The sequence below is a fragment of the Cydia strobilella genome, chromosome 26, assembly GCF_947568885.1.
Source record: "Cydia strobilella chromosome 26, ilCydStro3.1, whole genome shotgun sequence".
Lineage (NCBI taxonomy): Eukaryota > Metazoa > Arthropoda > Insecta > Lepidoptera > Tortricidae > Cydia > Cydia strobilella.
Window position 1 is genome coordinate 2535504 of NC_086066.1, and position 108176 is coordinate 2643679.

The 108176-nt window shown below is 37.5% G+C and overlaps 6 protein-coding genes across 11 annotated transcripts; 2 read left to right on the forward strand and 4 right to left on the reverse strand.

Moving 5' to 3' along the window:
- Window positions 1-2629: 2629 nt before the first annotated feature.
- On the reverse strand, window positions 2630-63550 carry LOC134753166 (monocarboxylate transporter 13). 3 transcript variants are annotated; one of them, XM_063688961.1, is made up of 8 exons: window positions 63183-63550; window positions 29738-29986; window positions 22177-22299; window positions 21389-21532; window positions 20603-20729; window positions 20158-20337; window positions 18316-18442; window positions 2631-5105 (listed from the first exon to the last, which is right to left on the reverse strand). In XM_063688961.1, the coding sequence occupies exons 2-8, from the start codon at window positions 29856-29858 to the stop codon at window positions 3912-3914; spliced, it is 2016 nt and encodes a 671-aa protein (XP_063545031.1). In that variant the 5' UTR covers window positions 29859-29986; window positions 63183-63550; the 3' UTR covers window positions 2631-3911. The 3 variants fall into 3 exon arrangements, with proteins under 3 accessions (XP_063545032.1, XP_063545031.1, XP_063545033.1); XM_063688963.1 differs by lacking the exon at window positions 2631-5105 and adding an exon at window positions 9724-12977 and having other exon boundaries at window positions 63183-63547; XM_063688962.1 differs by lacking the exons at window positions 29738-29986; window positions 63183-63550 and adding an exon at window positions 27541-27653 and having other exon boundaries at window positions 2630-5105.
- Window positions 63551-63968: 418 nt separating this feature from the next.
- Window positions 63969-66509, forward strand: LOC134753128 (uncharacterized). Of its 3 annotated transcripts, none has more exons than XM_063688903.1 (4): window positions 63969-64344; window positions 64948-65111; window positions 65518-65787; window positions 65893-66509. In XM_063688903.1, exons 2-4 carry the CDS (start codon window positions 64950-64952, stop codon window positions 66289-66291), a joined length of 831 nt encoding a protein of 276 aa, XP_063544973.1. In that variant the 5' UTR covers window positions 63969-64344; window positions 64948-64949; the 3' UTR covers window positions 66292-66509. The 3 variants fall into 3 exon arrangements, with proteins under 3 accessions (XP_063544973.1, XP_063544972.1, XP_063544971.1); XM_063688902.1 differs by lacking the exon at window positions 63969-64344 and adding an exon at window positions 64356-64499; XM_063688901.1 differs by lacking the exon at window positions 63969-64344 and having other exon boundaries at window positions 64578-65111; window positions 65893-66507.
- Window positions 66510-68641: 2132 nt separating this feature from the next.
- On the reverse strand, window positions 68642-70046 carry LOC134753133 (zinc finger protein 14-like). Its single transcript, XM_063688908.1, has one exon. The coding sequence runs from the start codon at window positions 69945-69947 to the stop codon at window positions 68949-68951; it is 999 nt and encodes a 332-aa protein (XP_063544978.1). The 5' UTR covers window positions 69948-70046; the 3' UTR covers window positions 68642-68948.
- Window positions 70047-70484: 438 nt separating this feature from the next.
- LOC134753078 (putative histone-lysine N-methyltransferase 1) lies at window positions 70485-87742 on the forward strand. 2 transcript variants are annotated; one of them, XM_063688840.1, is made up of 5 exons: window positions 70485-70748; window positions 71913-72113; window positions 72392-72841; window positions 84454-84648; window positions 85126-87742. In XM_063688840.1, the coding sequence occupies exons 3-5, from the start codon at window positions 72400-72402 to the stop codon at window positions 86832-86834; spliced, it is 2346 nt and encodes a 781-aa protein (XP_063544910.1). In that variant the 5' UTR covers window positions 70485-70748; window positions 71913-72113; window positions 72392-72399; the 3' UTR covers window positions 86835-87742. The 2 variants fall into 2 exon arrangements, with proteins under 2 accessions (XP_063544910.1, XP_063544909.1); XM_063688839.1 differs by lacking the exon at window positions 71913-72113.
- Window positions 87743-89913: 2171 nt separating this feature from the next.
- Window positions 89914-96258, reverse strand: LOC134753404 (uncharacterized). Its single transcript, XM_063689291.1, has 9 exons — window positions 96022-96258; window positions 94380-94564; window positions 93612-93699; window positions 93342-93388; window positions 93007-93232; window positions 92259-92431; window positions 91863-92013; window positions 91167-91309; window positions 89914-90063 (listed from the first exon to the last, which is right to left on the reverse strand). Exons 1-9 carry the CDS (start codon window positions 96122-96124, stop codon window positions 89935-89937), a joined length of 1245 nt encoding a protein of 414 aa, XP_063545361.1. The 5' UTR covers window positions 96125-96258; the 3' UTR covers window positions 89914-89934.
- A 2482-nt stretch (window positions 96259-98740) lies between these two features.
- On the reverse strand, window positions 98741-102621 carry LOC134753405 (cleavage and polyadenylation specificity factor subunit 5). Its single transcript, XM_063689292.1, has 4 exons — window positions 102211-102621; window positions 101421-101532; window positions 100365-100455; window positions 98741-99745 (listed from the first exon to the last, which is right to left on the reverse strand). The coding sequence occupies exons 1-4, from the start codon at window positions 102438-102440 to the stop codon at window positions 99498-99500; spliced, it is 681 nt and encodes a 226-aa protein (XP_063545362.1). The 5' UTR covers window positions 102441-102621; the 3' UTR covers window positions 98741-99497.
- Window positions 102622-108176: the final 5555 nt, after the last annotated feature.

Here is a 108176-nt window from a genome sequence, read left to right on the forward strand (position 1 = left end):
ACTAAGAAGCACCTACATTAATAAATTGCTAAAACTAAATGCAAGCTACTACGCCTTCATCAAGTAATAAAAATACGTATTAAGGTAACTTACTCAACATTGCCTGGCTTGAAAAAACAGTGCTTCTCTGGCGGTCTAGCATAAGTTGCGTTCTCGCGCGCGAGTTCATACTTGAAGTCGCGCGCGAGAACGCAACTTATGCTAGACCGCCTGGTCGCCTTTCTTCCATTTTAGGAATTAGAGACAGCTGTTTGGTTAAGACCTGGGGGCCTAATCAAGATGACAGCCATACATCGACAAACACCAAACGATTAGAAAAAAATGTATCGGGGAGACAGATACTACGAAAACTCACGTGACTAATGTGACTATTTCAATAGATTACTTATACAAGTTTCGATTGGGGTTTTCTATCAACGATTCTCATTTTGGATATACTCCCTTTCTTTTTTTTTTTTCAAAATTCAAAATATGCAATTTTTGGCATAGTATACAATGTTGTGTAAAGGGGTCCACTGACTATCAGTTCGCCGGACGATATCGGTCTGTCAGTTAGAACAAAAATTTGTCAGTTCCGAACAACTGACAGGCCGATATCGTCCGGCGGACTGATAGTCAGTGGGCCCCTTAAGTTTATGGTAGTCATTGACACTTAAAAAAACCATTTGTTTAAAGAGATTTGCATATTGAGACACTAAACATTCAAACAGTAGATTTCCTTTTCCATTTCGTAACTATAACAACATTTAAATAACATTTTTCTTCTTGTAACTGATTAGAAAAACCTCTGGAAAAAGGTGTTTCGATTTCGTTGAAAAATAACATGAACAATAATAGACTATGAATATTGTAGGACTGTAAATTAGGTACTGAAAAAATAAATAAAATACATATTGCTTAGGTATTGGTTAGGTACTTGGGAATTTTGTATCCATTTTGTACACGAGCTACACTTGCAAAAAATGAAATTACGGAATTACAAACTATGATGAAAATCTTAACCTAGTGTTATAAAATAATACTATGTTATGGAATCACTATTTACCTATATTAGGTATAGTAAGGCATGAGTTTAAAATAGGTTTTTTTGACAATCAAAAACCGCCAGTTAATTGTAAATCCGTTGTCGCATTAGTTTCGCATTGACTTCGAAAGAGAAACATTTTTCTTTGTTCGTGTAACACTATATGTGTTTATAATTATGGAAAAGCAATAGGTACTTTTTGCTGTTTCAAGATTGTATAACAAGAAATTATATAAAAATCTGGAAAAAACAACTAGGTATTTTAAAAGGCCCGAATATATAGTTGTAAGAAATAGTCTATTGGTACATTGGTAGTAATAAAGTTTAGTTGAAGAAACTGGCGATTTATGAATCTATCGAAGACCCTCAAGACAAGACCACATCCACATAAGCGTTATATTATCGCAATGATTGTCATTCGTAAACGGGCGAATAATATAATTACATAATATATAATTGCATACAATAAAACCCGCATAATACGACCACGTTTTATTTAATACGATTGCCCGCGTAATACGCCGTTTTAACATTGGTCCCTGCAACTGAACCCCTACGGCCTGGCCACGACATCGCGCGGCGGCCATAGGTTGGAGCGAGACACAGCGATCGGACCTCTCGTTCCCACCTATGGCCGCCGCTGCCGCCGCCGCGCGATGTCGTGGCCGGGCCGCTAGTGTACATTTCATTTGATAGCGTTGAAATTGAGCGTTCGCGTTTACGTTATGTCTATTTTTGTATAGGATTTTGAATAGCGCGCCAAGCGGGACATTTTGGAAACTTAAAATCCCATACAAAATGACACTTAAGTGTAAGGCCTGAGTGGACGCTCGAAGCGGAGCGTTCGGCGGGGCGTGCAGCGTGGCGTCGGGCTCACAAGTGATTTGAGCAGCGTGCACTAAGGCCACTCCTATACGTTTGCATTTGTTTAATATGCACGTCGCACGCCCCGCCCGGCTGCACGCCCAACTCGAGCGTCTACTCAGGCCTTACACTAACGCAAACGCGTCACGTCATGCTATCGAATGATATTTACGTTTGTTTACGGTTATAACGCTTTCCCGCTGACGAAACTAGACGAAACGGGGTTTTACTGTATTTCCTTCGTAATGGCACTGCTGTCCAATTGACATATTAAGCGTTTGGTAATTAATAACATGATTATAATAACATTAATATTTAAAAATACGCCTTAATATTAAATACATGTTACAGGGGAAGAATACGGTATACTTGTTTATGTAAAAATGTATCTAAATACTTTTAATTTTAACCGCGATTGCTTAAGAATTGCCTCGAATACAAACTGTTATTCAAGTAATTACCTGTGAATTATATGTATACAATTCCGGTACTTAACTGCCTGATGCAGTCAATACCGGTATTGCAACTATTGATTACCGGTATTTTTACTACACTGCAAATACCGGTACTATCAGGCCGATTTTTATTTTGTTGTACTTTTGATAAAATTTGGTATGTTTAAAGAGCTTCCTCATTCTGGGCGGAACAAATACGAGATCACAATCTGAGACAAAAAAATAATATTTTTCCGTTGTTACGATTTTCACTTTTAATCAAATCAATACAAACCCAAGAAAAGCTTTACATTTAAGTATCTTTGTGCTCATCCGGTTGTGTCTGTGTTTGTGACTTCTGTAATTTCTGTATTACATTAACAGTCTTGTAGGTTATGCTTTGTATATGTACCTAACCTACTAACACTTTTATGGGCTTAGCCTGAAATAAATTTATTATTATTATAATACCATACTTTTTCGTAATTCAGTGGAAGATTTTGTTGGACATGTACGGAAAATTGTGCTTATATTGTACTTAATAGGGAACTCTACCTATTTTATCGAAATCGGATGAAAAAACTCGACAACATAATATAAACCGGCCCAGCGGTACTATCGACGATAAAAACTCAAATATTATTTACAGTACGTATGGTGCTACTTTCTCGCACTAGCGCGTAAAGTGCACTTTTTGTGCATATGTCGAAAGTTTAAAGGGCCATATGTACTGTAAAACGTTGTTCGATACACGTGCGAATAGGTAATTCGCAACTCGTGTCGATTTAAAACACTCCCTGCGGTCGTGTTTTAATTTATCGCCACTCGTTTCAAGTTTCCTCTTTTTCGCACTTGTATCGATAATAACTATTGTCTTACACATCTTTTCTCTTCCGAAGAATTCAAAAGAAATTAAAAAACTAAACTGAGTTTACATCCTCATTCTTAAGCAATGCTTGTTGTTGTTGTTGTTTGTGTGTTAGGTGAGCGATTCCCATTTTTTTATACAACACTTTTTTCTTAGATTTTTTTGATTATTTACCTATACGTCACAAGAAAGTTAGTACCTATTGTATTGTATTGTATTGTATTGTAGTATGTAGTTTCTTGTACGTATTGTTTATGTTAAGGTGCATCTACACAGCAGTTAAATTTTGTCGTGCAACACGGTAACATTAGGTAACTTTTGTGGCTACTGATAGTTACCTAATATAGCAGTAACACTTTGAAACGTTGTTCTACAAAAGTAACTGCGGTGTGGATGCACCTTTATGCGTAAGTACCGCACCGGAAATTTTTTGTCCATACAAGAATGCAGACTTTTTTAAGAGCACTGAGTTCTGGCAAAAAAAACTTAGTGAGATAAAAGTGTTGAAGTACTAAAATGTGGAACCTCAGCAAATATACCAAAAAAGACCTTAGCTAAATAAATTCGATTTGTCCAGTGGACGAATTAAATTCAATTCAAGTGAGGCAATTTAAGTACATCACGATTTTATCAGAACGGTCACATATGCACGCATAACAGCCATAAGTGATAACCACATCAACAAAACACCAAAACGAAATTAACTCAAAAATTTAAAAAACTACGCTTTCAATCCCGCTTCTAAACGCATATTCTGCTTTCTTCTTTTGTTATTTATAATCGGCACGAAGCCCCACAAACACCCGCCACCCACCAGAATCAACCCCAGAGTCACAAACAAGGACTTATAAGACTGCGTGTATTCGAACCAAAAACCGCAGATAGGCGGCCCTATTAACTGAAGTATACCGTTTATGAACAAACTAATACCGTAAGAAGACATCAGACGTTCTGTCCCTAACATCTCAGTCATTACTAACGCTGTCACACCCGTATTTATCCCTGAAGCTAAGCCGAAAATAGAACAAAACACACTTATGGCTACGTAGCTTGAAAATAAAGGCAATACTGCTAAACTCAAGCCTGAAAGTAATAACCCGAATATAAAGAAGTACCGCTTAGGTGTGGCCACTACATCAGATATAGCGGAGCCTCCTATACGACCCGCTAAGTCCAACAATGATATAATTGACAATAAATACGCTCCCAAACTCTTATCGAACCCACATTCTTTAGCGTAAGACGGGACAAGTATTATAAAGTTCGTATAGGAAATAGCGTTCGTACAGTTAGAAAATAAGATAACTAAGTATATAGGATCTTTCAATAATTGTAAATCGAAGTATTTGCTAGGTTCTTTCTTAGTATCCTTCTTTCGGCATCCGCAGCAGTACGTTATAGGAGCTAAGCTCTCTGTTACCGATTTAAGGCTGAATTGACTCGCAAATTCGCTTGGCTTCTCAAACGCGGACAATGTTGAGCCATGGAAAGGTGTAGACATATATTGGAAGCTGGAAGTAGATGGGCTACGTTTAGGTGTTTTAGGGACGGTTAGCTTCTTGCCGAAAGCGTCTGTAGAGTTCACTCTGCTAGCTTTACCTTCAGGTACAGACTCTAACAAAGACGGATTGCTAGGCATAGTGGATACTTTACTATTTATATGTTGTAATCCGTGTTTAGAGTTGGCTGGGGCTGAAATCTTCCTGTACCTCTCATGTTCTTTACCAACTAAGACTGCACTAGCGGATCTGTAGAAGTTCTTCTCGTCCAGGTTCCCGTAGGAGGGGTAGATGGGGGGTGAGCCGTTGGTCACCCGGTCCCCTCCCGAGGGGGTGTTGGCTTCGCTGGTGACGAGGACCTTGGGATGCTCGGCGTCTTCTATGTCGGGAAGCTCTTCTTCTATGAACGGTTCAAGCTGAAATTTAAAAAAAGATGTTATACCTACCTACTTTTTGGAATTTACTTTTTCGTACATAGAGAAGAGCTGCCAAGTGTACTATATTAAGAATATAGTATTATAGGTACTATATTTTGACCTAGTGTACATGCAGTCAACATCAGAATTTCTGTCATAGCGTAACAAAGAGATATATGTATTGGTAGAAAAACAAGATTGTGGCAAAACGGTACTTTGAACGCGGACTCTACAATCTGCGATGTCTACAAATATATGTCTAACTCGGGAACAAATCAGATTATTTAATGAAATATTTTGCGTTGTGTTTTTAACCTTTTGAACGCCAAGCATTGACGTAACTCGACGTGACACCGCAATGAAGCAAAATAAAACCTTAGAGAACAATAGTGATTACAAAACAGGATATCGATATTTTCACTGATTTCGTTTTTGACATACTTAGATTAGAAGAACCACTACACAGGTGTTTTACAATATAATATTAGATAATTCTGGCTTTTAGCTCTACTAAAAACCTTTAAATAACGTATTTAAATATCAAAATGTACTTGTAACTTCCACTCAAATCTCTCAATAATGCCACATCACTACTTGGTGGTGACGTCAGGCATCGGACGTGAAGTGCCGTCATGGGCGCACGGAACACTGATAAGCGCGCGTTACTCAGAGATGTGCAAACCCGTTGTCGATTATTATTACCTACTAATTAGCAAACTGCAGTATCGTTACAATAAAATAAATGCATAAGGGGTTACATTATCACAAAAGGTCAGTACCGTCTTTCAAACCAAGTTGTTTAAATTAAGCACGAAAACAAGTACCGTAACAGCACAAATAGCAGTTATTTTAGCAAAAACAACTCCTATTACAAAATGTATGGGATTAAGCCATATCTATTATTGATGGCGCTAGCGTGTTTGTCGGAACTGCGCGAAACGATTTCTATTAGGAGATTGTTACTTTCATATAATAATATTATTCCTCCATGACTCGGTCACATCACTAGGCGACGTCAAGTGCCGTTTTTGGCGTGGCTAGCTATGCTATTTACTGGATAAGTCGTATTATAACATAATGTTGTTTTTTTTACCTTCTATTCATAGTTGAATTGTAATAAAGTTATACAATAAAGTAGAAGGGCAAAATAAAATAATGCAAATACAAACAAAGAAATATAGTTATTTATTAAAGAGTCTTTGATAAATTAAGTTTGGACGGCAAATGACGTCGGCGGCGTGAGTGGCACAAAATGTCGACGACGTGATTTACCGTCTTTGGCGGTCAAAAGGTTAAGTAGTCACACTACTATATATAAATTACTAGCTTTTGCCCGCCACTTCGTCTGCGTGGACTTAGTAACAGCAGCTAAAGTAAGTATAGCGCCTGGAAAAATTCTCATAGCAATCATTCAATTTGAGCATATTATGCACACAAATTAGCAGGCACTTCATTAATTATCTCAATTCTACCCCGCTTTTTACTTTCTAAAGGGATTTTCGGGATAAAAACTATCCTATGTCCTTCTCAGGGACTCAACCTATCTCTATGCCAAATTTCATCTAAATCGATTCAGCGGTTTAAGCGTAAAGAGGGAACACACAGACAGACAGACTTTCGCATTTATAATATTAAATCACATTTACAATCGGGTCTATCGCGAATTTATTTTGTTACCTTTATTTACCGACGTTTCGACACAGGTTTCACTGAAATACTTTGATTTGTTCCCGAGTTGGATAGATGGCAGCACCATTTCTCTCGCTGTACCGTAATCCAGTAAAGGATTCGTATAGGAGGCGCAAGCACCTACTGCTTGCCCTTAGAGTTGGTCAAAGGCGCCTAGCCTTAATACCTACCCAAAGAAGTTACATATCCTAGAAGAGACTGTGCTAGTGGTGATGATGATTGACATTGATGACTTTCAAAACCCTTTGGAACTTTTGTTTGTTTGTTTGTTCGGTATTTATTCATGAAATAAATACCGAAGACAATATGGGGCATTATCTATGAAAAGGGACCTTATTGTCGATGGCGCTTACGCCGCACAGCGTCGCGCCGCATTGTATTTATATCGGAGCATTGATTATAATGGCGTAAGCGCCATCGACAATAACGTCCCTTTTTATAGAAAATACCACATATTAACACTATTCAGTCACCATTTTGCATTTTTTTTAAAGATTTGTTAAAGGCGATGAAAATTCTCTTTATAGTATTTTTCAAACTCGTTGGGTACAGTTACAGGTGTCATCTGCATATAATTTATAACCTAAAAACGACAAATCTTGCAAAATTGTATTGGGATGACACCTGTCAGCGTACCCATCGACTCCATCGAGTTTGAAAAATACTATAGGTATAGGAATAGGAAGGAAATTTGCAACGTTTATGACTATTAATAACGCCAAAGATATATGTAGAAGGGTTGAGAGGGCCAAGAGAATCATAAATGACAGCAATCTGACGAATGCTCGACTCCAAAGTCTGGAGCATCGTCGCAAGGTTGCCAGGCTGTCGATCTTTTATAGGATACATTTTTTTTTTTTTTTTATTATAAACTGATCGGCGATTGGCCCTAGTCACACCTGATGGAAAGTGAAGACAGGGCCTAAGATGGAGCTCACCGGTTCAGTAACAGCCTATTCACTCTTGTTTTAAAGAGACCGAGGTCATATTGATCAGGGAATACAGATGGCGGGAGCGCATTCCATTCCTTAGCCGTCCGTACCAAAAAGGAGAGTGTGCCGAGGAACTGCACAACCTTATTCCTCCGTCCCATTTTTACCATCGGACCACACGACAAACGGCACTCCGGCATCGCTTCATGGTAGGAATTCCAAAAATACGCACGAAGCGTTTTGCTTCCACATTTCTTATGCGAACTGCCAAGGAGTGGAACGCCCTGCCCGAGTCTGTGTTTCCGCATGAGTACAATTTGGAGCTCTTCAAGGCAAGTAAAAAATCAAGAAAAATTTATGTTCGAATAGATGGCGCCATACCTTTTGCCTATACTCTTGTAGAAGGTGTGTGAACGGTGTCGCGTTTGATATTAAACTTTTAACACATATCAGTGAAAGAACATGGGTCAGTCATATGGCGTTATAAAAAAAAAAAACATTTATTTACTGTGACTACAAAATTTACTATGACAATAACCCTCTATATATGATCAGTTAATAAACAATTGCATCCTGATTTGACCTGTTATATTAGAAATATAACAAAAAATATGAGTATAAGTATACACTCTATTCTCTTTGATATCGCTAAATGTACTTTATAAAGGAAACCACTTTTAAAAATACATATTTTATTATGTACAAAATACAATTTAGGCTAACTAAAGTTGATAACAGGGAAAAATTAGCTGTCATATCACATAAATCACCTCTATACGTCACAAAATAAAGAATTGACCTTGTTTTGCGGAATAGGGAATATTACGCGAAACTCTGAGTAGGGGGCGCCACTACCACAATCTGTAGGTCTATCGCGAAACAAGAAAATCGAAATTTCATTATCTAACATCTCTGTCACATGTATATTTGAGCGATAAAGAGGCGGATAGCGAAATTTCGGATTCGCGTTTCCCAGTAGGCCCTTTGTAAACAAACCGCTTTGATACATCAATGTCATATTTTATTATCTCTGAAAACTTGTCAAAAACCTGTTAAAGGCACAGTATGTATAAGTTACTCTATGGTTTACTAAAGGGGCTAGCTAGTGCTGCACTCTGGTGGCAGAACATTGCAGTAATACCCCCTATTGCAATTCACGGATTCAAATGCCAACGGCAGTCCGTTTGCTTCATAATACTAAGGTTGCTATTCGGTTACAAAAATGCTATTTTAAATACTAAATAAATATAAAGGAATGTATATAATGCATAAAAAAGTATATAAAAATATAAATCACACATATCAAAATATGTCTAAATATAATTCAATAATTTTGCACGATTTCAATAATATTTTAAGAAACATTAACATCAAAAGATGGCAAGAAAAATAAAATAGAAATAATTAAACTCGATTATAAAATTAATAAATTCATAGAAGTGTAATAATTATTTGCTAATTAAAATTAATAAAGATGAGTTAATAGAAAAGACTGTCAATGTGAAAATTTAACCCAGAAGTTTCACTATAAGCGGGTTTCGGCCATAATTGGACCATTTTTTTTTTGTTGTACTAATTTTAATTTTTCAGATTTTTATAAAATTTGGTGGATAGATAAGAGTTCCTTATTCTGTACAACATAAGCGTAATTTCGCCGTATGTTCTATAAAATCTTCCACACAGTTACGGAAAATGTATAGAATTTTCCGTAACTCAATGGGAATTTTCATAATTTTTTTTGTCCCCGTTTGGATTTCCTGTTTATTCCGACCAGAATAAGGAGCTTTTCAAACCTAGCAATTTTTATCAAAATCTGACAAAAAGAAATAAAAACGACAAAAAAATAAAAAACCGGAGGACAAGTGCGAGTCGGACTCGCCCACCGAGGGTTGCGTACTTTTTAGTATTAGTTGTTGTAGCGGCAACAGAAATACATCATCTGTGAAAATTTTAACTATCTAGCTATCACGGTTCACGAGATACAGCCTGGTGACAGACGGACAAACGGACAGTGGAGTCTCAGTAATAGGGTCCCGTTTTTACCCTTTGGGTACGGAACCCTAAAATGTCCATCAGCTCAGGCTTGGCTTACTAAGCTACTTGGTAACAGTTTGACAGTCTTTACTACTAACTCATCTCACATACTCACCAATATTACTATTAAAATTGATTTATATTAAAAATGTTGTGCCTATGTTTGGTATAAAACTTTGATTAAATGTAAAAAATTAAAAAATCGTTAAAAATTGAATGTAATTATTACCTATTTCGTACAATCGCCATCAGATATATCGGAACCGCCAAAGTGATCACAAATATCTGAACATAACGAGCTTACTGTGGGACTTAGTCAATGTGTGTAAGAATGTCCTATAATATTTATTTATTTATAACGCCTTGAGAATACAGGCGTGTTCAGATATTTGTAAGCACCTCGACTGCTACGATATATCTGATGGCGACTGCACAATAAGTTGGTCAAGTTGTCAAACAATCCGTCATTTTAGAATGTGTGATATAAAAACAGAGATTGGATACCGTTATCTAAAAACAATAATATGTCTGGCCGGATATATACGTTACATTTTACTAAATATAGCAAATATCTTGTACAATGTGACATTATAATAAGTAAGGGGTCATCCATTAATTACATCACACGTTTAGGGGGAGGGAGGGGGTCGAGAAAATGTGACATGTTGTGACAAGGGGGAGGGGCAGTCACAAACTTTGTGACGTCACTAACTTATTTAAATTATTTTATTCGCTGTACTAGTTAAATAACATGTTTTTAAAACGATAATCGTTTTTATTCGTTTAATATTCTTTCATAATCAGTTTTGGGTTAAAAAATTACTAATATTTATTGTGCTAAAAATATTTTCGTAAAATATGAATAATTCGATTTGCCGATTTCGTTGTAAAAATGTGACGTCACACCAGGGGGGAGGGGTTTGCCAAATGTGGCCAAGTGTGACAAGGACCCCTCCTTGTGAGGGGTCAAAAAACCTGGAAATTCGTGTGACGTAATTAATGGATGAACCCTTAAATTATAATTAAAAATGTTATAAAAAAAATACTACCGGAAGCCTCTTTTAAGGTAACTTTTATATTTACTAAAAACTTATGACATAGACAAAAGAATAATAAGACTTACAAAGTAGTGCATAATACTGTAGGAGTGTTTTTAAACGTTCAACTAGATGCCACTTTATGCTCCCTTTTTGAAATGAGATACATTAGATACGTCATATACACGGTAACAAAAAAATAAGTGCATTCCCGTCGCCAGGGAGATTTTGGGATTATACTGAGCAAACTTTTACTATGGGACCAACCACGAAATCGCGAAAAAATTTTTGGCTGTTTTATACGTTTTGGCTGGTCCATTTTCTAGGGGAGGGTAAATTATTATTCGCGATTTCGTGGTTGGTACCAGAGTAAAAGTTGTTCAGTCATATCCCAAAACCTCCCTGGCAACGAGAATGCATTTATTTTTCAGCCATCCTGTATATATACGAGGCCATATATAACGTCATTTAGTTCAGTTTCAAAAACATAATTATTATTCACTTCATTTTTCGTCTTGTTATTTCTCTGTCTATGCTTAGACGTACATTAAAGAGTACAAAAATAAATTCTATATACGAGTAAATTGGGTTCATATTTATGCTAAATCCCTGAAAATTCGGCAATGCTAAAGACAAGTGAATAATATAGACTTGTGGTGTAAATGTTTCGTTTTCGACCTCATAATTGTTAATGGATGTATCACACCAACCAGAGGGTCGTTACTACTACATCTTTTTTAACCTAACCTAACAATATGTGTCGTTTCTAAGCAAAAGGTCCCACTTTGTCGCTTGCCATAAGGACTCTTTGAGAGGTTATTCGTATAAATATACAAGCAAATCTCGTCCGTAAGCGACAAAGTGGGACCTTTCACTAGACTTTGACACAACTGACGCCATCTACAACAACGACATAGAACGAGAATTCATATGGCGATTAACGTCTCTATCATTCACTAGTCTTTAGAAATGCCTCTAATTTCATACACACATTTACTCAAACTTTGGGGTCACAGTTAATATAAACACTCCCAATGTAATTTGAGATTATTAGCTAAAGTTCAAACTTGTTTTTAAACCTGCACTTTCTGTTCCGCTAACCTCTTCTTTCTCCTATTAACGAAAGGCATCAATATCCACAACGCCGCCCCGGCCGTATATATTAATCCAAAAGTCAAAAACATATGCATATAGTTACCATCAGCCTCGAACCATAGACCACATATCGGCGGTCCTATCAACTGTAGGATACCGTTCACGAACAAACTTATACCGTATGTTGACATCAATCTATCTACCCCTAAAATCTCCGCCATAACTAACGTAGTAGTTGCGTTATTAACACCAGAAGCTAACCCGAATAACGCGCATACAACGCTTATAGCTACATAAGACTCTAAAAACGGTATGGTAGCTAACGTTATCCCTGAGAAAAATAAACCGCCGACGAAATAGAACGTTTTCGGTATCAAATCTAAATCGCATAGGGCAGAACCGCCGATTCTGCCTACTAAATCTAGAGCTGACACCGTACTTAATAGATAGGCACCTCTGGCTTTTGAGAAACCTATGTTTTGGGCGTGAGATGGGAGGAGAATAATAAAATTTGTACATGATATAGCTACAGTACTACTTGATATTAGGATTATCAAGTATGTAGGGTCGGAGAGTAGGCTGATGTCAAAGAACTTATTAGGTTCCTTATCTTTTTTTTTCTTGCAGCAAAAGCAGCAGTATGCTACTTCGGCGACGCTGTCTGTTACTGATTTTAAAGAGAATTGAGAAGCGAATTCATTAGGCTGGTCGAAGGCGGATAATGTTGATCCGTGGAAGGGTGTGTGGACGTACGCGAAGCTGGATGTAGACATGTTCCTTTTAGGGCCTGCGGTACTTAGTCTGCGTCCAAAAGTCTCTACCGAGCCTAGTTTTGAGGCATCTCTATCTAAAGCCATAGAAGCTGAACTATAGGCAGTTTTAGGTATAGGTTTAGTACAAGATAGTTTTCTTTTGGACATGTTTGGTTTTAAGTTTTGTGAGGAAGGCGAAGTGCAGTTTTGGTTGAGGCGCGCGTTGGAATTCTCTTTGGTGAGTTTGTCTATATGCCCGTTCTCTGTCTCGCTGGGGAGGGTGGGTGAGAGATGGAAGCTTTCCACCGGTTCTTCTTCTTCGAAGAGTATGTCCTGAAAAGAGGATGTTCGTTTGATATTGAGAAAAAAAAAAAAACAAAAAGGAGTTGAATAGAAATGGCAAAATTTGTAAGCAATAACATTAATCACGTGTTTATGTTTTTACGAATGACTATAACTTTTTTTTGTAAAAATATTGATAATGATCATATTATAAACTGACTTTGACGACCGGTCTGGCCTAGTGGGTAGTGACCCTGCCTGTGAAGCCGATGGTCCTGGGTTCGAATCCCGGTAATGGCATTTATTTGTGTGATGAGCACAGATATTTGTTTCTGAGTCATGGATGTTTTCTATGTATTTAAGTATTTATATATTATATTATATATATCGTTGTCTGAGTACCCATAACACAAGCCTCCTTGGGCTTACCGTGGGACAGTCAATCTGTATAAGAATGTCCTATAATATATTTTCATATAATATATATATATATATATATATATATATAAACTAAAAATGAACGATAATACAAGGTTTAATTGTACCAATTGTAGATACGACCGTGTTCGTTCTTTAAAACTAAATTATTACGAAATAATAAAGGTAAATTTGGTTTAACGTATTTGCCATTTCTATTAATCTAACATAAGCATAAAGTTTACTACTAATCTAAAGTTATCTACTTGTCAAAATCAATGTAATTAAATCGTTCAACAAAAAATAAAAATCAAACACCAAACCCTTACTTTCGCAGTCTATGTTAAAAATATATACAAAAACCTTCCCCTCTTTTTTTATTTTGTTCCTAACCAGAGTCCTGTGTTATTTCCTTAATAAATAAATAATAAAATTATTAGAACTATAACCTTAACTTTTCTGTGTGAGATTAGGGGTTAAGCTAAGCTAACCCTGGGCTCTAAAGCAGTTGTTATTTCTTATTGGTCTCGGGAACATACGTCTCTCTTGCTCCTCTTTTTTACTCGTTATTTAAGTTATTAGAATCGTATAATTCCTTAATACCGGTATTAGAAGCCACTAACAAATAAATACCGGTATTGGATACAGATGTAGTGAATAATCTTTTACCATCGTATTATCTCGGAAACGTCCGTATTTGGGCGTTTTATAAAATAAATATTAAAAACCTGATTCTTTCAAATATGGACATTCTTGAGCTAATTCTACTCAGAATCGACAGCATTATCCATCCTGCCATTAAAAAAGATGTCCCAAAACGTCAATTTCATTACGTCACGTTTTAGTGTTTTTTTTTTCATTTGTATGTGCGTGAAGTAGTGGAATGTACATGATTACGCACTTCATCTGTACCCTTAAATAAAACATCAATAATCACTTTCCTAGCGTTAAAATTAATAAATTATTACATCATTTTACGGTTTAGACTCACTTGTTTTAGTCACTCGCGCGACATGTTTCGGAGAGCCTAGGTCTCCTTTCTCAAGCACTAATAGTGCGAGCAGCGTTCACGACGACCGTGTGTTGCGTACTGCAAGACCTCCCCCAACCGGTTTTCTCGGCGCGCGCGCAGCGAGCGACGCGGCGCGCGGCAGCGGCAGTACGCAACACACGGTCGTCGTGAACGCTGCTCGCACTATTAGTGCTTGAGAAAGGAGACCTAGGCTCTCCGAAACATGTCGCGCGAGTGACTAAAACAAGTGAGTCTAAACCGTAAAATGATTTAAAATTATTACATTTATTGTATTACCATAATCACACTCTGTCCTTAGCGCTTCAATATTAGCATATAGTTTAGTGGTTTTGAAAATGAAACTATCGCCCCGTTTGTGTTAACAGAGAGTAAAAATCACAATATCAATGTCAAAATATATATACCGCGAAACATAGTTAAAGTACACAACTCACGAGTTGTGCAAAATATTGATAGCATGTTAAAATAATTGATGAACCTCCAGGGGACCTTTTCTCAAAAGCTTGTAACTTGTAATACAAACAACTTGACTTTCTAATTAGGAACGATTTGATTGGTTACGAGCATCGCTCGGCCGGCGGACAATGATGATATTACTGCATTTTAACGTGAACGAACTATAGTGAATTTCTATTTGTCTATGGCGTATAACGGTATTTTCACAATATGATTTTTTATTTGACATTGACCTTATTCTGACTTTACTCTCTGGTGTTAGAAAAGTGATTACCGAGGAGTTAGTAAGGCATTATGATTCTATTTTTATGAGATAACGTCAACCGGGGCGAATAGGGACGGCTGGGGTGAACAGGGACAAAACCTACCTCTACCTACCTACCTACCTGGCAATTTCTTAAAAAATACTTACACAAGTTGTCATACAAAATTTACTATTATTTTCAATCTAGTGATACAATTTGTGTTGGTATTTTTAAGTAAATCACATTTTAAGTTTGTCCCTATTGACCCCAGCCGTACCTATTCACCCCGGTTGACGGTATGTATGTAGTAGTTATTATATGTTAAACATTTAAGCTAAAGCGATTTTCTCTCGTGTCAAGTAAGAGGTTAACTTATTTATTAAAATAAAGAATTTATCTCAACATTCTGTCTGTATGTCTGTTCGTGGTAAACTCAAGCGACTTTTACAAAGTTACACTTATGTTTTGAATCTTAAGGATATAATTATATGTTATTCTTCAATATATTTGAACATGTACGATGCCCAATGCGTACTTATAATTTAACAAAAATCGCCAGAAATTTCAATTGTATTTAAAGATTGAAATGTATATTTTCACAGAGAGAAATTGCAAATCAAAAGCAATCAGGTCCGTCAATTACCAGATATTTAGAATCGCAAAGCCACTTGGTTAGATGAAGATGCATTGAAGTTATGATAGCAACACAAAAGGCAAATTTTCTAAAAACTGACATGATATTTTACCCTGACTAGTAGAAAGTAACCGGTAAATATTATGAGAAATACCGGTATTTTTTATTAAATATATCAATAGCGGGTCACTCACGTATTTTTAGTCGAAAAACGCTCGACATGTTTCACTCCATATTTAATATGTCTGTGTCTCACGGACGTTTTGTTATTAAAACCGGTATTTTTTTATGCATTTTTTACCGGTTTGCATTTGTGGTTTTTTTATGATATGACTTTACATATTGTTAATGCTTAAAAGTGCACTGGAAATACCATTTATTTGGATAAGTTCGTCTTCGCACAAATCATAGATGTTATTTACATTTATTTACAATGAAGTTTTATTGTTTTTAAACTACACTCATTAGAGGAACGCAAAAAAAAGTTTATAAACTAATTTTGAAATTACTTTAGGTGCTGTACCTAATCCTGCTCACTGTATACTCATAGACAAGTTCCTCTAAAAAAATTATGGGCCCTGGAGGGAAAGTGCCTTAAAACCTAAAGTTAGCTCATTTTACTTAAAGGAAACATTCTTTTATTTGTAAAAACAAACAAAACTGCATTAAGGTTTTAAGGCACTTTCCCTCATGTGCCCATTAGTTTTTTCCACCCAGTTATATCTAGACTGTCGCAGTAGGTGGACGGGCGATCTTGACGCCTTTGAGAAAGACTGGTGGGAGACTTCACAAAATACGTGGAAGAATGAGAATTAGGCTTTTGGCCACGAGTGGGAGTCCCACTGTGGGACACTATAGACCCGTAAAATAAAAAAGTGTGTGCGTGTAATCTTTACGCGCGATTGAAGTAAAACTTCTTTGACACTTTGACGTGTGTCACTACTGAGCGTAACTTCAGTCAGAAAAAAAATCTGAGTTACCCTCTAGTCGCGCCTAAAGAAGTTTTACTTCAAAATATAAGAAAAATAAACATTATTTTTGTAAAAAATTCACACACGTTGGGTACGACATTTTTACATGTAACGTTTACCGGTAACATCATGTCAAAGTCTTTATTCCTTCACTAAAACATAAATCATGCAACACATCCAACACAGCACAGACAGACACAGACACATACAAACACAGAAATATATAAATGGATTGCTTACTTTAATGTCGGTGATCCCAAAAACGCACGGTTTCATTTTCAAAAACACTTCAAAATAAATCACAGAAAACCCTCATTTCGCTTTGAAAGCAATACCCGCTGAAGCGCCGGTAATACCGAAAAAACATACCGGTAAAAAACGGTAAACACCGGTTTAAAAAAACATGAACTCGCAGATACCTTGAAAAAAATTACCTCTAGCTGCCCAGAGACCTATATGAAAGTCTCTCGTTGTATTCTATTTTTATCTTTATTTTGACAAATCAAAATTTGGTATATTTTGATTTCTGAGTGCCTAGCCAAGATGTCAATCGTTCGCTCGTTCGTTCGCTACGGTAATCTCTCTGTTTCACTCTTCCATATTAGGCGCTTAGCACACTGGATCCGATTCGCACGTCGCACCGATGTTCGAGCTAAACAACGCCATGCGCGTATTATAGCGACATCCCGCTCGCACATAGGAACGACGTGCGAATCGGATCCAGTGTGCTAAGCGCCTAAGTGCGACAGAGATAGTTGCGCTTCAGAGCGGAAACGATTGGCAACTTGGCTACGCAACCTGGGCGGCTAGAGATTAACACAAGTGGCAAGGAAGATAAATACCCAATAAATTATAGCTTTTCGCATAATAAGCGTACCTGTGCTACACTCAAACCTCAAATATGTAGCTTTCCATCAGAGAAGGGTCCTTATGCTTCACCTGCATTAAGGACCTTTTTATCAGAATTTCTATTGGAATTTCAGATGGAACTAATAGAAAAACCCGTACGAGGCACTATAGTCGGCGTAAAGTAACATTGTTATGAATTGACTCTAATGTATGTGTATGTAGCTACTACAAGGTTCGGAAACCGGTTAAATTACCAAACCGTTATAATGTACTTGGCGCAATTATTTTATACTTCAAATGTAGGACTCAGTTGTGTTTTAGGCAACAACTTCATATTATTAGATTGCCCAATTAGAAACGAAATAATTAATAAAGAACGAAAAAATACCGGTTTCGTTTCCATACAAAAATACCGGTATCCGATTCCTGCATACTATAGAGCTGAAAATCTGTATAGGTAAATTGGTGCTGAAAGTTACGTAGTCTCTCCTCACATTTGGACACGTGTATTCATACTAATATTATAAATGCGAAAGTGTGTCTGTCTCTTACCTCTTCACGCTTAAACCGCTGAACCCATTTAGTTGAATTTTGGCATAGAGATAATTTGAGTCCCGGGGAAGGACATAGGGTAGTTTTATCCCAGAAATCATCCTTTAAGGGGGTGGAAGTTTGTATGGGAAATCGACTAAAAGCAGATTGGATAAAAAAATAAACTGCCTAAATTACTAACTCCAGGCAGACGAAGTCGCGGGCAAAAGCTAGTCATGTACAAGTGTGGTACCTGTGGGTTATCCTCCTCCTCCTCGGGCTCCTTATATTTGCGGACCATATGCTCCTCAACGGGCTGGAACAACAGCGCCGCCGCCCATACGTTCAGCATGATCCCGCCGAGGATCAGTACAGCTCCTCTGAAAACATACAAATAAGGTTATAACTAGTGGCTATGTGAGCTGTACTCCTCCCGAACATCCACAGCTCCGCCATTTTGAAAAAAAAAACTTCAACTAGACAGTTGAACGGGGTTCAGCCTGGTGACCCCCGGACGGACAGACGGACAACGGAGTCTTAGTAATAGGGGTCCCGTTTTTACCCTTTGGCTACGGAACCCTAAAAATGTGTTTATTAGTTGCGATAGGGTTTGCAATTGAGTTGCGGAAGAGTACTTCGGCGTTCCTGGGACCTCGCCGTATAGCAGTGAGGCGGTAACAGAGGGGGTTTAGTGGGTAAACCATGGGTCCCATTAGCCTGTATGGGAGTCCCACATAACCATCCCAGGCCCGTCCCTGCGCCTGGGTGGTATGCGTAACGCATTCCCCCTCTATAAAAAAAAGGGTTTGCAATTGAGATCTGATCTGATCTGAGATCTTCGATACTTGGCCCGCTTTTATTTGGACTTATGATCGATGACCTGGAATCTGTGGTCAAGCATGCTCAATGTTTGTTATACGCTGATGATTTAAAGCTTGTGTATGGAGTGCAGAGTAGAGCGGATTGTGTCTCTCTTCAAGAGGATATTACCTCAGTTACTAGCTGGAGTATAGCTAATAAGCTGCTTTTTAATACATTGAAGTGCTCTGTGTGCACGTTTAGTCGTTCCGCCACCCCCCTACTTGAGCAGTACATGCTGGGAACTGAGGTGATCGCCAGGGTCTTTTCCGTAAAGGATCTTGGTGTAACCTTTGACGAGCGCCTGAGCTTTCACGAGCATATTCGTACACTCGCGGATAATTCCTTTAAGAGACTAGGCTTTGTGATCCGCAATGTCAAGGACTTCTGGGACATTGGAGCCATAAAGATGATTTACAGCGCATTCGTCAGAAGTAAGCTTGAGGCCTCGTCTATCATCTGGCACCCGTACGAGTCCACTTACGCCTTACTTCTAGAGAAGATCCAAAAGGCATTCCTAAGATTCCTATTTAAAAAAAGATTTGGTTATTATCCATTTATGTATCCAACGAAATATTTACTCGGATGCCTCGGATATAATTCCCTAGAGGTAAGGCGCAACAATAAACTGCTGACCACCGCTTGTCGTATACTGCGTGGTGAGTCCGACTGCCCGGAGCTTGTGGCTCGAGTTTTACGGCTGTATGTCCCGGACTTGCCAAAAATCCCTTTGAGACCGCGAGCGCGTCCACTGCACACTGCTGGCAGTGCCGGCGGCGCGCACGGTGTCGCATAGGAATTCGCCGCTCTATCGTGCGCTGACGCTGCTCAATGCGCTCCTGACATCGGCACCTGAATGTGACTTGTTTGCTTGGAGATGGGCGACTGTGTGCCGTGAATGTTTAAAGTTCTGTGAGTTGATGGATGACAGGCTGTCCAGCACTTATGTTTAATGTCACTTACATTGTCTCTTATATATAGTTAATGTGTTTGCATACTGTGTAATCTGCAATGTTTAATTTCTCGGTGTATTGGCTTGTCTGTAATGCCGGGTAAATATATTGTTAATAATAAATAAATAAAATAAATAAATAAATCTGTATATTAGAATCTGGCGTCGGAATACAAAAACTAGTAAAGGGTCGTGTATTTTAGGAATGGTTTCAACATGCAGATGTGGGTCAGTACAGGCAACGCAGACGGTAGTGTGACGTCACAACGTCACACGCACACTCACTTGTATCCGTACGTCTCAAGCAGGTATCGCAGCACGGGCGGCAGTATGATGGAGCCGAACGCGGAGCCCGACATGCAGATACCGTTGGCGAGACCGCGCAGACGCACGAAGTATGACGTCACGATGTATACTGTCGGCGGGAAGGCGAGACCCGCGCCCGCACCTACTAGCGCGCCGAAGCTGTTTAAAAAAAATAAAAAAAAGTAAAAAAAACGCAGGTAAAAAAAAGTGATCTAGCATGTCCAATTAATCTTGTTATTTTGCCTGAAAGTGTAGAGATAGTTTTTGATTAGAGAATGCAAACCGGTTTTAAATTACGGTGGTTAATAACCGGTTTTCCCTTACAATTAAAAACTGGTTTGCATTCCCTATTTTTGATCAGCTTAAATTATCTCAAGTGTTTTAATTTAGGTTATAACTAAAATTGAAACCAAATCGTCCTCACCTGAAGTAAAGATAGCTAATGTTGAAGGCCCAGCTGCTGAAGATCATGCCGAAGGCGGCGAAGGTCCCTCCGAGGAGGGTCACTGTCCGGTAAGACCATTTTACGGACAGGATGGAAGATAGGGGACCTGAAACGTGAAATATTAATTGATAATTCATAAATTTCATAATATATTCCTAGCCTAGTCGATGGAGACCCGGCCCGGATCCAGCGGGCTTAGCATGGTAGCATTTTTATCGCCTGTCACGTTCTAACAAGTATGTAAGTGCGAAAGTGACAGGCATAGTGACCGGTGATAAAAATGCTACCGTGCTAAGCCCGCTGGTCAGGGCATTTATGTGTTACTATCACGAATATATTTTTCTGAGTTATGGATGGTTTCTACGTATAGTATTTATTTATCTACATGTATATAGGTATGTATATCGTCGCCTAGTAACCCTAGGACAAGCTTCGCTTAGTTTGGGCTAGATCGATCTGTGTAAGATTGTCCCCAATTATGTATTTGTTTAAAATATGTATTCGCTTGCCCTTTTACCATCACTTGGGGTCGTCTCAGCATGTCTTTTTCCTCCATAGCTATCTCTTGGTCGTCATCTTATCATTCACCTGCTTTCTTTTCATATCATCTCTCACACAGTCCATCCATCGTTACTTCACTAGATTTTCAGAAATTCAAAAGGTGTATGTGAAGTCCCCAATCCGCATTAAGCTAGCGAGGAGACCTGTGCCCAGAAGTTGACCGTATATAGGCTGAATTATTTATTTTTAATACCGCAGTATTACCTAAACTGCTGTAGAGGAAGTAGCACAGCGCCACCACGCCGCTGGAGGCGGAGGCGGATGCTTGGAACACGTCGTTAAACTCCACCAGCAGCACGCCGAAGGATTTGATAGTTCCCGGGATCAGGATGTTCACTAGCGTTGCTCCTGGAAGCGATATGTTTAAGGTTAAGTAGAAGAAAACTCTTTATTGTAGAAAGATAAATACAGGTTACATAAGAAAAAGACAGGTACAAACAAATGTTTAATGATTTAAAAGGGAATCTAGAAGTGCATCCAGATCTGATGAAAGCGTCCCTCGCGTACTGCACATCGTAATGAACGCGAGTATTTTCACGATGGTTTTATGATAGTTCCTACCTACGTACCTATCAGCCACTTACGTCCACTGCTGCCTCCCCCACAGACCTCCACTGGGAGCGATCTATAGCACACTGCAGCCACAAGCTCCCAGCGACGAGATCATCCGTCCATCTATTTTGTGGGTGTCCGACACTGCACTTACCCATCCGTGGCCGCCACTCTCTAGGATTTTTCTGCCCCAGCGGCCATCGACTCGTCGGGCTATGTGGCCTGCCCATTGCCACTTCAACTGTGCAATTCTGCGGGCTATGTCGGTTACTTTGGTTCTGCTACGGATGATAGTTAAAGGTCGTATCGGTCCGAAAATACCACGGGCGACAGTTCATTCCACACCAACTGTGCGAGGAAGATGGATGAGTTTTTGGTGACTGACGTGACTGTGGAGATCCTTGAGCTGAAATGCGCTGTATGGGTTGCTGCTGGTTTACCTACGAGAATGCACCATCCCCACTTCCCGTCGGGCGGCACCATCTCCCAGTCGCGCTCGGGCGCCGGCCCGATGGTGAAGCGGCCGCCGCCGACCGTTGTTGACTCATCTTCTGGTAGTTTAACTGTGGACAAAGAAAATGACGCTTTAGAATTATGACACGAATGAAACTAGTGGCTGGTAGTAATAGACGAGAAAACGGGCGGAAGAAAATGTCGAGGGCGAAAGTTTCATAAGTACATGCAGCATCTCGTATCTTGCTAATATTTTTCTATCATGACACCACCACCATGTGAGGTTTCTACCATTTACAACGTGCAGGTACGTTATTGTATAATTGTATTGTATACTACCAAATAGAATTAAGAAGAAATAGAGTGCTCACTCCATACATCGGTTTTGTTACCAAAAAGACTATTATTATCGTAGTCTACATCTAGCGTCAAGTAGCGGAACTATCAGTACTGCTCTACTCGACACTAGATGTCACATGTGTCGCGACTGGCGAAAAGTGTATTGCTCAACAATGGGGTTGGCAACTGTCGAGGGTTTGCAGAGATGGTGCCATCATAGCTTGCCCCTTTTTCTATGAGATTTGGCCTAAAGAGCTGGCATCAAGGGCATTAAGAAAACAAAAATTTGACACAATTCTAGGGATTGACAGGGCAAGCTATGCTGGCGCCATCTGCTAATTATTTCGACCGGCCAACCACATTTATAACTAATATTATAAGCAGAAGGAGTTGAAAATAAAGTTCCGGTTAATCCGGTTATAATATTAGCTGAAAATCGTTGAGCATTAGACTTTCCGTTTGTCGCGACATATTATCTATTGTCGAGTAGCGGTACTGAGAGTTCCGCTACTTGACGCTAGATGTCGACTACGAAAATAATAGTCTTTTTTGTAACAAAACTGATGTATGGAGTGAGCACTAAATATGTCTACTTAATTCACTTTGCCTAGATATAATTTTTCTGTCGTTTCGTTTTTTTGATGAAAATGTTCAAAATGGCGGAAATTGGCCTAAAGGACTTAAGCGCCAGTAGGGTCTGACACTTAAGACTATTGTGAGTTCGCTGTGATAATGATTCAACGAAGTGTTACATTAGTATTTTTTGTTTTTACATATTTTAAGCTTATCGCGAGGTTACAGGTGTTACAACTCACAGAGCCACTAGTAACAACATACAAAACTACATTGTCTCCAACACGTGTTTGGTACTCGCTAGTCCAAACATATAAAGCACGTCTTTATAGCCGTTGCGATGAACAATTAGCGAGTTATGGAACGTTCCAGTAACTCCAAATGGGCTGCAGTTACATTATTAATAGCCGCTGGCGACGCGCCAGGGTGCGTATTATGTACACGGTTCCCGTTACAAAGTTTTCCGTATAGGCGTATAATTATGATCAGATCGTCTGGACACTGAGTTATCACTACATAGTATAAAACAAAGTCGCCTCCTGCTGTCTGTCCCTATATGCTTAGATCTTTAAAACTACGCAACGTATTTTGTTGCGGTTTTTTTTAAATAGATAGAGTGATTCTTGAATGTTTAATGTATATCAGCAGTGCAACCGTGCGAAGCCGGGGCGGGTCGCTAGTTATTACTATACAGAAGCCATAATACTAAACAATGAAATTGTCGCAATCGCAACTTATACTACGCATTCAATACGTCGTAAGCGCCGCAAAATTCATGGCGCTTACGCGTTTATAGATCGCGAGATTCACGCTTCGCTTCTATGGTTTGTTGTCAAAACAACAGCAACCCGTGGCGCAAAATACTGGTTATCTGTGCCGTTTCTGTACGTTAGTAATAATAGTTCAATGTTTTGACACACAATAACTGACAAAATTCCGTACATGACCCTAGAAATTCTAACTTTTCCTATACGCGAACTCACAATTCCTCCAAACGACCTACCTACCTACAGCATAACCTTCCTTTTTCTCCACCCATATCCAAACTTTTAGCTACTTACTAGTAATTAAACCCCTTCTTCTAGAAACCCCTGACTCGCCAAATTCGCCCGCAATAGGGTATTTGACTGTATTTAAAATAAATTAATAGAGAAACGTAGACAGCAGTTATTTTTAGACACAATTTATATTTTAAAACCCGTATAAAACTATAAAGAGTCGGTAATTTGATCGTGACGTCACATGGTAGTATTTCATATAAATTTGTTCGTAATAGTTTTGACAGTTCGAAAAAAGAATCTGTATTGACTAGTAGTCAAATACCCTTTTCATGCCAAAAGACCAAACATTAGGAGAAATTCTAGCTAAATGGCTACATCCGTAGAAGAAATCATCAATTTTACGAATGTCAAAAAGTCACAAAAGTATATTTGAGTGGTCTTATCCTGATAGATAAGATTCCCAGGCCTCCCTAATGGTGGAAGACCTAATGGTCTTTATCATAAGGATTAAGGAATGAAACCAAAGCTATTTGTAACCTAATAAGGTAGAGTAATTACTCGCCAGAATAACACCGCGGAACGTGCCCCGCCCACGCGCAGGACACGTGTCTCCGCCGACTAGCTTTTACGGGATTCAGGGGCACGATGTTCTGAATTTGACTGAGTTAAACAAATTGACTAAGTCCCACATTAAGCTCAAGAAGGCTTATGCTGTGGGTACTCAGACAACGATATATATAATATACAAATACTTAAATGTATAGACAACATCCATGACTCAGGAACAAATATTGTGCTCATCACACAAATAAATACTTCACTTAAGTTACCTTTCACAGGTACAGGTTCTCTTTGACCAGGAGATTTAGGTGCTTGTACTCCGCTCCGGGTTCTGAATAGCGCAATGATCCTTGGCATCTCAAGTGCCAAAACTCAAATACCTTCTACTATAAAATAACTTCGAATCTTTAACCGCCCGAGATAAATAGTAAACCTTAATTATTCAATCCACGACCGTTGTTTATCGATATATCGCGTGATACTGATGCATTTTGCGTATCCTTGCTCCTACACAGTTTCCTTTTTCTAATACCATTTTTGGTAATTTAGGTCTTATTCTTATTTGTATAAGGGATAGAATGCGTTAAGCTGGTCTATTAGAGTATAGGCGTTAATACGGACGTCATAAAGAATAACTGTACCTATACGGAGATTCGCAAGCTTGTGAGAAATAAAATATAACGGCTTTCAGGGTAAAAACAAAAACATATTGTCGGTTCGGTTTAGGGAATGCAAACCGGTTTTTAATTTTAAGGGAAAACCGGTTAATTAACCGGTTATGAACCGACATTTCATACAAATAAAAACCGGTTTGCATTCCCTAGTTCGGTTGTAGGTACAGTCAGTACCAAATAAGTAACGACCAAAGTGGCCAAATATCCTTACACATCCTTATTACTATGGTATCAAAGGTATGTGTGATATACTTATGGGTAGTTTTTTAATTTGCATCTCCTAACAGTACCTTTCACCCAAACTGCCGATTATGTATGACTTGCATGAATACAACAAAAATAAGGTAAGATTCATTGGGGTAACTTCAAAAGCGGGATAATTTTGAAAATGGCAATTATCTAATAAACTAGAAGCATTTTCTAATGTAGCAAAAATGTCTTGATAAAGGGCCCTCCACACTCGTGCGCGAATCACGCCGCGAAGCCGCGAACGCGAGTATGGCGTCGATTTCGCAGATTGTTCACGACAGTAAAATTCTACCTAAAGGGGCCCACTGACTATCAGTCCGCCGGATGATATCGGCCTGTCAAAAAATTTGATAGTTCCGAACAACTGACAGGCCGATATCGTCCGGCGGATTGATAGTCAGTGGGCCGCGTTAGAACAAAAATTTGACAGTTCCGAACAACTGACAGGCCGATATCGTCCGGCGGACTGATAGTGGGCCCCTTAACTACCGAACCGAACCGTACGAAAGCATTGTTGCCCAGCTGAAACGGAGACCTTCGCTAACGCTCGATTAATTAGTAGGGATAGAACAACTTTATATGAGCACAAATCATAATAAAAGCTATAATTGAATGCTGTCTTTGTAGTTCCATCACAATAGAATCTATCGTAAACATTTACCTTAGTACTTAGTTTTCCATAACCTTGAAATACAGAAAGTAATAAGTTCGAGGTTAGTTACTTTATTTTAAACTCTAGTACGCTTACAATACGGTCGAATATTACTGAACGTAGATAAATCAATCACGTGTTTATTCTTTCATTTACGTAATAATCGATTTGCTTACTCATTCATCAATCAAATTTATGAGGTGTGTTGACGTCACTTTGTCATTCGGTTTAGATTAACTTTGCTGGAGCAATTTGTGTAAGTTATTTTACGATTTCTTCAATTTGACCATAATTACCATTAAATTATAATTAAGCTAACTGACACGTTGAGTAAACTGTGTCGGTCAAGAAAGAACTTATAGATTAGATTAGATGATTTATTTCATGAAAGACAATTACATTATACGAGTAAGTTTGCATTAATGTCAAAAATATTAGAATTTCTATCATGATCGTCAAAATAAAAATGAAAATAACAACAATACTAATCTAATAAAATTATAGCTCTAACAAGGATTGTCAACACGATTGACCGAGAAAGCAAAGGCGTCCGTTTCAACTTGGGCAAAAATTCTTTCGTATGTTCTCGTCTACAGTTCGCATTTTTTAACTGATTCTCGTGAATTTTTGTGAACAGATGGGATACTTATATAGATTTTTTTGACAATTCAGTTTTTGGATTGTTTTCAAAATGGCGGAGCCTACAGCTCACAGACCCACTAGTATAACGTATAGTCAACAGCAAAAGTAGTTAAGCAGGCAAGTTGTCCAAAATTATGTGCACATGGCAATGCTAAGAACATTTTGAGCACGTCGCCAGCAATTAATATATGTATGAAAAAAAAAAGTTAGTGACGAATTGAATAAACTTCACGCCATAAGCATGCCAATTTCGATAGTACATTTTACGACTATTTGCAACATTTTTTACCGATAACCGACAAACTTACATACATAACTGTCAATGAACAAAAAAGAATAGAAATTCCAAGTTTAATCCGTACAATTTGAGTCAATTTCATGTTAATTTTTTTCGTCATCTTTTGCATTTTTTTCGAGAAAGTTTTAATTATAATTATAAGATATTTTGCCATAGAAGTGTGACATTCATATACACACACCTGAACGATGATATTAAGTTAACTTTGCACCACAGTAGGTTGGATTTACGGTAGGATTTTATCAAAAAATCCAGTCAGTAAGATCTTCCGACTTTCGAACAATCTCGAAAACAGTCCATGCCTTTTTTACCAAAACGCGTGTTACTCCGTATATTATTATAAATAGATCATAGGTACTCACTCTTCAACTTCTTATATCTAGCTTTCTTTGTGTTCATATTGATAACTTTTAACACTAATTATTTAAATTAATACGTGATATTTGATAACATGCTTCACTTTTTCGGGATGACTATTCAATCTGTCATTTGGAAATTGATGATTAACCTATATTCCTCACAAAGAAACATGAGGGTATACTTTGCAGCAATGGTAATTGACATAAGAGAAGTATGTTTTCTATGTAATTTCCGAAGATTATATTTTATTTTCAAGTAGTCTACCCTATTGTTAAATAACAAAAATGCGATACATGTGCCATTCTCAACCAAAAGGGTACTTATTGTCGGTTGTCAATAAGGCGCAATTTCCATATAGCTTCAATTTGAAATCAACTTTATTGACAAGCGATAATGTGGTACCTTTTGGTTGAAAATGTCACATATTTAATACAATAAATGCCGTGAAGTATAAATACAGTAAGGAATAATATGTGCCATTTTCAACCAAAAGGGTACTTATTGTCGCTTGTCAGTAAGGCGCTATTTCCATATAGCTTCAATTAGAAATCAACCTTATCAACAAGCGACAATGTGGTACCTTTTGGTTGAAAACGTCACAAATTACTCCATCCTAAAATAGTCCCCGGCAAGCTACGAGTTGGATTGTAATGAAACTTTGCACATACAATGTCATGAGGTATATCTAGGTCTGATATTAGTTTATATAGCTCCAGTTTATAAAACAAACGAAATAGAGCAAAAACAAGTTTTGTATGAAAAACTTAAATTCGCTGTATTTTTTAACTACATATGTTAATATCTAAAGCTACATACTAATTGATCCAATATTAATTTAATTTGCACACTACATTAAAAAAAATACAGAGATTAAGTCTGGCGGTGCAAAGGGGCAACGCCGCCAGCATTCTAGGTTCCATTCCAGAGGCGGGTAGTTTGGGAGAGGTATTTTATATTTAGTAGGTATTTAGATTTAGTTTTAATTTTTGTGTAATCAATTTATAGTAATGTAATTTATTCAATAAATACATTTACTTTAATTAATTACATGCAGACATAGATATATCTTATCCTATTGTAAGTACAAGTTTTAGAGCAATCTAGCTAGTCGTTTTAAAATAAGAGCGGAACTACGTTTGTATGGAGAACCGAGCTTGCTGGAGACCTTTAAAAGTTAAGCATAAGAGTAATCGTACAGTATTATATGAAATTATGTACAGTTGCCATCAGATATATCGGAGCGGCCAAGGCGCTCACAAATATCTGAACACGCCTCTGTTTTCAAGGCGTTAGAGTGCGTGTTCAGATATTGTGAACACCTCGGCCGCTCTGATATATCTGATGGCGACTGTACAGTAAGTGGACGTTAGAAAGTCAAGTAGATAAAATATTTATTAACAAAGTTTACGAGCTCTGGAGAAATTACGGCCACATACATAAAGCCCGGTTCAGTCTGACGTGTAGTGTTGTGTTGTGTCGTGTGTCGTGACGCAAATCGGTTGCATGCTGCGTCAGACAAATGTGCACGCAATCATATATATTAAATGTCATCATCATTCGCTTGCCCTTGTCCCATTCATTTGGGGTCGGCGCAGCATGTCTTTTTCTTCCATACCTCTCTGTCACCCGTCATCTCATCATTCACTTGCGTTAGTTTCATATCATCTTTCACACAGTCCATCCACCTTTGCGTCGGTTTTCCTCTCCCCGTACCTCCCTCCACATTCATTCTTAATACCTTTCTCGTCACAGACTTTCATCCCTCCGCGTCACATGCCCGTACCACGCTAGGCGATTTGCCCTTACTTTTTCTGGTATGGGTGCAACTTTCAGGCTTCCTCTTATATCATATATCTTATATCTTTATTTAATCATATATATTAAATGTATGAAACCGATATACGTCACGCACGACACAAAACACGACACGTCAGACAAATGTGAACCGGGCTTTATAAGTTAGTGTCTAAACAGTTAAAGTCAGCTGTCCCACAGCAGACTACGAGCGAGAGCAGCAAACACAAGATCTCTTCAAAAATCTTCAACAACATTTGTTTTTTTTTAGTTTTTACTTATGTTTAATATTCTGCTGATGAAGACCAGAATGGAACTCTTCCATGACAAATATTTTGTATCTTAGTGATCTCATGCCGCGTTTTCAATGAAATGTTATTGTACTTATTGTATAATTCCACTTACCTTTCTTAGAGCTCTTCACCGACACTAACCCATCCTCCTGCGGCACCACCGTCACCCTGTTCTTCTCCAGAAGCTTTTCAGCCTCGTCGGCCTCCACCACAGTCTTCACTGCCGTCGCCATCTTGTTTCTACGAGTTCACAAAATGGCCGCCACTCATGCCGCGTTGTATTGGAATGTTATTGTATAATTCTACATAGCATGTAGTGTATATTGTATATCAGTCTTCTGTTTGGCTGGCGTTGGTAATTCTGGAACAATAGAAAGATGTGTGACTGATACGATAACAGGGTTGGCAAATATCTGGGAAATTTTCTAATTGTCGAGTTTCTGGAGTTAATACGGAAGCACAATAAAATGTAGGGAAAATTAATGTAGCTAAAAGGGAGGGAGTCATACGAAATGTCGGGAGAATCCAGACGAATCTCGACCATCTTAAGAAGCCAAAGCAGATGAACTAACATATTTTGCAACTTAAAAGTTGCTAAATAGCATTAATATAGCCCTATTAGTGTGCCGCACAACAGTATCGCGGTAACGCGCTAAATTGACAACCCTAAGACGCGAAAGAGAAACTGCAGCCTATTTCGCTGTACAAATTCAGCTTTGTTAGATAATGAGAGTTTTGTTTTATACCAACGAATTGCTTGATTTCTTTATTTTGTAAAGCGCTATTGATCAAGAAAAAATATTGTCACAAATTTACAACTAAAATTATGTCAGCAATTACTTTAATTTAATAAACAGCGTGAAACTTAGTGAAACACATTCTCACAGCATGAGTGGCATGTTTTGGTTGTTATACAGTCAATTAAACGATCACGTTACAAATGCCAACAGTTTATGTCAGTAGTTCTTTGCTAGACGCAAAAAGGCATATCCATTTGTAACATATGTAACAACTTACGGCCTTTTTGATTTGGCCTGCAGAATTGAAGCCGGCCTAATCGTTTCAGGGAATGGGGGCGGGTAACCGCTGTTTACTACATGTATTACACCTATCACCTTTTAATGGTTATCGACAACACTGCATTTATACTTCGTTCTTTGTTTCGTCTAGCCCAGTGGTCACAAAGCGCAAACCAAAGTCAAGGTACAATTATAGATCTACCAGTTTCAAACACTTACATAGAGAAATATTAGCACCTAGTACTATTATTTATTCTGTGATATTAGTAAGGAAAGACTTCCATACATCAGTTTTCTTAACAAAACGCGAGTTATTTTCGTAGTCGACATCTAGCGTCAAGTAGCGAAGCGACTGCTAGTTGACAATAGATGTCGCGACGAACAAGTCTAATGCTTAACAATTTTCAGCTAATATTATAACCGGATTAACCGAAACTCTATTTTCAACTCTTTCTGCTTGTAATATTAGTTGTAAATTGTTTTACCAATACATTTTTCGTCAGTCACGACACTCGTGACATCTGGTGTCAAGTAGCCGTACTAATAAATGCACTACTAGCCGCTAGATGCAGACTACGAAATAACTCGCGTTTTGGTAAGAAAACTGTATGGAGTTAGCACTCTTTCCTTACTTATATTTCTCTATGAACACTTAATATTTAATATTAAGTTAGAGCTAAGTAACCTCTAGACTGTCTCGAAGCCCACACTGCAGCTGCCCTTTAGATAAATTCGTGTGGGCCAAAGCTTGGCTTTTGTATGTCCTGTCGCTGACGCGAGCCAGGCCTTCGGCTCTCAGGCTTGCTTTCTACTGGCCGGATTGGCCGTAGTTTTGTGACCCCTTAGTTGAATGTTTAGACTTAAACCACAAAAAACTTTGTACCTGTTTGTAATTCTTGGGGCGGATGGTGGCTGGTTTTGTCTTTTGTCGGACTTGCTGCAAACTTTTGATACTACTTACCTAGCTGAAATAGTAGTGTGACTACTTAAAAAAACACAAATCAAAATATTTAATAAAATAATTTGTCCAGAACCAATCTCTCTCGCTATAACATAATTCCGTAAAGAACGAACGTTCCTAGGCCACGGAATTAACGTAATTCCGTGGCCTAGGGGTTCATGGCGTTAGCCGCGATAGCTAAAGACGCCGGTTCCAATCCGGCCTTCATCACAGCCGGGCTAGCACATGATTGGTGCGAGAGTATCTCGCCGCGACATAGACTACCCGTCCCTCTTTAATTCATACAGTTAGTAAAAGACGGGTAGTATCTCGCGGCGAGATACTGTCGCGCCAATCATGGGCTCGGCCTACTGGAGGGCTTCGTCACTTTTTCTTTAATATATGACATCTGTTACAGTTTTCTAGCAGAAATACTTTCCGTTATCAAGGTAAGTCAGTGTTGATACGTGAGTAGGTTTCTATTTACTTTACTACTTTAGATAAACCGCTAAAAGCCTTAAAGCCGATCTAATGCCTGTAACAGGATAAGATTAAACCGAACATTTTCTTCGCCCATTTCTTTTATTACAGTTTTCTTCAACAGCAACAAATAAAACGTTTGTGTGAGTACTTTTTAATTCATTTTGGTAATGTCAAGAAAACTTAACTGCCGGTGTCAATTATAACCTTAATACTACTTTTAGGGTTCCGTACCTCAAAAGGAAAAAACGAAACCCTTTATAGGATCACTCGTGCGTCTGTCTGCGTGTCAGACGGACGTCTGTCATAGCCTATTTTCTCCAAAACTAATGGACCAATTAAGTTGAAGTTTGGTATACATATGTAAGTTTGTGACCTAAAGACGGACATGTAACGTAAACAAATGTGAAGTTTTCAACCAAAAGGTACCACATTGTCGCTTGTTGATAAGGTTGATTTCTAATTGAAGCTATATGGAAATAGCGCCTTACTGACAAGCGACAATAAGTACCCTTGTGGTTGAAAATGACACAAATGTGGCATTTTATATAAAAAGGAACCAAGCTGCTTAGGTATATAAGACTGTCGGTGTGTAATTTTTAGGTTTCCGTAGCCAAAATGACGAAAAACATATGTAACGAATAAATTAAATAAATAAATATTATATAGAAATGAGTATCAGATGATCATTTAAACAAATATACGGCAAAACTCCACCCTCCACACCCCTGGAAAAGCCTTTTGGTGTCCTTGAGTCTGGTTTTCGAGCTACTCCCGAGTTTTCCAACATCTTGAGGTGTCTAATCGCCTCGAGATCTCTAGCTTAAAAAAATTACGGAGGTTGTAAACGGATAGTCCGAATCGCAAATCGATTCGCGACCGTGTGCTGTGAAATCAATTATAAACGCCGCTGATTGACTCTCAGCCTTGCACACTTCCTTTTGTTTCTTGTTGTTATATTTAACTCCGTAAGATAAAGGTAAATAAAGTCTAAGGAAAAAACGTGCCTTGAAAATCAAGAAAAGGTTATTCTCGAATAGATGGAGCCACACGTTTGATATTTAAGTCCTCGTATGCCGAAACGCGGATCCACGTACGAGGAAACTATTTGAAAAAAAAAATCGGCCAAGTGCGTGTCGGACTCGCGCACGAAGGGTTCCGTACCATTACAGAAAAAAACAGCAAAAAAATCACGTTTGTTGTATGGAGCCCCATTTGAATATTTATATTATTCTGTTTTTAGTATTTGTTGTTATAGCGGCAACAGAAATACATCATCTGTGAAAATTTCAACTGTCTAGCTATCACGGTTCATGAGATACAGCCTGGTGACAGACAGACGGACAGACGGACGGACAGACGGACAGCGGAGTCTTAGTAATAGGGTCCCGTTTTTACCCTTTGGGTACGGAACCCTAAAAATAAACCCGGCACACGAGAGGTTAACAATTTTAACACATATCAGTGAAAGAATATGGGTCTCTTATTCATTTCAAGCGATCTACAAATCTGATTGCCCATCAACGGGACTTTCCATCTCAATAAATATACCTAAACGCGCAATATTTCTTATTAGCACTAATATTTCTAATAATAGAGGAATAATTCATGACAACAGCAGATGACGTGGGCGTCTAATAAAGACATTGTACGCGTTGTCACGTAGTAATTACTGTTGGCGGAATTTAATGACATGTTATATGAGATGTCATGTCAAGGGCATTCGTAAAGATAATAGCCTATCTATAGGTATGGGCACCAGAGTCACAGAACAACATGTCATGTGATGACAGCTATGTTTTGAAATTACATGGAGACTACATAAAGGAGCCAAATCTCTATGTATGAAAAGTGTCCATCAAAAAACAGTAATTAGGCGGCGCCACCATACACCGAAATACTACCAAAAACAACCTACGTAATTTGGTCGGGTCATTTGTTGCCTTATATGGTTCATCCAGCCTCAACCAGCTTTTGCTCGGTCGTCAGAGACGCGATGGACAGGCACCGATGGAGGCAGATTACAAGAACCAGGTGTGGAGCATCCACATCCACTGATGACCACGATCCTCAGTCATGAGGGAGCGACCACAGAGAGATATGGTTCATGTTATACTCATGTCCCAGAGCCTAACTAGCGCCACCGGAGAGATTAGGAACTATTATTTAAAGCTGAAAGCGGTCTCTTTTGCAAAAATTCTGCCATAAGAGATTGGCATCCTTTCTATACCATCCATAGAAATTAGTTCCGTTTTAGTACTGGCAAAAAGTTATCTACACGTCTATGATACGTTCAAACACCGCAAATTACGGCCTGCGTAACTAGGAGGATATAACCAAACGGAGTAGCCACTAACAGGCATTCCCTCTGTCGAAAATAGTCGGCCAATAGTCATACACAATGTATGGACTGACGTTTATCTGACATGGCTATTTTGACGTTACGTATACATTTGACGTTCCCCTCCCCCGCAAAAATTGGCAGACTTTTTTGTACAGCAAATTACAGACGATAAACTTTTTAGTTAGAAGAAATTTTTATACAGTGAAGTAACTGTGGAAACTTCTCTGGAATTATGTTAAATGAATGACATTAAATTTATGATATAGTTCTTCAGTGTGTTAAAAACCCTCACCTTGTCTCATTTAGTTTTTGTTTGAAAAATGCATAGTTCTAATCGTTTTAAGTAGCTCGCAAGAACTCCGGCTAGTTTTTATGTTATCAGATGTCACAGTTGACCCGGGGAAAGATGAATGAGGAGAATTGAAAAATAGTTAATTATTGTAAATGATATGCTTAACTTTTATACAAATTTTCGTTACTAGACCGTGAACAAAAGTCAAAAGCTTTTATTTGTTCAACATAGGTAAGGTACATAAGTACAGGTCTCACATAATCATTGTATCACTATGTTGTGCCGTAAGGCGTACAATTTTTCATTTATGGACTGTGGCTGCATGCTGAGCACAGTTACCATTACTTATCAAAATCATCTAACAAAAATTCACTTACACTATAATATGCTTTGTCAATTAAAAATTTAAATAACTTACTTTTAAAACTAATCATGTCATCTGTATTTCTTAGCTCATTTGGAATTTTATTAAATTTTTTTGGAGCCATTCCAAATATACTTTTTCTAAATAACGCCGTTTTGGAAGGCAACGAATTGATTTTATTTCTAAGACGTATACTCTTAAACTGCTGAAATAGCTGCGGATTGCATTTTACAAAAACTACGATTTCAAAAATATATAAACAGGGTAAAGTTAATATTCGTAAGTTTTTAAAGTATGGTAAACATGAATCAATTTGCTGGATTCCACATAATGATCTAATACATCTTTTTTGCGCTTTAAATGCCACCTCTCTGTCAACTGAATTGGCCCAGAATATAATGCCATACCTTAGCGTCGATGTTACATAGGCTTGATATGCTGTTAAAACAACCGGTTCGTTAACAATCTTTCTCAAATTATATAAAACGAATGAAAATTGATGGAGTTTCTTACATATAGTGTCAATTTGATTTCTCCATGTCAACTTATGATCTACACTTATTCCTAAAAATTTAGTCACATCTGTTTCCTCAATTTTTTGTCCCTTATATGTAATATTTAAATTGCTACCATCAGTTCGTCTTTGTTTAAATGTCATGATTTTAGTTTTTTCTACATTAATTTTCAAATTATTACTATTTAACCAATTTTAACAGTTTAGGAGGTATATCGTTTTTAGGCTTGCGTACCTAAAGGGTAACCCCATTACTAAGACTCCACTATCGTTCTGTCCGACTGTCTGTCTGTCCGTCTGTCACCGGGCTGTATCTCATGAACCCTGATAGCTAGACGGTTGAAATTTTCACAGATGATGTATATCTGTTGCCGCTATAACAACAAATAGGTACTAAAAAGTACGGAACCCTCGATGGGCGAGTCCGACTCCCACGTGTCCGGTTTTTCTTAGATACAGTACTATAAAACCGGACAAGTGCTAGTCGGACTCGCCCACCGAGGGTTCCGTACTTTTTAGTATTCGTTGTTATAGCGGCAACAGATATACATCATCTGTGAAAATTTCAACTGTCTAGCTATCACGGTACATGAGATACAACCTGGGTGACAGACAGATAGACGGAAAGTGGAGTGGAGTCTTAGTAATAGGGTCTCGTTTTTACCCTTTGGGTACGGAACCCTAAAAACAGACATATAAACTTATTAAAATATAGAGACGTGGTTGAGTTTTCGTATTATGTTACATTGTAATATGATTCGTAGTTTCATACCTATAATTTTAATAATGTAAATCGCTAGTGTAAATATTACAATTGTAGCTTTAAGCCACAAGGCATGCTCTTAAAAAATATTCTATTATATTCGAAATTAAACTATCGTGAGACATAGAATGAGAATATCATGGACAAGGAACATAAGAGACTGGTTAGACGTGGACAGTACAGAAAAACTAATTCGCATGACTACGGATAGAACGGCATATAGGCATAAGGTCGCCAACCTCTGGGACGGAGAAGGCACCTGAAGAAGAAGAAGAGACATATTTCAAAATAATAGTGAGTGAAACCGTACTGATCTAAATATTCTATTATATGGCTACGCATAAAAATCTAACGGTGACTAAAATACAGCATTCAATGACCTTAAGGAGAGCTAATCGAACTTTAAAAATTCTAACAACCTTTCATAGGTGATGTTATGTCACAGGGCGGACACGCTATACATCAAAAATCACTTGCGTTTCTGTGTGAACGGCACGAGTAAGTTGCTTAAAAACAGTACTGAGTGGTCGGCAAACGGCCGTCAATCTGCTGTCGCGGGGCGAGGTAATTCGAGCCGGTGCGGGGCGTTGCGTGGCCGTTCTGTATGATAATACTATTACTTATTCTGTGGTTATGTGTTGTCAACAAGGCTCGGAAAATTACTGCCTTGTTTATAGCAACGTTCGCAGACGTTTCTGCTTACAAAAAAATAAGGTTATACCCATTTATGAGTCGAAAATGTTTGTTCACAGTCTACGGGCGTCATTGGGGCATATCTAATCGACTTTTGTATAAGGAAGGCCCTGTTGTACGGAACAGTGTTACGTTTTCAAAATGACGTGCGTTTTTCCGAGCCTTGGTGGTCAAAAGTCGTGTGTTCAAACCTCGGTCACACAATAAGTAATAGAGTATTATCATACAGAACGGCCACGCAACGCCCCGCCCCGACTCGAATTACCTCGCCCCGCGAAAGCAGATTGACGGCCGTTTGCCGGCCGCTCAGTACTATTTTTAAGCAACTTACTCACACTATGACTCATGACGCGTGTACAGACGTGCCGTTCACACATAGAAACGCAAGTGATTTTTGATGTATAGGTAGAGCGTGTCCGCCCTGTGCCTTGGATGTGCTTGAGCTGTAGAGTTAAAAAAATCGTTCTTGAAAAAATTCAAAAAGGTAGCCAAAAATTCTGTCAGGATCGCGCTAACCTAAAGCCACAAGCAAGAAACTGCTAATGTAAAAATATCAAAACAAGTTGGATTTCAAAAGTTTTAATATGCGCCGAGGGTGGTTACCTGGTTACTGAGGGACACACAAATCTGACCTCCGAATAGTTTGAATCACGGACATTTATTGATTTCAGGCTTTGAAGCTACTTACTTTATGAGGCTACTTTGAAGTTCGACGAAAAAGTGTCTAAAATAATCCCTTAATTTCTAGAATAAGATTTTTAAATAAAAGAAATAAATATTATAGGACATTCTTACACAAATTGACTAAGTCTCACAGTAAGCTCAAGAAGGCGTGTGTTGTGAGTACTGACAACGACATGAAATATAGAAAACACCCATGACTCAGGAACAAATATCTGTGCTCATCACACAAACAAATGCCCTTACCGGGATTCGAACCCAGGACCATCGGCTTCATAGACAGAGTCACTGGTGTTACTACCGACTAGTACAAAAATATTGTAATCGGTTGAAAACGGTGCTCAACAACACAACGCTTCCAACATGTCGGCCGCGATCCGTTGTCTCATTTTAAATTTCACAATTTAAATACTAAATCGATTCCAAGGGTCTAATAGTCAAATTATACAAGGAATTGTTAACAACCATTTTGTGAATGAATGAGGTCGTTCACCTTTAGGACCCACCACATCGGTAATATGACCAATAATCGGTGATTATTCAATAATGATTACGTACTATACTTATGCTTAGTTTAGACAACGATTACCAAATTAACCAAAGGTGTTCAGATTTCAAACAGTCCCCTTTCGGCTTATCCTTTGTCTATTGTTAAATGAAACCGCACGTGCTACTTACTAGCATAAAAAAATGGTAGGGCCGTTTTAACCGGTTATTGAATTACCACTCTATGAAGATTGCAATAAGGTTTAAAATGAACTAATGGGAAAACATATTCCATAGCTGTGTGGTCTTTGCGGTTACTGAGTGCCGGCAAGTCGAACGCTACAGAACCAGTCTAAAATGTGTCATCGATATGCGTAACAAAGGCGCGTTATCGGAGAGCGCACTTACACTGGTTTTTTTAGCGTTGGACTAGCCTGCGCTCAGGTGCCATTAAAAATTATGCACGAACCAGGTAAGGGACAGGGACGGATTGCGATTAAAACATTTTGATGGTTTCATGACAAGTATGTATTTATTTAAGGCTTATTATTCACTGGGCAACTAAAATATTAAACAGGACCTTTCATTGGGCATAATATATAATAATATAATTTGGCCGTGCATTAATATTTTAAAGGCCAATAATTTATTAGCTCCAAATATAAGCATCATATTATTAAAAAAACTGGCATCAAATTCAAGCCACAAAAGTAATAATTGGGATCTTGAAATGATAGTTTGGCAACTATGATTACTTAGGTGTAAACAACAATATGACAACAAATATTAAAAATCATACGCTTTACAATAGCCATTACCACACATTAGTATGAATTTTCTCAAATGATTTTCACTCCTCACACCCTAATCTGTTAAACAAAAGCCTTTGTTTCTTTTGTTCAGCGGTTACTAATGCTGCCGCTACTGACTGAACGGGAACAAACTCGTTTAAAAAGAAATTTTACCGTCCTATTTATATGGTTCAAATTTATGTAGCAGCTCTGTATTCTGAGGCCACACGGCCAAACTCGTTATCTCAGAATGAGCTGTTACATTTTGAACCATAATACTCTCACGATACGATAGTTGTTTTTAACGACATGGTTGCTTTTGCACGCGCTCGGCACGCGACTAAGGCGACTCTCCATAAAAGAAACAAAGGCTTTTGTTTAACGGATTAGGGTCTGAGGCCTAAAAACCATTTGAGAAAATTCATACTATACCAATGAACGTGAAATGGACTGATCGTTATATATCGTTATTTATTTCCGGACCGATACGAACTTCAATTCAAACCTTCAAGAAAAGAGTGTACTCCTGTCTTAAAGGCCAGCCACGCACTTGCAACCACTCTGGTGTTACAGGTGTACATGGGCGACGGTAAATGTAGTGTATAACATATGTAATAGCGTATAATTAATATAATATTATAGTGACAGATGACGAGTTCACTTATTATATTTCATTCAAGATAGTCGATAACACAGGGCATTGACTTTTACGTGTTTTTTTGATAAGGAAAACGCCAGGCTTTTTTGTGAGCAAACTCGTTGGTTAAGTTAGGTTAAAGGGAGTAGGTGTAGGTACATTTTTTGTCAATCTTTTTTGTTAGGTCAAAATACGCACAAAAATTTTTTTTTTGCTTTGTGTATGGCTCTTTGGTGTATCATTTGTATATTTTTTTAAACATATAAGTTTTCTGCTCTAGTCTATGGACGATCACAATTTTTAATTAAATTATTATCCATACTAATATTATAAATGCGAAAGTCTGTCTGTCTGTCTGTGTGTTCCCTCTTCACGCTTAAACCGCTGAACCGATTTAGATGAAAATTGGCATAGAGATAGGTGTCCCTGAGAAGGACATAGGATAGTTTTTATCCCGAAAATCATCCCTTAAGAAAGTAAAAAGCGGGGTGGAATTGAGATAATTAACGAAGTGCCTGCTAATTTGTGTGCATAATATGCTCAAATTTAGATTGCTATGAGAATTTTTCCAGGCGCTATACTTACTTTAGCTGCTGTTACTAAGTCCGCGCAGACGAAGTCGCGGGCAAAAGCTAGTTTACTATATTCGCATTTTAAATCAAGTAAATGCAGAGGTACAAAACACAATAATTGGTACGAAAGAGTGAAGAATGTGGCAAATTAGTGCTTAGGGCCGGTAGCTAATGAATCAGTGTAGTGATAGAGGATTTTACCTAGGTAAAACCAAAGATAGATATAACTCCGTAATAGATGGATACAGTCTAAGGAAAAAACGTGCCTCGAAAATCAAGAAAATTTGATTCTCGTTCAGAGGGCGCTACTAGTTTTGGGCTACAGTCGTATAGATGGCGTTGACGGTTTCGTTTGTTATTTAACAATTTTAACGCATATCAGTGAAAGAACATGAATCAAAATCATAAAAATAATTAATGCAAATAAAAAAAATCATTTATCTATATTTAAATACATTCTATCGTATTTTTATAAATCTTTATTTTTAGTTTTAAAGTGTGTCGACAGATGGCAGTGAATTAACTGGGGTTACAAAATTTACTATGACAGTACCGCTCTAGTATAAGTTACTCTATGGTAAAACCCTTCCCAATCAAGGGGAGTATGTAACGTTACGCACGTATAGGTACTGCACAGAACTAAAATTTCAATTGGGTCGCTAAGGGTAACAACCTAACAACTCATTTTCATATCGCCGCATTATATGTATTATTTAGTATAGCGAATAATTCGACGATTTTATAATTCTATCCTATATATAGGATAGCCTATAAATAAGACGACATTTTTTTTTTTGTATTTTATTCCTTACGTATAACCTATGTTTAAACTTTTTGAATAAACGTCTTTATTATTATTATTTGTATGTATTTTCCATATCTCGGGACCTTGGGGTCCCACACCTTTGGGAGGCGTGCGTGGGGCCGAAGCCAACAACTCAGACAATTTAATCCTCCTTTAAGACAATTTAATCTAAAAACAAGGGATACAGGTGGCGGATACCATCCCCGAGCGCACAATATGATACATCCGGAGATGGTCCCCGCCACAAACTGTAGTCACGGACTTTAATTGTTGAGCCATTTAGGGTTCACTTTACATTGGACTTGATTGGACATATCACACCGTTAGTATTGACATCCAAATTAGCTTGAACCCTAAATGAATCAACAATTAAAGTCTGTAACAGTAGCAACAGTGTAATTTTGTCACCTGCGATAATATCGTACACGGAAAAGTCATATTACATATTTGTATATTTCATATATTTCATATTTTCCACTGTTTTTTGTTGACGTGATCTAGTCCTGGCACAATATCAGTGCTTTTCCTAAGAAGCGTAATACTGAGCCAGAACCTTTTTGTTTGGCTGCGACGCACACAGGATTTTTATTTGTATGAAACAGTATTTATATGTATTTTTTTTCTTTTTTTCTATTATGTAAAAATCTGTGTCTCTTATTTGTTGTTGTTAATTGTTATTTCTATTTTTTTTCTGGATTGTTTTGTGTACCTATGTCATTTTTGTATTTGAATATTATGTGTGTATTGTGGCAAACTAATAAACAGTTCATCTATGTGTCTATCTATAAAAATATCTGATAACATCTTAATTACATAGCCAACAGAAAGTTTCATAGGTATTATATTTTGCACACATTTCATCGTGTACGATATACATCTAAGGTGACTGACCTTACAGTACCTATAGTTTTAAGTATACTGAAGAACAATTAAAACGAGTGCTCTAGACTAGAGTGAAGTTAACCGACGAAAACAAGGGTGTGTTGTGTGTGTTATATATAATTTTGAACACCTCGCCAGCTTAGGTTTCATCTAATTTACAATACGATAATGACAGTAAGGGTCCATACTAGGGAGTTAACCCTAAATGGCATGAAATATAAATTCTCAAGAACAAAATAACTAAAATTAAGTAATAATTTTAAATTAGATGTCATATACTAACAAAAATATACATTTCACTTTTTAGGGTTCCGTACCCGAAGGGTAAAAACGGAACTCTATTACTAAACTCCGCTGTCCGTCTGTCTGTCACCAGGCTGTATCTCATGAACCGTGATATGCAACAGAAATGCATTATCTGTGAAAATTTCAACTGTCTAGCTATCAAGGTTCATGAGATACAGCCTGGTGACAGACAGACAGTGGAATCTTAATAATAGGGTCTCGTTTTTACCCTTTGGGTACGGAACCCTAAAAAACTACGACATGTAAGTACCTACTGTCATTGACATGAAGTTCAATTTCGCATAACTTTCGTACAAAACATTAATTTAGATCAGTACGGTTTCACTCACTATTATTTTTAGTAGCTTTTGGCGACATGTTTCGGATTCGTCGGGAATCCTTCATCAGGCACGAGTGTCCGCGGCGGCTGTACTTCGTGCACTGAGTACTGTACTGTAGTGTACTTCGTGCTGTTCAGACTTCAGTGCACGAAGTACTGCCTATCTAAACTTTCGTACAGTCGCCTTGAGAGATATCGGAGCGGCCGAGGTGCTCAAAGATATCTGAACACGCACCTCTAACGCCTTGACAATAGAATAGAGTCGTGTTCAGATATTTGTGAGCGCCTTGACCGCTCCGATATATCTGATGGCGACTGTACCATCGTCCATATAGAGTTAACTAACCTTTTTGTATACCTCATTGTAAGTGCTTAGGGTTGTTCAATATATAATATATATATTTTTATATTAAAGTAAAAAATGGAAAAAGTTACGCTTCAGGCAGGAAAATTTGGAGTATTGCTCGCAGACGTATCTGCATGTTAAAAGATCAATTAAATATATGTAATTAAATAATTAGTTAATCATATCAGACTTATTATCATTTATCAGTCTGCTGGATTAAGATAAAAGCCAATGTGAATGCACCTAGGTGTTCAATAATACGTAATTAATTTAAAGGAGATTATTTTAAGTATATTGATTTGCATGATAGGTTTTAATTATTTGTAATGTTTAACATTAGTATTTAAGTTTTTTGTTACTGACACTTCTATGGGCCATTGCCTGAAAATAAATGATTATTTATATTTCAAATTTAAACTGTTGTGAGACATACTAACATTCAATCATTTTACGGTTTAGACTCACTTGTTTTAGTCACTCGCGCGACATGTTTCGGAGAGAGCAACACACCAGTACGCAATACACGGTCGTCGTGAACGCTGCTCGCACTATTAGTGCTTGAGAAAGGAGACCTAGGCTCTCCGAAACATGTCGCGCGAGTGACTAAAACAAGTGAGTCTAAACCGTAAAATGATTTAATTATTTATATTTATTTTATTTATATCGTAATCGTAATACTTATTCGTGCATGTTTTTCACTTCGATTGTGTCATTTTCTTAAATTTTAACGCAATTTTAACTTATTAATGTATTTGTGGCTTTCCATTACAGAAGGGTCCATTATGCTTCAAGTGCATAAGGACGTTTCCATCTGAAATTCCAATAGAAATTCTGATAAAAAGGCCCCTATTGCAGATGAAGCACATGGACCCTTCTCTGATGGAAAGCCACATTTAGGCACGTAATTTAACTCAATCTAGTGCTAAGTGGAGCAGTGCTGAAAGACCTTACTCTTAGAAGAATTTAATTTACTCACAAAACAAATACCCGGCTTTAAGGCGGTTCCCTGAGCCAGAAGGCGAAAAATCTCCTTCTATGATCATGTTTTTCTAAGAGGCATTGATATTCGTAGACGTGGAAAAAATAAATGTAGTTCTTGACTATATTATCTTTAATAACATAGCTTCCGATACACGAAATATGACACTTCGCTTGATACAATTAATTCCCAAAGTAACCTCTAACTCGGACTTTTAATCAAACTTTACTCGGTTATTTATTATGTGATACTATAAACAAAAAAAGAAGAAAAAACAATCTTAACTTAAATAGTAATTTCATAGCTTTCGAATTACGATATTGTAAGGTAACGTTTTTAAAATAAATAAAAATCGACAAAATTCGATCAAAATGGACACTTGGCGCGCATGATCTTTCCCGTTCTTTCTTGCGAAATGTGACAGTGACAGCGGCAAACCGATGGAACGGCTTTAACGACACAGTGTAGATACGATGCCAATGACAGTAAGCCATCCCCGAACTTATAGGTATTCTCTTGATGTTGCGTACTGTCGCGTCGTCGTAGTACGGTGCGGGGTGAATCAATCCTTGATTTGATACTAGAAGTGTCCTACGTGAGCGATCTCGTTGCGAACGCGATCGCAGTGGGCCCGCCGGCCCGCCGCGCCGCTTCGCTTCGCGTTCGCGAGTTGTTAGCTTACGTAAGACGTAGCGTAACCGTGATTTTTAGTTATGTTTGATAGAATATGTTTAGAAGTTCGAAGAGCATAAGCTCTTTTCCAAAATGATGTACGGCATTTTTGGCATAAAATGGATTTGTTTGGCATTCTTTAATTTAATAGTTATTGACTATGATCACTGTGACAAAAATACATATTAACATATTTACAAGCATGAAAAGAGAAAAGCGCAATTATTTAACTCTGGAGTACTCTGGACCGAACGTCGAGAAGGAAAACCCATCTGCATTCCTCGAAGCGCATAACGACCCACTTGCAGAATGATGCAACGCGCCCCAGATTGTCCAGTGCTCGAGATACCGGCCACTTTCCTTGATTAAACTCGCTAATAACGGATATTTCCGTTCGGCAAATGACGGGTAAACCCTTCAAAAGACGCAATCGATATATCATAGTAAACTCCGCAGTTACAATTTGGATTGGTAAAACTGACGGGCGAGGACCAGGCAGGCCCAGGCGGACGCGGATGACCTAGCGGATGATCTCAAATCTCAACGACTCGCCGGAGATTGCCCAGCGGTGGGACACTATACAGGCTTTTAATAATAAAACTGTTGGCAAACTTTGATCCGCTACTGAAGTAGCACTTTTTGAGCAACTGTACCTATTAAAAAAATATTTAAGTGGGGCTCCCATACAACAAACGTGATTTTTTATTGCCGTTTTTTGCGTAATGGTACGGAACCCTTCGTGCGCGAGTTGGGAGCATCATAAGGAAGATGTCAGAAGTATAAAAGTTATTCAATAACATTTTATGACTGCTGAACGTCGTATCGTGACAGTTTTATGGCACATTTATGTTTAACGCCTAAAACGACCTTTCAAGATGAACAGTCATGGACGTATCTATTTATTAGTGTTTCACTAAAGATTCGGTTTCAACCAAAAAAAACTGCCTAACCTTTGGACTGATCTACGTACACCTAAAGCGGAACCTGGCGAGGAGAAACGCACAGTTTAGCAATATCTTCTAACGCAGCGTCTTACGTAGACGAACAACTCGCGAACGCGAAGCGGCGCGTCTTAGCTTGATTCCGCGCACCCACAAAGACAATACAATATCCGAGGGCCTTATTAATGTCATTACCGGGTCTAAAGCGATTAAATTTCATTATTATTTTACCTTTTTTCCGACTTTTCAACTAGGTTGCACTAGCTGTGGTCACGGAAGACTGACGTCCCAGCAAATTTCAATTGAAATTTTGAGATATTGGTAAACAACACTAAACTACCCGACATTAGTTTATATAAACCCGGTAATGACATTAATTATGTGTACAAAACGCGAGAGTTTAGTGTTATATCTGAGGGCCTACCGCGAAATACGTATATCGAAATCGTCCTCTCTATTACTCGCAAGATCTTGCATATTGCGTACGAAATATCATTTGATATTTACCAGTCGCTTTTCGATGAAGGAAAACATCGTGAGGAAACCGGATCCCAATAAGGCCTAGTTTACCTCTGGGTTGGAAGGTCAGATGGCAGTCGCTTTCGTAATAACTAGTGCCTACGCCAATTCTTGGGATTAGTTGCCAAGTTCCCCAAGCTCCCATGAGCCGTGGCGAAATGCCGGGACAACGGATGTACGTAAAGTGTACAAGAACCATAATCAACCATGCATAATAAAGTTCAGTGATATTCCACAGAACAATTAAACCATAATATACATGTATGTTGTTTACTGTTTGTATGAGGTTATATGTAAAGAGAGATATATATATTACTAGTATGCGTTGTTCGTCTGTCCAAGGTCCAGGGTGCAATATTCAGGTTCAGGGTTTATATTCTAGAATCTAGATGGCGCAGAATGAGAACGGTAGACAACTGGCGGCCATATCGCTAAGGAGCGATAATCTTTGAACCCCTTTCATATATTATGTCACAATTTGTAAATTGTACCTGTCAATAAGACTTAACTTAACCTCTTGTCTGTAAATATATGATAAGGATCCTCACCGAATTTGTGGTATTTTCTATAAAAAGGGACCTTATTGTCGATGGCACTTACGCCATTATTAACGATGCTCCAATATAAATACAATGCCGCGCGACGCTACGCAGCGTAAGCGCCATCGACAATAAGTTCCCATTTCATAGAAAATGCCCCATTTTTAGTCATTATTTCGCATTATTTTCGAGGACGTTTTTTTCTGCTTTAAACCCAGCTCACAACGACCGTGTATGCGTAGACGTTGCTCGTGCGCTAAAATGTTTGAGCAGCGCACGCACACGTCACGTCGGTGTGCCGTCTCTCATAAGGATCTGTATATTCTGTTTCTGTATATTACAACGCGTACCACAAGCACCCCCGGTGTGCAGAGGCTTTTATACAGCACAACCTAAGTTTGAACTCAAGATTTCTGAACACACACACACACACATGAAATATGAAATGTTAATTCTTTGCTCTGTAGATAATGTAGGATGTAGGTACAACAATCTACAACACATCATACGTAAAGAGAACAGTTGTTTCTATGGACATAAGCTGATAGCTGATAGATAACATAGTGATATGTGCCATACGTTATACTGCTTATATGCCTATTATTTGCTAACGTATAATCATTTATTATCACTAAATACATAGATCATCGTTGTTTAGTTATTATTTCATGGCCTATATGATGGAAATAATTGGGTCAATGTAGGTAAACTAGGTAACAAGGCCGATACACACTGGATGCATAAGCAGCAAGACTCGCGAGCGTAATACAGTATACTGGGTGATTTTGTTATATCTGACTTATCTGAGGAGTGAATATGTAGGTTATCTGAAATCTGTTTCTACGCAAGGCACTGGCGCCGTGATGTATTTTGAAACTTATGGATCGGCGTGTATACAATTCTAATACAATTTTAAAGGCCCTTATTTCAAATGTGGATGTTTTTAAGAATTTTAAGTGTCCGACCGAAACCGGATTTTTTGCTGAAACCGAAGCCGCGACCGAAGGCCGAAATTAAATTAAATTAAATTAAATATATCTTTATTTCAGACCCACAAGTCCATATATGGTTAGTTACATTAACTTAAAAGCTATGTTAGTTACCTACACTAATTATTTTTAATTACATTTTTTTTTTTATATACACCTAGGTCACTTGATATAGGTCAAAGTAGACCTAACCTGCTCCATCCAGTGCCACATTATTGGGCAGCTAAATCTGTTAGCAATCACCTTCAGAATGCTGTTTCGACTTTCCCTTACGCGACCCATTAGCGACGTGATTTTTTTACGCATAATTGCGTGAAAATCGTCCGTGTGCGCTTGGGCGAACATTCCAGATGCACTGCACCACTGGAAGTCTCAGCAGCATTCTGAAAGCGTTGTTGTATTGAATGCGAAGGGCGCTGTAGGCTCGTTTCGTGTACCGAACCCAAAGACCGCTAGAGTAAAAAGACTGGCTATATGCTTTGAATAGTGTTATTTTAACTTCCACGGAACATCTAGCGAATCTTCGAGCCAGCATATTACTCCTCACCGACAACGCCCTTCGCTCCCTCTCGATATCACTATCATCACACAGATCATTTGTTATAATGTGGCCCAAGTATTTGAAACGTTCCACCACTCTAAGTACAACTCCGCCAAGCGATACTGGAGGGATAAAATATGGCTTTATTTTACCCGCCTTAAAAACCATCACTTCACTCTTGGCGGCGTTGTATACGAGTCCATGTGCGGCGGCGTACTTCTCGCACAGGGCCACTAACTGTCTAAGAGCCCCGATAGACGGACTTAGCAGCACCATGTCATCTGCGTAGCTTATATTGTTAACACAAGTGTTTTCAATATAGCATCCTGCATGCATGCTGCTAAGTTCGTCTATCAGGTCGTTCATATACAAGTTGAACAGTGTCGGAGACGTGAGCCCCCCCTGCCTGACACCACATTCAAGCCTATACTCAACGGACAGTGACTTGGCCCACCTGACCTGGTTTGTTTGATTTTGGTACCAAAACTTTAGCAAGTCTGTACAGTCGTCCGGAATACCTGCCTCCTCCATTTTCTTCCAAAGCATGTTATAATCAACCCTGTCAAATGCCTTGGAGAGGTCGAGGAAGCAGGCATAAATTGGTGTTTTCCTGTCCGTGTAGTACCCGACAGTATGCTTGAGGCACATAATGGCACTTTCCGTAGATAACCCAGTTCTGAACCCAAACTGGGCGTCATGGATGCTTAGGTACTTATCGAATGTCGAGTTCAGCATACTGTCGAGCACCTTCGCGGCAGTGGTGGCAAGGGAGATTGGCCGGTAGTTCCCCGTGTCCGACAGGTCACCAGTCTTGTTTTTAACGATGGGGACCACAGTTGTCTTCATAAGAGCTGCAGGTAAGTATGAATGGCCTATGCATAAATTGAGGAACATAGAGAGCACCCTCGGCAGATGACTGCCCGCATACTTAAAGTGTTCAATACTAAGGCCATCATGCCCAGGCGACTTTCCTCTTTGCATTCTTTTAATCACGTCTGCAACCATTTTAGATGTGAAAAATGTCTTCCTGGGCCTGTCAATGGCCCCAGCATCACCCACGTCAGTCGCAAATGACGATGTATCCCTCAGCACGGACTTTACCGTAAAATGCTGCCGGAATAGTTCCGCGATGTCTCCATGTTCACTCTTATCGCCAACACTCACAGGCAGCCCAGACGTCACATTCATACGTTTGGTTAGCTTCCAGAAGTCACTAAATTTACCGCCGCTATGAGCAAGAGCGAGCTTGTCCATGGCCAACTGATCCTGCCGGTCTTGGCACCACTTCAATTTAGCCTTGAACTTTTTTCTGCTGTTGTTCATTTGCTCATATAAGTGACCTTGACGCGGTTTCCCTGCATTCTTCCAAAGCATGAAGTGGAGTCTGGCTTCCCTGTGAGGACCTGCAACGAACTTGTATAAGTATCCGAGTTTATTCCCATCTTTTCTACATCCGCACATAACCATAACTGATCTGTACAAAAATTCGACAATTCGCGATAGAATGGTTCATTTGGATGGGAGTTAAAATCGCCCAACACAAACATTGCTTGCACATTACTATCCTCCATCATTATTGACGATATTGTACTTAAACAGTCGGTAAACACTGGAATGTTCTCTGGAGCATCCGTAGGCATGTACACATTACAAACTATGATCTCTCTACCATCACACACGATTTTAACAGCCACAATTCGGTCATTGTCACACTCAATAATAGAAACTGACTGAAACATACTCTTTCGCCATAATATTCCAACACCGCCATAGGGTCGACCACTAAGCATTCCTGACTCAACATCCACCGCCGACTTTCCTGTCCATCCAAATTCACTATCCACAGTCCCTAATAGCTGAATCTCAAAAGGAAGGAGCCAAAGTTCCTGTAGGGCCACTAAATCCGCTACTCGGCACAAAGATTGTATTCCACTAATCGATCTTTTAAACGATCTACAATTAAATGATATTATTTTACATAGGTCACTATTTACACTATCCCCCATTATGTATTTGTTTGTTTAATAATATCACTCTGGCTCGTTTTACTCGTATCACTCGATTCAGTGCTGGAATCTGCCGATTTATCAAATAACACGAAGGGCCTGAATTGAATACCTTTAGGCCATACGTCCTGATTTAAATACAACTCTAAATTACTCTTACTAACAAAAATCTTAAATGAAGAATATAATTAGACCAATTTACAATATTTACATCAATTACTTAATAAGGGTCTCCGGCAAGCTCGGTTCTCCATACAAACGTAGTTCCGCTCTCATTTTAAAACGACTAGCTAGATTGCTCTGAATCTTTGTACTTACAATAGGATAAGGTATATGTCTGTAATTAGTTTATGTTTTCATACAAAACTTGTTTTTGCTCTATTTCGTTTGTTGTATAAACTGGAGCTAATATTATATAAACTAATTTCAGACCTAGATGTACCTCATGTCATTGTATGTGCAAAGTTTCATTACAATCCAACACGTAGTTTTAAAATGAGAGCGGAAGAAACTTTTTCGGTGACGGAAAACGAAATATTTGACGGAGCCCCAAATTAAAAAATTACGTTTGTAACTGTATAATCATAATCATTTAATGCAACCATGGTATTTTTAAACATGTTTTTTTTTAAAGAGCGTACTCCCATCTTAAAGGCCGGCAACGCACTTACAACCCCTCTTGTGTTGAGGGTGTCCATGGGCGGCGGTAATCGCTTACCATCAGGTGATCCGTCTGCTCGTTTGCCTCCTATTTCATAGAAAAAAAAGGTACCTACAGAAGAGCTGTCTTTTTTTTCTTTTTATTACAAGTTTTCTCGCGGAGCCAAAACAGAGACTTTGCGGAGCCCTGCCGCGGAGCACACTTTGAAAATGGCTGTCTTAACCTATTACATAGAATCGTGTACAATATTGTGGTATACCCGTGTATGTCAGCATTCAACTACAAAATTCGACACATTAAAACTGATAAGAATCCACCCGATTTTTTTTATATATTGTAGCCTTAGTTTATTAGAATGAGATACTCGTAGGACATTCTAGGATGTGCACGTATGTGTGATGCCAAGAGTAAACATAACAATGATGTAAAAAGTTAACTACAATAATACAAAGTAGTTTATGTTTAGTTAGCAAAAGAAGTGTAAACTTAAGAACAGTCACTTAAAGTTTATATTGTTTTAGAAATAAGTTCTAGCGTAAGATAGTGTAACATTTCAGAGAACTGTTTAAAACTGGTGGGGGAGAGTGTGGTATACCCGTGTATGTCAGCCTTAAGTGCATCTGGTCACTCTAATCTGTGGTAGGTCTCGTTCTTCTCCAATATGGCGTCTTGACTGTAAGATCGTTTTTATATAGTGCAAATAAAGAATGAAGCATTACTTAATTGCATATCATTATAAAGATATTACAAACATGACACCCTGTAGGGCACAGCAGCACTTATACCTATATAGCCTGACTGTCTCAAAGTCAAAGTCCCACATACTCGTATCATATATGTATCCAAATAGTATAAGAAGTAGTGTTTGTATTTCCGGCCGGCCGGTAAGATAACGTATCAGCTGAACTACACGCTGTTATTGTTTGAGCAAGCTGGCTCTGTTTGCTTTGCCCGTAAATGTGGTGAAATGATGACATTTGATGAAACACGCATTCCAATTTACATTCTTATATTACGATAAACCAGTAAAATATAGTAGCCTAACCTAAATGATGAAATTTGCAATTTCAGGAGTGTTGTTTGATTTATTATGTTTTTTTTTATAACCACGTCGGTGGCAAGCAAGCATACGGCCCGCCTGATGGTAAGCAGTTACCGTAGCCTATGGACGCCTGCAACACCGGAGATATTATACGCGCGTTGCCGACCTTTAAAAACCTGTACACTCCTTTTTTGAAGAACCCCATACTGTAGCCCCTCGGGGAAACCTCGGCATTTATTATGTTACCATGGCTATAAAAAGCTTCTTAGAACAAATGATGATATTATAGTCGTCAACATGGCGTCGTATCGTATCCTCATAAACCCTAAAGATCTAACTAGTAAATTAATAGTAATAAAACACGCTCAAAATAGAACTCCTCGTTTAATTTAATTAATTGGGGGGTTTCCTGTCAAAGAAGGTCTCCTGTACAAGAAGACTTCATAAATTAAAACGAGTGTCATATTAATCTTCGTGGGGCACTAAATTTATTGTTGTGCAAATAATTCTAGGAACTCAACAGGAAGATACGACCACGAAATATTTAACCTCCAATTAGGACAGGCGAAACAGAGAACTAACTAAGTTTGCTTCATCTGTGTACAGTCGCCATCAGATATATCGGAGCGGCCAAGGTGCTCACAAATATCTGAACACGCCTCTATTGTCAAGGCGCTAGGTGCGTGTTTACATATTTTTGAGCACCTCGGCCGCTCCGATATATCTGATGGCGACTGTACAAACAAAACAAGGCGTTTCAGCTTAGCCTAGTTTTTGTCACGATTTGTAACAGACACCGTGAATTGGGTCAAGAGTTAATGAGTGCCGAGTGCCACTCGCAGATATGCGTCTTGTGTGTTAGTAGCACTTGATTATAAAACCAAACAGATTGCCATAGCAAACATCTTTATGATTGTACAGTCAGCAATACTATTCGCTTAGCAGCTTAGCACCTTTGCATACAAAATTCTATGCATTCTATGTATGCTATTCTCTGCAGATCAAAAGGTAATGCATATCACGAATTAATAAACTAGTGGATGTGAAATGACTCCTATTTAGTATGAAAACCAGTGTCGCTAAACTCACACATTCATAGCCACGTTAAAATACGTCACACACTTACAAAATTGCTCTGATTCGTAGCAACTTTCCATACCAAAAAGTTATTACCGGTGGACATTTTTCGAACGAATATCAACTGTAGGCTATATGAGTGACGGTTTAAATTATAATGTCAAAGCTATATGACATACGACTCTTTCATTATCTCATTCATCTCACAAAAGCTCGCTCAACGTTCACCTAATACAACTACTCAACACCAGATGGCGTTATTTTATATAATTTTAAAATCACTTACTTATTATAATAATATAATAATAAATTTCTTTATTTCAATAACACAACTAAAAGTTACATTAAGTACTTATAAATAGGTAAGGATGGAGGTACATACATCAGTCTGATTTAGGTACGTAAATAAACTAATTTAGTTGTAAAGTTATACATATTTCAGGCGAAAAGGGCTAAAAAACCAGTATAAGTAAGGTCTAATTACGCATGGTTTGTTACGGATCTCACGGTCACGTTACACTGGTGTTTTCGAGACCTCTACACGCCTGCGAGTAGCTAACCGTTGGAACTTCTTTCCATTCGACGATATAGGGAGGGGACAGTGTAATCGGAGTGTTTTATCGATATTTGTGTGTTCAGTTAGGTATTGATATTTCATTACCGTATGTTTTAACACATTTAGATGATACTTTATTTATGATTATAATATAGGTAGTGATAATCGTGATTGTATGAAAAATAATATGTAGTACAGTACAACAAATATCTAACTAGAAATTTGTTTCTTATTAATTGACCAACTAGGTTGTTAATGTGAACATTAAATATATCTTAAAGTCAAACAGATAAAATCATAGTTCTTTAAAGGTCTATTAACTCGGTATTGCTGTTATTTTGTGATAACAAATCTGCAATTACTTACATAGGTAAGTATTCGTCTTTAACAATATATTTACTTGTAGCAGCATTTAAGGCCAATCTAGACGGGACAACCTGATTAAATTGTCAAATTAATTGTATGGTGTGAAAGCATACATGAAACTGGCTCATCGATCCCACTTGATTTGATTGTAAGATTGTGACCTATCAAATCAGGAAGGGGGGCGGCAAAATTCCAATATTTCACGCTAGTTTGCGTGGTACGGAACACTTTTTATTAATTAAGTGAGCCCGAATGTCACTAATAATTACTAAATTAGTAACTAAGTTTTAGGCGTGTGGACGCTAGATGAGATGTATGGCAATTTTATCCCCAGAAATCTTTCTCTAAGAAATGCTCCTAGCAAATGGTGCTATATTTTTGCGGAAACTAATTTTCTTGCCCAGTAGCATTGACCCATTTATTTTTAATATCGGCATCTTGTGGTAACCTACAATAATTAATAATAAAGAAATAGAAAATATAAAACGTTTATTCATGGCACATTGCATGCATTGTACGCATAAGTGCATTAAGTACCTAGTCTAATTATATTAACGATGAAAATATGATGGGTGTAAAAAACAAAAACGTATGTAAAGGAATACGAAGGTTTGAAAGGTTGCCATGAAATGACCCCGACTTAACTTAGTGCTTGATGACCAGAGCTGCCATATTTACTAAGACATTGATTATCCCAAATAATAATTAGAAACGTGTCTAAAATAATAATTTATTACCGAACTACCAAACATCAAACTTGAAATATCGTAACTTTAACTTTATCGATATAAATATCGACATTGCGCAGCATCTGAGTAGCGAAGTTATTTGACATTTAGGATAGCGAATATTCCAGATAAACGTAAAGAATAGTGACAAAGGATTGTGAACTCTAAGTTCTAACTGATAAAATATAGATTTACTTAACGAACATTCGTAAATAATGCAATAGAAACAGATTTTTCGTATTTATCGGATTATATTTAAATAAATAACCACCGGTGATAGGAAATACCTCCACGTGAAAGATTTTTTAAACCGCTGTGATTTCTGCAGCTTAATACTGCACAATACGGCATTTTAAATTTAATTATCAATTTTTGTTAGACGAGCGTACGTACGACGTGAATGTCATTCGAGCATGAAGTTTACACAACAACTGAGCATAGTCTGTGCATAAAGTGAGTCGGTCGCTACTAACTGTCGGATAGACGGGAACGCCCACTTGCCATCTCCATCCTACTCCGTGATGCATATGGTATCGGCTACAAGGTCCTTTTCAATACGGATCGTCACAATAGTTCCGCCAGGGTTAGGTGAGTTAGGTCGCGATCCTCATTACGACGGCATCAGAATGAAGCCTGATCACATGAGTAACATTACTGTGTGCAAATTTGAACCTTATTCAAACGAGGTACGATTTAATTTAGACTGGTTGCGTGTGACACACCCATTTTGAGCGTGTGTGACGGAACACGATATCGTCTTCGATTAAGCAAATCGTAAAAGATATTAACATACACTATCAATCCGTCGTTTCGATCTGTCTGTTACGAGTTACGACGGATTGTAAAGATGAATAGTACCATGAGTGGACCCCCTATCCCCTATGGTACGGCGTACCGCTGATTCTTCATATTTTTCAGCCTAATAATCTATTGAGACAAGGGCGTTCGAAACATCCCAAAAACTAAAATGACAGTTTAATTGTTCAATTTGAGTAAATAACGCTAACTGAAATCTATAACGTATCAATATAATTAATTTATAGTTCATATTTGATATCTCTCGTTCAATCAACGGCCATCATACTCAGTATTGTTAAAATTTCTCAGTAAATTGTATTTACCCGGTTCCCGAGATACAGGCTGCGCCTAGTTTGGAGCCGATGGATATTAACTTAATTGTAAAATCTAATTTATTATTTTTTGTTCAACCTGTGATGTCAACTTGTAAAATATTTGGTAAATAAACGATTTGAATTTTTGAATTTGTTTTTGAATCCCAGGACATTTAACTGAAACCACATTTTCCATACATTTTCAATATTGGTAACATTATAGGCCATTCCTTTAAGAGCACGACATCTAAACATCCTCAATTATCAACAACAATGGTTACACTATGCGCACGCGCAGCAATTGTCGCTGATTGGCTGAATTGACGCCAAGCTATCGGGATGATATGACATTTGACATGACGCTTTTTCTCTTTTCCAAGTCGCATTTTTAAAGGCAATGACTGCCTAAGAAGGCGATGTAAAATGTAATGTTATTTGAGCAATAGTCCATTACGATACAAGTGCGGAAAGTAGGAAATTCGCAACGAGTCATCATCTTCCTCGCGTTATCCCGGCATTTTGCCACGGCTCATGGGAGCCTGGGGTCCGCTTGACAACTAATCCTAAGAATTGACGTAGGCACTAGTTTTTACGAAAGCGACTGCCATCTGACCTTCCAACCCAGAGGGGGAACTAGGCCTTGTTAGGATTAGAAGAGGATTAGAAGAGAAATTCTCAATGAGTGGCGACAAAAATTAAAACACGACCGAAAGGAAGGGACTGTTTTATATATCGACACGAGTTGCGAATTACCTATTCGCACGTGTATCGTATGTACGTTTTACAGTACCCATGGCCCTTTAAATTAATGTGCTAATTATCGCACTAGTGCGGTAAAGTAGCACCATACACATGTACTGTATAATATTTACTTTTAAAAGCGATCGACCGGTGTGGTACTCATGCCAACTGTCTAAATACCTAACTTATTACCTGATAAGTAGGCTCTATGGCCTACTTCTCGTTTAATTATAATTTATAAAATTATCAGCTGACATTGATCAAGCGTACGGGCCAAGGTCTAGTTGATTTGTTGTTATTACCAGACTGATGAAAGGAAATGTTTTCGCATGTTTGTGGGTGTTTTTTATACCACAAGCATACGGCCCGCCTGATGGTAAGCGGTCACAGTAGCCTATGGACGCCTGAAAGTGCAGATCCCGAGATCCACCCCGCATTCTAGTTGAGCTCTGGCAAGGCAACCTTACTCACCGGCAGGAACACAACACTATGAGTAGGGTCTAGTGTTATTTGGCTGCGGTTTTCTGTAAGGTGGAGGTACTTCCCCAGTTGGGCTATGCTCTAGATCTGGAATGACATCCGCTGTGCTGAGCCCTACGACACAAAGCGAGATGACATTCACAGTGCTCTCTCTTTTAAATCTCGTATATACGCCCTACACTACACCTACAGCCTACACGTTCATCCGCACCGCAGTTTACTTTTGTGGAGCAACACTGTGTGTGTGTGTGTGTGTGTGTGTGCTGTGTGCTGTGTGTGTGTGTGTGTGTGTGTGTGTGTGTGTGTGTGTGTGTGTGTGTAGATACGCGTAAGTTACTTCATGTTACCATGTTGCACAGTGTTGCTGCACAAAAGAGTCTCCAGCAAGCCTGGCCGAATATCACCTTCCAATTATAAAAATTAGTTTATTTATAATATAAAAATATATGATATGCAAGCAATACAAATATTTATTTTATTTTATTTAATCGTAATCAGGATTATTAGCATCAAAGATAGATATAACTCCGTAATAGATGGATACAGTCTAAGGAAAAAACGTGCCTCGAAAATCAAGAAAATTTGATTCTCGTTCAGAGGGCGCTACTAGTTTTGGCCTACAGTCGTATAGATGGCGTTGACGGTTTCGTTTGTTATTTAACAATTTTAACGCATATCAGTGACAGAACATGGGTCAAAATCATAAAAATTATTAATGCAAATAAAAAAAATCATTTATCTATATTTAAATACATTCTATCGTATTTTTATAAATCTTCATTTTTAGTTTTAAAGTGTGTCGACAGATGGCAGTGAATTTACTGGGGTTACAAAATTTACTATGACAGTACCGCTCTAGTATAAGTTACTCTATGTTAGCATGAAAATAAGTACCTAATTTCTAATAATACTGCGAGGAAACAGACGCAACTATTCGTTAAAATAACAACGCAAGCCAACCCTTGTTTCCAACTGCAACACAAACACATACGTACATAATACATATATTATACATACAGAACAACAAAAGCAGTAAACAACTCAGTCACCGTCCTTGAGATAAACGTGTTTATACGAAACTTTCAGGAAAACTACAGCGAAAAATAGGACAAATGACTCACTTCGTCTAATTGAATAACAATATGTGTTGCCAGTGGCGGCGGATTTGCCCTAAGGCCCAATAGGCCCGGGCCTAGGCGGCAAATTGCAAGCGGCAAAAACAAGAAATAACTCAAAATATAGTTAATATGATGGGTGCTGAGAAAGGGGCGGCTACAGGGCCCGGGGCCTAGGGCGGCAAAAGACTGCAAATCCGCCGCTGTGTGTCGCTGTTGGGAATAACTGAATTAGTGAAAAATATTTTTATAGTAAATATTTTAGTTAATGTAATGTACTAATTTCATATAGCCATAAGTTTACTGCATGTTCACTATTGTTCACAGGTACAAGACACTTATATAAGTTGTGGTTACCTATAATTAGATAAGCATCAGTCATGATTGTTATATAAGATGTATTATCTGTTGGTAATCCTAAATAAAGAAAAAATAAAATAAATTAGGCGGTCTTGGGTTCGAATTCCGTGGGCAAATAATTGTGACGTCTAATCGTAAATGAAACATTTCGTAATCCTTATTCTATTGTCACTGTACGAAATGGTACTGAAATTAAATTCCTTGACCGAATTAACCTGGACATAGGCCTACTGTACCGTACTGTGTACTGTGTGTGTGTACTGAACTGGGGCTGGGCTGGTCCTACGTGTAGTGGCCAGCAGGCTGGATTGCCCGTTCCAGCACCACTGGATGAAATTACATGTCCGGTGACAGCGGGCAATCTAGACTGCAGTTAGGATAGGTAATTATTTTTTTAGTTTTTGTATTAGCCTTACAATAAAACAAAACAATGAGGATAATGTTAGTATTACTTACATTATCCTCATTGTTTTGTTGTGTTTTATTATTTGTTACTAACCAATTTTATGGATACCTAATGTGTCTGAAATAAAGTTTATCTTATCCACATCTTATCATATCATAGGTATTTCCCCTTAAATGTTTTATTGAATGTTGAGCTAAAGCACGCTAAAGGCAAATATATTCGTCCTATTCAATGCTAAGGTTATACATAAGTATATTAATGTCGTCTTGTTCCACGGAAGGTTCTGTGAACAAGGAAATCGAGTAATGTTCGGAAATAATCTAGTCAATATTGTGAGTTGACAGTCTTATGTATATTAAATCCTTATTAGTTTCTAGGCGTCGCACGCGCACAGCGTGTGTAGGTACAAGATTGTGCACTGACGTAAATTGAAAAAAAAATTGACGCAGACGTAGTACCTACGGAGATGCTCGTACGCTTAATGATAGGCTGTTTGCGTAATCAATACAATTGGCTGAACAAACAATGCTATTAGTTTAAAAAAACCGGCCAAGTGCGAGTCGGACTCGCGCACGAAGGGTTTCGTACTTCCGTTCCGTAACATTACGCAAAAAACGGCAAAAAAACACGTTAATTTGTTGTCCCACTTAAATACTTATTTTTTTCTGTTTTTAGTATTTGTTGTTATAGCGGCAACAGAAATACATCATCTATGAAAATTTCTGTCTAGCTATCACGGTTCATGAGATACATCCTGGTGACAGACAGACAGACGGACAGTGGAGTCTTAGTAATAGGGTCCCGTTTTTACCCTTTGAGTACGGAGTACGGAACCCTATTCTTCTAAAAGTAAAACGAAGATAACCAAACAACCTCCTGCTACAAACATTATCGTATCATTATCAGACATATTAACGAAAAGGAATAATGTTTCCTTTTTTTTAACTATGTCATGGAGTTAAAAAATTTTTGCCAAGAATTTAAATTTTTGGTATGTACATATACATACAAGCTTTTATCGCTGACTGTACTTTTCTTTCCACAGACAACTAACCCTCATCGAGACAATAACAACCCCAAACACAATTGTTTGCGTTGTTTTATCGCAGAGTGGCCACCTTCTGTCTCCATAATCAGATTAGCTCCATGACATCATAATGCATGGTCATCTGATTTACATATGTATGCAAACTTCAGCTCAATCGGAAATCGGGAAGTGGGTCAAATTTAGTTTCCAAGATTTGACCCACTAACATACTAACAGGGCAAGTTAATAAAAGCTATTAAGAGTTCCCGGCAAGCTCGGCCGAATTGCACCTTCCCATACAAACGTAGTTCCGTTCTCATTTTAAAACTACGTGTTGGATTGTAATGAAACTTTGCACATACAATGACATGAGGTCTGAATTTTGTTTATATAGCTCCAGTTTATAAAACAAACGAAATAGAGCAAAAACAAGTTTTGTATGAAAACTTAAATTCACTGTAATTTTTTAATTATGGTATCTGAAGCTACATAAACTAATTACAGCTATAGATATACCTTATCCTATTGTAAGTACAAAGTTTCAGAGCAATCTAGCTAGTCGTTTTAAAATGAGAGCGGAACTACGTTTGTATGGAAAACCGAGCTTGCCGGAGACCCTTAACAATTTATGGCAAATAAATAAATGAAAATGAAGCTTGTAAAAAATGAACCATCTTCAAGTCAGTCATCTATAACTTCTCGTATAACAACTACCACACAACTTAACGTTCAGCCAAACAAATATCAACTCTATCACCAGGTTATAAGGACGGAAAGTACTGCAAATGTCACATAGGTGTTAAGTTGACATTGCATGAGTACATAATTATGGTTGTTTGTTAGTGTGTAGTTGATATTTATATTAATGATAGATCTTTACATTATATGGGGATGATGAAATCTGATTTAGGATCCTTTGTTCTTTGACTTTGCAATGTCAGTCATATGCAGTAGCTAAGCCAACAAAGAGCTCAAAATATTTAATGTACACAGAAATGAGTCACAGGAGCTCTGCCATACATCGAAGTTACACTAATTTTAAAACAACATTTTGAAATAACATGAATTTTAATATTAACATTCAAGCAAAGATAGATATAACTCTGTAATAGATGGATACAGTCTAAGGAAAAAACGTGCATCGAAAATCACGAAAATTTGATTCTCGATCAGATGACGCCACTAGCTTTGGCCTACTCTCGTATAGAGGGTGTTGAGGGTTTCATTTGTTATTTAACAATTTTAACGCATATCAGTGAAAGAACATGGGTCAAAATCATATGTGCAAGTAAAAAAAATCATTTATCCATATTTAAATACATTTTATCGTATTTTTATAAATCTTCATTTTTAGTTTTAAAGTGTGTTGATAGATGGCAGTGAATTTACTGTGGTTACAAAATTTACTATGACAGTACAGCTCTATCCTATTATATCCTCTTTGATTCAAGTAACAGCAGTGGGGAATCACTCCTCCTTTCAGGTAAACTCGGATCCGTTCGGCTCAGCATTGCTCCAAGCAATTTTTACCCACAGATATGATAATGAACAGAATTTTGAAAACCCTAAATAGCCGAAAGGGATAGTACCATACATAAGGGACAGCATGATTCGTCCCTGAATTGCTGTCAAACTTCAGGGTTGTAGGAGGTGTCATTTCTGTACGGTAGTACTATTACTTATTCTGTGGTAACAGATATCTGTCTGATGGAATCCATCTAAGGCTAACTTTGCACCAATTTGAATAGAAAAGTAAGTGATGAGTGTCATATTTTCATAGAAATTTTACATTAATGATGACAATACCACACTTTGTCATTGCAAATGCCATGCAAAGTTAGCTTGGTCCGACTGTACTAGTTTTCATTGCTAGAAATTGTAATACAAAGAGTTTTCTGTATATAAAAATTCTTAGCATCAAAAATAGTACCAGACATAGATATATGTTATGTATATGTTAATGCCATGTTTCATGTTATTTAAGCACATAGTTTTAAAATGAGAATTGAACGTGTTCTACTTTGGTAATACATTTCCTGGACATAAATTTTCCTATAATTTTCTATCAATATTATGACATAATCAGTTATAACATTTATAGGTTTAAGTGATAATAAATTGATACCTTCTTGATAATTCACTATAATAAAGTAAAATGTGGCATATTCAACATAATGCATTTGTGGTAATAAAAGATAATGGAATAGAAATAATAATTTTATATTAGAAATACCGCTTTGTGTGGTAGGGCACAGGACAGCGGATGTCATTCCAGATCTACAGCAGAGCCCAACTGGGGAGGTACCTCCACCTTACAAAAAACCGCAGCCAAATAACACTAGACCCTACTAATAGTGTTGTGTTTCTGCCGGTGAGTAAGGTTGCCAGAGCTCGAGGGAGAGGAGTGTTAGGGTCGGCAACGCGCATGTAACTCCTCTGGAGTTGCAGGCGTACATAGGCTATGGAGACTGCTTAACATCAGGCAGGCCGTATGCTTGTTTGTCACGGATGTAGTATATAAAAAAAAATATTTTTCCAAACTATATAAATATGTATCATAAGTTTTCAATTTTATTAAATAACTAATAATATATTAAATTCTGCATCATCATAATATTAAAACCTGTTTGTAGTGTCATTTAAGTTTATCCTTTTAGTTCAGCAGTGTTATGGATACACATAAGAATATGGTCCACAATTATAATAATTCGATTGTTTCCCTAATGTATTATGTACATTTTTGTTACAAAAAACCAATTATATTGCGCAATGAATGTCTTAGCTAACCCATATACCTATTTTCATCATCAAGGATCATGTCTGAATTAAATAAATTATTATGTCACAAAGTCAATGTATTGTCTGCAACGATTTTGATAACACATGCAGTGCAAGTGTTAGCTTTAAACATCAAACTTCTATGAAATTATGACGTATAAATAACTGCATGCAAAGATTTTGATAGCATACAGAGTGGATGCTATCAAAATCTTTGCAGAATTCTCTTGGTCTAACTCTAGATAAAAGTAAGTCTGATAAGTATAAATCCTTAAATTAAAAAAATAAAGACTACTTGTCTCTATACAATTTGTATATTAAAGATGGTAATTGTGGTGAATTGTAACTTATTTATAGCATTGTATTCTTCTTCGTTTACAAATTATTCATTGTCATGACATGTGAAATGTTTTTGGTTATCAAAACTTTAGCATCATATAATTAATTGGTTGTGGTCATTATAATGATTTAATAACATTAAATTTTAATAGCTCTACATTTGTTTAAATGTCCGAATAGATAAGCATTCATTCAAGTTAATTATGTGTTTAGTTAAACGAGTAACTACTTGGTTGTCATTCTTTACGCAGTATACGAACAAAGAACAGAGGCCAAACAAAACATTAATATAACAACTAACTATTAACAAATCTTTAAACGTTTAAAATAATAAACATAAAACACTCACCGATATGTATTGAGCTTTCTAAAAAATCAAAAGCACGAATGATCAAAGTGCAAAAAAATCATGACACCACAACACTACGATATATATTTTCATATAAATCACTGGCACAAATATCACACACTATTCGTTTCAATGGAGTTTTCCACCCCTCCAGCGAGCGCTCGGGACGCGACAACACCGTATCATCCTTTGACAATGAATGAAACGAAATGAAAGCATAAGCAACCAAGCTGTCTGAAAATTGTCATTCACGTAGTACTTGGTAGTACTAAGGACATCGACCTCAAGCTAATGTCCATAACAAACGATAATGCGCCATCATTTAAAGACAAACAGAATAGGGCAATCGGTTTCGAGTCCAATAAAATAATCTCATTACTGCTCGAAGATTAAGTTCCTGTACTCAATCAGCTGTTTTTGAAATTCATTAAAATCGGCGCAAATCTGCCATTTTGAATAGATTCAATTTTTTTTAATGTTGCCAGTTATGTCATACATACTGTCATACGTCAATATTTGTTTCAGTTTAATAAGACCCATTTGTTTTAAATAAATAAATTTAGTTATTGTTTCAAATATGTAAAATATTGCTTTATTTTTTTATTGTTTAGTTGTTTTGTTTGGTTTATTAAAAAACAGGCATATTGAGGGCTAACGCGTATGAATTCGCCGCTAGGGGCGCTAGTGTAGATGGTGGTCTTTTCCATAGTTCGAAATATCAAATGTCACTTGTCACTTCAATGACTGACAGCTGTTCTATAGTCGTTTGGATCACCATCAACAGAGGCGCCGACTTCCGGTTCGAGCGCCATCTTGATAGTTAGCATCGTGATTAATTACTTTGTTTTTTGCTCATTAATATTGTTTAAAGTGTAATATCGATAGCTTATTATACAGTAAACTAATGTGGTAGTGTGCAGTGAATGGAGAATTAATTTTGAAGCGCGTTTAACCACCATCTTGGAGTCAACGGCCAGTAGTCCACGTGCTTCTTGTAAAGTCTAGCTATCGATTTACAAGAGCTAACAAATCACCGTACACTGTCTTGTACAACCGTACAATTTTTGTCGTTTTTAAACCTCTTAATACCTTGATACTGGCGAAATAGTCCCACTGGGCTGAAGCCATAATTTTAAAAGAAGAAGAACAGAGGCGCCAACTGGTGAGCAAAAAAACGATAGCCCTCATTTAATTGATCAATCCTTATGAATCTTCTTAAACGTGTCGCTAGTGATGGCAAAATTGCTTTGATTGAGCGGTAAATCTCAAAATAAAACAAAAAAATATCGTACTCCAAGGCTACCTTCAAAGAGTATAGTGAGTATGGCTACCTTCCTATTGTTTCAATCACATCAACGAAAATGTTTATAAACATTCAAAACTACTACTTGATTAGGTAGTAGGTAATTAATTTGCAGTCATTAATTTGAATCAGGAAGCAACAGTTAGTTACAAATGTTTAAGTTGTGTTTAATATTAACGTTTCTAAATTATTTACCAATAAATTTTGCACGTTCAATAGAAAGTGATGTAGATTACTTATGGCATTATGCTTCCGATTTAGCTATAAGCTCCGATCTAGAGCAACAGTTGAAAAAAAAGCTTGATCAAAAAAAGAAAAGGGAAGAAAGACTTCACAAATTAAACGAACATATAGCTAAAGACACTGAATATTTTGAGGAAATACCTCATTTTGCGGTAAATAGTTTTAAGGGTATAAGGGACAAGAAATCGAGTATTGAAAATGCTTTCAAAAAAATTGTAGGGATGGTTGGAGTCGAGTACACATACAAAAGGGACTTAGATTGGAGGACGTGGAGAGAAGTAACTTATCCCAAAAAGAAAAAGGAAGTAATATGTTACAGGTGTCAAAATATCGTAAATTTAGCTGAAAGTAATTGTACCAACTGTCACGTAGGCGGATATTGGGTAAGTTATTCATAAGCAGCTAATAAAATGATATTTATAACATAACACTTTTATTAAAATGATTGTATTGTTAAATTCATTTAGTCTCATAATGCATTTATAAAATTTGCATAAGCAATTTCTGAAATTATTTATGAGTCATGTCCCTGTAACTAACCATCTCTACACTTACACTTCTATTGTGGAACGTCAACCGGGGTGAATAGGGAAAATTTAAAATGTGATTCACCTAATAATTTCTTAAAAAAATACCCACTCATAAGTTATGTCATACAAAACCTACTAATATTTTCAATCGAATGATACAATTTGTGTAAGTATTTTTTAAGAAAATGTCATTTTGTTTTGTTCCTATTCACCCCGGTTGACGGTACATCACTAATAACCGTTCAAAAATCTTTGACAGGTAATTGAGGATAAGCAGCCACGGTGTTCCTATGAAATACTTTCCTTTAAAAATAATAACGAGTTGTGTGTGGCACATTTTTGGCAGTTAAATAAAGCGAATTCAAACTCTTGCCCAGCAGTGATTCCCTTAAATGAAATATCTAGTTGTGGAGTTCCAATGATAACTAAATATGTAGTCAATGCGGATTACTTGACAAACGTTTCTGAGCGCACTTTACCCGCCATTTGTCAAACGTGGGAAAGGTGCGAATTTTCAACTGTTTATGCTGTAAGTAATTTTGATATTTGGGGGCAAAGCCATCCATAACATGCCTGCGCCTGCGGCCTGAGAAAAGAGCGACTTATAATTGTATTATTTACTTTATCTTTTCAGGTAAACCCAGAAAGCATAGTATTCAGAATTATAAATACAACAAACAACATAATTTACTCTAGAATCATGGAAAAGAACAGGAAAAAATACGTGTGCGTCGATAATTGTGGCATATTTAATTTCGACACTCTGAGTGCTACAAGAAACGAGGAACACTTAGTTTTAAACCTTTTAAATTCGAATAAAAAGAAACGTGACAACCCTAGACCTGAAAAAAACAAAAATACGCGCCAAAAATTAAAAAGTGCTACCTTGAAATTAAATAACGGTGCGTTCAATAAAAACAATTTAGAACAACCATTGGAAAGTGGACAGAGTACGACACACAATCCACCGATGTGCAAACAAATACTTTTAAAAGAACTTTACCGTGATTTGAACGACGAAAATTTTACGTAACAAGTGAACTTTGTAATTTTCCCCTGCTTTTGTCGTTTTACCAATAAAATATTCTAAGTATAGCCTGGCAAACCATTGAATAGAGAGCAAATTTGAAAAAAATAGGCGCAAAGAATTAATGGTTCACAAATGGGAAATTTAAATTTCGCGTCTTTTTCGACTGGCAAAATTTGTTAGACTATACACAATTATCAATACAAATAATACAATCATTTGGAGGGTGTCTAAACCTAACATATGAATTTTGTAATTCATCAATGTCATTGTTATTATTATTTTTCTGTATAAACATTTCAATTAAAAAACATAATTTTAAACCAAAAAAGTTTTATGTCTTTAAATTACATACCTATAACATAATCCTGAAACTATTATTTATTACTGTAAGTATAACATGCATTTATAAGAATGAATAAACATAAACTTTAACATTCACAACACAACACTATACAGAAACTTACAGACATAGTTTCTTTCTTAACTGTGATAAAACTTAATATATCTACTTATCTACCTATATGTAGTCAAAACTAAAATACATCCATGAGGGAGCGTTCAAAAAATACGTAACGCAATTTGGGGGGAGGGAGGGTCTTGTAAAACGTTACGATGCGTTACAGGGGCGGGAGGGGGGGTTCGAACAACCCGTTACGTAACATTGTTGTTTATTCGAATTTTAAACTAGGGAACGCATTCCCACGCATAATAACAAAGGTATTTAGCGACTTTCCGGTACATTGCGCAACGTAATTGTAACTTTTAGGTAAAAAAATGGTCACTAAGTGTTACGTAATGTTTAGGGGTGGGGGGGTACAACTAAACGTTACGGTGCGTTACACGGGGGGGGTCAAAAATCTTCAAAAATTGTGTTAGTAATATTTGAACGCTCCCTGATATAAAGTTACTTATATTTAGACAAACAGATTAAGGCACTGAATGTGTTATCATGCAATTGGTACCTTTATAATTATACAATATAATATTGTAAATATTCCATCTCTCCTTGTAAAAAATTATGGAGAGGCACTTAAAATTAAATTACTAATTGACACAATTTTCATTCTTAACTATACATCATACACATGTGATGTAGTTTAAAAGCTGAAAAATTTATTTTAAATACATTTTTTGTGCATAGTATTCATATCATCAAAGATATAGATGGATACAGTCTAAGGAAAAAACGTGCCTCGAAAATCACGAAAATTTGATTCTCGATCAGATGGCGCCACTAGTTTTGGCCTACTCTCGTATAGAGGGCGTTGACTGTTTCGTTTGTTATTTATAATTTTAACGCATACCAGTGAAAGAACATGGGTCAAAATCATATAAAAATAATTAATGCAAATAAAAAAGCCATTTATCCATATTTAAATACATTTTACCGTATTTTTATAAATCTTCATTTTTAGTTTTAAAGTATGTCGATAGATGGCAGTGAATTTACAGTGGTTACAAAATTTACTATGACAGTACCGCTCTATCTTATTATATCCTTATTGATATCATGGTGGCTCATTTGACTGAATATAATTAAATAATTAAGAGTGTAATTACAAATCCTAAACCGTAAGATATGTTCTGTATTAGTACATAATAAAGTCTATTTTTAAAGTTACTAAAAACTACTGATTTTCATGATAGTATAAAAAAGTAATAATTAAGTTCCAGTTAGATTGGAAGGTTTTTATCTCAATTTAATTACCAACTATGTATAGTTACTTGGCATGAAAGAAATAAAAAATAAATTAAATCAATGAGACACTAAAATATTTAGTCCAACATAAAACTTGGAAGACTTGATCTAAACATGCATTACTTCTATGTATAATGTTAAATTACTTTTTTTATTGACTTAATATAATATAAATTAAAAATTAACACTTCTACGTTTTATGTTTTTACATGCTATGCTTCTTTATGATACATAATTGTGACATTTTCAACCAAAAGGTACCACATTGTCGCTTGTTAATAAGGTTGATTTCTAATTAAAGCTATATGGAAATAGCGCCTTACTGACAAGCGACAATAAGAACCCTTTTGGTTGAAAATGGCATAATTTATGATGGATATGATAGATATGAAATTTTATAACATAAAATCTGTTCTTCAATAGAAGTTAAAAACAATGATATCTTTCAAGAAAGTTGTTTCAAATACTTTTTACGCATATCAAATGCAGTCAAGTGTAAAAATATGGGTTCATATAACTTACTCAAAAATATGTTCCATAGTTCTTAATTCACTGACATAAGAGCTAAGGGACATATTTTTGAGTAAGTTATATGCACCCATATTTTTACACTTGACTGTACAGTGTAGGCAAGCATGACCTTTTCTATGATACCTACACAATCAGATTGTCAATCAGTATATTGGATCTATTCACCGCTGATTTTAACCACCTGTATGGCAAGCATCTGAGCAAGGCATCCATAAGATGGTCTGACATCAAACATTGATGAGGTCTACATGGTTTAAAACCACACCAAATGGAGCTGAACCAAAAGCCATGGTCTGGGGTGGCAGGCTAGTGTGGGTGGCTCTGGTGTCAAAGCCTTGATAGGTCAAGAGCACCAGATCTTGAAATACACCACTGAATTGAACTGTATCTTGTGGTCCTTCAATTAGATGGAAAAAGGTCTATTTTCTCATTATTTATTTCCTGAGTCATCCCCTGTCGCTGTGGCTTTATTTCTCCGCTTCCGCCTCCTAATTTTTCCACATTCATGATCCACCATTTGATAATGTCGCTTAAAAGTCCTCTTGCACGTCTCACAAGTAAATTTACGGATATTTAAATGTTTCTCTTGTATATGCAGCCGCAGGCTTTTCTTCAGCATCTCTTTATTGCAATAATCACATTTCCCTTTAGCATATTGCCGGCCCAAATACAATAATGGTGCTAAATCATGTGTTTTCACTTTGTTAAGTGATTGCTCTTCTTTCACACATTTTTTAATAGTGATTACATTATTATTCACTTTAGTCATCTTCACATAGTTCTTAGAGTCATTTACAGCTTCAACCCATGTCTCGTTTAAGTTTTTTTTATGGTACAATACTTCTTTTACTTTTAAATTAAAATGTTCTCTTCTGATGTGATGTTGTAGCAGCCTGTTCTCGCAATAAAAAACCCCGCAGGCGTCACACTTAAACTGAATATCTGGTCGGCCGTGGAACGAGTCATCATGGACTTTAAAGTGGTAAATTAGATTTCTTTTATCAACAAAACCTCGACCGCAATAATCGCAAATATATTTTTTTTGGGTCCCCTTATGTGATTTCATATGGCGTTCAAATGCATCAGATCTGAAGAACTTCTTAGAGCAGTACTTACACTCAAACCGAGGTTTAATAACACCGTGTTCAAACAAATGCGAGTTAAACTTATACGAGCTACCTATTACAGTTTTATCACATATTTTACAGTGATTCCCATTATGTGATTTCATATGCTGTTCAAATTTATCAGATCTGAAGAACTGGCAAGGGCAGCGCTTACACTCAAAGCGAGGTTTAATAACACCATGTTTAAATAAATGTGCCTTGAATTTATGCGACCCACCTATTATAGTTTGATCACATATTTCACAGTGATTCCTGGTTTGATTGGTCATGTTTCGCAGGGTTTTGTTTTTCTGCTTGAACATTTCGTAAAAATAAATGTAAAACGAACTTAAAATTATAAAGTAAACGAAAAATAAAAGGAAAGCAAAAAGAATTCCTCGTCGCTCAACAAGTCATTTTTGACAATAAGGCAATTTTGATTTTGACATTTTTGACATTGACCAGTGATATTTTTTCTTTAGGTCGTTTGAGCTAAGCTTAAAAACGAAGTTAAAAGCGGCAGTTTAGTAACATTTTTGCCTGACATACTTTTTTATAAAGCTCGTGTACATGCAACAAAAATGCATGTTATGAATAATCCATAATTGGCTAATATGCGATTTGGTAAGGTTCTCTAACAATTTCTCATTAAACAATTGATCATAACACATACTATCTACATTTCTTTCATATAAACATTTACAACAGGCTTTGAGGTAAGGTTCAGCGTGGGTGTGTGGTGATAGTAATTGCCACCTTATAGTGAGCCTATTTACCATGCTAGAAGCTACATTTTGGAATTTATCGATATCAGATTAGCTCCTGCTTGATATTTTTATTGATTACGGATGGTTACTTTTATTGTTATTGTAATATAGTACAAGGCCACTGCGTCCTGTAGGTTATTCTTTAAAACTTTAAAGTGACACGGTTCTAACTGAAACCAGCGTGACGTTCCGTGTACATTAACTTTACGATCTGATTTTGTTTTACGAGAGTGTCTTGAGACGAACTTTGGCTTCTTCCTTATTAATTTGTGTAATACTACCAAGTTGTCTCATGTTAATTTGTTATCTTAATGTATTAATTGGCCACGGAAGTGATTTCGCTGTTAAGAACTGCAGGTAAATATGTTTTCCAGATCTAGCATCACACTCGGTTTCTACCATACAATTTTATCGCACTAATTTGAGGATTAGTGACCTAAATTGCTACTTAAAATTAAATACATACGAATGCTTATATAAACCTGTGTTTTGTGCTGAGACAGCGTTTTCTGGAAAGGCGTATAAATTACATGACTGTACCTACTGCGTTTATACGTGCAATCAACCAATAATGCCTACCGCAGTTCTTGCATTGCGAGAATGTAATTTAAATACAATAATACTTCCTTCTTTTTCTCCCAATTTAAACAACTGTTTGTTTGTTGACTATTAAGGTGTGTATTAGATAACTAGCTTATCCTGAAATATCAATACAATGTTATAAACACAACAATGTTATTCTGAGACCTTATGCTGCAGGCATGCATGGCTCAAGCATGTGGTTTAATCTGTGAAAAGGCCCAAGATTGTTGAATACTTGAGAGAGATATATTAAATTGTTTTAATTCAAGTATTGACATAACTTACATAAGTAGCTTGTTTAGCAATTATAGGTAGGTAGATGACATCATCACAAGAATCATAGTTGATTAGTATTTCATTAAGCAATAGTTGCAAGTGTCCATGGGTCCTCTCATGGTTCCTTAATTGTGCTCTGTTGTAAGCTTTAATTATTAAATGGAATGTTTTGAATAGGTACTGAATTGTAATTTAATATAGTAGTAATTTTGTGATATATAGGCTCTATACAATAGTATAGATTATTGTGAACACTTGGGCATTACAATATATTGAAGTGAAAGAAATATTGATTTATTACATTGAGTTTACAATCTAAATAACAAATAAATAAATATCAAGGGCCATCTTACACAGATCAACCTAGCCCCAAACTAAACAAAGCTTGTACTATGGGTGCTACGCGACGATATACATACTTATATTAATAGAAAACACCCATAGGAACAAATATTTGTGTTCATCAAACATAAATGCATTATCATGTACTTTTATTATGTACCTATGTTACAACTTCTTGAATAAACGTCTTTTATTATTATTTATTATTAAATGCCCTTACCGGGATTCAAACTCAGGACCATCGTCTTCACAGGCAGGGTCACTACCCACTAGGCCAGACTCGTTGTCAAATATCTGCATAATTATACTTATATATTTCAGTATACAGAGTATAAATGATGAGAAGCATTTACAATACGATCAAACCCAAACTAACAACAAAAAAAAATTGCTGGAGTTGCAGGCGTACATAAGCTACGGAGACTGCTTAACATCAGGCGGGCCGTATGCTTGTTTGCCACCGACGTAATATTTAAAAAAAATTTTTTGCATATTCATGCATATTTCTCTCACAAAGTATAGGTAAGTAAATGTTAAAAAACCCCCAATTTTATCATGTTATCTGAAGGACAATGAACAGGGACACCTGCGGCCGTAGCACGGTCGCATTTTTATCATCTGTCACCATGCCTGTCACGTTCTAACAAGTATGTAAGTGCGAAAGTGACAGGCGATAAAAATGGAACCATGCTGCCACCGCTGGTAACGCACATGACTAATATTATCTCATGTCATTGTGTCAGGCTTTTCATAAATAATAAACATTATTTTTGGTAATAATGTATGACCTTCTGTTTTAGGAGTAAACATGTCTTCCAAAGGTCAAACAACAAGCAAAGACCCAAAACTACCCAATAAAGAGGTCATGGTGACACGCCGCAAGTCAGCTCAGATGAAGCGCCAACTACGAACCAAAGATCGGAGCATGAAACACATAACTGACCTTCTCAAAAGCCCAACGAAGGAAACCCCAACCAAAACTGTACCGGTAAAGAAGAAGCCGTCACCCAAAGCCAAACAATCATTGCTACAAAGCGTACAAAAGATACAGAATCTACCGCAGAAGACTTTTAAACTGTCAAAAGTTCTGCGTAAAGAGATTTTACTTGTTCAAGATGAGGAGTACCACCCGAATAAGAGGAAGCGGAAGCTGACGGTTAATAAAGTGGTTTTGAAGCCGAAGCCTAATATGACGGTAGTTGGGGAAATAGCTGGGTCTGCTAAGAGGAAATATGCAGTTCCACATAAGGGTAAGTTTGTTTATGATGCCTTATGCCCTATTTATGTTATAGTTAAAATGACACTGTTTCTTTGTTACCCATATTTTAAAGTTCCGTACCCAAAGGGTAAAAACAGGACCCTATTACTAAGACTCCACTGTCCGTCTGTCTGTCTGTCATGAACCCTGATAGCTAGACAGTTGAAAATTTCACAGATGATGTATTTCTGTTGCCGCTATAACAACAAATACTAAAAATTAAATTTGTACGGAACCCTCGTTGGGCGAGTTCGACTCGCACTTGTCCGGTTTTTTATGAAAGTCGTGTGCTCCAAAGCTCTGATATCATGTCCAGCTTTATATGATCACAATTTACAGTAAATCTTGATTTGCTTATTCCATGTTCTCATGGCATTTTGTGAATGGCAACTAGCATGATATCTTATGGAAATTAGTTTGATGTGATGTAGTATTTTTGTTAGCATTTGTCATATCTAACAATTTTACGCACACGCCAACATTTTTATGTTCCTGGCGTTATGGGCACAACATCCATAGGCTTTTTAACAGCTATATGGTTCATATTCTATTCTATTCTTTTATTCTGAGTTAGAGTATGTCTCGTAGCTCACTGTGCCGATTGGCAAAGGCCTCCTCTAGCTCTTTCCATTGAGGTCTGTCGTGGGCCACTCTTCTCCAGTTCGGGCCCGCTGTGAGTTTGAGCTCATCCTCCCATCTTGTTCGAGGTCTCCTCCATCTCCTCATTCTTCCCGCCTGTCTCTCAACATGTGGCCAGTCCATCTCCACTTCTGCTGATCTATTTTAGTGAGTATGTCGGTCACTTTTGTTTTTTGTCTCAGGTCTCCATTTCTCACTTTGTCTAGTCTGCGTGTTCCCGTCATACTTCGTTCCATAGACCTATATGGTTCATATACTATATGTATATGGTGGTGAATAGTATTATGTATAAGTATATTATTGAACCAGAAAGCTTTATCTTAAGTTCTGCCGTCACTTCTCACTATAGTTAGGGTCAATCGCTAAGCAGAGTGTAAAAAACACACACCGTCTATTCTAGGGGTCTCCAAACTTTTAGACCCTGGGCCACACCACGGCCAGTAGATCGGCATTCGCGCTACATCTTAGCGAGCCGAATTGTATAGCTGCAGCTTTCCCTCTTACTTTACTTGAGAATTAACTTTTAGAACACTGATGTTGTGTCCCTACGACGACTAAAAAAAACGATTTTTCAATAACCATGTTAATTTTTGTACCTTTTTTGTTACACGGGCATTATAAAATATAGACCTGTACCAATAACTTCTGAGGTTATAAGAATATTAATGTTGCTTATTTTTTATATATAGTTTCCAGACCATATACTAAACTTAAAAATAATATTTTGTGTCATCCTAGGTATTTGCTTAGGTAGAAATTTAGGTATTTCTTTTTTCAATCAGCATTCTGTAAAAAAAATATTCGAGACGAAATTCTTTGTTTCCCTGTAAAGGCAAAGTGGCTTCCGACGTACACACGCATTTTGTGTCATTTTCATCCACGGGTATAATGGCATTTAATAAATACCTAATATTGATCCTAAAACGCCTAAAAAAATATTAGAGTCGATAAGTGAAGTGTTGTACTTTACAGAACATTGTTATATGTTATTCAAACAAATCTGTGTCAAATTCATCCACCGCTTTTATTTAAAAAAAAATTTTTTCTAATTAACACCCTGTATCTGCCACAAAAAAAAATTCATGTTATTAAGTTTACGTCTACAATATTATAATACCACATTGAGACATCATTCATAATTTGGGTCATTTTGATCCACGGTTTTTTTACTATCTGGCAAAATAAAACTCAATTGAGCAAGAAGGGCGTGCGCGGGGAAGGGTACCTACGGGGGTGGGGTGCTTATTATACTTGCCGCAATATCAGCTGGCGACTGAGATCTTAATACTATCTCCTTTACCCTTGTTAAGACCAACCAAGAGATGGCATTATGAGCTGTCTCGCCACTTAGTTTTGCGATACAGTGTATTTATTTCATTCGTAGGCATAATTACATTGTCTTAATCTTACCGTAGTAGGTATATAAATATAATTAAAAATAAACTGTAGGCTGCACTCCTCATACTGACCAACATTTGTGACGTTCCTAATCAAAAGGTACCACTTTCTCTGACAGGTTATTTGTATAAAGATATAATCAAATTTCGTCTTTATGGTAAACGACAAAGTGGTACCTACCTTTTGATTGAGAATGTCACAACAGCGACTTAAAAATTACTTTTGTTTCGATTTTTAGTAGACTTTTTAAGTTTATTTTAAGACGCAATTTATTGTGATTTTTGTTATGTTTAACCGTGGCAAGCAACATTAATTACATTGATGATGATGTTCATTAAATACAATATTTTTTCATACTATACTGAACTGTCACCCTATACATGAGAATGAACAGCGCCCTCTTGACAATGATCATATATTACTGGTCAGGCTTTAATATGTGTCATAATTTAGTAAAGTCCCCTTTGTGGATTCTAAGTTTCCGAGTTACAGCAGTTTAGTGAAAGCGTTTTTTTTTAAATATAAATTAAGGGTTGAATAAAGAGGAAAGAAAATTTGATTATTTTTGCGCTACGACGCACGGTTTAGGAGATACAGCCCTATAAAGTTTTTTTTATTGTTTTTTTCTTTTTTACATTGTGTTTTTTGTATATTACTTTGAGGTTTCATAAAGGGGAACGAAAATTTAATTATTTTTGCGCTACGACGCATGGTTTAGGAGATCAAGCCCTATAAAAAAAACTATTTTTTTTTGCGTTTTTTTTTGTATAAATTAATGGTTACATAAAGGGGACCGAAAAGTTGATTATTTTTGCGCTACGACGCACGCTTTAGGAGATACAGCCCTATATAGATTTTTTCTTTTTCTTTTTTACGTTTCTAAATCTTAATTAAGGGCTTCTTAAGGGGAACGAAAATTTGATTATTTTTCGCTACCATGCACGGTTTAGGAGATACATCCCTAAAGTTTTTTTTGTTGTTTTTTTTTCTTTTTTTTGTCATTGCGTTTTTTGTTATTACTTTGGGGTTTCATAAAAGGGAACGAAAATTTTATTATTTTTGCGCTACGACGCACGGTTTAGGAGATACAGCCCTAAAATGATTTTTTTCTCTTTCTTTTTTGCGTTTTTAAATCTTAATTAGGGGCTTCTTAAAGGGGAACGGATATTGATTATTTTTGCGCTACGATGCACGGTTTAGGAGATACAGCCCTATAAAGTTTTTTTGTTATTATTTTTTTCTTTCTTTTTCTTGTGTTTTTGTATATTATTTAGGGGCTTCATAAAGGGGAACGAAAATTTTATTATTTTTGCGCTACAACGCATGGTTTAGGAGATACAGCCCTATAAAGATTTTTTTTTTAAATTTTGCGTTTTTTTTTAAATATAAATTATGGGTTGCATAAAGGGGAACGAAAATTTTATTGTTTTTGCGGTACCACGCACGGTTTAGGAGATACAGCTCTATAAAGTTTTTTTTCCTGGTTTTTTTTTTGTTTTTTTTTTAAAGTATTAATTACGGGTTTCTGAAAGGGGTTTTTTAAATTATTTTTGCGCTACGACGCATGGTTTAAGAGATACAGCCCTATAAATATTTTTTTATTGTTTTTTTTTCTTTTTTTCTTTTTTACATTGTGTTTTTTGTATATTACTTTGGGGTTTCATAAAGGGGAACGAAAATTTTATTATTTTTGCGGTACCACGCACGGTTTAGGAGATACAGCTCTATAAAGTTTTTTTTCCTGGTTTTTTTTTTGTTTTTTTTTTCAAAGTATTAATTACGGGTTTCTTAAAGAGGTTTTTTAAATTATTTTTGCGCTACGACGCATGGTTTAAGAGATACAGCCCTATAAAGATTTTTTTATTGTTTTTTTTTTTCTTTTTTTCTTTTTTACATTGTGTTTTTTGTATATTACTTTCGGGTTTCATAAAGGGGAACGAAAATTTTATTATTTTTGCGGTACCACGCACGGTTTAGGAGATACAGCTCTATAAAGTTTTTTTTCCTGGTTTTTTTTTTTTTTTTAAAGTATTAATTACGGGTTTCTTAAAGGGGTTTTTTAAATTATTTTTGCGCTACGACGCATGGTTTAAGAGATACAGCCCTATAATGTTTTTTTTTTTAATTTTGCGTTTTTTTTTAAATATAAATTATGGGTTGCATAAAGGGGAAAGAAAATTTTACTATTTTTGCGCTACGACGCATGGTTTAGGAGATACAGCCCTATAAAGATTTTTTTTTTAAATTTTGCGTTTTTTTAAATATAAATTATGGGTTGCATAAAGGGGAACGAAAATTTTATTGTTTTTGCGGTACCACACACGGTTTAGGAGATACAGCTCTATAAAGTTTTTTTTCCTGGTTTTTTTTGTTTTTTTTTTTAAGTATTAATTACGGGTTTCTTAAAGGGGTTTTTTTAAATTATTTTTGCGCTACGACGCATGGTTTAAGAGATACAGCCCTATAATGATTTTTTTTTTAAATTTTGCGTTTTTTTTTTAAATATAAATTATGGGTTGCATAAAGGGGAACGAAAATTTTATTATTTTTGCGCCACCACGTACGGTTTAGGAGATATTATATTCGTTCAAAATTTCGCGCCGACCTCGAAATTCGAATAAATATGATGAACAAACCGACCAAAACAAACAATGCGCTGTCGCCATTCCGTGCGCTAGCGACTGGTCGCTGCATGCATCACTCCCGCCCGCTCCACTGACCCCCATCCCCACCGCATCATCTATCCATCACGCCGCGTGAGTGAAGTGAAAGAACGAACGCTGGCTCACTCACTTCATTGCAGTGCTTGGCTTGACTAGTTTTTTTATGTGATAGTCAGCAAACGAGCAGACGAGCCGGCTGATGGGAAGCAGTCATCGTCGCCCATGGACATAAGCAACAACACAGGAGCCCTTAAGCATTGCCGACCCTTGAGAACCCTAAATACCCGCTTCTTGAAGAATCCCATGTCGAAGCGCAAAGGAAATACCTCAGGAGGCAACTCATTCCACATTTTGCACGTTCTGGGAAGAAACGAGCGAGATGCCCGCTTATTCTTGGTGTGCCATGTGTCTAAGAAGTGAGGATGAGTTTTGCTCCTTTGGCGGGAGGTGCGTGCGGTGATAGAAACGAGACGATGACACCAGATCAAAAAGTTCTTCGGAACATTCCCCATTGTACAGTAAGTTCGGGATCGCCGACAATACGAACTGCCCGCCGTTGGATGGAGTCAAGGGGAAGGAGCTGGTATTGTGGAGCGCCAGACCAGTGATGAGATGAGAACAGTACTCCATATGAGGTCGAACCTGCACTTTATATAACAAAAGTCGGTGACCCGGTGTGAAGTACTGTTTGGCTCTGTTTTTTGGAGGCCAGTTTGGCTTTTTGTTCCAGATGACTACGAAACTGGATTTCGTTCGTAATGTCGACACCAAGTATCGCGATACTTTTAGCCGTGGTAAGGGGAATGCCCTGAAACTTTGGCGCCGTGACAAATGGGGTTTTTTTTGGCGGAAAACGCGCAGACTTGTGTCTTACTAGGGTTGAACTGGACGAGGTTACGTCTACCTCATTTGGAGACCTATTCAAGGGACGTCTCGATCTCAGACACAAGTCGCATCCTGCACTCCGACACCTGCTCAGGGGGGGGCGTTTGCACGACCTGTATAACAGCTATCACCAGTGCTGTCATCCGCATAGCAATGAATATTGTTAGTAAATAACATATCATTGATATGCAGAACGAACAGGGTAGGCGATATTGTATTGGGAACAAAAAAAAATGTTTCCTTAGCTTGCAGGGTTGGCGCGGTCACTTTTAAGCATTCCAGCTACAAGTACACCCAGTGAAAGGGTGTTTTCTGTAGCTGGGATGGTTTTGACTGCTAAGCGATCGCGCTTAAATCCGGCAAAGGTGAACAAAATATTTTTTATTCACGATAATTACAACCACTGTAGCTGTACTGTAAACAATTTTTAGTCAGTGATTGATGGAGATAAGAAATAAATGTTTATTCCTAGCATAGTTATGTTTTTTTTTAATTATTCCTCCTAAAAAATGTCCTCACGCCGGCGACGCCGCGCCGCGCCGGGTTCAAAACCCAGCGCGCCGCCGCTGGGTTTTTTGGCTGCGGCGTGGATCTCTAATATATAGCTATAATAGCTCTATAAAGTTTTTTTTCCTGGTTTTTTTTAAAGTTTTAATTAAGGGTTTCTTAAAGGGGAACGAAAATTTGATTATTTTTGTGCTACGATGCACGGTTTAGGAGATGCAGCCCTATAAAGATTTTTTTTTTTGTTTTTTTTTTCATTGTGTTTTTTGTATATTATTTTGGGGTTCCGTAAAGGGGAACGAAAATTTTGTTCTTTTTGCGCTACCACGCACGGTTTAGGAGATATAGCTCTATAAAGATTTTTTCCTGTTTTTTTTTGTTTTTTTTTTAAGTATTAATTAAGGGATCCTTAAAGGGGAACGAAAAATTGATTATTTTTGCGCTACGATGCACGATTTAGGATATGCAGCCCTATAAAGTTTTTTTTTTGTTTTTTTTTTCATTGGGTTTTTTTGTATATTACTTTGGGGTTCCGTAAAGGGGAACGAAAATTTTATTATTTTTGCGCTACGACGCACGGTTTAGGAGATATTATATCTATATATATAGCTATAATAGCTCTATAAAGTTTTTTTCCTGGTTTTTTTAAAAGTTTTAATTAAGGATTTCTTAAGGGGAACGAAAATTTGATTATTTTTGTGCTACGATGCACGGTTTAGGAGATGCAGCCCTATAAAGATTTTTTCCTCTTTTTTTTTCTTTTTTGCGTTTTTAAATCTTAATTAGGGGCTTCTTAAAGGGGAGCGAAAATTTGATTATTTTTGCGCTACGATGCACGATATAGGAGATACAGCTAATACAGCCCTATAAAGATTTTGTTTCTTTTTTTTTTCATTATATTTTTCATGTATTACTTTTGGGTTACATAAAGGGGAACGAAAATTTTATTATTTTTGCGCTACGACGCATGGTTTAGGAGATACAGTCCTATATTTTTTTTTACAATGCATGTGCTCGAAAAGTGCGTTTCCTACGGAGCCATATCGTGCGGAAAGTACTGCTTTTCCGCACTAGTGCTTTTTGTTTTCAATTTTTTTTTACAGTACATATGGTGCTACTTTCTCGCACTAGTGCGGAAAAGAGCACTTACCGTGCATATGTCGAAAGTTTAAAGGGCCATATGTACTGTAAAACGTACGATACACGTGCGAATAGGTAATTCGCAACTCGTGTCGATTTAAAACACTCCTTTTAATAATTAAACTTATTTGCCATGACATGTTTTTTTATTTACTCGCACAATGCATAGTAAAACATTGTATGATACACGTGCGTAAAGATGATTTCCGCACTTGTTGCATAAATAGCAATTTTTTTTATCAAAGAATGAAAGAAAGTCACGGTATTAATAACCAAATTTTACTTTAGTGGTACCTTTTCCCTATCACTGTCACAAATGTATGTGGCGTTCACGTAAACGCGATATTTTTAAGATTTCCCTGCGCAATGTTGCCAGCTCGCTCGCAAATCAAACATGTACTTACAGTTCTTTTGCATAATGGTGACATTGTACAATATCTATGAGTTTTAAATAGGTAAAAGATAATTCGACGCATTCTTTGCTTGCTTGTTGCTTGTTGTTGTGTTGTTTGCGTAACTTCTTTGAATAAGTTGCGTTAATTTGGCGCACAGGCGAAGTAAACATGCGTTGCGTACGGCAAGGTCACGCCGCGGCCCCACCCTGCACGGCCTCCGTTGCCCATTCAGACCGCCCGCTAGCTTCGTTTGAACGCAAATAATATTTTTGTAATATTTGTTTATGCAGTGGATGAAAGTGACACAAATTCATACATCTTATTTATCCCGCATTTCAAATTAATAAGATGTAAACTCTAATATCTTTAATATTCTTTTGTAACGGTGACAGCCTGTTACAACAAAATCATCAAATATCTTATGAAGCTATGCCTTAATAAGACACAAAATCATTTAATGGACCTATTTAAACGATTAAATTCGACCTAAGTAAATTTTTTTAACTCTAATTTTTTTTTGTGTCTTTTAGAATATTATGACATAGTATCAGATTGCAGTGGACGTAATTGACACAAACTATGTTTTCACACTAAAAACACTATCCTAAATGCAACACAGTTACATGTTTTCTCTCGAATATTTTTTTCTCCAAGATAATTCAAAATAAAAAATAATTACCACAAAATAACAAATTACTAGAAAAGCAAATTATATATATGACACAAAACAAAATGTAAGATTTACATCTTAACAAAGTATTCATAAGCGAAAACAGAATTGACTTTAATATTTTTATAACCTAGGGGTCAAAATATAGCCAGCGGTACAGGTCTAATACATAAGTATTTAATCAACACATTAAAATAAACAACTTGATCAGATAAAAGTCACATTTTATACGGTAACGCAGCAGAAAAGTAACATAGTTTTTGAAAACCGGCCAAGTGCGAGTCGGACTCGCGCACGAAGGTTTCCGTACCATTACGCAAAAACACGGCAAAAAAATCACGTATGTTGTATCGCCCGTCGGGAGACCTACTTAAATATTTATTTTATTCTGTTTTTAGTATTTGTTGTTATAGCGGCAACAGAAATACATCATTTGTGAAAATTTCAACTGTCTAGCTATGACGGTTCATGAGATACAGCCTGGGGTCCCGTTTTTACCCTTTGGGTATGAAACCCTAAAAATCGATTTTTCATTGCTAGGGAGTCTAGGGACACGAATTTAAGTGTTATAAAAGTTAATGACTCAATTTTTTATTTTTAATCTTTAATTTTTAATTTTTGTTTTTAATTTTTTATTTAATATTGTCTTCGGTTACCGCGATAGATACTCATGAAATAAAACTATGAAAACGGATTATATCGCGTATATTGAATTTATAATACATCCCGACGTTTCGAACTCTTTACAGCGTTCGTGGTCAACGGGTGACTGAGGAAAAATTACAAAGTGCAAAAATACCCACATACTAAAATAATGAACAATCATAGACTACAAACTTTAAGGCTGGTTGTACATGCAAAATCGGTTCATAAGGCTAGTTATACACTATAATTATTTTTCAAGTAAAGATATATATATATATATATATATATACACGCGATCAAAACTATGCCGGCTCCAACCCTACACCACGGACCCGAGAAGATTTAATTCCCTCCTAAATTGTAGGAGGGTATCCCAATATTCCTTACTGATTCTAGCCTGAGACTAGCCTTACTGATTCTTCCACTCTTCTTGAAAAAATTGTCTTTAAATTGCCTCGTATTCCCACGCGCCACCCCCAAACATTCCATATCGATTTTTGTAGATCTAATTTCGCCAAAAATACTTTTTTTAGACGAGCCTGTCATGATTACAATGTTAATTTCATAAATCTAGATATCTTCTCATTGTCTTTCGGTAAATATAGTAGTGGTCTGCGGAGCTTACTTTTTCCATAGCAGTCTTTGCTTTAAAAAAAAAAAAAAAATTGTAATTGTTCTATAGTCTTATGTAACGTATGTATGTTTGTAAGCATGTTTGATACTTAGGTACTTTATTAGTTGTGTATCCAATTGTTACTTCTGTGTATCTTCCTATTTATAGGCAGTGCCGAACAAGCCCTGTTTCTACTTGTTATCAATATCAGTATGTTATAATTAATGGAACTATAGGTCTTATTGTATATCTGCAAGTTTAAACTTATCTGTATGTGACTGTTTGTTTCCTAAATAAATAAATAAAAAAAAAAAAAAAAAAATATGGGACCGGCAACAAACTCGGCGGGACACATCTTTTTAAAACATTAGAATGTCCAGCATCATCCAACACTAAGGTCTCACAGTCTATGTCTCGCTTGCTCCTTTATCAGATGGACTACAGGATCCCAAGCTGGTGGTAGAGAAAAGCCATCTTCCCTATTAAAGTTTGGATATTTCTTAATCTCAATGGCCTCGCGCAGCATTCTGGGTATGTAACGCTTCTCCTTGGCAAGAACCAGAGGCTTATCAAACTTGATTGAGTGATTGGCTTTATCCATGACATGCTCACAGACAGCAGACCTAGGTCGACGGTGCCTGACATCAGCTATGTGTTCCTTCACCCGAGTGGAAATGCTCCGTTTCGTCTGCCCGACATATGATAGGCCACACTCACAGTGCAGCCTGTACACTCCTGCAGTCTGTAGAGGGGTATTGCATTTTACAGGCCTCAGGAATTGTGACATCTTCTTCATTGGCTTGAAATATGTTTTTATAGAAGCACGCTTCAAGATGTGGCTGATCCTGTCCGTGACCCCCCTGACAAAAGGCAGAATGGCAGGCCTGCGCTCGACTGTGGGGATCTTAATGTGGGACCTCTGGTTGACCCGCGGTATCCTGAGCTCGTTTGCCTGGAGCGCGCGCCTGGCATGCTGGAGCTCCGCGGCCAGATGCTGGTCATCACATATCCTCTGGGCTCTCTGAAACAAAGATTTGCCTACTGTAACAAGTTGACTGGGATGGTGATGCGATTTGCCATTTAAGTACCTATCAGTATGAGTAGGTTTCCTATACACAGTGCGACCTAGGGTGTTATCAGGATTTCTTTTTACCAATACATCTAAGAAGGGGAGAGAACAGTCAGATTTTTGCACTTTGTAATTTTTCCTCAGTCACCCGTTGACCACGAACGCTGTAAAGAGTTCGAAACGTCGGGATGTATTATAAATTCAATATACGCGATATAATCCGTTTTCATAGTTTTATTTCATGAATTTTTTATTTGTTATATTAACATAATTTATTGATATTTGACATAAACTGTAATAATTTTTTAAGCATGAATATTTAATTTTAATTAATTAAGATATTAATTAATCATTGTACATACATACAATCTCTAGATTTAAGTATACGCCGTGCCCTACCAGGGCCCATGTGAGACCAACTATTATGTAACAATTGTGTACCTACCATGGATGTAATGAATATATGAGTATGAGTATTCACCCTTGAACCAGAAATAAGCCTTTATTTACTGCTAGACGTTTAGGCACTACATCTCCATAAAAGGTACAAAATTCCTTATCTATGAAACTCTGTTGGCCAAACAACTAAGTAGTGCCACAGAATAAATAATAGTACTACCGTACAGAAAGGAAACTTCCTACAAAACCGAAGTTTGACAGCGGTTCAGGGTCGAATCATACTATCCCTTTCTAATATATGGTACTATCCCTTTCGGCTATTTAGAATTGTCAAAATTCAAGTCGTTAAGAATAAAAGATAAGAATCTGTGGTTGTGCACGCAAAGGGACGTCAAGTTGTGCCAACCCTAATAATTGCTTGGAGCAATGCTGAGCCGAACGGAGCCGAGTTTGCCCGAAGCGAGGAGATACGCACCCCTGGTAGTGCCAAGGTTTTGTTTATTTACATTCTTTAAGGTCCTAATTGAACACTGTCTAATCTATGGTATATTTCTGTCTTTTAAATATAAAATATCATATTTCAGCCTCTGACAAAACTCTTCAACCACAGCCTGCCCACACAGACTCCGCTAAGCTGTCAGCAGACTGTGTAAAGCTGAGCATGGCAGAAGCCATCCAGATAATGGACGAGCAGCTGACAGACGAGGACCTGATGGAGATCCTGACCTGCCCCAGCCCGGTGTGGTGGGAGGATCCACCCAATGAAGACTACATTGAAGGTAGGTTCAACTCTGTGTTTCTGCAGGACCTGCCTTGTACAGCTAAACTGTTGAACAGTCGGTATTTCTGGACCGATACACCTTTAAGAAAAGCGTACTCTCGTCTTAAAGGCCGGCAACGCACTTGCAACTCCTCTGGTGTTGCAGGTGTTCATGGACAATAGTAATTGCCTACCGTCAGGCGATTGGACTCGCCCATCACTCGCGCGTCAGAAATACATCATCTGTGAAAATTTCAACTGTCTAGCTATCACGGTTCATGACTTTCATGAGATACAATGCCTGGTGACAGCAAACGGACAGACAGACAGACGGACAGCGAAGTCTTAGTAATAGGGTCCCATTTTTACCCTTTGCGTACGGAACCCTAAAAACGTTTAATTTTTCGTTATAGGTGACACACCGTCTCACTCGCATAATGCCTTGAATATAATAAACAAAACATAGTATTTAATATTCTGTATTGCTCTATTTCAGATGCACTCTTCACAAGGTCTCCACCTGCCACTGAAACGAAAGAAGATCTTCCAGAAATACCAGCACCAATGGATGTTGACACAGAGGAAGCTGAAACTGAAACAGGCAAAACTATCCCAATACCAAATCTGGGTGCTAAAAGCGACAAGTTTCTGAAGAAAAGATCCAAACTTGAAGATTTACTTGGCAATATTAAAGATAAAAACAATAAGCAAAAGGCAAAAGCAAGCAATGATGACGATTTGGTTATCTGCTCAAATTATCGTGCTAATAATGAAGCTAAAAAAGACGTGGATAGTAATGAAATTAAAGATGTGGCTAATAATGAAATTGAAGATGTGGCTAATAATGAAATTAAAGATGTGGCTAATAATGACATTGAAAATGTGGATAATAATGTAATTGAAGATGTGGCTAGTAATGAAATTGAAGATGTGGCTAATAATGAAATTGAAGATGTGGCTCATAATGAAATTGAAGAAGATGTGGCTAATAATGAAATTGAAGATGTGGCTAATAATGACATTGAAGAAGATGGGGCTAATAATGAAATTGAAGAAGATGTGGCTAATAATGAAATTGAAGATGTGGCTAATAATGAAACTGACGATGTGGCTAATAATGAAATTAAAAAAGACGTGGCTAAAAACAGAGAAAAAACAGAAACGAAATTGTCTGAATCTGATGATGATATCATATTGCATAATAGCAGTATGAATGAAGATGAATTGCTAAAGGATCTGGAAAATATGGATATTCCTATAGCTGATGATGTGATCGTTATAGATGATGATGATGATGATTTTTTAGAGAAGCCAAGTACAACAGTACAGGAAAGTAAAAAGGAAGATAATGAAATAACAATTAATAGTGTTACTAATAAAGAATCAAGTAAAGATACAGAAGAAGTGCCAAAAAACTTACCAGCGCTACAAAAGTGTAGCTTAAGTGAAGACATGGCGTCGCCAAAGTCTTTAGATAGCTTAAGTTCAAGAACAAGTGGTGTTTCATCTAGTAAAGACATTGATAGTATATCCGATACTAACGTAAGATTTCTTATAGAAGATGAAGAAGATAGAAATAAAATGGTTACCCAAGACAATGAGTCAAATAAATACAATAACAATGAATCAACTGCATCAGATAAAGAAGCGACGCATGATAGTGTGACGGTTTATAAAATAATTGAAGAAGTTAGTGATACAACTTATAACACTAATAACGGTAATGAAATAGCCATCCCAAATGAAAATATACTCAACATAGTTGACGCAAAACTTAATGATTATTTTAAGAAGTGCAAAAAAGTTAATCAAAAAAAGATAAAAAAGGAAACGGATATAAATAAAAACGAAATGGCACAGAATGGAGATACTGATTATTCGACAGTTTCTTGTGATAAATGCAAACCTACATTTAAAAAGGTATCTGAGAACGAAAATGTCAAGTATTGCTTGAAATGTTCATCGATTTTTGACTCAAAAGACTGCACGTATTGTATAAAAAAATTAAATGGAACATGTGAACCTTGTAAAATTAAGTTTTGTTGTGCAAGTTATTATAAAAGTCATACAGAAAGTTGCTCTAAACTAAGGAGTATTTGTAAAGATGATCGTCTTGACGAGGGCACTACCGTGCCCCCAGATGTGTCTGATGTTTGTGAAAATCTAGATAATGTAGGTATGTACATTACACATTATTTAACATAACATTTCTAATTGTTTATCGTCACCACAGGATACGCCACTATGAAGGTTCATCATAGTAAAAATGTGAGTCAAACCAAGCTAGCTTTGCACAGAATTCGCAGTGGCAGAGTGTGTAAGTGCTGCCATAAACGTGTAACTATGAAAATAAGCCGTTTGTAGTATTTTCACACTTTGTCACTGTCGGTGAAGAGCATAGAGAAATAAGTAAGGGATTGCTAACTCCATACATCTGTTTTCTTACAAAAACTCGGGTTATTTCGTAGTCGACATCTACTATCAAGTATTGGATTTATCAATACCACAACTTGACACCAGATATCACGTGTCGCGACTGATGAAAAATGTATTGCTAAAACAATACATCGGTCTACGCATGCTTTCTTAATCTTAGCCGTGCTTTTGACCTCGTGAATTATGAAATTCTGTGGGGTAAAATGCGCGGCTCGGGAGTACCTGAGGACTTGGTACGCGTTTTCGAGTACTGGTACGGAAACCAATCCAACTGTGTAAAATGGGGCGACACGACATCTAATAGCTATAGATTAGAATGCGGGGTACGCCAGGGTAGACTTACTTCTCCGGACCTCTTTAATCTTTACTTTACTTATGTTTACTGCCCTTATTTATTATATAATGCACTCAAAACTCTCTGCAATAAGCTTGTGGCGTTTACCTTAGAGAATTTTCATTATTATTATTAAATAAAGCGCCTATAAGTTCGCCAGTTCATTCGTGTAATGTAATCAAATCAATACCTCTTCTCTTGCTCAATATACCTATAATGTAATTTATTTATTTTTAGTTTACTTTATGGCGGTTTTTTTTTCAAGCCATATTTTAATTGATGATTTTGTTTTTTTAAATGAAATGTTCTAGACTAGTATAATAGACTAGAGGGATTCTTTTTTTTTTAAATAAATGTGCAGAAATTGTTAAGTAAATCAAGTCAAAATTGCTGGATCTCAATTATTTTTGACGAAGGATTTTTATTTTTTACAAGAAAATTTGCATAATAAATGTATTCGGCAAATGTAAAAAGGTATGTGAGAAGAAATACGAACCATCCTAAATTACTATTGTGATATAACATTTTTTAGTTTTTTTTTTTGTATATAAATTGATTGTTTTTATTATAAGGAATTACCCAATAGGTATGTATAACAAAAGTGAATGTTATGTCATTAGTATTCTGATGGAATAAAATACTTACTGAGCTTACTCCTAGGTATCTCAAGTGCATCTCGAATTAGTATAGTAATACCACTGTAAAATACTAGTATTTAAGGTCAAGAATAGTATTAATATTAGTGGCAATAAAATATTAAGAACCAACTTTTTATTATTTTATACCAGAGGCTAGTCAATTTAGAAAAAAAAATGACAATACTCATAGCAAAAACAGAAGGAAGTGACGGAAAAACTCACAGGTATAGTTAACGCTATCTCTACTGAGCTCGTTCACTTACGTACTAACAACGGCATTCTGTTAAACAAAAGCCATGATTTCTTTTGTGTGAGCGCGTGGCCTTTTTGTGCCTGAGGCTCACACACAATGGCCACGCGCTCAGTCACAAAGGCCACGCGCTCACATAAAAGAAATACAGGTACAGGTAAGTGAACGAGCTCAGTAGAGATAGCGTTAACTATATCAAGCAAGCTTCGGTAGTCGAGTTGTCTAGAGCGGTAGGTCCGGTGTTCCGAAAGGTCGCGAGTTCAAATCTTGCTTAACCTTTTGGACGCCAATGACGGATATATCGGCACCGCAGGTCCAACGCCAAAGACGGATTAATCGGTCAAAGAGCACAGAGCAACATAGACCTACGTGCATGTGCATAAAGTTTAATTTCAGTTTTAACAGTTCGGTGACGTGCTGACGTGGCGTTCTGGCGTTCGATTGACAGCTTTTGTGTTTGACACGGCGTCGAAAAGGTTTAGCGGTGAATTTTTCCTTTGATTTACTAGTGGCTTTGTGAGCTGTAAGTACTGGTAATTCATAACTGAATTGACAATAGTTACTCGTATTTGTTTCAAAAGGGGTGCCCCCTTTGTTGTTGGTTATCCGCTCGTGCTAATATTGATAACCGAGCAAGCGAAAGATTCCAAAATTGACCCACGAGCGTAGCGGGTGCTTCTAAAGGTGGAAACTGCGTTGCGAGGGTTTTTAAGGCACGAGGGCTAAACAAACTGCTCACGAGTAAAACACTAAAATTTTTCACCACACCAACGCAAATACTATAAAAGTAAAACATCAAACCAAATCAAATCATCATTTAAAAGTCAATTCTACCAGCCAACGTAATGAAACAACTCAAAATTTGCATCAAAGTAACTTGATGTGTACCAATTATGGATCTACTGATGTCTATTTTATTGAAATCCACTCAATAGTTTAGGCGCTAGAAGTAAAAATATGATTTACTATTCGGCGGCTATTCAAGGCGGCTGTATTAATTTTTCTTTAATAAAACAGGTGTAAACAGGTTGTGTAGGGCAAGAGGAATCTACCGACATGTCATTTTAAAAAATCCGTCCAGTATCCTGAGCTACAGGGTGTACTGATTTTCAGTATTTAAACCCATAACCCTACTTTCTGTTTAAGTTGCAGTCGAGTAAAATGTTGATATTGGAGTAGAACGTGTACAAATGTATAGACAAAAGTGGAATTCATATTCCTCCAAGTTTCATATTAAGAGAATATCCCCTGAAAGGGTATAAGCGCTAAATCTGGATTCAGCTATTATTTTCTATAACAAGATGTATTTTTTCCGCAAAGTTATCTAGGACTTATTTGTGTAGAATTTAATAAGCTTTAATGTTGCCTTACACTATATTTTCATAGAGAACGTATATTTAGAGTAAAACGCAAATTTCTCCAGAATGGTACACATTTTCCAAGATGGCTGCGATTCCTCGAGGTCCCCAAATGTCAAATAGTGTGGACATGAAAAAGAGACCTTTAATTAACATACATACCAAATTTCATATCTTTCGAAGGATTTCGAGGTGAGACTTAATCCGATTGTGCTAATGGGGCTATTTAGTATTTAGATTGTTAATAAAATAAAATATAATGTTTTTAGTATTTTTAATCGATTTTTGTTTAATAAGTGTGTCCGCTTTGCTCTCGCGCCTTGCACTGCGCCGAATACACCAAATTGACCAAGATGGCGTCGCTCTCCGACAGCTTGTTGTTGTGCCCCATGGTCAGCCAGCGGCGCCACATTGCGTCCTGAAAAATGTTATAATGTTTAGTGTTCCGTGCAAAACTTTGTTTTGACAAACGGAACACTTATGGGATCACTTCGGTCTTGCAAATCAGTTAAATGCGTTTTTCTCAGAGACCGTTTGACATAGATACCTAAAATTTGAAACAGTTATAGCAATTACCACCACTAATTTTGTAAATAAGTCAAAACCGCTTATTTCTTATTTTAGGGGGTTGAGAGGGGTAACCTGTTTTTATCTCAATGGGATTTTTCATGACGACGCTCTGTTAAAACTTTTTGTATAGGGAGCGAGAATGAACTATAGGGGGCAGCACAAGAGCCGTCAGATTTTTGATTCGAGGCGTAAAAGTAAAGTTTATGCTTCCTATTTAGCCCCACAAGATGGCAGAACCTACTATGCACAAGAAATTGTACGAGAACGGTAGATGGCAACACTTGCTTTGACAATGTACATGTTTGTTTTCGATTCAGGCCACAAGATGGCAGACCCACCAACACGCACGGTCCCTATTGGAGTTGACACAAAAGGATGCAAGAATTTCTCGTACCATCTCTCTCAGCCAATTTTACTATTAACAAAGAGGATATATCCTCTATCCTTTGCTATTAACTAGCGACCCGCCCCGTTGTCGCACAGGAAATAAGTTGGTGCATGAGTGGCGCTGCTACAGTAGCACTGTAGTGCCATCTAGCGGAAAGTTTAGCTACTAAAACATACCTGTAGAGGTTGTACAGTACTCGCTCCAGGAGGGCAGTTGTCGCAGAGGAAGTTAGCTGGCGCATGCGTCGCGCTGCTAAAGTAACACTGCAGTGCCATCTAGCGGACAGTTTAGCTACTAAAACATACCTGTAGAGGTTGTACAGTACTCGCTCCAGGAGGGCAGTTGTCGCAGAGGAAGTTAGCTGGCGCATGCGTCGCGCTGCTAAAGTAACACTGCAGTGCCATCTAGCGGACAGTTTAGCTACTAAAACATACCTGTAGAGGTTGTACAGTACTCGCTCCAGGAGGGCAGTTGTCGCAGAGGAAGTTAGCTGGCGCATGCGTCGCGCTGCTAAAGTAACACTGCAGTGCCATCTAGCGGACAGTTTAGCTACTAAAACATACCTGTAGAGGTTGTACAGTACTCGCTCCAGGAGGGCAGTTGTCGCAGAGGAAGTTAGCTGGCGCATGCGTCGCGCTGCTAAAGTCGTACGGGATGCTGACCACCCACGCTTCTTTAGGAGTCTTCTCTATTAGTCGTTCTTTGCCTGTTGCACAAAAATTTTGTTTTAATTTTATGAACAGCTTTATTAACCTTTTCGACGCCAATGACCGATATCAAAGATAGATATAACTCCGTAATAGATAGATACAGTCTAAGGAAAAAACGTGCCTCGAAAATCAAGAAAATTTGATTCTCGATCAGATGGCGCCACTACCTTTGGCCTACTCTCGTATAGAGGGCGTTGACGGTTTCATTTGTTATTTAACAATTTAAACGCATATCAGTGAAAGAACATGGATCAAAAATATCAAAATGATATAAAAATAATTAATGCAAATAAAAAAATCATTTATCCATATTTAAATACATTTTATCGTATTTTTATAAACCTTCATTTTTAGTTTTAAAGTGTGTCGATAGATGGCAGTGAATTTACCGCTATATCCTATTATATCCTCTTTGATGTCGTTCACCTTTTTGCACATGAGACGGTACCACTGCACGTTGGGATAGTTGTCGTGGTTATATCAAGAGTTTATTACAGCGCCATCTATCGGTTTAAAGGCATCTTATTTTTCACACTAGACGTCGCTTACCTTTTTGCACGTGTGACCACTGAACGTTAAGATAGTTGTCGCGGTCAAATCGGTTGGACATCATGGGGATGCCCAGAGTGCGCATTAAGTTGTTGAGCGCGTGCGCAGAGTGCCCCGGCGCTCCGTGCGTCATCGCTCTCAGGCTGATCACCTGTGGGAGCAAATTTTATCGTTTTAGGCCTGTTTAGAACTCTGTAAAAAACAACTTTTGCGTACTTTACATATTATCTACTAATTAGGGTTCATCCATTGATTAAGTCACACGAATTTCGAGGTTTTTTGACCCCTCCCCCCTCCTTGTCACACTTGGTCACATTTGGCATACTGGTGTGACATCACAATGAAAATCAGGTGGGAAATATAGGTACTCCCTATGCCTTATACAGCCTTAATAACCTGATCTCCATGTTTGAAGCCGAGTTCCGGTTCATCCTCCCCCTCTCCTTTAAACAACAGCTGGTTGGAGGGCGTGAACTTGTCATCAGGGCCCATTTCGTGGAACACCACGCACGTCGCCAGCTCGATCTGGGTCATGGCGAATTTGAGCAGCTTATAGTCTTGAGAGTCTCCTGAAATGTTTAGGAATATTTGAACAGCTGATTGTACAAGTTGTCGGGGACCATTTCGTCTCTGCGATAACGCGGACTTGAAGAGCTTGTATTGTAGTCGTTATTTATTTATTTTATTTCTTTATTTCAAGGCGAGGTAACAAAATGTAAATTGGATACATACATCTTAATATTATACTAAACTTATAGTACTAAATATACATTTCAATCAAGCATTTCAACCAGACACAACATTCATTAGGAATTATAATATTTATTAGTAAACAATTCATTTATGAATCTTATAATTAAGAGGAGTCTTCATGGGAGTGGAAATGTTGATTAATTAGAAATACTTAACAAGAGGGTTTCTGCCAGTGTGAATTACTAGGTACTAATTCAGTGAAATCGCGCGACATGCGCTCTTGCGCTCTCCAAAAGTCTAGCTTCTTCCGACTTTTTAGTGCGGTGTCGAGGGCGCCGCAGCGCCTACTGCATAGGAGCGCCGAAGCGCGCTTTGAATGTCGACATTTTCGTGTGAAGGGCGCCGCAAAAAGTTGTGAAAACTCAAATCAATGGTTATGATTGTAACTCACGCAGTGTGTCCTGGACGGAGTACATGACAACCGCGAGCGGCCACACCCGCTCGGCGTACCAAGCTGAGTTCTGGTCGTCGAGCGAGACGCCTCGGTCGTTGAGGTCGCGCCGCGCCGAGAAATCACTCGCGCGCTGCGAGAGCGACGCGCACTCGCCGTGGTAGTGCGCGTTGATGAAATTGCGGTCCTCCGTAGTTAGGAACGTGGGGCGGGGTTTAGTTTGGTCCTGTGTTCAAAAATAATAACATTTTTTTTATTACTGTAGACGGATACATGGGTAAAAAATTACAACATAATAATAGAGATAATGTGAATAAAACGTCTGGACTGCTCACCTGTTCCTCAAACCTTTTAACCAAATCGTAACTATTTATTGGAGGCGCTGAAAACGAAAAATCACTCATAATTCCATAATTGTATTGTATTGTATCATTTATTTCAGACAAGTAATCCATATTATAGTAAAAACAAAATTAAATTATTTAAAAATTCAAAATTCACATTATATCTTAGGTACAAATAAAAAATTTAAAAATAAAATAAAATAACGTCACAGTCCATTTTCTATTCGGAAGCGATTACCTAATTTTACATTTGTCACTTACCCGTCTGATCGATACTGGCTTTTAACATTTCAATGGTGATCCTCGCTATATCATTCTTGTTTATACATTTATACCCGATCGGCATGTCCTGTGAACACAAAGATGGTAGTTAGAATCACCACGACACTCGCTATAGTTGTACCGCATCAGCGGACAGCCCTTCTTGTTGGGGTTGCTGATGTACAACACCTGCTACGAGCCCCGATGCATATGTTTTCGTCTAGTCAGACCATTTTTAGAGGTTCTCGCGTTTGTACAAAAATAATGTTTAAGTTTAAAAATCACTAACATTTCATGCTAACGTAGTTTAATTTTATATGGTAATATTCTCTAATAACTAAAACCAAATACAAGAAATACCGTTTGTACTGAAAGAAAAAAAATAACGATTTTTTTATTTTATTTGACGGGTAGGAATATAACAGATGTCAAAAGGGCTATTACTAGGGAAAGCAACACGGCTCTACTAATGTACTGACAATTTTGTTTCGAGCCCATGCATGCAGCAGTGGCAGCAGTGCTATAGGAGAGGACAATATGATTTGGAAAACGTTTTTGAAAAGTAATTTTTTTTAACAATAAGAGTCTCATGCAATTTTATTATACGATCAAAATAAACTAGATTAAACATTACTATTACGGTTACCATTACTGGGTAATTTTATCTTCATGTGTAAAATTTATTAGAATAAACAAAATTGTTGTGTGGAACTAGACGAACTAATTTGCATCGAGGCTCGTAGCTGGTAGAATAGTTCATGCACTCACCACGACACTGCCGCTATAGTTGAACCGCATCGGCGGACAGCCCTTCTGCTTGTTGGGGTTGTTGATGTACAACACTTTCTGCGTCTCGCTGGTGGAATAGTTGAGTGGGGTGCTGAAGAATTTGACGCAGATCTCCTTCTCCAAAGCGGAGAAGGTCGACACTATCTCGTCTTGGGAGTGGAGGTCTATAATTAATAAGCAATACAGGCTGTAGCGTTGAGTACGGAGAAAATGAAGGCCAATGACAAAGAACCAGGGGGGCTAGCCAAGAGAAAAATCGTTGATAGAAAGCGGAAATAGAAACTTCAATAATGTATGGAAATAGTCACATGACTTTTCATAGCTTCTGTCATGCCGGTACATTATCGTTTGGCGTTTGTCCACGTACAACTGGACGCCATTTAGGGTAAATGATCCAATCCAATCCACAAAAAACGTCAATATAATTTGAACTCTCTGTCAAAACGAAGTCGTTGATCTAAATGGAAAATTTTAGAGGATGGATCCTTTTCCCTAAATGGTTAATGTCTTCTTGGCAAGGCCCCCAAGCTGCTAATTAAATTGGATCCTTTTCCCTAAATGGTTAATGTCATCTTGGCAAGGCCCCCAAGCTGCTCATTAAATCCCCGTATATGTTATGTTCAGCGTCATTTTTCATTGATAATAAAACTTATTCTTATTCCATACATCAGTTTTCTTACCAAAACGCGGGTTATTTCGTAGTCAACATCTAGCGTCAAGTAGCGGAATTTATCAGTACTGCTAGTTGACAAAAGATGTCGCGATGAACGAAAGTCTAATGCTCAACAATTTTTAGCTAATCTAATATTATAACCGGAACTCTATTTTCAACTCCTTCTGCTTGTAATATTCGTTGTTAATTGTTTTAGCAGTACATTTTTCGTCAGTCGCGACATCTAGTGTCGAGTAGCAGTACTGATAATTCCGCTAAATGTCGACCACGAAAATCATGGTCGTTTTCCGCGAACCCACGCGGTTTACCGGGGTGTGGCCGCTGCATGCATAAGAGCTTCTTGGAGCCACTAGTGAGGGTATGGAACGTAATTATCAGCATCAGCGCCTTTAATAGGCCGGTTGTTGGTGCCACAGATATACGAACCACACACACACCCCCCTATCGCGCGCTATCTACCAACTGAAGAAATACAAAGTCCTTCAGTGCCCGAGGCCGGATTCGAACCGGCGCTATCAGCATTCGCTGCTGACGCGGTCACGATTTCCTTAGTGCAGGTATACAATATCTGAAATGCTAAATCGCCTTGAGCATAATACAAATTACTCGCACTCACTCAGCCAAACTTTCAACCAAACCACAGCCAACCAGAATACCTTATTTGACCGGCTGAATAAAATAGGTAATTAAAATACTGACATCCATTTTTTAATAAAAATGTTATGCTCGCTTATGTAATTTATGTTATTAATTACTAAAACTTTGTTTGTTTCTCGCTCTAAGTGATTTATAATCTTAGATAGAGTTTATAATATATTTGAACTGAACTGAACTGAAAATAATGTGACGGAGACCCACACCCAAAGAGCCAGATTGTATCCAAACACTTATACGAAAATACCTACCCTTCTTCATTATGGTTCTCAAGTGTATAATTATATGACTTACCATAATCTTTTGGGTTGACGGTGTAATGCACTACTCCTTTCGACCATAACTTACTGTCGGATATATCGAAATATATTAAAAATAATAATATTGCACAGCGCATTATATTTGTATTAAAAAATAATTTAAATAAATACACACGCAGTCTTTGGTACAATATGATAAAATATTTAAATTATATTTTTTTATGATTCGTATCACAGATTTTATGGCTTAAATTTAAATTGATTTTGTTTCATATGCAATGTAAGACATTTTATGCTGCCATAACCTTTTTGCACAACATTTATCGGTTAAAATATAAGTTATTTATATATGACATATCTCACATATTTGTTCACTCTCATAAAATATTACCAGTTTTTAATTCCATTTAAAAATATCAAATATCTATCTATATTTTGATACAAGTAATATCACAGAAACAGATTGTAGACCTATGTGGTCATAATAAGGCCAGTTCTTCCATGATTGCATTACAAAAAAAAAAGTTTTTTTTACATTTACACCTCTAGTTTGTGATTGACATGGATTTTAATTATTTGATTTCCTACATATACAGCAAATATCAACTTGATTCTGTTTGTGTTCAGTTTGTACATTCAGAAAAACTATCTGCTACCTATTTCACAAAATTTAAATACTTTACCTGTACCAGCTTGGTTGACTTTCAATCACAATTGTCCTCTCCAATTCCCCATTGGTAGGGTTTTTTGGAATACTTACATAAATGTTACATATTTGCAAAGAAGCTAATGGTTTACAACAGTGCTCATAGATTCAATAAGCAAAGTCTAAATTACTTAATTATATCATAGACAAAAAAACTCACATAGTTGGTCAAACCAAATTGTCAGTAAATAAGAACAAAAAAAACTATACTCATCCTTTTGTTTTGGGTGCTAGTACTAAGACAAAGATAGTATGATTCTCTCTGTCTGTGTTTGAAATGAGACAGTCCTTTGACAAACTATATGTCTCTGTATCTCTGTCCACAACGTGCTTACAAGGAACCAGAAAGATTTAAACAGTGTACCTATTCCAATTCATATTTAAAAACTAAAATGTCGTTTAATTTATTCTGGAGTTCCCCTAGTTTTAGAGTTAATACCAATAAAAAAAATTGTTACTTAGTGCAAAACGCCTTTACGATGGCGGTGTTGCAGATGACAAAAAGTGACAAGTAACACTTTACAAGAACTAGGTTTTACCAAGGACAATAGAAGATCCTCTTCTATTGTCCTTGGTTTTACGAAAAAAGTACGAATTCATTTTAAGTGATAGTTTCACCAATAACATTTACTTCTTATGTAAAACCTGACCAGTAATATTTGATCATTGTCAAGAGGGCGCTGTTATTCTCATGTATAGGGTGACAGTTCATATTGTATGAAAAAATTAGTTCCAGTGAAATTCCGCAACATAGCGCGTGATCATATATTCCTGGTCAGGTTTTAGTACCGTTTTTTTTGGCGAAATTTACCTAAACCAAAACTTGTATTTTTTTCCTTCTGTTGGTCTTAGACATGCGTGGTTATAATCATTAGGGCTCATCGTGAGCATCTTGTATACTTATACAAAATCCTACAATAAATATTTGTTTAGAAAATAAAACGTTATTCAATAACTATAAAAAGCTGCTAAAAAAGCTGCGATTTACTCCTAAATATCTATAAGAATACAATATCATTTTTCAAACATTGAAATCGTATTTTTTTTTTCAGTTGTTATAAAAAAATACTGCATTAAAAATAATATAATACAATATTATAAAACAGAATTGTCATGAAGTGATGGGATGATAGAATATCCACTAGTACATTTAAAAGCGTGTAACTTGTAATACAAGCATAAATCAAAATATATAAGGCTTGTAAAAAAAACTTGATTGATAATTCTAAGTATCACATTTCGTTTGATACAAACATATATGAACAAATTAAAGCCTTTTCTTTTTTTGAAGATTCCATTACGAATTTTAGGTTAGGACAAAATACACAGCGTATTTTCATGAGATCCGATTTTAAAAGTTAATCTATACTTAAAAGGGCCCACTGATTACCAATCCGCCTAACGATATCGGCCTGTCAGTTGTTCGGAACTGTAAAATTTGTTCTAACTGACAGGCTGATATTGTCCGGCGAACTGATAATCAGTGGGCCCCTTAACACTATGGTAGACTTACATCTAAAACAGTCTTCTTTCTTCAGGTACATCGAAAATAAAACTCCATGTTGCTTTTTCTTCATGTTTTAGTCAAATTCACTTATACTATAAACATTATTACAATGTTCCATACTTATTGTAAACTGTCCTCTTTAATTATAACTATAATAAGAATGACTATATTTTGGTCGATATTTTAGAATTCGTTACCAACAAAGGTATCTACAATTTTTTAGAAATTACATGAACATGTAAAAAAATATTTTTTAAAAGAAAATATGTCTTAATTTTTGGGAAAAATCGCAGTGTCATAGTGTCTAATGTTACATACATATTGAAAAACGGACGACACTTAAAAATGGAGTAATATAATGAGGGCTAACGCGTATGAATTCGCCGCTAGGGGCGCTAGTGTAGATGGTGGTCTTTTCCATAGTTCGAAATGTCAAATGTCACTTGTCACTTCAATGACTGACAGCTTTTCTATAGTCTTTTGGACCACCATCAACAGAGGCGCCAACTGGTGAGCAAAAAAACGATAGCCCTCATTACGACGAATTAAAACGGGTAGCGTTGAATGGAAATAGAATCCGGTTTTTATAAAATATTTCTCGAGTTTACGGAAAATAATCTATATTTGACCCCCGTTTCATGGTATTTATGTGTTTTACATACTTAAATATTTTTCTATCAATGTATGCAGCACACCAGGCTTAAGCTTACTATGGAAACAGACCACAACGCAGCAAAGTATTACAGAATGTTCATGTCGATAACATGCAATACACCAGTGTTGGCCGAACGTTAATTGCAATTAACCATTAACCATTTAGAACACATTGGCGTTCAGAACACATTGAAAATCCATGAAAGAGGCATATCTTCTGCAGTGGACACAAACATGCTGAGAAGAGAGAGAAGAGAACCATTAACCAGTACAAATTGAACTTAAACCGTAACGGATGTTTACGGTAAATATCAAATCCTAAAGAAAATAATAGAGGGCAAAGTAGAGGGCAAAAGAGGTAGAGGAAGAAGGAAGCTAGCCTGGATGGACAATATTAAAAGCTGGACTCATATTAACGACGCTGCCAACCTGAGCAGATTGGCACAGGATAGGAATAAGTTCCGAGAGATGGTCGCCGACGTCCGATGAGGACATGGCACAAGAAGAAGAAGAAGAATGGTTAATTGCATTAACGTTTCGGCCAACACTGCAATACACCCTAGTGTCTTTCTAACACGGTAATAGTGTAAAATATGCATATTAGTTATAAAACCACCAACTAATAGTCATTCTTACCACAACTTTACATGTAAATAAAGTTAAATCTGCACAAACTCTGGGACAGCGATGAAATAATAGGCCCGTAGCCCTGAGCATTGTCATACAGCTCGAACAGCGGGGCGGCCACCAGCTTATAGTTCTTGGGTACAGCGAAGAGTGCCCGGTCTTGTAGTTGGACTAAGAAAAGCCGCTTGTGCTCTTTAGGCTTGGTGATGTGGGGAGGCACGTAGGGGTACTGCGGCGGCTCGAAGTTAGGGCGCCACCAGTTCCCTGGAAGTAAGGTTTATATTTAGAGGCTGTATGCAATAGAGAAATTGGTGTTGTAAGATTTAAGAGGGGCAAAAACGGTAATTAAATCGCAATGATCCATACGAAAATGAAAAGGGTGCATTTTTTGTCACTGTCAGTTTATACAGTAAACTTTGAATCATTTATCTTTGAATCATAAAATCCGCTTAATGTACGATTCTCACCGACCGGCTGGAGTCGGGCCGCGATTGAGCGCATTTTCAATGTGCCTATACATTATGACAAGCGGTAGAGTCTGCGTGACATCGGCTTGCGAAGGGAAAAATATCGATCCCGACAAATGGCTCAAAAATATGTGAACACGACTTTATTGTCTAAGGTCTAAGAGCGTACACATATTTTTGAAACTTTGGGAATGTATATATATTTATGCCCTTGACTGTACAAGTGTGCAATGCAATCCCCTCCGCCCGTTCGGTGGAAATTGTACTTAACAGATTCTAAAGTGACCACGCCAAAAACTCGTCAAAAACGTAAGTATTAACCGTAATAAAATGTATGAAAAACCAGTGTAAAATAGCATATTTGATAAGAAATCATATTATTAGGGTTGTACATGTAAAAGAGATTAACAACTAACCTATGGTATCTTCAATGAGCCACTCCTGTTTGACGCCATCTTGCCTGCCGAGTGTCTCTGTCAGTAGTCTTTTCAACCCCTCAATTTCATCCTGAAAAATTATAATAAGTATGTTAGAACCTTTTACTTTGTCTTTTGGCTGCCTCAGCTGCCCGTCTTTATTTTAACACATTCACTGCCAGGTATTTTTTTAATACCACATTGGTGGCAAACAAGATGGACGCCTGCAACATCAGAGGTGTTAAAGCGCGTTGCCGACCTTTTAAAAACCTTAACACTCCTTTTTTGAAGAACCCCATACAGTAGCCCCTCGGGAAAACCTCGCCACGGAGCTCATTCCACAGGCAAAGCGTCCGCGGGAGGAAATTCCTCTTAAACCGCACAGTACGCGACAATTTAGGTTCTAGGGTGTGAGGATGAACACCCTGCCGATGGCGAGCGGGTGATGGAAAGCGGAAGTTGGCATCATGTCAAACAATTCTTCAGAGCACAGCCCATTGTACAAGCGGTAGAACACACGGTTTATATAACGGTGGTGAACATATACAAGGTGTTTGATCAAACTCTGAGGGGTTAATATATACTGAACAACTTTTACTATGAGGCCAACCCCAAAATAGCAAAAAAAATCTGCTGTTCTACAGAAAACATTGACTCTGATTCACCAATACGAAATATGTATGAGACGGAATAATGATCTTACAGGATCTTTAAGTAACTCACACAGTCCAAGTGACAATTAGATGGCTTATACCTAATTAAACTACTAAAGAATGCTGGTTAGGTAAGTTAGAAAACCATAATAATCAGAACTAACCATAACCGTGGTAACAACTAGTAACAAGTGACACAAACAAGTAAAAAAACACCGGACAAGTGCGAGTCGGACTTATCCACAGAGGGTTCCGTACTTTTTAGTATTTGTTGTTATAGCGGCAACAGAAATATATCATCTGTGAAAATTTCAACTGTCAGATGAGTCGTAGTAATAGGGTTCCGTTTTTACCCTTTGGGTACGGAACCCTAAAAAAGAATGAGATGTAGAAAAATTCTTACCTCTCCAGGGTTTAGTTCTCCGCCAGGCAGCTTGAAGAAGGCAGTCCCTAGCTGCAGCAGAAGCACATGTGGTAGACCATGTTCATGCACTAACAACACACCTTCCACTGACCTGGAATAACAATACTTAACTGTTCATGTGTGTTGGTTACTAAAATACCTTACGAAGGTAGATGACATCTTAAATTATGTAAAAGTCAGGTCTCATCCTGAGGAACGTAAAGTTGAAATCTCCACTGAATGTTTTAATTCATTTGTGGTGAGCGTTCCGACTAAACGTCTAGCGACCTTCAACAAGGAGTTTTGGCCGAAGTGTATCAAGTTCCGGCGGTTCTGTGGCCGGTTCCCTGACACTGCAGGGAGGCGTAATACATCGCAATCATGATGTGTTTTGCAGTTTTTAGTTTTAAAATATATTATTTGTAATATGTATGCTAGTTTTAAGGCATCTATAGGCTACTAATTGCCTGAAATAAAGTTTTTCCTTTAATTTCGTTTTATAAATTCATGGGAATCCATGACATATAGAGCAATGTAAGAAAATTTTCTAAAAAAACTATTTTTTAGTTGCCTAATGGAGTTTTCCTTACACAATGTATTGTCTACAAATTATCAAACTAGCATAGAGGTTACAAAGTGGTCTTGATAAATGGTCATGCAAATTTGTCTGCTAAAAACTAGGGACTTTGGCAACAAGAGATATTTGAGGTTAATATATAAAGCCTAAACCACTAAAAGAGTTAATGAGTGGTACGAAACCATAGTACGAGGTAAAATAACACGAACTCACCTTCTCATGCCAATCTTTACAAATTCCTCCCTCATGCGTTGAAATCTTGCCGGTACAGAAGCGTCCCTCTCAAACAATGGCTCCTTCGTGCCAAATGTATAATTAGTTAGCGGGTACAGGTTTATTGTCCTGTTTAGCGTCAAATTGTTGTTATTCTGGCTGTTCTGATGCTGAACGCCAGGTCTGACCGGCCACGGTTTGTTTCCTGGTGCACCTTGTACTGCTGCCATTTCAAGGTTTTTATCACTACCGATAATTAATTATGGTACACTACTAATGTGTATGACTAGAAAATACAATACAGCATATATTAATTGAAATATGACGCTAGAAATCTAACGGTATTCTTAGTAAAATTAGGAAATTGTAGCGTCAGTGGCTGGCGTGCAAAACCAAACAACCGGCAGCCATTAAATTGGGAACCGCTAATACACAGCCAAATAATGCTCAACCCAAGAATGTACAGCCCAATAATTGGCGTCCATGATGTACGTCTATTATTGGGTCGTGTATTATTGGGTTGAGCATTCTCGGTCCGCGCAGGCTTGGTCCGGGGCGATAATACGAAGCCACTCTTTTCACAGGGCAATAATGTACGACCCAATAATACGCGTCCACTAATTTGAGTCCTTGGATTTCAAATATTGGGCTGCGCATTATTGGTACACGTCGAGAAAGCCCGACCCAATAATGTACAACCCAATAATTGGAAGCCAAAAACCAGAGACATTCTTTTTTTTAAGAGAGCTGTCAAAATTAGTAGGGACGTTCTGACACGAGCTCGTGACAGCTTAAAAATAATCGGTTTTTTCTAGTGACATCTTTCAGTGACATTGACACTATTGACAGATTTTTTCAGTACTTATGTGACATAAGTTATGTCTTCATTATATACAAGTATGCAAGAAATCATATGGCAAGAGATCCTAAATGTTTTGGATATATATGAATTCTAGAAGCAGAGATTCTAGAGGTAGGTACGAAAAAAATATTAATTAATGGTAACCTTTGTCCGGGGAACAAGTAGTGAATTTGCTGGGTTTTTTCACTCCGTCCATGTACAGCGTGGAGAAACCAAAGTTGGAGGTAAGTGCCGCAATAGTGGCAGCGAGCACCGAGAACAGCGCGGCTGGGGTTCAGGTTGACAGGCTAGATATACAGGACGTCCGGCGGACGGCGAGCCCTTCAACAAAAGCCAAAAAAATATTCTGGTCCGGATGGTATACCCTCGCGCATATTTAAGGACTGTAGAATGGTGCTGGCGGAGCCGCTATTGCACATATTGTTAAATATGGTTCTCAAGCTAGAAGTATTCCCAGAAATTTGGAAAATTACTTGAGTGATAAGATAACCAGTACCAAAAGAAAGTACGGCTAGCAATCTTCTTAGTCACGTAGCACCACTGATACTGCTTTCGATCTTGTTGTAAAACCAAAGCTTGGTAACTTTGACACCCCACACTTACTTTTTTTTTTGCAGACTACAAGAGGGACAGACAGCAGTATGTAGATTATGAAGGGCACAGATTGAAACCAGGAGTGACATGGGCCATTTGTTCAATAAAATATCTTGGTTTATCGAGATTTGCTGAGACAGCAAGGTGCAGGTCTCTGGAAAATATATTATGGTGAGTCCATTATGACAGGTATTTATCTGAAAAACTAGAAATCATTATCAGATAGAGGATGTATGGACTGGGTCACTGGTCAATGGGTCAAACACCATCAAAAACTAGATCTTAAGAGCAAAAAATTTGTGTTTGTAGGTTCAGCAAAACTACAAAAGGATACATATGTTGGTGCATCCCCTTAATACAAAGAAACATAACACTTTTACAAAATATATATTCTCTAATTATATTTCATAGATGTAAATAATAATAATAAGTAGTTAATATTTTTATTTAATGATAATTTATAATGGTCATGTAACAACATTGTTAATGACTTAAGGTCAATGTGGGGCAGACTGGCATATTATCAATATATGGCCCGCCTGATGTTAAGCAGTCGCTTTAGACTATGGATCCTGGCTCCTTCTCTACCAACCTTCTGTAAGTAGAGTATATGTACAAGTGCAAGAGTTAAAAGGATCAAAAGAGCTTGTAGTTGTACCTGACAGACCGTTTTCCACACATTTGCCTTAATAAATTTAATTGATTCTAATAATTAGTAATGTTTTTTAGATTACCTCAATTACTTGAATTACTATTGAGGTTAGAAAAATTCTAATCTTAAAAAAGCAATGCTGAGGTCAATAGTGTGGTGTGGTGCCGAAAAATTTAACCTTCAAATCCCCCTCTCCCAGCACCAGGGTTACGGTTGGGGACTTTTGATATGTTTATCTCCTAACTAGTCCAAACAAAGCTACGAAGTTAAAAATTGTGTTTCTAGCATTTCCCTCTATACCTTCTTATTGCTTGGCCTAAAAGCTTTGATTGGAAATAATAGGCAAGATACTAAACTACATGAAAAAAAAAATTGCTGTACCTCTTCCAAAAGTAAGTTATGTCCAATAACCCTTATTTTTTAAATGCCTCGTTTTAGGGAGAGGTATACCTACACTGGTTTTTATTGAAGGTACGCTGAAGCTGAAGGTCAATATAACTACATACATTTTGCTTGAAATAATACGAGATTTCATAAGTCCACTTGCCAACCTGATGACGTCAGGTTTTGAGCCTAGGTTGTTTTAGGGATAGATATACTGATTTCTATTAAAGGTTTACAGAGTTACACTGAAGGTACCATATAACTGCATACTTTTAGTGTGGTAGGTATAATGCAAGATTTCATATGTCAACTCGCCATCCTGACGCTCACCAGTAGTGTGGTGATATTAGTCAATTGCAATATTTGCAATGTAGTTATATAATATATTTCTACGGTACGGTCCGAAGTGGGGACTTGGCCTAGTTTAATTTAGTGTTTAAGATTGACGAAGCCTGTAGCTGATTTATTGTTGTAAGCACTTGACGAAGCCTGCGTTGCTGATCATGAACTATGTGCTGTATATAATAAATGATTGAGTGAGAAACTAAAAAAAAAAAAAATATATTTCTTTATTTTAGTCACATGCACAAACTTACAGCTAAGATGCCAAAACGCACCTTATGAAAGAAAATACAAGTTCATGTTGCACTGATAAAATCACTTAAAACAACGATTCTAATGAAAATTTATCTCAAATTTCAGGAGCTGATATACAGGCAGCCAGTCTCTGCTGACGTCTTCGTGCCAGGTGTGCCGTGTGCCCCTCGCCAGTTGCAGGGGAAGATGCGAATAGTTATACAAGCGAGCATGATGACGTGTCTAAAAAACAGATAGACACAATACTCTTACTCGCCTTGTTACCAGAGGTAGGTATTACTCAAGTTCACGGGGTAGATTACAGGTGTAGTGCATAATCCTTTACCATTTTGACGACTGGTTTGGCCTAGTGGGTAGTGGGTGGTGATCCTGTCTATGAAGTCGATGGTGCTGAGTTCGAATCCCGCGATAAGGACATTTATTTGAGTGATGGGCACAGCTATTTGTATCTGAGTCATGGATGTTTTGTATGTACCTCCATACTTTTTGTACAATTACGATGGTAAAGGATTATGCACTACATCTTTAAAACCTATTCAGAGAAGATAAGATAATCTTTATTGGTAGCATACTGATACACGTCAAATACAATTTTGTACAATAAACATACAAATTCCACATTACAGAGTACATAAGTACGAAATATACACAGCATAGTAATGTCAGTTTTTCTGAATAAAAAAAATACATAGTCAGTGGAAATTCCATCATTTCGTTAAGAGTATAAAAGGTTTTTGTGTGTAGCCACGATTCCAAATTACTTTTAAAGGATTGGTGAGATGGTGCATCTCTTATGTTTTCTGGGAGGCGGTTGCATATCGCAGGGCCTGTGACGTACACGGACTGCTCTGACCTTGTGAGTTTGTGAAGCGGTGCAACTAGACGGTCTCGATGTGCGTTGCTTCTTAAGTTATCTGAGGTTACTATGCCTTTGCGTTTAAATTTATCTATATTTGTGTGGGTAAAGGTTGCAATTTGGAAGATTACTAAGCTTGGTAGTGTTAGAATGCGTAGGTTTTTGAAGTGGTCGCGGACTGATTCATCACTGCGGATACCTACGATGCCTCGCACTGCGCGCTTCTGCATTCGAAAGGCACGGTCAAAATCCGACGCTCGGCCCCACAGCTCAGTGCCGTATGATAGTATCGAATGAATGGTGGCGAAATAACATGATCTGACTGTGTTTCTGCTGGCCGTCGATACAAGGCGTCGCAGTGCGTAGCATGCTCGACCTATATTAAATCACATTTAGAAACGGGTCTATCGCGATTTTTTTTTTTTTTACCTTTATTTACCGACGTTTCGACACAGGTTTCACTGGTCGTGGTCGCGGCTAACTGACGTCCCAGCAAAATGTCAAAACAGAGATTTGTGTGGCTACCCCACGAAAAGTGCATTTAAAGTTCGAGGTGACTTCCGGTTCGAGCGCCATCTTGATAGTTAGCATCGTGATTAATTACTTTGTTTTTTGCTTATTAATATTGTTTAAAGTGTAATATCGATAGCTTATTATACAGTAAACTAATGTGGTAGTGTGCAGTGAATGGAGAATTAATTTTGAAGCGCGTTTAACCACCATCTTGGAGTCAACGGCCGGTAGTCCACGTGCTTCTTGTAAAGACTAGCTATCGATTTACAATAGCTAACAAATCACCGTACACTGTCTTGTACAACCGTACAATTTTTGTCGTTTGTAAACCTCTCAATACCTTGATACTGGCGAAATAGTCCCACTGGGCTGAAGCCATAATTTTAAAAGAAGAAGAAGAAGTTCGAGGTAGACATCACATTTTCAAACCACCCACACACACACACACACACAGTCGTGCACATACACCGTCGATGTGTTCCCGCCAAGATAACGAGCTGTCCAGCACAAAGCCGAGCCGAGGAGTTTGGTGGTCACAACTTGTTCAATTTTAATGCACCCCACGTGGATCTTAAGGTTGGTGCTAGGGTGGCCATTCAGACTGACTCTTAGGAAGCAGGTATTTTCCGTGTTAAGCGCTAGACCGTTTTGCGCAAACCAAATATGCAATCGATCAACGGTATCATTTAAAGCCTCTTTGAGTAATTGTTTGTTCGGAGCTGTGATCACCACGGTCACATCGTCAGCATACATAAACACTTCGGCCTCATCGAGGGCCCCCGGTAGATCGTTAAGAAGTATTGTGAACAGTGTATTATTTAGTTTAGTTTAGTCCCCTATTTCCTACTACGGTTTGGGTTCTGTTCCTCATGAAGGACACAAGTATACTGAGCGCGGGTCAGTAGTGATCAAGCTTGGCCTCGACGAGACTGTGGTCCGCGGTGCCGCTGTCGAAGGCGCGCGAGAGGTCGCATCACAGCACGGCCGTCTGCCGCCCGGCCTCGCGCGCCCTCAGCACCGCCCACACCACCTCACGGACCAGGTCCGTAGAATTCCGTCCTCTTTGGTACGCATATTGCCGGCCCGACATCGCGTTTTGGGACAACCAGAAGGACAACATACCCTGGTTGAGACCGACTTCTATAACTTTGCTGAGGGCTGGTACTAAAGAGATCGGACGATACGACTTACTAGCGCTTTTTTGTCCTTTTCCTTTATACAGAGGTGATATTTTCACTTTTTTAAGTGATTCTGGGAAAGTGCCATTTTTTAATACAGATGTTAAAGAGATGCGACAGCGGATGGCTAATTATCGGGCTAATAAATTTAAGAAGGCTAGGTGATATATCCTGACTATTCTTCGGTGCTATTTTAATCTGCATTATCTTGGCTTTTCATCGGGAATAAACAATTGGAGTCGTATCGAGCGGTCCAGAGTAGGGCTCCCGGTATCCGTGTTACACGCCGATACGAATACCCGTGTTCTTAAGCCCGGCGGTACTAAGAAC

What these genes read in the sequence shown, in the direction of transcription:
- LOC134753133 (XM_063688908.1), bottom strand. Translation starts at nt 69,947, where the DNA reads ATGTTCAAGCAGAAAAACAAAACCCTGCGAAACATGACCAATCAAACC.
- LOC134753404 (XM_063689291.1), bottom strand. Translation starts at nt 96,124, where the DNA reads ATGCGCTGTGCAATATTATTATTTTTAATATATTTCGATATATCCGAC. An exon ending in TTAAAAGGTTTGAGGAACAG is followed by an intron (nt 93,233 to 93,341) that starts GTGAGCAGTCCA and finishes TTTTGAACACAG; the next exon opens with GACCAAACTAAACCCCGCCC. An exon ending in CTCCGTCCAGGACACACTGC is followed by an intron (nt 92,432 to 93,006) that starts GTGAGTTACAAT and finishes TAAACATTTCAG; the next exon opens with GAGACTCTCAAGACTATAAG.
- LOC134753405 (XM_063689292.1), bottom strand. Translation starts at nt 102,440, where the DNA reads ATGGCAGCAGTACAAGGTGCACCAGGAAACAAACCGTGGCCGGTCAGA. An exon ending in GAGAACTAAACCCTGGAGAG is followed by an intron (nt 100,456 to 101,420) that starts GTAAGAATTTTT and finishes ATAATTTTTCAG; the next exon opens with GATGAAATTGAGGGGTTGAA. An exon ending in GCTCATTGAAGATACCATAG is followed by an intron (nt 99,746 to 100,364) that starts GTTAGTTGTTAA and finishes CCTTACTTCCAG; the next exon opens with GGAACTGGTGGCGCCCTAAC.
- LOC134753078 (XM_063688840.1), top strand. Translation starts at nt 72,400, where the DNA reads ATGTCTTCCAAAGGTCAAACAACAAGCAAAGACCCAAAACTACCCAAT. An exon ending in ATATGCAGTTCCACATAAGG is followed by an intron (nt 72,842 to 84,453) that starts GTAAGTTTGTTT and finishes ATCATATTTCAG; the next exon opens with CCTCTGACAAAACTCTTCAA. An exon ending in CAATGAAGACTACATTGAAG is followed by an intron (nt 84,649 to 85,125) that starts GTAGGTTCAACT and finishes GCTCTATTTCAG; the next exon opens with ATGCACTCTTCACAAGGTCT.
- LOC134753166 (XM_063688961.1), bottom strand. Translation starts at nt 29,858, where the DNA reads ATGGCGACGGCAGTGAAGACTGTGGTGGAGGCCGACGAGGCTGAAAAG. An exon ending in GGGATGGTGCATTCTCGTAG is followed by an intron (nt 21,533 to 22,176) that starts GTAAACCAGCAG and finishes TATCGCTTCCAG; the next exon opens with GAGCAACGCTAGTGAACATC. An exon ending in CTTGAGACGTACGGATACAA is followed by an intron (nt 18,443 to 20,157) that starts GTGAGTGTGCGT and finishes GTATGTTTTCAG; the next exon opens with AGGAGCTGTACTGATCCTCG.
- LOC134753128 (XM_063688901.1), top strand. Translation starts at nt 64,638, where the DNA reads ATGTTTAAGTTGTGTTTAATATTAACGTTTCTAAATTATTTACCAATA. An exon ending in GTCACGTAGGCGGATATTGG is followed by an intron (nt 65,112 to 65,517) that starts GTAAGTTATTCA and finishes AATCTTTGACAG; the next exon opens with GTAATTGAGGATAAGCAGCC. An exon ending in AATTTTCAACTGTTTATGCT is followed by an intron (nt 65,788 to 65,892) that starts GTAAGTAATTTT and finishes TTATCTTTTCAG; the next exon opens with GTAAACCCAGAAAGCATAGT.